Raw genomic sequence first — 125,731 nt, forward strand, 5'->3', positions numbered from 1 at the left:
ACAACAAATATGTACACCTATATTGTTTATTTTTGGTGATTAACACTCTGAAGGACATTTTTCTCCAATAATTTCTTTTGTATAAAAGGTTATAAATATTACTTTCTTCATGCAGAATTTATATTTTACTTATAAAATATATCAACTCACTTTATTATTTTGCCTCAGACTGAAAAATTCGATTTTATAATTTTGTTGTTCGTACAATTAATTTGCAGAAATATATAAGTACTGTAATTCATAATGTTTATGCCTATGATAGTATTTTGCAAAAGAAATGGAGTGGATTTTGGTTCAAGCAATGTAATAATTTATATTTACATACACATTGTTTTAAATCCAAGAATAAAATTCTTTTGTAGAATTAAAAATATTTTTTGTATATAATCACTATTATGTTTGTAGCTGCCTCCTCAAAATATTGATGTAGCATTTCTATCATTTATAGACTTTCAAATATGTTGCAATTCATAAATGTTTGTAAGGAGTATATGTAACTATCGAAAACTTACCTTTTTGGTTATTAGAAACAAAGATTGAAAAACAAGTTTGTGGATGAACATATTCCCAAAGGTTCCTTGAACAAGCCCTTTATTTCCTTAATATGTATAATATATATATATATATATGACATCAATAAAACAAAATATACAGTTAAAATAAAACATCATATACCTGAACATTTAGTTTTTATGTGATTTACAGGAGAAACTTCTGTATTGTTAAATATCACACATGAATGTCAGAACTTTTTAACTGGTTCTTACATAGTTCATTTACTGTGAAACAGAGACACTTAAAGTTCTTTAATGAAAATGTAATGCCAAAGGTGCAACAGTGCTTTCTAGAAATACTATTTTATTTGGTTGTTGGAGAGATTTCTGACATAAACAGAGTTAGTTACATCTGATGGGCCCACAACTGACACTTTATGATTACATTTATGTAATGGCTTACATCTATCACAGATGTTTTAATGTTTTTAATTCTTCAAGATGTGCATCCTTCTACTCAGGAAAATACACCACACTAGTAGGAAAAATAAAGAGTACATCATGGCAGTGTGTCATGTGTGTGTGTATACACACAAATATATATATATAACAAATACAAGGGGTAAGTTAAAGCCAACCACAAAACATCATTTCAATTACTTCACTTGGTCAAACAGACTGGCTTGAAGAATGCAGTGTAGCTGGAAACCTTCATTACTTTTAATGTTTAGTAGACAGTAGTCTGTTCCTTGAGCATGGGATTAATCAGGCTAAAAATTCAGTGATTTAGAAGTCTTGCCAGGTCTTTTGATTCCTCAAGTATTTCAAGACTAGTTCTAAACACCATCAAAATGTTACTGAATGCTTGTTCATTATACACTGCTCTCGCTGTGTTGGTTTTGTCAAAAGGTTCTACAGGAGTAGAAAAAATTGTATTACAATCTTATATTGAAACAACATACAAAAGACACGTAGAAATAAAATTTTATTGTGTATTAAGATATTAAACAAATATGTTCACATTAACATTACTTTTAAGTTCATATCACTTTAACAGATTTACAATATAGTTAGAAGAATTGTTTTACAGACAACTTAAGATTACACACACTTTTATATCCATTCTAAATATTTGTGCTTCTCAAAACATTTCTTCAGTATGTTTTTAAGAATGAATCTGCACAATGGAATATTGGTGTTTTGCTTGCTTTAGATATCAAACCATGAATTCTAGGATTGTAAGCTGTGAGACTTAATGAGCCATAGGAAAACAAATTTCTTTGGAGAAAAAAATAGTAATTTAAATTATTATTATTGATATTCACTCTCATTAACTGGTTTTACCTAACTCTAACAGAATTAGAAATACTGCAATTCTTTTCACCTATACTGATCACTTTTATGTCACCAAAATCATACAAACTGAAAAAATCCTGATCATTCTATTATTTTTAATTGTTGTATGCCTACCAATCACCACATCAAATATATTGTCATGTTTGACATTGTACATTAAAAACATTTTCTGAACATGATCCCTGACATTAACAGCAATATAAAACTTCCTCCGAACACTTCTTTGTACTAAGGGTTTTCCTTCTCTTGATACAAATGTTCCTCACAATGAAGACCTAAAAGCCCTAGAATATTCTCTGAGAAAACCAGATAAACTCAACACTTAAATCTTTACAAACTTAGTTGAACTAGTACTTACAATTGATGGTTTTGAACTGAATAATGAATTCTATATTAAAACAAAAGGTGCAGCTAGGGGCACCACACTATGTAAATATTTTTATAAAAGATGTAGAGACAAGACTGTTGAAAGTTGCACAAACCAACGTTTCAGAGATATTCCATTGATGATATTTGAGTCATAGATTTATTACTAGGCTTTTATACCTTCCACAGTTCTATTAAATTAACTCTAAGATTACTCCACTACCCAAGTATGTTTCTTAGATGTAAACCTAACATTAAAACATGGTGTTCCATATACTGATTTGCACCAAAAACCAAGTGGATAAACTGCAATACTTACATCAAAGTTATCACACACCAAACACATTATCATATTCAATCAAGCACTTAGATTAAAGAAGATATGTTGTAAGAGTAAGAAATATGACTTTCACATCAATTCTTTGAAACAGACTATGACTGAAATAGGTTATAAACAAATCACTACCATCTAACTACTTAACAAAGCTAACAATATACCATGTTAATCTGCCTTGAAACAATTACCTACAAAAAAGTTTTTCTCGTGTTCCACTGATTATTACCTATCACCCAAAATTAAAAAAAAACTTTACCTCCTTCAACTTAATAATTCACTAAAATCCATTTTTACAGAAATTCATTGTTTTTTTCTGAAAAGTTGAAACTTTGCAATCACACTTAGTTTATGCTAAAATCAACTTTAAGCCACTCTAGGTTGAAGTCATCCTTGCAATAACAAGCAAAGTCAAACCTGCAAGTTCATATAGGAAATGGACAAATTTTCTGATAAAGACAATGAGAAACAGTTCAAAATGATTAAACTTATAACATGCTCTGCAAAAAACATTTTTACCTAATCCAATGCCAAAAATACAAATTTAAATATGTGGGTCAAATCAAAACGTTTAAATAAAATAAAACAGACAAACAACTTCCAATTGTAAAACACTAACATGCCTAGCTAATCTTTCAAATACATTAAACTGATGAGTATACAGACAAATCTTACATCTAATTGAAACAGGTAAATTAAAGAAGCTTGCTGTATAACACTATTAAATTCTTTAATATAAAATACATCATCCTAGGTCCCTGGATCATTGACCTTCACTCATCTCTTAAGATGATTTTCAAAACTAAATTTATAATTCAACTTACTTCAGTATTACTAATGTTTTAATTTCTAAATATTGGTATTTCCTATTATCATTTTTTTTCTATTTCCCACCATATTTTGCCATTATTTTATTTTTATCTTTTTAAAGATTGGTTAACATTTCTTAAAATTATTATCACACTTTTATATACTGAGCACACATCTTTGACACAAATTAAACCTAACATCAAAAACTCTAGTTCTCAAAGCTCAATCATTTTGAACATCCAGCTTATGTGAAATTGATATCTGTGACTATATATTTCAGCACATTCAAGTGAATTATTTGAAAGGACTCGAGTTGGAATTTATATATTTTATCTTACTTTAACCAGAATTTTCTTCTAAGCCTTTCTCTTAACTTTTTTCTTTTCTATACTCACTTGATTATCCAAGTATTTAATTTTGTTTATTATCTATATATTGATGTTTTTTTGAAAAACAGTACTTTGGAACTAACACACTTCTTAACTTGACTTAGAGACCAGTTTTTTTATTTTCAAACTGGAGAGGACTGTTAAAATTTTTATATCTATCAATGAAATGAGCAGATTTTAAAAGACGCCCTACAGGAGTTTTAAAAAAGCATTGGTTGTTTCAGTGCTTTCTCCACCATATATAATTGAATCTCAGAATTCACTTTCATAACTCCATAAACTTACTGTTAACCCAATATGGGATTAACAGTAGAACTAGGGGATCTTTAGGTCTACAGCCTTACTATGGTTGAATATTTTCTAATAACAGTAGAATGTGTACATTTATTTAAAACTTTCCTTCATTGGAATGCAGGGCAGCTGGAAAGATGCACCAACAAACTTGAAGTTTTACTTAAAACGTCATCATAAATTACAAATCTCCAAACAATGCCGTTACCTATCAGAATTCAGGATAATCACCTCCAAATGTTCACAAAATATCACCACTGCTTATACAACATTAATATGCCTTCATAAAAAAATGTATCAATCATTATCTTGTTATATTACCTCACTGTTTTGTATATAGGTAAGAAATATGACCAGGTAGAAATTTATTTGGTTGTAGTTTATTATATGAAAACATAATTACTAAAATATATTTAGTTATACCAACTGTTGTCCAACACCGATGCTATTTTGAACACTAGGGTGCAATTTAAATTTCCATCCCCTGTATCCAGCACAGGAAACCAAACTTTACCAGTGAAGTTCAGAAGGTTAGGGGTCTAGGCTCCAAAAAATTTGGAATTCATTCTGACTTCAGTGAATGGAGACAAACGTTCCATTTTTCAAATGAATGGTTATAATGCACCAGCTAATATACATGATCCATAATTCCAACTACCTGTGACTTTACTATCTTAGAAGGTCATGTACATTTTTGACATGACATATGCCTGGTTCACCCAACAGCATAACAGAGAAGGAAAAGCATTGATTTCATAAATATTAGGATATATGAAGATTGTGTTGTAGTTTCCTAATTATAAGACTAAGTATGAAAAATTCAGCTGAAATGATGTTAAAACAACCTGTATTATCTGTCATTAAATTAACAAAGCATGTCTTTTGCTGTGCACTACTTATTAAGAAAGCTTACCTTGTTCATCAGGCTTACATGAAAAATGGAATAATTCAACAAACAAAGAAAAAAATGGAAGTATACAAACAGACATCTAAATATTTGATAAAAACTATTATGATACTGTGTGTTTTGCTTTGCAATTTAAAATTAAACCAAAATACAGCACATTAAAAAGATATTTCAGTATCTCGTATCTTAAATATGACTGAATTCTATTCTCACCTTCTATACATATATACTTCCACTGTCCTTGGGTGTTCTTTGGAGATTTATATTTCATTACCACATGCTTTGGTAAGGTGCAACCAAGGCGTACAGATATAGCCTCTTTACTGAAACTACAAAGAAAAAAATACAAATTTAAAAATAATTAGTGGTTGAACTTACTTCAAGACTCTTTTAAAATAATTCATTAATAGAATTATAATATATATCAAAGCACTGTTAGTATTTCATACTTTGTCCATAATACTTATATCATTACTAGGATGTAGCCAGGAAAAGTATTCTTTTGAGTTTAAATTCAGATTTAATCAGAAAAAAAAAGTGACACTCTTTCTTCAACATATTTTCCAAAATGAAAACTTCCTTAATTTTTATCACATTTTATTTTAGCTTAAAATATCTAGTCCATTCCATCTAACACAAAAACAACTATGGGTATTTTCACTTGGTTTGTGCATGAACATTTTCATGTGTAGTCAAGCTTATCTAATTAACATATACAAGCATTCTAAACAGTATAACTCCACAAATTCCTCTCTGTCTTTACTGTGATTATTCAGAAACTTATACATACGTGTGTATACTTTATTATTATATACATTTTTCTGACATCATCTATTAGAGATTTATAAAATGTTCCAAACAATAGAGCAGAAGAAGTAGACAATAATACAGAACTTTAAAATAACATAAAACAATGATATTATACATTAATATTTATCAACTAAAGAAGGAACAAGAAACTAGTGTTCAAATAATAATTCCTCTATACACCATGGCACTCTTTTTCTACAACATTAAGGTGTGATCAAATTCGTATCACTTCATGGTGAATGTTTCTTTCAAGTAGTTACCCCTGTTCATGGGATCAGTCAAACTGACTGACCCAGTATCTGTACATAATTTTTACTATAATTCTGAATTCACTGAGTGTACCAACATGAAATTTTGGAAGCTTTTAAATGAACATAAGTTTATATGTAAAAACGGTTCATTTGAGTTGAGAAAATCTGGTTCACAGAAGAAGGTCGAAACTTTGTTCACTCCTCTATGTAAAAAAATTTTCTCAACCCAAATGAGCCGTTTTTACATATATATTTCTCTACAAGTGGGTTTTCTTGACATCACTGAACATAAGTTTGATGTACACATAAAACCAGACATCTTTAAAATATTTATACTGAACATTTTCCATGAATTTTGAAATATTTTACTGAGTCAATATGAGTGAAATGTAATTTTCATACCAAAAATATAACTCCTTGTTTTCATCTTATAGTTTCATATTTCATATGAATAATCTCTAGAGTCTCCTAAATGAATATCAAATTTCTTTTCAGTAGAGAAGTTTATTTTATCTCTTACTTTTCTACCCAACATTAACTGTAGCAAGGTTATAACTATGCAGTGGAAACGTTTAAAAATATGGAATAAAAATAATAATATAATTTTTTATCTCTGCAATAACCTCAGTACTCACCAGAAAGATCAAAACTAATCACATTAATAGCTTTTGCTAATTGTGTGGTGTACTGCTATACTTTGAACACACTACTGCACTTAAAAATCAAAAAGTCACAACAGGAACCCATTACATGTTTCCTGCAGGGTTACAGTAAACACCATGTGATTGTGAGGTGTCATATTACACGTTTGGGCCACTGTCATTTTGTAGTGTAACCTTATATGTTTGTAATTTTTTACATTTTAGATACTTTATTAAAAATATGTAATAACAAGTAAAAAACTTACATAAAAAACAAGGATTTGTAGTATTCACTGCATACACGATACAGTTTGAACACCAACATTCTTCCATAAGCATTACTGATCCTCTCACAAATTTGCCCAAAAATAATTGATGTAGCTTTCATATACACATAACAGAAAACAAAAATGCATTAAATACAAGCAAATACATAGGTGCCAAAATAATGTAGCTATAAGAAGCTTTGTTTAGAGAGGAATCTGTGTCTCAGAATGACTAGTATGGGTATTAATACTTTTTTATTGTTACACAGACAACAACGTTTCAACCTCTTTAGATCATCTCCAGATTAACAAAAGAAGATCGAAACATTTTTCTGCTTTATTAGTAAAAGTGCTAATACCCATACCAGCTGTCCTGAGATACACTTTTACTTCAAGTGGGTTTCTTGTCATCTGATCTTTCTTTGATTATAAACATGTACATTAACCATGCAAAACTGATCAGCAAAGCAATATTGATAGTCAGAAAGAGGGTAGAATTTAGTTGTGAGTTTGAAAAATCTATTGATATCTCAGCAAATCAAGAAGGTAGGAAGTTCAACTTTTACACCTTTCATATTAATTATATATACTTTATGTTTCTAATTGGCTGCAAACTGCAAACTCCATTATTTCTAATATTAAAAAAAATTCTAAAAGAAAGACATCAGAGCTCAGATGACAAAGAAAAATGAAGGTTGACGACTTTCTTTTGCAGTTAAAACATAAATAATATTCAAGTTTTATTATAAACAGTTTTCCTGCAAATTTTACTGACGGAGATTGTTGAAGAAGAAAACAGAGACAATTGTATGTTTCACAAATACTTCATTTATTCATGACTGGTTTTGCCAGTAAAAACATCATGCAAAATCATGGTCAAGAATACTGAAATATTTGTGAGAAAAAAGTATTGCACTTACTCCCCTTTACCATGGGAAAATTAACTACACCAGATAAAAGTTATATGTTTATAGTTTAACTGTCAATGGTTGTCATTCAACTAATCAGAAAGTTTCACAACAGAATAAAGTACAGGCAGTCATATCATGCTTCTTAACAGCAGTATGATTGCAGGCATGACTCCCATGACTGGAATATCCTGTGATAAGTGTGTACAGCTTTGGCTGGCCAGGGATAATCTGTATAAAACATTATGGCAAGACCCCATATTTTAGCACGAGCTGTGTGCAACACCTAAAATGGTATCTAAAGCTAGCATTCTTAGTAATAGAAGTGAACAAGTAAGATAATCAAAGTTCTTCAAATGTGATGGTATGTATGCTCCAATTGTAAAACTTGACAATGACTTTACTGTAAATATACTTGTCAATGTTGCCTTGAAAAGAGTAACATACACATTAACACAAGTTCATTTGTTTGTTTCAGTTACTGCTCAAAGCTACAGAAGGGCTATCTCTAGTAGCCATCCCTAATTTTGACGTGACTGATAAGAGATAAAATAGCTTGTTAACAGCACCCACTGCTAGCTTTTGGGTTGCCCAGGATAGTGGAATTTCAATGTTACTTTTATAATGAGCACAAGGTGTCAAAGTGTGAATTTTACAGCAATAGAGAACAAAATCATGAATATTTATATTCACACTTGGGCACATTAACAGATTAGCTATACACAGAGTGGTCTCAATGAATGTGCAATTAAAAAAAAAAATGCTTCTGAAAAGAAGTAACTAAATCAAAATGTTAAAATTGGACCACAAACACAGGAATAATCAAAGCTAAAGAAGTGTATGCTTTACAGATGAATCCAAGCTTGAATTATGTGGCAAACTGTTTGATAGCAGAGAATGGTAAAACAGTTAAAAGTAAATCATGGTTGGTTCATATACTACATCACAAAACACATCTGCATTTTATACTTACATTCACAGAAGCTAAGATGTGTACTATACAAGAAAACTTTAAAAAATGAGTTATTATTGACACTTATGTGGCCATCACCATTATAGCTACCTATAACATTCCTATTGTTTAATGGTTAATGAAATTCATACCAGCTGAAAAGAATTTAATCCAAATGTTGTAGAAAGTACTGTTAAGAAATTCACTAATATTGTAATGAATGATCAAGTATTACTTTAAAACCAGTTATAGAAATTTTTTTTTAAAAAAGCTTTAATTTTTGTCTGATATTCCAGGTTTAACTAAATAATTTATTCAAAGTATTTAGAATATAAAAAATTTTATCCTACATTTAAAATGATTAACAACAAAGTAAAATTTAGGTAATACCAAAGATAACACAGTTAATAGAAAAACATATAAATCTATAAATTTAAATATGAACATGGAAATACTTATATTCGACAGACTAAATGTAATTTAAAATATCATTTAATGGAGAGTAAAGGACATCTAAGAAAATTCAGTCACAGCAAAACATATACACGAAACACAACATACATTATCACGGGAAGTAACTGCAGTATTATCTAGCCTAAAGATATTATAGCAAATAATATCCAGTAAATAAATGTTGGGAATTATTAAATATATAAAAAAATAATGTATTATTAAATGGAGATGAGGGTCCAGCAAATATTTATGCAAAAATGTGGTGTGACCCTCTCTAAAACCTTCATGTGTAAGCCTGTACACAGGTCATGCGGCCTATTTAACAAAAAAAGAAAGTATAAATAAGACATGAATAAGCCATCCACGTCACTCCTGAAAATGATGTCAAAACATATAAAATTATAGTGGTCATATATTGACTTAATTGTTTTTAATTCTGTACCTGTTTTTAATATTTATGGTTGGTGTAAACAATTACTTGTACGCTGAACAACGTATTTGCTTTTATTTTTTGTGTAAATGTTCTGTGCCAGTAAGAAATACAGCACTTTGAACCAATTACTTGTGACTCCACTATGTATATTGCTAGCATTGTAGAAACAATTTTCATTAACAAAACCACTCCCAAAGTACTTATTAACTAGTCCTAATTTAGGGTTCATACGCCAAAACAGAAAAATAAATTACATGAGTTACAAGAAACTTGGGTAATTTTTTTTATAATGTGGAATAGCTCTTTTGCTTGAATTTTTTTTATAATGTGGAATAGCTCTTTTGCTTGAATTTTTTTTATTATATCTTGATTTTATTTTCTACAAACTGTGAACAAAATTTAAAACACTTGTTCTGCAAGGAAGTAAATGTTTTATTTTTCTATAAAATAGCATAAAAACAAAGGTATAAAATCAAAGTCAATATACACTGCTGGCCAAAATCTTAAGGCCAATGAACATAAGGAAAAAATATGCATTTTGCGTGGTTAGACTCGACCACTTATCTGAGTAGAGCTTCGAAAAATGAAAATAAGAAAAGGGAAAATAAAAATAAAAAACTTTTTTCAGCATTTAATAGGGAAAATGTGAACACTATGAAATTAGTCTAAATTCTAGCTGGTCAAGAGTTTAAGACTGTACCAAAAAGAAGTCCTAAACAGGGTAGGAAATGCCCAGCAAGAGGTCTCATAGTGAGTTGCACGGCCAACATTGCGAATAACTGAAAACATTCACTTTGGCATGGTCGATATAAGCGTTTGCAGAAGGCTGGCTGTAATGTTACTCCAAGTGGTGACAATGGCTTCACGAAGATCATGCACTGTTTAAAATTGACATCCATTTCTATAGACTTCCCTTGCCATCCACCCCCAAATATTTTTAATGAGGTTCAATTCGGGCAAACACGCTGGATGATCCAAAAGAATCAGGTTATTCTCCACAAAAGTCTTTTGTCCTGCAGGCATAGGGGATTGCAGCATTGTTCTGCTGAAAGATCCAGTCATTTCTACAGAAGAGAGGGCCTTCAGTCAACAATGATGCTCTCTCCAACATGCCAGTGTAGCCAGCTGCTGTTTGATGCCTCTGTATAACCTGAACCTCCATTGTTCCATGGAAGGAGAAAGCACCCCAGATCATGATGGAACCTCCTCCACTCTATCACGTAGAAAATGTCTCCAGTGGGATATCCTTATTGTGCCAGTAACATTGGAAGCCATCTGGAACAAGCCATGTTAAATTCTTTCTCATCAGAGAACAAAACCTTCGTCCACTTTTCTACATCCCATGTTTGGTGCTTCTCAGCAAAGTTTAACTGAGCTGTTTTGTGGTGTGGCCTTTGAAGATTTTTACGGTTGTTAAAGCCTTTCTCTCATAGTTCTTGAGCTGTATTCTGTGTCCGTAAGGGCCTTAATTTGGTTCGATGATCGGCTGGTGTCTTGCCGGAAAACCCATCAAATCCTCCTGCTCAACGCCGGCGAAATTTTCTTGGGCCGACTACTTGAAATTCTCATTCCGTATCCCTTAGGATCTTTTAAGAAATTTGCAACAGCAGTTTTACTACGCCCAATCTCACCAGCAATGGCACATTGAGAGAGATCTTGTTTTTGCAGCTCGACAATTCTGCCACATTCAAACTCTGTCAACTTTTTAGTCTTTGTCATGTTTTTACCCAATGTAACACAGGAAATATCAGTGGGAGATGTTGACAACACTAATGCTTGAACACAAATGACTAAATTCTGTTACGTGTTTACCGATTAACATTTCGTTTCAGTAAGGTCTTAAACTTTGACCAGCTGGTATTTAGAGTAATTTCATAGTGTTCACATTTTCCATATTAATTGCTGAAAAAGTTTTTTATTTTTATTTTCTCTTTTCTTATTTTCATCTTTCAAAGCTCTACTCAAATAAGTGGTCGAGTCTAACAATGCAAAATGCATATTGTTTCTTTATGTTCATTGGCCTTAAGAGTTTGACCAGCAGTGTATTTTGTACACAATTTTCTAAGTTAGTTTTAACAATTTCACAAAGTAACTTAAGTTCTATCTTTGTTAGCCATTCCTAATCTTAAAGAGATAGGCTAGAATAATAACAACTAGTCAACGAACCCCAAAATCAACTTTCGAAAAACTCTATTCAAATAGAAGTGACACCAAAAGAATTTCTAAGTTAGACTGAATGTTCCTACTGATTTCTTTGAACTTCTACTTAATAACTAACAGTCTTAAGATTACTTTTACATCTATCCTCAATACCACTTTCCTTCACAAGAACCATGATCATGTTAATTTTAGTCATGTGACTGGTTAATTTACCAATCAGCAGCTGTTCTTTTTCTTAACAAAAATGTCCATTCGATGTTAAAAAGTTTTGTGTTTTCATTTATTTACATTTTTCTGTGCCTTCCTCTGCTACTATAGGTACAAACAGTACATCAGTCTGCCTTGAATAGCAAATTCCAACATTTCTTTGTTAATCTTGACTCCTTGAAAGCATTCAGGACTTTTCCATAGTCACCTACTGTTTAAATAATTAATTTTCAGGCAAGTTTTCAACCATGACATATTCACTGACAAAATAAAAGATGCCACAAGACAGAACGTGGATGCTATTCACCTCCACAATTGTCAGTACACACCATCATACTATACATGAATGAAGAGACTGTTCACTTCCACCACTGTTAATATACACCATCCTTCTATATATGAATAAAAAGACTGTTCATCTCCACCAGTTAGTACAAACCATTCTTCTACATATGTTCATAAAATAAATGTACAGTTTTAAGTAAATTCATAATCTAGTTCAATCCAAACAATTTATTCAACACCAAATATGCATTGCTTCATGGACAATAATCATATATTTTCATAGGTACCTCAATGGAGACAGTTTGTATGAAACATTAACACCTAACCCTTTTTGTCCATTACATATAATTTACAATACTTATGAGTCATTTAGAATACTCAAAAACTCTTCTTGGAAGGGTTAAGAAATAAGAGTCTATAAGTTCATTAAATTTATTATTATAATTAATAACTTTATTATTAATAAATGTGTTAAAAGGGCTAAAAACCTTGAAAAAAAAACATTTTCTTACTGCCACCTGAGCCAGAATTTCAATTCCAACATGTTGATGTTGTTTTATCAAGTGAGTTTTCACATAAAAGAAAAGCAAAGATTTTGCTTTAGTACCACTGTTTATCACTCTAACATGTTTTTGAGACAATATGTGACTTCTTGAAATAGAATTACACAAATTAACATTTCTATTGATTTAAAGCACAACTGACATTGATCTTTAATAATTAATTATCTTGAACATTTAATCCACATTATATAACTGTTGTGGAACAGCCATACAACCTAAAATGTGCATGTGCTGGAAATTTTCACACAATAATTTTCCTGTGAAAATTTGAACTCTGGTAATAGTGGCAGAATAAAACTATCTTCAGGAAAAATCAGATTTTTATACAGAAGTCCAATCTAATTCACAAATTAAAATATATTCAATTTACAATAAAATATATTAAATTTAAAGCCATAGATGACAGTATTCTGTAACTTACAAACATATATTTCAGAAGAGATTTTTACTTTCTACATTGTTATCTGTACAAATTTTAATGTTGTAATTTTTATGTTAGTGAAAGCACATAAGATAAAAAACTGGGCATTACACAAATAATGACTTCTGATTGATCCACAGCACTTAATTAGGCCACTTGTTCCAAGTGTACAAACTTCATGTGATCAACATGCTGCTGTCATATGTGATTTTGTTTGTACTAAGTTGACACACTGAAAAACCTATTATCAAATCACCACGAGGTTTAAGATGAAATTTAACTGTGCATTATGAATAATGTACATGACTCTATATGATAGTTTACAAAATTCCACAAATTTTATGACCTAGAAGATGAAATTTCAGAATTTCATCCTTTCAATAACCTCTGTGAACCTTGTAATTATTACGTTGTGTATCCCTCTATAACTCAAAAACATAAAAAATCTCGCACTCTAAATTACACGTAAAAGCTCCTCTACTACTTACGCAAATTTGTTACTGTAATAGCTCAAAAAGCCGACAAGTAATTCTCCTAGTGTCTGATGATTTTCTGATTCACAGTGAGGAATATCTTCTTGTAACTTCAGAAATCTCACATCCGAATTAGGAAGGAACTTATCCTACAAATTAAATATAAAAAAAACAAACTTTTATAATAAACAACTAATACATCAGTTTGTTTCTCCATCGTTATGTTTACTTTCTCACAAAATAATGCATACTCTCATGTGATAACAAAGTCCAAAACTGCACTCAGAAGGGTACCTCAAAATACTACCTACAGTATATTCGCATTTTAAAGCTGAAATACTCCAAAAGTTTATGTATCTTGCTCAATTTTCTTATTACAAAATATTTTAATGCACTCTGTAAATATGAATAGATATACACAAGCTGGGCTATAGCAAACCCCCAATAAAGTTCTGTTGTATTTTATTTAACTATTTATAAAGATTTTTATGCCATTCATGCATAGTTAACAATAATGAGCACTTTGAATATTTTCAATGTTACACTAATTTAGAAATAATGAAAATGAAGTTTAATCATGAAGGAAGGTTTGTTATGTTACTAGTTGTTGTACTAGTAGAGAAACAAATATAAACAAATGCAAAATCAAAGAAGTCCTAGTTATGCAGCAACTAAAACCAAAATTAAACCAATACAAAGGAACACTTTATACCTATACTAATTAATAACCTAACATCCAACTGCAACGCTGCCTTCAATCCCGTACCCATTTATGCTCTCGTTCTTAAGACGTGCTCGGCAATGGTAAGTTGCAAACTCTCTTTGTTAACCTGAAGATGACTAGGAAGGTATAAACATTGTTCTATCCTTATCAATGGTAAGTTGCAAACTCTCTTTGTTAACCTGAAGATGACTAGGAAGGTAAAAACATTGTTCTATCCTTATCAATGGTAAGTTGCAAACTCTCTTTGTTAACCTGAAGATGACTAGGAAGGTAGAAACATTGTTCTATCCTTATCAATAGTAAGTTGCAAACTCTCTTTGTTAACCTGAAGATGACTAAAAAGGTAGAAACATTGTTCTGTCTTTATCAATGGTAAGTTGCAAACTCTCTTTGTTAACCTGAAGATGACTAGGAAGGTAGAAACATTGTTCTATCCTTATCAATAAAAGTGTTAGTACTCATACTAGCTGTTCTTGTTTCTTTTCTGATGCAAATAGAAAAAGTAGCTGCAATAACATGTGCTATATCCAACATATCTAAACTTATACACATTGTGGATAAGCACACAAATTTGGCATGCATACAAAGAAATTTTATACTACTTTAGTTTTACAAATAAAAATTTGGACATTATACAAAGATTCAGTATGTAGCCTCACTGTAATATTGTTGAGGACCATGTTGTCACATTGTCAAAAACACATCTTGACAATATTCCTGCAATATAATTTTCATTGCAAAAGGCTCATTTATAAAGTTATCATTTCTGAAACACACCCATCTTTTCTGGACGATTTCTATAATAATATCTAGTACAGAAGGCTGAGAGTTTTACAGCACCCATTTCAACAGTACAGTTATACAGAAATACACAGGTGCTTCATCTGGCAACTTGATCTGTATGTTTTATAACAAAGAGTTTGAGTACCCATTTCATTATCCAGCTGGTTGATGGTTAAGCAGGTATGTAGTGGATGCAGTTTGTGTACATGTGCCTTATGCCACTTTATCAAAAGAAGATCCTTCTTCATGAAGTTCCATAATGCTACCTGGAATATACGAACAGTTCTACCCCTGACTTTTGTGTTGATACATTCTAATTTGCCACAAAATAATTCACTTTTCTTACCATATTTTAGATATAATCTTTAACAGATCTCTTTTTGGATGGTCCTAGTACCCCAAACTGATTTATATACCTTTGTTTTCCAACGCCAATAACTACAAAGAATATAATCATCTTAGAAAACTCTAAATTTCTGATCTAAACACATTTAGGATAAAAGCATGTGAATATTTTATGTAAGTTGTTATACAAAGTGATAATTTTTTTGTGACAGAACATCATTTAAATATTGAAATTATGTCATTATATAGTTCCAATATATGCTATTCCACTATGATTTTATATCTTCTGTGATTATCAGATGACTTGCTAATATTCTTAATTCAAAACTGTTTTAATATAATGTACTAAACCTATTGTACATTATTTATATAAAAATGAAAAGCAAGTGTCATTATTTTGTCACCTACAGAATGCTTTTGCAGAAACATGTAAAAAAAACTGGCATATTATGACATTATTATGATATATGCACCAATTTCATATCATCAATATTAACAAAAGGTAAAATAATTGCCTTACATTACTGACAAGAATAAAAACTTAAATAATTACCATTTACTTATGGGCAAGCAAGCATTTGTCCTAAATACATGTCTATAAAAAGTTTTCATGAACATGCATAAATTAACTTTAGCTTTTTTCTGTATACTATATTGGTACTTCATACTAATTATACATTTATTTATAATTATAATTATACATAAAATAAAAATCACAAAGGGTTGATAAAAAAAAAAAGTGTGTATACTCTTCACATAAATGACCTACTACAAACTTGTGGTGTGGAGAAAATGTAACTCTTCAGTTCACAAGCCAGCACAACGCATGTAAAGTTTTAGTTTTATTGCATCGTCATGATCATTGGACCAAAATATCTGTTCAGCACCAACAGATGTAACTTATTAGAGAAAAAAGCAGCTACTTGAACTAGACAAATAAGTGAAGGAAAGTTGCAAGTTTTCAGTAACCATACAAAAACTAATTTATATAGTCAAAAAGAGTTTGGCTCATGTAAATATTAGCATAAACAAAACATTTAAAGGATAATTGGAACTTGTAATATTTTGGCTATTAACATTACTAAAAAGTATCCATCAACCTCAATTTATTTTTGTGCAAATCAGAGACCTGATGATCCATCATATAATCTGAAATGCAAATGATTGATCATTCAACTTGTACTCTAAATAAAAACTTCATAAAGATGACTTTACATCTTCACAATTCACACCATTTCATTTCAACATGAAGTATTGTCACCATTGCCAGCATGAGTATCTTGGCATCACTGTTCCATAGTTAAAACCAACATGATGTTCAAGTCCTAAAATATCCTCACTCACTACTCTAAAACAGTTGTGCCTGAATTTACTTAAAAGGGAGTGACATGGCCATTTCACACACACACTTAATGGAAATGAAATTTGCTAAACAATCAACTTATGCAATTCAAACAATCTGGTCTTTTTCATAAATGAGTTGATTAGTTTAGCATGATGAAAGTAAGAACTGTCAACAATTATAGACTATAGTAAAACAAAAGATTGTAAAGTGTATTTACTATAATGTGATAACATTCATAAGACCTAATGGTCAGTAAAGTCACTAGTGCTTATTTCTGTTTATAACAAACTACCACCATGTTTGAGTATGAGAGTTACTTGTATTTAGTTTTCAGTTTTATTCCTGGCTGCAGGGCAAAATGTGACATATCTACACAAAGAATACCACTCGTATGTTTTTGACACCATCACAGAAGAGTTGTTTTGTTTCAAATGAGTGGAATGCACACCACTGAGCATCCTGCATACACAATGGTCTTGTAGAGTCTAAGTACAATCTCCTGTACATTACGAAGTAACTGATTCAGCTATCAAAGTAAAATCAACAAAGGAGATCGTCAACAGAATATGTTCAGGATAATGGCCTTCGTGAATGGGTGATTTAAAAAAACCATACTATTAGTAAGAAAATAACTAAATTTTTCAAACCCAGATGCAACAGCTTGCTGTCACTGGCTATTTTCCGTGCATCCATTGACTTTCCAAATGAGCAAATCATCCATATTCTTAGATTAGAAGTTCTAATCCTGGTTTATGAACTGTTTTAAAAATTTCGAATCTGTAATCCACTTTAAAGAGACAAATAATATATATGCACTAATATATATATATAGCACAGGCTGGATATCTGAACTCATTTCAAGTCATATAACATTTAATGACAACAAGAGATTGATTGTTCCATTTATGCTGTCCCATTCTCTATACTATGAGAGAACTTAAACATAAAGCAAACTTCAAAGCCAGCTATTATCACTTATATAGTTATAAAGCTTTCTCTTACATTTACTGTCTCTACAACATCCAAAGATAAACCTTTCCAAAGGCTAATGACCCTGTTAGAAAAATAAAACGGTCTTAGCTTAAGACAACTCCCACCTTACCAATATTTGTAACTGTATCCTCTAGTCCCACCATTAAATGTAAAAACAAAAAGGGGAGTTGCATCAAAATTATCAATTTCATTAACAATCTTAGCACTGTCAACATGGATAAGACTTAGAGGGCACGTCACCATGTTTGTTATTTATTATTTTATACTGTCAACATGGATAAGACTTAGAGGGCACGTCACCATGTTTGTTATTTATTATTTTATACTGTTAACATGGATAAGACTTAGAGGGCAAGTCACCATGTTTGTTATTTATTATTTTATATTGTCAACATGGATAAGTCTTAGAGAGCACATCACTATGTTTATTATTTATTATTTTATACTGTCGACATGGATAAGACTTAGAGGGCACATCACCATGTTTGTTATTTATTATTTTATACTGTCGACGTGGATAAGACTTAGAGGGCACGTCACCATGTTTGTTATTTATTATTTTATACTGTCGACATGGATAAGACTTAGAGAGCACATCACCATGTTTGTTATTTATTATTTTATAAATACATGTTGTTAACGTTTGCATCAAACTATAACTTATAATTCTGATTTAAATATTATACATTAGAGAATTTCTTAATTTGAAAGTAAAAAAAGAAATGAGTTAAATATGAATTTTTGTGTGTCACATGGTACACCACCTGATGGGTTTAGTTATATTACATTTTATGGTACCCATGATATGTCTACGGTTTCTTATCCATAAGAAACTCAAATCTTCAAAACTAGCAAGCAAGTTTGTTATTTATTATTTTATACTGTCGACATGGATAAGACTTAGAGAGCACATCACCATGTTTGTTATTTATTATTTTATAAATACATGTTGTTAACGTTTGCATCAAACTATAAATTATAATTCTGATTTAAATATTATACATTAGAGAATTTCTTAATTTGAAAGTAAAAAAAGAAAAGAGTTAAATATGAATTTTTGTGTTTCACATGGTACACCACCTGATGGGTTTAGTTATATTACATTTTATGGTACCCATGATATGTCTATGGTTTCTTATCCATAAGAAACTCAAATCTTCAAAACTAGCAAGCAAGAGTATATAATATAAGAATATCCTATATTTTCTATCTGCTGAGATATCACGATATATCCACTAACACTGGACTGACTTCACCATTGGAGAAGACTATGACTACTTTTGTATATCAATAACTTCATAACCAACTGAAAGCAATACATAATTCTGTCCCTTTTCCTAAGTTATTTAGAAGAAAAGTCTCTTATATCATAGGAAAGTTTGAAGTATTATGAACAATGCTATTTAATAAACAGAAAGTAGATATTTTTAGATCTAAATACAGTTTAGTTAGGAGGCTTGCTAAATTACAGTAGATTTTTCGAGTATTAATATAGAATTATATCAGTTATAACTTTTCGGTATTTCAATATATATAAAATCTACAAAAGGTTTTTTTTCATTTCCACAAGTGAAGTTGAATGAGGGTTAGCAGGTATGACTCAGAAGAGATAAATGGACTTCACAGAATCGTAAGCACTATAAATAATTGTTCTTAAAATATTTTTCATTTACTCTTCTATGTTTTAATAAAAATAACTAACATAAAAGTATTTATTTGAAAATAATTTAATAATATATGCATGTAATGTATTGTAATCAACATGTTACTGTATTTTACAAAATAATGGTATGCTAGTGCTAAAATTAAGAGATTTGTACTTTGTTTTATAGTGAATGAGTATAATTGTTTATGGAACTTGTCTTATTTTTGTACTTACTTAAATTGATGTAGAAAAAATATTGTACAAAACTAAATGCTTAGCAATTCAGAAAAAGTTTACTTATATAATTTGAGAAAATTGGAATGATTTATAAAAGTGAATGAAATAAATTTAGCACTCATAAACTCATCTTAACACATGAAAAGGAACACCTTTATGTACAAGTGTATAGATGAATAAACATTTATATTACAATGTTTCAGTTTAAAAAAAAACAATGTTAAAAATAAGAACATCATAAAGTAATCATTGAATAATTTGTTTCTAAACTGATAAGCAAGATCGTTAAGCCAAAATTACAAACACTAAATCCCGACCACTCAAGAGAATAACTAACATCCAAATACTTCACAGGATTATTGGATTGGATACACATTTGTAATAAGCCATATCACAAATATTATTTTCTTACATTGTAAACAATTCTTGTTGCAACCATTGTAGCATTTTTTGCTCTAGGACTAGCAAAAGAAAAAAATCTATTTATTTGCAGACAAAATATTAGTAAAATTACTTCATTGAAAATTATTTTTTTGTCCACAAATGACTTGTATTCTTTACTACACATCTCAAATTTGCACTTCTTAAGTACTTATGCTAAAACTTTTAATACACGTAAAAAAGCAGACTATGTCACAACCACAACAGTTTTTTTTACTTTATAACTAACTACTTGGACATCAGCCATTACAAATTTACCCAAGCTAGTAAATGTTTCCCATGGGAGCAAACTTTGTACTAATCAAGAAATTGACAATCCTTTGTTCAGAAAACAACATACATCCTTTGAAAGGCAAACACTTTGGCTTTCTATGTATTTCAAATATTATAGTATTAGACATAAAAAAGAACTACTGACAAATCTGGAAACAGAGGACATGACAGGTATGTGTGGCAATGAGTTGTAATATTCTATTTGGTGGCTCTATAACAAAACAAGACTGAAAGCTATAAAAATTATTAAACCTTGTCTGAGCAACACCATTTGTCAGTGACTACTTTACAATAACTTTCACAATTACTAGGATAATGAATAAATCAGAGGAGAGAGAATATGCCTAGAGATAAAATGTGACATTTCTCACACTAATGAAAGGTCATGATTTTTTTTAAATATTGCCTTATAAAATGGAGAACTTAAAACTTCTATACTATTAAAATATGGATTATTAGCTAAGACATTATACTATATTAATTGGCATAACAGGAACAAAGAGTATTTTAATTAAATTTTAAATATAAGTCACCAAAAACCTTGTGGCATTCACAATAAAGGATTCCCATGCAGAGACGGTTAACAGTTATAGTATTATAACTATATACAAGTAAACATTTTAACATGATCATTCCCTAGGACAAAACCTATACTGAGAACATTAAGCATTTCAGTCACACTCTCTCTAACTCTTTTTTTTTCCAAGAGAAAACTTCAGATATCATAACCTCAACTCATATGACAGCCTCTCTATCCCAGGCCTATTTTAGTAGGCCTTCGTCTCAATTCTTTCTCACAGTTAAATGTCTTTCTGAAGTAGAGTCAAAGACTGAACATAGTGCTCCAAATATGGCCTAACCAGTAAACTATGTAATAAAATCATAACTTATTTAGACTTGTATTCAGTATTTCTGTTATTACAACCTAAAATCCTATTAAATAAAAATGAATACAGGTCTTAAGACTGTACCTTGAGATACCCCATTTGTGACATTAATCCAGTTTGACTGAATTTCAAATATAAAAACACTGCCTTCTTCAATCCAGCCACTCTTTTACCCAATAAGCTAACTTATCCTTGACACAGAGAGATATTTTTTTGCATGGTACCTTGTCAAATGTTTGCTGAAAATCCAGATACACCAAATATATACCTTTACTGTATGAAGAAGCAGTTTCTGAATAGTGTCTTGAAACATACTTGGAAATGGCCTTTTAAAAACCTGGTTTAAGCCCAACTTTTTATTTTGATGAACACAGTAGGTAGATATTTCATGTCTATTGGCACAAAGCTACTGTGTCAAACAAGATGAAGTGCACCATAATGGTATATGGAAATTAAGGTAAAAATATGTAAAATTAAGACCTGCCAGGAAGACTGAAGCATGAAGTTCAAACTTGCTGTCAGTCACCCGAAGTTGGCCTTTCCAGTCCTGGGTTCAGGTCAAAATAAAATTATAATGTGTAAAAGAAATCATGCTAAAACAGTGTATAGTCCAATAAAAACCTTAAATTAAGTTAAACAGACCAATGGCTCTTAAAAATGTAAAAACATGAGTGAGAAAGCCAGTATCACATATGACATTAGCTAATGTCAAGGGTGAACCTATCTTAAAAATGTTTAAAATGGCATCACCATCCTTGGTTGTAAAGATGGCATGATAATAAAATATGTATGTCTGTGACCTGAGTGCCACACAGACCACACATTGGTGCATCAGTACCAGATAAAAGGAAGTGGTAAGTTATAAAACTGTGACCAATGTGTCGCCAAGTGAAAACAACTTCCTCCCTTCAATCTTTACAGAAACAAGATGGCCAAAGAGCTAAAGAAAGCTTGATTTGAAAAAGCTTATTATTTTGTTGCTCACTCCAGGTCAACTGCCAACTGGTATATAGTCTGGTTTTGATAACTGGATCATAGTCCATGTATGGAACAGGGACAGTGGTGATAGAGCCAGAGCAGATGGACTTTGCCGTTCTGTCAGCTAGTTTATTCTCATGAATACCAACATGACCCATTATCCAAAAAACTGGACAGAGATAGATGATAGAGAGAGATGGGCCAGTTTGTTTTGGATATTGTTAAGAATAGGATGAAACTATCATGGAATGATGTCAGGGCCAATAGCCAGCTGAATGAATCAGTATAGATCGTACAATTTGTATATTGCATAGTTTCAATATGATTCAGGGCAAGAGAAATGGCATACAATTCGGCAGTGAACACAGAAAGTGTAGAGGGGACTCTGCGTACTACAACCAAACTGTAACAACCCAGGGCAGAACCTACAGTCACCTGATTTTAAACCATCCGTATATATGACAATGGATGGATTGTTTGAAAAATGTTCAGCATATAAAAAGTGATATTTCCAATCAGGAGTACTGGCCTTCTTCAGATAACTCAAAGATAGGTCACACTTGGGGGTAGTAATTAGCCATGGTGAAAAAAGCTAAACTGTTGATAGTGCAATGTTATTCAAAGATATATCATATTTTTCTTATTGTGCCAAAATACAAAGGCCAAAAGGAACAACAGCAGATGTTTTTATTATAAAAAAATGTGTCCCACTGAGAATGGAAAACACAACCCCAAGTAGGATGCTGTGGTAAAGAGCAAAGTTTGGAAGCATACATAAGAGAAAGTTGCAAACAGCAAATATACAGAGGGGGTTCATGGGACTTCACATACAAACTTTGGACTGAAGAAGTATGAAAGACCCCAGTGCAAAGCCAAAGCCCCTGATGGTGGATAGGATCCAGCATTTCAGTGCTGAGGTTATGGCAGAACCATAAACCACAGACCCATAGTCAAGTTTGGATCGGATAAGGGCACACTAAATTTTAAGCATGAATTATCAATCTGCTCTCCAAGAGGTGAAAGAGACGACACAGAGGATGTTCAATGCTCTGATACATTTTACACAAAGTGGCTTGATATGGGAAATAAAGTTTAATTTACAGTCAAATATAAAACCTAAGAGCTTTGCATCATGAATGACATGAAGTACATCATCATCAATACAAAGTTCTGGATCTGATTGGTGGCAGAAATGTACACAAACAGTTTTAGAGAGAGAAAGTTGAAAACTATTTGCTGTGGTCTACTTAAGTATATGATTGATTATATACACAAAAACGGCTTGTTTGGGTTGAAAAAATATTTTACATAGAAGAGCGAACAACGTTTCGACCTTCTTCGGTCATCATCAGGTTCGCAAAGAAAGAAAGAGGTAACTGACCGGAAGCTGACTACATGTTTGGAAGGGGTTGTGTAACTGAGTGTTGGAATGTAGAGGGGGTGTTAGATGTTTGAATATATAATTTTATTTTATTATATTTAATATAGGTATAAAGGTGTTCCTTTGTATTGGTTTATTTTGGGTTTAAGTTATTGTATAAGTAAGGCTTCTTTAATTTTGCATTTGTTTATGCTTGTTTCTTTATTTAGTATTAGAGTGTTTTCTATGGTTATGTTGTGTTTATTTGACTTGCAGTGTTCGAAAACGTGTGAAGGTGACTTTTCATGTTCTTTGAATCTGGTTTCCATTTTTCTACTTGCTTCTCCAATATAGAAGTCGTGGCAGTTATCACATTGTATTTTATAAATAATGTTGGTGTGGTGCTTGTCAGTGTAGTTTTTACATAGTACAGACCTCAGTATTGTGCCTGGTTTTTGAATAAATTTGGTATTAGCTGGAATGTCATATTTTGTTACTAGTTTTTGCCAAATGTTGGTTATTTATCTGCTGATCTCAGGAATATATGGTATGCAGCAGTATATGGTTTCGTGATTTTTTGATTCGCGAGATATATTTACTTTTGTTGGTTGATTTTACTTTCTGTCTAGGTGTGTGTGTATAATGTTTTCTACGGTTTGTGGAGGAAACATATTGATGTTGATGAAGTGTTGTTTGATTTTGTCTAATTCATCGTTAATTTTATCTGGTGAGCATAGTTTTATGGCTGTGTTTATTTGGTTTCTTAGTATATTGAGTTTTGTTTTGTTTCATGTGCTGAGTCCCAAGGAACGTATAGTCCAGTATGGGTGATTTTTCGGTGGATTTCTGTTTTAAATTGTGTGTCGGTTCTTGTAATTTTGAGGTTAAGAAATGATATTTGATTGTTTTTTCCCTGTTCACACGTGAAGTTAATGTTTGGATGTATAGAGTTAATGTGATTGAAAAAATTAAGTATGTGTTCTGTAGATCTGAATCCCGCAACCGTGTCATCTACATATCTGTACCAGTATAGTGGTGGATGTAATGCTGTGTTAATTGCTTGTATTTCAACTTGTGTCATAAAAATATTGGCTAGAACTGGTGATACTGGGTTGCCCATGCTCAGGCCATTTGTTTGTACATAGTTGTGGTTGTTGAACATGAAGTTTGTCTTTATCGTGGTGAATTCTAGGAGGGTTGCCAATTGGTTGCTGGGAATGTCTCTAGTTGGGTTAGGGTCTCGGATATAGAGTTCTAATGCTATCTTGCAGGCTTCAGTGGTTGGAACTTCTGTAAAGAGGGATATAACATCGAAACTGGCCATTAAGGCTTTATGATTAAGTTGATTGATTTTCTCAGCCCAAACGAGCCGTTTTTGCATATATATTTCCCTACAACTGGGTTTTCTCGACATCACTGATTAAATTATTGACTGCAGTTTGTAGCTGCCACTCGATAAACCTCATGTTTGATGACTGACATTAGATGTGAAAGTCATCAACAAAAACACCATTTGCAAGTGTAGGGGTAGCTGTTCACTGATGGCATTAATCTTTGTAATGAAAAGAGTGGCACACAGAATACAGCTCTGAGGGACTCCAAGTTCCTGTGGGAAAAAACTGGAAAGTGTTGAGCCCACACCGACCTGGAATTGGCTGTTCATTAAAAATGCTTAATAAAATGTGGCAAGTTGCCATACAATTTGTATGAGTGAAGGTCTTGCACGATGCCATATCTCCATGTTGTATCATAAGCTTTCTCTAAATCAAAGAAAATAAAAACAAGATTTTGTCACTTCAAAAAGGCTTCTCTAACTGATGTTTCAAGTCAAATTAAGTGGTCTATCGTGGAGCATTATCTTCAGAAACTGCATTGAGTGGGTGAGAGAAAGTTGTTTGATTCAAGGAACCAAACAAGACAAGCATTAATCATCCTCTTTAAGGTCTTACTGAGACAACTCGTCAAAGTAATGGGACGTTAATTCGAAGGAATCTTTGTATCCTTCCCAGGTTTAAGAAAAGGGAGTGCAACAGCTTAGCACCAAGCATCAGGAAAAACATTCTCCTGCCATATCTGGTTAAATACAGCCAGGAGAATAGTAAGAAAGGCAGGAGGAAGGTGGCATCTGATCTCATAACATATATCATCAGGTCCAACTGATGTATTCCCAGACCGATGAAACACAAGTTTAAGTTCCACTAGCGTAAGAGGGTGATTGTAGTCACAGGGATGATCAGTTGAAATGGAAAGGGGGCAGATGTTGAATTCGTGTTTTAATAGCTAAGAAGGGAATGAGTTTGAAGAGCTAGATACATGACAGAAACATTCACCAAAAGTATTGGCAATGCTCTGAGCATCAGCAACTTCATGGCCATTGAATATTAAGATAGAGAGGGGGGCAAAAGTATACCGTCCACTCACCTTCCGGATTTTGTCCCATATGACTTTTGAACTGGTGATTGACGAAATTCTAGAGGTGTATTTAATCCAAGATTCCTTCTGACTTTGATGTCTAACTCGCTGAGCCTATGCACATGGGCTTGCTGAAATGCAACGTGATTTGAAAGTATGGGATACCTATGTAATTTATCCCAAGTACATTTCTGAGCTTTTCATGTTATAGAACAAGCAGAATTCCATCAAGGGCAGGGATGCTGTGGGAAAGATGTTGAGGTTTTGGGGATGCACCGAGTAGCTGTTTGGACAATACAGTTAGTTACTGCTGCTACACAATCATCTATTGATGATTTATATAAGATGGCAAGATCAAGTTCAAAGAGAGCAGTGAAAGATGGCCAGTTGGCCTGGTCCAACATCCACTGATACACACAGGTCAGGTGGCACTGATCACAGCCAATCTCTCTTAAAATGATAGGAAAATGATCACTACCACATGGATTAATGTCAACCTGCTAAGAAAAGCAAAGGGGAGATGATAGAAAGATCTATAGCAGTAAATAACTGACTGGAGGCATGAAAATAAGTGTAAGAGCTAGTATTGAAGCATGACCTTTCACATCAATACCAGAACCACCCAAGAAGAGATTATGCCCATTAAGATCCCCCAAAATTAAAAAGGGGTTGGCAGTTGCTCAATGAGGGCATCAGGTCTGAGGGATGATAATTTTTCCAGGGGTAAGGTACAGAGAGCAAACAGTGATGGTACGACTCAAGGAGATACAGATGGCTACAGCCTCCAAGGGCGTATTCAATGACATGAACCAGGTGGGCACATGTTGATCAACCAGCAGTGCTACTCCCCCATGTCCTTGTCCTACATATGACCTGTCATTTCGATATAAGGAGTATTGTCAAATTGTGACTGTATTATAAGGTTTTAAAAATGTTTCCTGTAAAAAAAGACATTTGGGATGATAAAAATCAATCAAATCCTTGATGTCATTCACATTTGATTGAAAACCTCAACAGTTCCATTGGATTAGCATGGTCATTTTTCTTTATTTTGGAGGAGAATACGGCACAGAAACCTACTGCTTGCGAACTCACTTTTTTTCTTTAATGGATGTAGGTCGGTCACTCTCCAGTGAACCTGCTTTGGATCAAGAAGAAAGGTTGGAGTTCATAGACATACATTCCAGTGATTGAGGACATGAATGAATGGTTTGTTTAATATTTGGGGTGTCAAGAGAGGAACACCCCATGAAAACACCTAGGCTTGAACAAGTTGGGCAATGACTGGAAGATGTGGTCGGGACAGAGATAGAAGTACATACTGATTCGTTAACTTTGTTGATATTGGAAGGTAATAGATTAAGAATTCTGTAGGAGACATGGAAAAGTCTGTCTGGACTCCTACTGTAGTAGTGGAATGAATTGCAGCAGCGTAAGTCCAAGATGGAACTGGGAATAGTAATTTCCAAGCCTCTGGGTAAGTAATATTGTCAACTGTCTTTAGACATTGTACTTCTTTCTCTTCTACCCATTTAGGGCAAGAAGTGAAATAGGAAGGATGTGGACCATTACAGTTAATACAATGTAGTTCTAGTTGGCATTCAAAAGCATCATGGTCTTTACCAGCACAAAGGGCACATGTCAAGGAACCATGGCAAGATGTTTTCAAATGACCAAATTGATGAAAATGAAAATATCTAATAGGGTTAGGGATACAAGTCTGTACCTTACAATTCAGATATTCTGCCTCGATTGTGGTAGGAGGATGTGATGTTTTAATGTTAATATTAGAACATTTGTCAGCTCCATAATCCCGTTTTTACGAGTAAACATTCAGCACACGGCTGTAACACCTTGGCTGGTGAGACCTGTGAGGATCTCCGACTCTGGAATGGTCTTTAAATCCCTCTCAACTATAACTCCTCTGGAAGAATTCAAAGTAGAATGAGGAGTAACCTCAATGTATACATCTCCAATAGCCTTCAATTTCAAGAGGAGTTTGATATGTTGTGATGAAGCTGTTTCCACTAAAATGTCCCCAGACTGTAAATTTTTTACTGATTTAGGAGAGCCAGCAAGCCCTTCTAAACCATTCTGAATAAAAAAATGGAGACATCTACCCTAAGGGTTTATCGGTTAAAGAATGTATAATTAAAAATCACGGGACAGATTCAAGTTGTAAATTTGACTGTACAGTCATCAATGTCTGGTTATTTGCCAGCAGTCAGATTTTTCTCTATACTGTCATCCTTGTTTGTTTTTTTTATTTGAGGGGTATCCATTATAAAAAAAAAGAATATTTCAGTCCCCACTGACCCCACCCACCATGGAGCCCTTTGAGGGGAAGCACTACAGTGCCATATAAGATCACTGCAGCAACACCAGGGTTTCGTGAGCACTACACCTGAACACCAGCATTAAACATAATGTCCACTACACCTGTTGAGGACGTCCTACACTTGCACTCAGTTGACCCTGGCCCAAGTAGACTAGCCGACTGATCTTGGGGGGGGGCACCCAAAGACTGCACGTCTATAGAAATTCAAGGCCAAATTTAACCAGCAGGATCCTCTCCTCCCCTTTACGGGTCACCACACATGGCAAACAAGCAGGTGGATGTTTAGATCCTAGAGGAGGTAAACTGAGTGTAGAGAACCTTCTCTGGGAAGTCCCCTCACCACGTACAGGAATCCACATCAAAGGGATGAACACAATCTTAAATGTGGACTAAGATTTCTCTTGTATAGACTAAATGCATGAAACACTGTTTATATACATATGCTGTACATATCTTATGCTTCTACATTTCCATTTAAGCAAATAAAAAAATATATTCTAGAGTTGTGAACCATAATATGTTTATGATTTATTCTGCTGGAGTCATAACTTCTTGGAAACAGTACTTAGAACTGCCTAATATGTCTGAAGCAAAATAAAATGCAATTTTATGCTGCCATCCTGATTTTTCAAAACCAGTTTTGTTTCCTCTCATTTTTCATTATCATTCAAATTCTACTGACAGATGAGTTTGTCACTTTCATGTACTGTCCCGATTCTGAAAAGACAAAGGTTGCAATGGCAAAATGAAATATATTATGGATATAAAACATTAAAAGAAAAACCATAAGGGCATTTTTTTTGTGCATTAAACCTTTGCTCTATTTTTTTACTTTTTATGTGCAAGTTGAAGTTCTAATTTTATTCCTTTTATGTGTTAATTACATATCTTTAGGTGGAAAGAACTGAAATGGTAAATGAGAACAAGAGAAGCATGATTTATCTCTTTGATTAATTATAGTTCAACAGATACATATGTGACAAAGGAAGAAATCATGTATGTTTGGTATGCCATCAATGGGACAGTGGGTACTGGCTTCATTGCTATGACAAGTGTTGCAACTACTGAAAGGGAATCAATCTTAGTTGTGGTTCTTCACAGCCTTGATGAGAGGCTTGACATTGACCAGACCTGTCTTCAGAGGAAACCTGTAGTGTGTGGATCAGAAAGGGCAGCAGCAATGCTCAGGAGGAATCAAGAAATAGCTGCAAACCCGAAACAGATCGTTCCATCTCTGTTGGCCACAACACTGCACTGCTCATCATCTCAAGTTTGAACACAAGGGTGCAATGAATGGTATTCACTTATGTGTCACACAAAGTTCATTCTTCCTCAGTATCTGTATGTTCTACAAGAATAATCCAAAAACAGAAGGACTTGAAATTAGCAGCAAGGTCAGTGGGGAAACCTATAAGAGTTAGAAGTAATAGATGGCTACCTCATCTAAAAATGCATTGAAACAGATAATAAGAGGATAGAGAGCATTGGTTACCCACTTACAAAATACATCTTAACTGGACCAAAGAGATAACAAGTTAAACTGGGATCATTTAGTTTAACTGATTTGATAAAACAGTTTTGGAAGTTGCAGATTATATAATTACTGTTGTTGTTGTTTTTTTAACATGATAACTACAAACACCATTTTTAAATTTCTTTCTGCACTGGTACTGTGTTACACTTAAAATTTAATCAAACTATTTTACTATCAATGTATTTTAATGAAATTATGATCATCAAGTATGTTATAATTTAAAGTTTTATATTATCTAACTTTTATTCCTTTATTTTAAATGTTTCAAGATTATCTTGTCACAGGAAATCATTTCAAATTCTTTCTAAATTTATGGTCAGCCCGATCCATTTGCAAAGATGAAATTGTGTTGCTATGCGACAGTTTGAAGTTGAAATGCATGTTTATAATGAATAGAAAAAGATTTCCTGCTATTTATCTAAATATAGGATCATAAATTACCAGTGTGTAAATATGAGCACATGATACAGAAACAAAGCTCTGTCTCTAGCATTTGACTACATTTTCTTGCCGTATATTTATTGTACTGACAGACAATTAAATTTAATTTAGGTTTCACTTTTATATTTTAGTTAATTATGCATTATTTGCATTTTAGAATGCATATTTGGTCAAAGCACAACCAAAGTAATTGAGTGATGCTAAGGCTAGAGCCAAGGGTTTCTTAAGGCTCTTAAATCAAAAGAACGTGACCAAGTTCTTCCACTTTATATCTTGATGTGCTTCAATCATTGCTTCTAGTACCTCTACCTAAAAGTACAAAACCAGGTAAGTTTATATATGTTTCTCTGTGTCGACAAATGTTTTTATCAGTAAATTTGATACCAAGTTTTCTTTCCTTTTGAAAGGAAAATGTAAAATGCAATCACACTGTGCATTACAACTTTTAATGAAGATTTTAGATTCATTCAGAGAGAGTAAAAAATTATGTGTAATGACTTTGATGGGAACAATTTCATATAATAAACCTGACCATCAGATAGATTCTGTTTGTAAATGTGTCAAGTGTATAATCCTATTGAAACTACTCTGGATTAAATTTCATGTATTCCACCCACAAAAACATTGTGTTATGACAATGTCATGCTGTACTTTCATGCTTTATGTTTTTAATACTCTCCTTATTTGTATGTCATCTTTTTATTACATCAAGAGTGAGGGGTTGACAGGAACTGGGGACATACAACAAAGTGCCATGACATACATGCTAGGCTACTTTGAAGAGAGTCATCATGGACAGTTTGAAGACATCACTGATGGTGTCTTGAAGGTAATGTAAACTGTTAACTTGAACTTCTTACCAGAAGTTACTACAGCATGTAACAATGCTATAGTAAATACTGCTGTAGCTTTCAACTGCACAGGTTCCTGTTAGAACATATAAAATTCAATTCATTGAATTTATTTACACAGTAAACTCCAGGATATTTTGTATATGCATTTACAGCAAAAATAATTTAAATGTTACTTATGCAGTGAAATATTTCATATCTGGGCTGGACAACATGCCAATGGTAATAATGATTAACTTTATTTGCACAGGAAGGTGAATAGAAAAAGAAATATATACTGTTTTCATTTACATTCATTTACATTAGAAATATTTCAACTATTAACAGCATATTACCTACTGAAATTATTCTTATAGAAACAAATAAGAATAATTTCAGTAGGTAATATGCTGAATAAAGAATATGAATAACACAGGACTATTAACTAAATTCAAAAGAAACTACAATATTATATTACTAAGAAATAAAATGTTTATTTTTAAATATAAAATCAGGTACAATATATTACCTGTTTCTCATATGGTAGGATGCATTATATACTTACGTATCATCCAATGTCAGAATTATGTATATAATAACATAGGATTAAGGTAAGAAAAGGTAAATTTTGTACTACCTATAATCTAAAATAAAATGCTACTAATGGTAAATAGAATTCATAATCAACAAATAGCAGATTATCTTGTTCTTACACCAAATCTGGGTGTTGAGAAACAACAGCAGTTATGCTGTCTTTAAAAAACATTAATAATAAACTTCATTATTCCCCACTAACAGAATAACTTGTAACTTTCTAATGCAAGTATAGTATCTGTTCTTATATACTCCATTTCCTTTATACAAAATTCCTCTTTGAGCCAAAGGTTTCATTTAAAATATCTCATATAATGCAAGGAAAGCATTATTTGTACCTGACTTAAAAAAGAAAAATAAATTATATCCTTATACATACCTTCATGACTCTCTGAAGGCAAGGCAAAACTGGAGGAGTACACCCATCTGAGAAGTAAAGACAAACATAGATGTTCTGTTTATTAACACTGTATTTTGTTTTTAATTCTTATTATACTAGTAACCAACAGTATGCAACAGAACTAACATGTCAAAGAATTAGACACAGCCTGCCACAATAAAACATATACCGTGGCAACGGTAATTCTACTGGGAAATTAAATTCCAAGTACCCATAAATCAGTCTAGCATATAGTAAAACACTACTACTGGGTTCTAGCATTTGTTAATGTTACATGTGTACAGAAGATTTTATTAACCAATAAATACGGAAAATAATTCTTCAGAAGAAAGGTTACATTCACAGCAAGAATTTCACATATTTTAGTAACACATTTCTTATCAACAGACAGGTTAAATGTAAGGAATTCATGTCAACCAGCTTACCTATTTTTGCCTTACTAAGATCCATTATTATTCTGCTAATTTCTTGGATCTTTAAATACTTATTTTAAAGTAAATACAGCATTTATATTAATTGTGGTAGCAAAAACATATCACAAACTTTTATGATACATCTTTCTTTATTCTATTTTTGAAAATTCTGCAGTTTTAATAACATAACTGATGATGAAGAACTGACAAAATTAGGCATAATAACTTTCCCATTTAATAAAAGTGCATTTTAAACTGAGAGAAAAATGTTGATTTTTTGTGAATAATATGAATATTATTAATTGTAATGAAATACAAAAATAGGCACACTAATTTCAGTAAAGGATGACAAACCTTCTTGAAACATTACATATACTTTTTGGAATACAATGTAAAGAACACTTGTGTATTGAACTACTCATATTACCTTCTAAACAAAATAGAGGTACTTTCACCATACACTGAAACTATTTCTTAAAATGGGGACAGAAAATAAGCATCACAAAGTTTCGTACATGCTAAAATGGCATCAGATAGTAAACATCAATGTACGTCAACCATGCATCAGCCACTAGCAAAGCTAATAAAACTTACATTGAAGACTTGAAATTTAAACCAAAAAAGTGTTTGAATTAACATGCATAGAAGTATAATTTCTTAGTCACTATCATATTAAGAAAGAATAACCCCAAAATAAAACATTATAGTGGTTCAGGACTTAACATAGGTCAAACAACAAGTCTATAAACATTTATTTTTATATTTTGTGCTGTATTATTGATGGTATATGACCTATTTTTTACAAGAGAGTTGCACCACTGTAAATGTTTGAAAAAAACCAAATATGCACACACAGTATATGCATGAATGAAAGCAAGTATTTCTTACTTTGATTGAAACACTGATGTCAGCTTAACATTGTCAAGATTGGCCATTTATCTTGAATGCTAATACAGTGGAACAGAGATGGTATACTTATAGATGCACAACAAATACAGATCATGTAAACCATATATTACAATTTCTCAAATATCAGCTGTAGCTGTTGACCAGTAAGACCACTAACAACAGAAATGCAAAGTGTATGTCAGTTTAACTAATGCAACCTAACGTATACTCCCATAGAAGATTGGTGATTGGACAATCACAAATGCTTGAGGCATTACATTCTTGAATTTGAGAAATCAATGAATTCACTATCCTATTGTGATAATTTATGTATACTGCAAGTAGATTAATAGTTTTATTTATAGAAATTCTAAAAGATGAAATTTGACCTATCACAGCTTACTTACAGTTTTCAAATTTGAATTTTGTTACAAAAAACAGCAATTCCTTTTAACATTGGCTATCATATTTCTGAAGTGAATGCCAGAAGAGAACTTGAGTAGCTAATGCATTATTAAAGATTAATTCCTCAATGACTGAATGCATCAAGAGGTTGTCAAAGTGCCTGAAACCCCACAATGAAGAGTCAATGGTGACTGAGAAGTCTTCCCATCCCATGTGTTACACCAAGCTTTTGAGATAGAAAGAATAACATGCACATGGGTTATAGTCTTATCCAATGATGACCAAGACATTGTTGAATAAAATCTCAGATCAAACAATGATTAGTTTTGATTAATGATGATAGCTGGAAATTCTTGACATCAGAATGCTGAAAAAAAAGAGAGTGACATCTTTGCTTTTTAAGCACTCAGGTAAAGTTTTGTGATAAATTGCACAAACCTCTTGAGTGATCTAACACATCAGTCAATGCAGCAAACTTCAGTTCAACTTGAGAAATTGATATGAACTTGGCAAAATATTTACAATTTTATGCTACCTATCAAAGGTCTTGCATTATCTAATGAAGTAGTTATTCCAATCTCTATATGGAAAATATCACTGTTGAAAGCAGAGCAACTTGAGCCAACAGGTGAGAAATATTGTAAATAATAATTTTGCTCCCATCTGTAAATACTTCTGCTACATTAGAGTGGTTATCACTTGATACTTCTGCTACATTAGAGTGGTTATCACTTGATACTTCTGCTAATTAGAGTGGTTATCACTTAATACTTCTGCTACATTAAAGTGGTTATCACTTAATACTTCTGATGCATTAGAGTGATTATCACTTTCATTTCAATGATATTATACAAGCTGGTGTTATGTTGACTTTCAAAATGTACATGCCAGTTCAACAAAGAATGACTAATAATAGCGTAAGTTATTACAGACACAAACAAATCATGTGACAAGCAGAGTCAAAGTATTTGTGAGTGAATATTTTGCAGCTGTAGTAAATAGGTTAGTTACAGAACTTAACATTTATTTTATAGTGAAATTACAAAATAAGTTTTCATAAAACTAAATAAAAACAGTAATTCTAGTATATTTATAAAAAAATAGGTTTGGCTTGTGGAAACTGAACTATTTCATCTCATTATTATTTCTGGACAACTGCACATGTTATACATTAATTTTATGTTAACTAGACTTAGTGTTGGCTATAGAAATTTGAATATGTATTTATTTGTAAAAATAAGACACTTTTACTTCTTTATTTAGATAACATTTAACTTATTGTAGAAGGTATATTAGTATACCTATACATTCTGACTTAGGAGGTTCACGTATTTACATCCATATTTATGGATAACGGCTCAGAAACATTTCCACACAAACCAGTTAACAAGTAGTTATGGTCATGAGTTTATAGAAACTAGCAACTGGATTAAAAGAATCATGTGCAGAACTGAGCAAGCCCAGCTTCTTGATAAGTCATAATTACACTAATTATGTTGAATAAACTTCTGTGATTCTGATCCCAAGTGCAGCTCCTTGCCAGTAGTTGACTTGTCCAGCTATCCTGCAGCTCTTCAACTAATCCAAAATTGCCCAGGATCTCTGCTGCACCTTTAGATCCAGTCTTGTAGATATCTGTTTTATAAACTACTTGTAGGTAGTTAATTCTGTCTCTTTTCTAGTCTAACAATCAATGATGATGTATAATGTTGGAGGAAAGAAAGGTGCTAAATATTAAATCTGCTGCAGATTTAACATATATGTATCACAGCTATTAACAGACATATTGGAAGAATTATTACTGTACAAGAGAAGGTATGTCTGAAAGAATATCTCAGGTTAACATGTTCATTGTAGTTTCAATGTTAATGAATATAATAGAATGTTCAATTTATGAACATGCTGCCATTCAGAATGAAAGTTTAGTAATATTAATACTGAACTGTATTAAACTGTGCTCAGTATCAGAGTGAACCCCTCCATCCCAAACCTAAACTTCCTAGAGTTTGTGTGCTTAAACCATGACTACAAAATCTGACATTAATCAAATTTACTTGTAACTAGTGCAAAACTGTATCTAAATGACTACACCATGGGTTACCTGTTTCAGTTACAAGCTACAAAACATGCCACATAGTGACATCGTTTTTGTTCTCTGATCCCAATGTTTAAATTCTTCTTGATTTAATCATTTTCTAATAAAGAAAGAGAACATAGCACTCATATTTATAATTCATAAAAATAGGTTCACATGCAATAGTATTTTATTACCAATTACCCTTACTCACTGTTTCCTGTTGCACAAAACACATTAAAGCTGAAAATTCACATTAGTAAAATGGTAAGGAAAAGCATTAAGAAAACAAATCATATTCCTATGAAACCACACAAGAGTTCAATATTGTGCTGCTCTGGCAAAAAATACATAGTGATTAACTGAATAGATGAAACTTGTGAAGGGTCTAATCACACATAAAATAACGGGTCATGTTATGATTGAAATTTTAATGAATACTTTGGTGTAAGAATTGTTAAAGACAACCATGGAATTTAAGAAATTTTTAAGCCCTGTCTGAATCTTAAAACACTTAACAGGTTAGAACCATTGGTCTCTGCACGTAAAGTAGTGGACTCAATTTCAGTTACCAGTTTATTGAATTGATCTGAATTTGTTCAATGTGATAATCTGCAAAAATGGGCAGGATCCTCTTAAGTTATATATGTAAATAAACAGCTGGTATAGGTAGAGAAAGCACTATGTAGAAAAGCGAACAACGTTTCGACCTCCTTAGGTCATCGTCAGGTTCGCTCCTCTACATAGTGCTTTCTCTACCCATACCAGCTGTTTTTTACATATATAATTTTCTCTACAAGTGGGTTTTCTCGTCACCACAGATTAGGATCCCCATAAGCTTGACTCATAACAGTCCACAAATGTAGGTCAAGCAGAATATAGTAATATCATCTGTGAGCACCACGTTCATACAGGGCCTGCGGCAACAAGTAGGGAGTACAGTTAAATCTGGTGCTAGTGTGTATTTGTATTGATAAAAACACACCAATTTGGGTAACACAAAGTGGGAACTAGTGAAAAAAAAAAGTGAGGGATTCTCAAAAGGGGACGAGGACAAAAATAATCACTCCCCCCAATAATCTAGCAGATGTTAAAACAGCCACAGCGAATAATCAAACACCCTCTGAAGACAAAACCACCAGACTGTAAAGAATGTGAGAAAAAGTATTGAGAGAAGGTCGCATACCATCCTGTATGATGATCTTCACTGGGTCATTGAAATGGCCACAAAAGACATAGAAATGTGATGAATTTGATAAGGCATGACTCAGAATTCTTATTGCCTCTAAAGAAAGTACAGAACAAACAATATAGATATTTGTAAATCCACCTCAACATAATTTTGGGAAACCACAAGTTGCATACCACCTCAGGGCTCTGACAGAACATAACAAATGGTTATGTTTGATCAGTCACAAAGGTGAGAAGTAGTTGGCAAAAGAATTGATAAGAAGGGTGTATCCTCTTTTCTAGCTGTCTGAGACTTAGGTAAGAAGGAATTAACAGAGTATAGCAGAACCAAAGTGGAGTGATAAAGTCCTGTGCCCATGTACTGCAAACAACTCCAACCTACAACATTCACATGTCAGCAGCAACAAAAATATGGTGCATGAGGCAAGTGGATATAGTGCAATACCACTCTGGTATCCCATGAAGTAAAAGAAAAAAGGCCATTGGGGAAGAATAACTAAACAATTCACAACTTTTAATTGCCTGATTAAATAGAGAAACTAGTTTTTTTTTTATTTTCTGTGACTTACCTTCTTTCTGTAATTCACAAAAGAATAATAATCATATGATTCCAGTAAAAATATTGTGTGTGTGAATCCACCGATGGGAATTGAACCCCTGATTTCAGTGTTATAAATCCGAAGACTTACCACTGTATCAGTGGGAGACAAAATACTATGTACCAGACTTTAATGAAATTATGGTATTATAATTTTTCTAATTGTACTGGGTAAAAACATTTTATTGATTGTTCCTTTGTTTACTCATAAATTTAATGCACCAGAACTTACATCTATCTTACCCTTACTTTGTCCTTCAAATACAACCACAGGTACACTTGATAGAAAAAAATATATATTCAAATTTGTAAACAAAGAATACAAATATAGTTTCAGCTTACTAATGGCTCTTTTACTATAATTGGTGGGGAAATGTTTGTAGGCACTGTGCATTTTTCAAACATGTTGATCTGTTATGATTTTATAAATTAAAGATCTACCAAAATGTACACTACACTTATTACAACTTAAAAACTGAAGAAAATAACTATATGGTTCAAAATGAATCAGTAACTTTTGGCAAAATATATTATTTTGAAACTCTGAATGCATGAAATTATCTTCAGTGTGACAATTTTGAATTTCAGACATGCACTTACAGACATGCATATCTGTAAGCATGCACATTGCACAAATTATGCACTTACTAATATATCTGTAAGCATGCACATTGCACAAATTCTCAAGACATTTTCTGAACCTTCATCTTACAGGGACAGTGCATACAAATTTGAGTGCAGATATTATGGCATGCATCAAATATGCAAAAGCCTATGACGTTAGTTTTGTTCTGTATTAAACTCATGTTTTTATTGTCATTACTTATATATATTTAAGCATTTTATTTTTAAAAAAACAACAGCAAATAATACACATTGAAATTATCGACTATTTTAAATAAATTGATATTTATGAAACAAAAAGGATAATTCACTTATTTAGCTGATAATCTAAAGGATATTATCACCAATGACATTCCAGTTTAAAAACCTTAACTTCTGCATGCGATGATGAAATAAGTTATTTCTGAAGAAAATGAAGATAAGTTATTTTATCACTTATAATGCATAATTTAATCATTAATAAAACACTTCTTTTATAACTTAAATGATAATGTAAATCTGCACTGTTGATGTGAATAAGATGACATATTTACATGAATGCAACTTGATATTAATATCAAAATATTCTATCCTTCCTTTGTTCTGGTTCAAATTCAGAATGTTATCCAGGTCAATGAACTTAAACTTCAAGAGACAAACATGATTGTTCCTGATTATTAAATACTTCTAATGAAAAGTTAATCCATTAGAAAAGAATTAAAATTACTGGAAAAGTACCAAATTAATAAAGGCACTCCATGTACAGTAAATTAATTACTTAATGTCATAAATAAACAAACCAGTAAACTAAAAATCACTGATTATCATAAAACATTGAAATATCAATTTGATACTTTTACTGTCTCATAATATTTCTGACCATAAACCAAATAACACCTCACATAGTTTAGGCAGCTCAAGAGATTTTAATTAGTATGAAGTCACCATACAAAGCTAAATATATAAAATATTCTTGGTAAGCACCAAAATTACCCAAAATTATTTTACACATTATAACCAACAGGATGTAAAGGAACTAACTGAAAAAAATAATTAACAGGTTAATACTTGCATAACATATAAAAACACCAGTCATTTGCTATCATGATAACCACTACTTAGAAATAATGAGACATTTCTATACCTATATCCACTTATATTTACCATAACACATATTGTACTGACCATCACAATTTTACTAACCAAAGTTACATTAGTAAATCATACAAATTATTTATTGGTGACAATCATGTTGAATTATAGCAGCTATACATGAATACTGAACTGAATGATAAGCAGTTATCAAATCTTGCATGTTTTGTTAATTTGCCTCCTGACTCCATTTTTATCGACAGTTTTCTGCAAGTCAAAACTGCCTTTTAATGAAAGTTTTCCAAGTATACACAATTTTATTTTTATCTTACTTTAAGATAACTTAAGTCTTAAAATCAAATAAATACATACAACTCATATTTTTTGATAAAGCTTCTAAACATAATATTCCAATTTACCTATTTTGTTTTTAACATTCATACACCACTTTACATCCATGTAGCGTTATTAAATAATGAAGTCACACAAGTTCTACCATGAAATCCCAATATATTTATGTTTACATAAGTTATATCATCATGTTTCAACTAATTTTTCTTCTGCCCTAATATCTAACTGTACACCTGTACAATGTTAACTGAAGAAATGCAAGGCTCGATTAAATCACATAAGTATATCGAAATTTTATGATAAAACGTATGTAACTTAATAAAGGATTTTGCTTCATTAGTTAATACCACTGCACGGATGCACAGTAACATAAGTGAGGGTTAACAAAAACATAAGTACATTGAAATACTGTGCTTAGAGATTTTACCTAAACAATATGTGGGTTTTACACACACACACACACACACATATATATAATAATTATTTACATGATTTTAAAACTTATATTGTCTTAAAGTAAGATAAAAATAAAATTGCAAATACTTGGGAAACTTTCATTAAAAGGAGCTACCAATTATAAGGTAATTTTGGCTTGCAAAATATTGTTGGTCAAAACAAAATCATGAGACAAATTAACAAAACTTACAAAACTTGATTACTGCTGATCATTCAGTCCAATATTCACGTGTAGCTGCAGTGACTTAGCATGACTGTCATTGATAGGTCATTTGTATGTACCTCTAGTGTATCTTTGGTTAGTGATGAGTCATTTAGTTTCAAATTTCTTCCAACAGAAATCACAATGACTAGCTTCGCTAAATATTTAAATGTTCTTATAACATAGTTACAAATTCAGAAAGATTATCACTAATAAGAACAACAGTACTCAGTATGTAGAGGTGGGATGGAAAACAAATTGCTGATGCATGCTACATATGGCTCATCATAGTTTCAAACTTCTCTTATAACAATCTAATATACTTATAAACACTAACTTCAATTCTTGAGCTTTTCAAAAGCAATTGGCCTTCATTTTAGCCAAAAACATAACTGAAGTTTAAATATGCCAATAAGCGTAAGAGTCATATGTTCTGCTGACTATTCTGATTCTGGCATCAGTAGGGATAGCTCACCAATATCAATGCTTGAAGTTGTTGCAATGATTTACACACCAATGCTGGGAAGTGCAGAAGTATTATGGTGTTTCACTAAGCTCAACTCATCAAGACAACTCATCATGCCAGCCTAAATGCATTCATACTACTACCATTCATTACAAAATATTTATTAAAATTTAGAGAAACACATAAAAAAAATTATGAAGGGAGCACAATGCCAAAAAGTAAACAAACAAAATTATACAAAAATCCCTACATAAGTGGCCAATGAGTCAATGTTACAAGCTTATGGGAATTAACCGTTATAAGAAATTACAGAATAATTCAGTATATTCAAACTAGAATTCACGTAAACAAAAGAAATTCAACATTTAGTTGTAGACAAAAGGGTTTACTTATAAAGATATGACCATTCATGAGGGAATTTTTGTGTAGTTTTGTGTACTCGTCTCTACTTTGTTTCTATAGATTTTGGTACTGAACCCCCCCCCCCCGACATTATTTGTTTTTCAAATTTTTCTATTACTTGTGTGATTTAGATACTGTTTCTTTCTTATACACACCACTTAATTAAATAAACAATTCATTTTGTGTAGTAGCACAAATGTAGGCTTAAATTTCATCTGCAGTCAATGACAAAAATATAGAAAAAAAAGACCCAGCTAAATACTGTATTTTTGTTTTTCATGTTATTCTTTATTTATTAATATATAAAAATAAATGTAAAAATCAGAAAATTATTTAATTACAAAAGATCAGTTTAAACAGTATTATTAATTAGACATAAAAATACTATTTAAGCAAAATCAGATGAATGATGTGAAAGATTTGAACTACTTAGAATAAACAGCTGTATTTTCTTGTTATAATTTGCAATTATTCTAGAAAAAAAATGGTTATTTAAATGTATGTCTTTTTGTTAATGGTGGTTATGTCTATAAAACTAAATGAATGCATATTTAAGAGGTTTTAGAGATTAAGCAAATGATATTTGACAATCTTCAGATAAATAAAAGTACTTTTAATTTTGACATTAACATTACTTTGTACTTAGAGCGATATACACTTTGACTCTATTCAAGGAGAATTTTTAGAGAAACACATTACTAAAAATTCTGACTTTTAGGGTATGAAAAACATTTAATGTTTACTGAAAATTTTTGAAACATCATGAAGATACATGGAACATAATAAAAGTTAACAGTATGAATCATGAAGATACATGGAACATAATAAAAGTTAATAGTATGAAAACTGTGATGGTCATCTTAGGGTCATAAACTCAGTTGAATAGGCTAAATCCTCAATGGAAGAGTCAACTAATAAAGCTAAATGCTTGACTAAGTCATATGAGTAGTATCATAGTATTTTAATATACTTATGTTTTCTTTACTATTCATATGTCACTGTCAAACAATACAGTGTTACTATCTAATAAAGCTAAATGCTTGACTAAGTCACAAAAGTTAATTTATTCAGACTCCTACACTCATTTACATATAGTTTTAGTTTTAATTCACAAGTCCCTTAATAATTTATCTACCAAACTTTATATTAATGACACTAGCCCTTTACCAACTGGTAACCCTTTAAACCCCCTTCTGCACAAGACCCTGAATTACATTCAAAATTTAATTTAAAAAAAACTTTACTATCAATGTATGCTAAGTAAATTAATATTATAATGTATGTAATAATTTGAAGTTTTACTTTATCTAAAATTCAATTCATTTGTTTCAAACAAAAGAAACTTCTAAAATATAAACTCCAGTTTTCTTGTCATGCTCATCCTGAGTTATTAAAAATCTCAACTTTTTGCAAATTCTGTTTTGGATGGAATAAACCAAGCATGTATACTTATGCCCATACAATAATAATATTCACTTGCCCTACTAACATTAACAATTCAAAGTTCTTTTGTTGAATCAGTTGAAATAATAAATACATTTTGACAATCTCTAACAGGTGCTATGCTCACAACCTGTACTTTCTAGCAGAATTACAGACCACATGTATTTATTACAGAAAAAGCTCATTTTACAATATACAATGGCTATTTTAAAAATGACACCAAGTTGCCATCATAAGATATGTGTAACTGCTTGTAATATTGTTGGTTGCTTTGTTCACAATAGCATTTCAGTTGTTTCTTACCAACATATATCACAGTTAGAGAGACAATTAAACTGTATTTAGGTCTTACTTTTATAATTTAGTTAATTATGCATTATTGGTGTTTTAAAAATTATATTTGAAAGGTTTAATAACCTTAACAACTTTTGATATTTATTTAGGAGTCCTAAAGTTGATGTGAATGAAATATTAAAACTGTAAGATGAAGAAACATATTTAAAAGTAAATCATCTAACACTTGAGGTATTAAGAGTTTGAGGTAATTAAAATATTTTTAACTGAAAGACTGATTAAAACAATTTCATTCTTTGTGTGGAAGATACTCATAATATTAAACAAAATCTAACTTGCTTTTTTGTGAGAATATGTAAAAAAGCTCAGAAGTACCATATTTATTGTTGCACACATATCCTTTTGTGAAATTTGCAGTAGCCCCTTGTGAAAAAGCTAGTTGGTTTATGAAACTATATATGTGAACAGTGCATATAATCCCCCTCAAAAAAAAATAAAAAAGGTTAATTAGTCAAACACAAGTGTTTTATATATCCCAGTTTGTAAAAGTAGCAGCATTATCTACCTGTATCAGAATGAGCATTTCAACTGAATATGAAATACTGATGTTTGGGGGTTTAGGTACACGGGGAAAATTCTTATTTCTTAAGTAAGCTCATGCTGTCACAATGATACCTTTATCAAAAAGGGCACAGCTACTTCAATATCAAAAGTAAATACAAGGTGATCTTTACATGTGTGGTTTTCTTAAATCAATAAAAGAAACTGAATTAGGAGTTTTGTATTAAAAATAATATTTTAACTGAAGAATACTACTCCAAGTAAAATAAAGAGTGACTTCTTTTACCAGAAGAATGAATTATCTGACACTACTTATCTCAAGATGACTGCTATGGATATTAAAATTTTTATTAAAATGAAAATCCAGTAACTTTATCGTCAACATATCTGTACCAGTATAGTTGTGGGTATAAGGCTCATACAACTGCTGGATCCACATCTACAGAACACACACGTTAACTTCCTACACTCCAACTTTAAGTTCACCTGTGAACATACAAAAACTAACCAAATAGCAAGATAACAAGAAATGATACAATATTCAAAACAAAAATCCCCAGAAAAATCACCCATACTGAACTATACATTCCCTTGGACTCAGTACATGAAACAAAAACTTAACATATTAAAAAGCAAATAAACACAGCCACAAAACTATGCTCAGCTGATAAAATTAACAATGGAACCAACAAAACAAAACAACACTTCATCAACATCAACAAATTTTCTCCAAAAATTGTTGAAAAAATTACATGCACACACCTAGATCAACAACATGGTCAACAACAAACAAACAATAATAAATCCCAACAAACTACAAAACTTTAGACTGCTGCATACAATATATTCCTGATATCAGTGAAAAAATAACCAACATTTGGAGAAAACTTATAAAAAAAACAACAACATTCCAGTAAACATCAAATTTATTCCAAAACTGAAGTTCATACTATGTAAAAACTACACTGACAAATATAACACAAACATAATTTATGAAATACAATACAACAACTGCTACATCTTCTGCATTGGAGAAACAATCAGAAAAATGGAAACTAGATTCAAAGAACACAAAAAGAACACCTTCACACATTTTTGAACACTGTAAATCAAATAACCTTAACATAACCACAGAAAACTCTCAGATACTAAGTAGGAAAACAAATACAAAACCATAGTAGTCCTACTCATACAGCAACTGAAACCAAAATTAAACAAATATAAAGGAATGCCTTTATACCTATACTAATTAATAACCTAACACATTCTGCAATGCCCCTTACAATCCTGTACCCATTTATACTCTCATTCCTAAGACGTTCCTGGCAACAGTCAGTTGCAAACTCTCTTTGTTAACCTGAAGATGACTGAAGGTCAAAAATGTTGTTCTCAACTTTATCTTAATAAACGTTTCAATACCCATGCCAGCCATCTTGAGATACATTTTTACTTCAAGTGAGTTTTTCATCATCAGGAGTTTTAAACAACAATTTTTTCACAACTATCTAGTATATGAAAAGAAAGAAATATAGTGTGGAGAAAACAGCTAAATTTGCTAATAATTTTAGAAGCACTTCTAAAAATACATTTGCAATTTCAAACCTGGATGTTGTACTTCGTAAGTACAACACACATTTTTCAATTAAAAATTAATGACCCCAACCATGTTAGTGTTCACAACTTTCTGCTTTGTAATGACCACAGCTGATGGTTCCAGGATTAAATTAATGGAAGACAGATGCATTTTAATGTTTCACAAAAATGGAAGACAAGACCAAAGTTACTCAAACAAGTAAAAATAACAGCGTAAGATGACAATTACACCAGTATTCTAACCAAAAAAATGTTTAATGAAAATATATATTTACAACTTACATTGCAAGTAATGAATGACCATTAAAACAACTGAGTAACTAGATAGTGTCATTTCTTTTGCATTGTTGATACCATGTTCTCTGGCCCATCTCTTTATTATAAGTACTAGTGGTTGAACCCTCCAATCCACTAAGAAAAAAACAATGACCTACCATTAATAAATGCCATAAATTAGTATTAATTTAAATCTTATTTTGGCAAAATATGTATTAATTAGTGTTTTCTGTATCTTGCAAAACCATATGTTCTTGTATATATGATACACAAATCCACTATTCACATTGAAAAAATGGTTCATTTATACTATTTTTTTAAATTAACTTCGATGGTCATTGAATGCAAAAACATTTGAAATTGTTAAATGACTCTGCCTTGTTAAAAGTGAATATAGAAAATTAGATCTTTAACATCACTTACCAATTTTCTGTTTTTACATCCATTTTAATGATAAACATTAAAGATACATCTTAAAAATTAATTCTTGTATATTAAACTTCTTACACAGAGAAAAACTAGTAACACTTCATAACACATTGGTGAAAGAGTAAACTGTTAATAAAATAGTTAAAACTTTTGTGCTAAAATTTTAAAGGTTAAAAATGTTTTAAACTGTATACTGAGAACAATTGTTATCAAATAAACAAAGCACAAACTATACATAAAATGTTCTTATCTAAATTAACCACACACTATGGGGGGAACAAGTGTATATAAGCACATCGCATATTGTTTTAACAGAAAAACAGTTTTAAAACTATAAAAATTATAATTATTTACTAACAGTTTGATGAGTTAAATACACAGTAAAAATAACTATGTGAGACTGCATAAAGTTTTAAATCAGAAAGCTTTGTATTTAGACAAAATTCTAGCAGTAACATTTTAATCTAAACCATTATTTGACAAAATAATCTGTGTGTTGTGTGTCAGTTCATCACACCACTGGATGGATCATCATCAAACCTGTCAGATACCCTTAAGTTCCCTTGGAGTCACCAATATTGTGATCTGAGCCCTATATCTTCTCTATGCATAAGTTTCTTAAACCTTTTCCTAAAACCTTACAACTACTACTGAGCAAATATTCAAACTTATTTCCTTTTACATTGTACAGTAGATATGTATTCAGATTTACAATGCTAAAATCGGGGGTTCAGTTCGCTAGACACAGCAGATAGCCCAATGTGGCCTTACTATAAGAAAAAAGCACACACACTCTATTATTATTAAGCCAGGAAAATATGGTTTTCCCAGAAACAAAAAACATTAACTTGTGCTTTACATATAATTGTTTCTTAAGTCTTGATCATAAACATTTTATAATGACTTACCTCTTGAATAACAGTTTAGAAGCTGAGTGTTTCGAATTCCAACTGCATTGTTGATGTTCAGATCAACTTCAACTCCACTGAAAATATAATGCATTTTAACATGTACTGAGTTCTTTCTAAACTGATTAGTAGAGTTTAGTAGAGGCTTGTACAGATAACAAATGTCAAACCTTTTTTCCTCAATAGAAAATCTACATTTTTAACAACACTGTTGTGAACAAAATGAGATAATATCTTATTTAAATGCTAAAATTAATATTATGACAGGTTTATTTACTCTTTGCACTGGGAAGAAACTCTTAAAAAGAATACAAGATACAAAATAAAACAATTACAAAATACTATCTAAGTCCTTGTACACTTTATTTTCTAGAATGTTCTCCATACTCTATTGAATATAAATGTAATATTATGAATGTTTTTGAGAATATTTGCAGAATATTTCTTTAAGAAATTCCAAATCACATTCATAAAGAAGAATTACAACTATAACAAGACTCACTGCTGAAATATGTGCATATTTGTTACAATTTGTTGAAACAAATAAGTGTACTTCCATCTATTACTACACCTTACAAAATAAACAGTAATTAATCATTTGTAGTTTCATGATGAATGACACATAACAGAACACATGGCCTAAATGGCCAGGTCACAGACCCACAACATTCAGCCATAGTCAATCACTTTAAGTTGGAAGTGTTAATCAGAAAAAGACCAAACAGTTAGCAAAACCTAACGTCCATGCAGTTACCCTTATTCAGATAGCAAGACTGAATGCTACACTAATAATGTCCCCACATGGAACAAACCTACTACAGCTTAAAACTTCCAACCTGCAATCACAGCATGCTAATCACTAGACTATATCCATTCAATCCAGACAAATGGCTATACACTTCAACTATTCTTAATTATCTTCAGACAACTGTGTCACTGGTGAGCTTTCACATTACTACGTATAAACATAATCCATTAAAAACTTTTATACCTAAGAGTAACTTTAGTTTCTCAATTTTTTTAAATAGATGTAATTAAAAAATTATTTTCACAGTTAAAAACGTGCTGAATCAGAAACAACTGAAGACGTAGTCAATTGATATCCCTAATCTTCTGTACAAAACTATTAAAAAGATGAGAATCTTTGAGTAAAATTGAAAAAAAAAATGGTTGCCCATACAAAAGGAAATATACCCCTTGTATATGGGCAACCATATTTTTTCAATTGTATTCAATTAATTTTGTAGCATTAGCATGCTACACTACAAATCAATCATTTCATATTTATTTAATATGTACAAAATTTCATATTTAGGAATATGAAACTTGAACTGATCTAATGCTGCTGAAGATTTCTTCTCATATGCAAAAGATGGGCAACATGACCCATAAGTCAAATGCCAGTAATAGCACAAAATCATTTGCAAAGCAAGTTTTGTGCTGAAAGGGCTGTCTTCTTACAGTTAATTGGTGCCCATAACACTCCACAAGAGTCACAACAGTACCAAATCTAATCAAATTGTTCCAAAATTATTCAGTATATACATATAACTCATGACATCTGCATCACTAAGGAAGCTGTAGAAATATTTAACAAAAGAAAAACTGAATTTGATTTAATTTTATTACTTTCAAAAATTTAATTGTCACTCAAATTTGTATAAGAAAATTCTTGACGGTTTGACCTTCATATATGACATAGCTTTCATGAATAATAAAATGATTTGTATATTCTTTAACCATATCCTCTGCTGCTAGAGGATGCACAATGACAATCAAATAGTAGACAACTGACAACTCAATAGCAAAAATACCCATACAATTAGGTAAATTAATCAATATCTTTATATAATAAATAAAAGGATTTATTTTGTTATTAAACATAAAGCTACAGAGTGGGCTATCTGTACTGTGCCCACCACATGTATTGAACCTAGTTTTATGCTTTACAAGCCTTCCAACTCAGAGCTGAGCCACTAGAGTGAGGGAAAGAACAAAGAAAACTCTATCTATTAGTTGTCTTGCTTCTCTCTTAGTTTTGTACTGCATATTATAACTATGTCATTGTACCATCTTTGTATAAGCACATTTTTTTTATGTCATATGAAAGCATTTATTCTCCAGTCCTCTCCAGGAGGACTGGAAGACAGTACTACACATTTTTTTAATACACATTTCTTATATCACATTCTGTAAAATCTTATCAACAGATCAAATTTTCATTTCTTCTAGGTATTTCATATAAAACATAGATACACAACACTGGTTTTTTGGTACCAATAAAAGGTACTTGTATTGGTATGATAATCTTTTCTTTGATGTAAACAATCATGGTACACATACACCATCTACAATTAACAGACTAGTTTGGCATCAAAACTATGAGACATTAAGTTAAATCCACCTGCCAAATTATTAGCTGCAAATCTGAGGAAAGCCAATGCATTGAACAGAAAAATATAAACACTTGCTGTGGTGTCAAAAGCAAACTCACCAGATTTTCAAACTAAACATCTACTCAATAAGAGGGAATTAGTTACCTTTCAATCAAGTTTAGTTCTACAACAAGATGAAGCAATAAATGGGTTAGTGTGACTATCAAATTTTCACTGTTGATGCATCAACTCAGGGACTCGGGTGTGATGCAATACAAACAAGAATCTATATCGCAGAATGGCTGGTATGGGTATTAACACTTTTACTGACAAGGAGAGAACAATGTTTCAACCTTCCTAGGTCATCTTCAGAAGGTCAAAACATTGTTCTCTCCTTATTAGTAAAAGTGTTAATACCCACAGTAGCCATTCTAAGATATATTTTTATTTCAAGTAGGTTTCTCATCAACAAGAAAGACAAACAATAATGTTTACTTCCCAATGACTGTAAAATGTAAACAATGAGGCCAATTTTCCAGGATAATAAGCACTATTAAATGGCTTTCAATATTGTTAGAATTCAAGACAATTTTAAAAAGGAGCCAAGATCAGACTAAATTAGAAGATAAAAAACTGAAACAGTCAATTCCTACTAAAAAAAAAAACATCCAATAAAAATAAGCTATTTTCACCAAAGAATAACAAATATGATAAAATAGTAAAACTATAAAAGAATTGAGAATACAACCAAGAAATTTTAAACAGATGAACTACTTTAAGTGATGTTAAGAGTGTCAAATAGAAATTTAAAAATTTATGATTCATGAAAAATGTAAAATACAATCAACTTGGATAGTGGTTATCATTGCCAATGTTTGTGGGGGATGCCAAAAGATTGGCCAGAATTCATTTTAATTCTAAAGAAACAATTAGCAAATAAAAATTATGTTGAATTAGTTAAGTTATAGGATTACATCATATTTTAACATACCCCTACAATTTGTTGAATATTACAAGTATGTTCAATCCTAAAACTCCCAAAGAGGATGGTTTAGATGCATCTTTTCAAGAAACGTTTTCACTTATTAATTGATAAATTTTTAAATGAAATACAGCATCATAAAGTCTAGCTACTGGGAGTAAAGTTTATATCAATAAAACCGCACTCTCAGCAATTATGCAATTGTTAAACTTTTATGGTTTTGCCATCATATTTTTATGTTTAGGTTACAATTTAGGTACAAACGATTTCACCTGCTATTTAGTACAGATGAATAAAGCATTACAATAATCAGCAATAGGATGAGTAGATGAGAACACTGACAGTAACTACAACCCTAATATCATATTTGATTTGCTGCACAATATCTACCAAATGGTTCAACATGGCTCCTGAATATATTTTCTTGTCATTTAGAAACTTCCATACTTCTTGTGCTTGGCCATTAATCTCATAAGTTGACAGTCACCTTACTACTTCAAATCACTTTCAGCAGTCCAAACATGAAAATAGTGTGGTATAATGCCTTTTTTTTAACCAATAAAAATGTTGAAAAAATTTCATTAAAATTAAGAAAAATAAGAATGGATAGTTGTTTCAACAAAAATGTCCCCTACTGGCTAATTACAGTGCTGTTAATATGAAAATAAGGTAACCTTGCTTAAAATTAAGTGTGTACTTAATTACTCATCAGTCTATAAATTTAACCCCAACAAAATACATTGCTAATGGTCTAATTATAATACATAAAAATTGATAAGTCACATTAAATTACAAACATACAATGTAATGGAAGAAGTACTGAACAGATGTCACCAAAGTTCACTTGTAATTATTTTTGAAAACTGATAAATCACATTTTAAAGTATTTTTATAGATTGAGAGGGCTTAAGATTTTTTTATTAATATCAATCGTTTTTCACTAAGAAAGTTTGGGAACTACTGACCAAGAAGATAGTAGATGTGACACCTAAAGGTTTAAACATCAACTATACCATGGTTTTTAGCTGTAGTGAGGACTCATTTCTAACTGGTACAGATCTTTGATATCAAATACAAATTTCTAAAATACAGATTCAGAAATCAAACAAGTCAGAAAGAAGCTGAAAACAGTCAGAACAAAAATCACCTCAGTAATCCAAGAACCATAAAGAATAAAAAAGTCTTTTTTTAGTACATAATAATGAAATTGGTTTGTTAAACAGTTACAGTTTTGAGCCAGATTATGCTGCTTTTAAGAACAATCAGGGTATTAAATGCATCCTTTGAAGTTTAAGTACCTTTACTTCATCAAATCAAAAAATTAATAAGAATTATGATAATTTTCAAATTAATAAATTCTGTGTTTTACTGGCAACTAGTTCCAAAAATATCTGTTTAAAAACTAACTTCTATTTTCATATTTTACGATTTGTTACCCCCTAAGACACCAATACTACACTGTTATTTCTGACTGGCTGTGAAAAATGGCTACTTTTTTTTTTAACCCCCTCAGCTCTCTAACCGTCTTTCTGGCAAACATTCAGACTGTAATGAACAGCTATTCCCTTATTCGCTGATACGTATTCTACAATGAAACATTAAGTAACTCCACTAAATAAGCTATAAGTGTTACAGTTTGTTTTGTCTTACTGTTTGGTCAATATGCTCTAATGTTTTACAGATCAGTTATAAAACTGCTGACACAAAGGTTCTTCTAATGTTCATAATACTAAAAGTTTGCTTTACACACTTTCTTGAGCTCACCAACTGTCTTAGACTAGTAGTTCAATTGTATTTTTTTTTTTAAGATAAATCTACCACCACATTATAATGCTTGGAAAATACTTACTGAAAGAAATACTATGGGAACTCTGATAATTTTGATTTTGAATGTACTTTAGGCCAGAATTTGATAACACAGTACAAATTAAAAACTCATGTACTTATTAAGTAGCTAAGTAACTGATTCTGCAAGACTAAAACAGTTTTTATACATTTATTTAAAATTTGTGAAAATACATATTTGTTTATGTATCTAAAAGCAAATCAAAACAGAATTATAAAGAAATTGGACACCATTTTCAGAAACTTAACAGTAGGTGTTAGGAAACGATTCTGCGAGTTTTCCATTTTCTATTTAAAGTTTTACTTTTATTTTCATGGATATGAAATGTCAAAGGTTTGCAAATACGTTTACAGAATCCTCTTCAGAGCATCTAGAACAGAAACACTGAAATAAAATATTAAAACATATTATAATACAAGTACACAAGCAAAAGTTCAGACAGAAAATATTAAAATATAAATGAATAACTATACCTAACATAATATCTTTTCGTTCTAATATCATTTTCTGATCTAAACCTAAGATACAAGTTCAGTATTTCAGGGTGTTCTAGTATGTTATCACTAACCCCTCACAAAGGTAAGGAGATAACTGTACAAAAAACACCAGACCAGCTCTTACATGATCTAGAAAACTTGCTTAGCTAGGTTAATTCAAGTAAAATAAATCTTTACCCTACTTCTGATTACTTAATAAATAAAACTGGTAACAAATTACACTTGATAAACCCAGTTCACATTGTAAAAACAGTGCTTCAACCACAATAATATTTGTTGTACAGCTAACTTGAATAGCCCTGATATTTGGTTATATATCTGCTATATTTAGTACAGAATTGTACTTTAGCCAAATATTAGGGCTACTCAAGTTAGCTGTACTACAACAAATATTATTGTGGTTGAAGCACTATTTTTACAATGTGAACTGGATTTATCAAGTGTTATTTGTCATCAGTTTTATTTATTAACTAATCAGAAGTAGGATAAAGATTTATTTTACTTGAATTAACCTAATTATAAATTAGCAATACCCTCAGCTCTTACAATAATAATTAAAAACTATTATAAATGTAAATTGTCAGTGGGAGAAAACAATATTAGCTGCTATACTTATTTTTCAAAATGTCAAAGTATAGTTAACTAACAGGTTTCTAATATTTTATTATTTATTGAAATGCTGGGGATTTGACACTAAACAAAAAACATTTTAACTATTATTTTCTAAAATTGAAATTCTTAAAAACATTTAGCAGAACTGAACAGCAGCACTGTTACAATAAATTTCGTTTTACATCTGCTGACCAAGTAATATATAAAAAACAAGATTTCTGCTGCAAATCTGCACAACTGTAATATTAATTCAACTAGCTTCACTATGCTCTACTTGCATTTCGAGAATATACATTTGTTAGTTATAGTATTAGAGGAAGGTCATTAGAAAAACATTATAAACTTTGTGTCAAACTTTACCATTACCAAGAAAACATACAGCAATCAAAATTAACTTACTTCATGTAACATGGACATTTTGTGGCTTATATTTCAGGATGCATCTCTGTTTTTTTCTCAGTTATTGTATATTTTATCTTTTAAACTTTATGATATCCACCATCCATACTCCAAGAGTCAAATCCTTCCACAGTTAAAATCCTTTATTCCTTTTAATAACTTCCACTTTTCTTCTTCCACTTCAAATGATCCAACAAGACAGACCTAACATTTAAAAACATAAGACTTGAGGCATGTTTGTACCAGTAAACTATAGCTAGTATAAACAAAAAAAGAAATAACTCACAGGTAGAGTCCAAGTTTTTAAATTGAATTTCATTTCATTAATGTAAAATTTTCATATCAATTCTAACAAGTTTGTTTGTTTTTGAATTTCGCACAAAGCTACTCGAGGGCTATCTGTGCTAGCCGTCCCTAATTCAGTAGTGTAAGACTAAAGGGAAGACAACTAGTCATCACCACCCACTGCCAACTCTTGGGCTACTCTTTTACCAACAAATAGTGGGATTGACCACCACATTATAACATGGCTGAAAGAGCAAACATGTTTGGTGTGACAGAGGGGAATGTCTGCAGATATGTATAGAAATCAGAAATCCTACAGTATGTTGAATAAACTTATAAAATAGCTACATGAGAAGAAAACGAGACCAATTATAACATTTTGAACAACCATTACAGAATTACATTAGAAATATAGTAGTTTAAGTACAGATACATTGATGAAGATTTTTTTGGCCACTGATTATAATTATTCAACCATACCAATTGATACTATATTTTGCATTAGCACAGGTGATGCATTTTAAGTTACTGAAACAAGTTAACTTTGTATGACTCCATTTACAATTGAAATTTGCAAATAGTATTTAAATGATGCATTTTGTATGGAAAATGAATTAAAAAACAGGTCTCAAAAAGTTTTAAAAATACCTTGTGTCAGTATTTCAACAACTATTTGGCAAAATAAAAATACATAAACATACATTAAATTTTAAAGTTTACAATTTTCACTATTCTGTAATAGAAACTTTATACATTTAAGTGTAACTACACCATCAAAAGTCAGCATGAAAATATTTATTTCCAAAATTCAGTATTACAACTTTGCCATTTCAGAGGACAAAATATGGCTTTCAGCTTCAAAACACAACATGAATACCCCAGCAACAAACACAGATAAAGACAAAGAAATACAATCCACAATGACCAGAAAACTCACTTGTAGAGAAAATTATATATTTAAAAACAGCTCTACCCATACCAGTCTTTTTTAAATATATAAGAAATACAAAATAGGTACATTTTATAGCAGTAGCAGAAGTAAAAACAAATAATAATGATGATAAACTTAAATAATTATCTTATTTAAGTAATAAATACAAACATCAAAATCATGCTTATGTCTTCCTAGTGTAGAAAGTCTATGAGTAAAAAAATTCTGTGTTACAAAAGTAACACTTCTACTTTATCAACATCATGGCCTGCTGGTCTTCCCATCCACAACATGTGATTCACCACTGAACAACTACTCACTGTTAACACTAATGCAAAGGTCAGGAAGAAATTTCTACCCAACTTAAATTGGGAAAACAGCTTTTGCTACTCTTCCGGTATTGAAAATTTGTTCACTTCTAGGAAGAACAGGCTCACTCAGGTAACACACCAACATGATGTATCCCATTAGATGTAACTCCACCAGCACTTTCTCTCAAATATTTCGTGATACATTTAATGTGAGATACTACTAGTTTTTCTAGAAGTGCCATCACCTAATTCCTTTGAACTCTTTGTGACAGGTTCTTGGTTACTGTACATTCCATGTTATTTCATTTGACTTCCATTTATTACAGGCATGCTAACACCATTTGTGTAGCAAGAACATTTTTGTTAGTGTTAGTTAAGTATCAGCCTTTGTATCTTAGATCCAGCAACACTGTACTGCAGTAAAAGTTCTGACTCAATTTCACTGAAACATGTATCAGTGACTTCAATAAATGACCTTTCACAACTTTAATACTATGGTCTGAACCTGTAACAAGTACTTGCCTGTACACTTTGCTGTAACCAAGTTCAGCCTGCACCCCTTCCAAATGAGAATAGGCCAACAATATTTCATCTAACAGCCAGTGTGTTGGGCATGACATGCTGTGATAACCAACCTTCATTCAGAAAAAAAGTTAAGAGTATACATACTACATAAGACAAGTTTGGCAATCCAGATTTTAGAAATGCCTTGAGAATTTATTTTTTTTATTATCCTTGATAATCACATAAATCTTGGCACTTGGAATTTTCCAAACTGCAAATATTTTGTCAAAGACAACTGAAATAGCTTCCACCTTATAGAAATGACCAAACTCATGAGCTAGATGCAATGATTTTGTAAACTGTAATTCATGTTTATCTATCGTACAGTTAAAGAAATACTTAGCACTTATGTCAGTGTTCCAAATACCAGTCAAACGCTTAGTGCTGATACACAATTATTTTGAAGCAATATCAGTATGCAACTTCAAATGGCACTGTAGACTTCTGGCACTGCAGTATGATACACAAATCTTATGCTGGGAAGTATAAGATTCATACATTCAATGAGAATGTGGAATGCAATATACTTACAACCAAACAACAGCTAATCAGACTCACAATTTCCACTATCAACATGGGCCATAGGTCAAAGGCCATGTCATTGTGTTTGTTGACATGTTCAAAATTTTACTGAACCACTGTTTTATGAATTTATGTCTCTAAATCTGATACCAAACTGTTGATTATAAATCAAATTTTAGCACTATACATTAGTTAATTTCTTAATTTAAAAGTTAATATTAAAAAAATACACCTAAACATCTATTTTTGTGTATTACTTTATATATTGAGTGGAGCATTGGTTCATATTATATGTTTGTGATGTCAAAATACAAAATCTGTAGTTTCTTACAAATTAAGAATTCAAATCACCAATATTGACAAGCTAGAATATAAAATAAGAACCTCCTATCTTTTCTATTTGCTGAGATATTGCTACATTTATTAAATCAAACACAGCAGCCCTGCCCACCTCTTTCAGTTTTTTGGAAAACAATTCTCTACGTAAACCAACTTCTGTCTGTGCCATGTGAATCACCAAAATGACCCTCTAGTGGCTTTGTCAGCCATTTTCATGCATTAGTAAACTATCTCATTATTTTAAAACAAGATATCAAATATGTAGGTTGTGTCTGTAGTCTGCTTGAAATTTCAGATTTGTTTAGACTAAAATATAGCTTAGTTACTAAGTTTGATAAATTATAATTATTCTGTTTGGCATCCTTTACATGCAAGATTTCTTTAGGCTTAGCAATCTATGAGAATCAGCAACCAAGTATGCAAGTCATAACTAGATGAAATGATAGCTTGCTTTGCTTCTTTATTTGCTGTTCTAAAAACTTATTTGTAAATAGCAAAAATATATATACACATATAATGTATTATAACTGAAATGTGACTGTATTTTACAAAATACTGGTTCATTAAAATGTAGCCAAGATAGGTCACTTTGAAGGTCAGTTTTATATTTAAGTTATTTATATTAAACATTTTTATCTTTTCAGTTATAATTTGTAGTCATTTTAAAATGGAACGGGAATAATTTATATTTATTTCTTTTTTTTTTTTATGGTGATTACGAGGTCTTTCAAATTTATGGATCCCATGTAGAGTTAGGGTAGAGAAAATAACAAATACATTTTACAGAAAACAAATATTTGAAATATATTTAAGAGGTTTTTGACATTACACAAATGTAAGTTCCTGTCAGATACACATTAGCAGTTGCTAACTCTCTTTGTTAACCTGAAGATGACATAAGGAGGTCAAAATGTTGTTCTGTACTTTATTTTAATACCCTTACCAGCTGTCTTTAGAATACATTTGTACTTCAAGTAGGTTTCTCATCATCATGAACATACAATAGAAAACATTTTTACACAAGCACTGTCAAACAAGGAGAGACAGTTTGTCAGAATAAAACAGAGGGTTATAATATAATGATTTACATACGAGACAGAGTTTAATCATAATGATTATAGGGTATGTGGGAGCTCAATATTTGTGGAATACAAAAACAATTTTTCCACATAGATGGCAGCACTGAATGAGAATAGCTATTTTTTGAATAAAGGTGATGTACTGTACTGGAATTTGCACACTCATGTTGCAAGCTACAGAACTTTTACAAGAAAATCTGAACTAAGATATAAAAAACTTTATAAAAAGTATTTGTTTTTAAATATCTAACTATATACATTTGTATGTAAAATGATAAATACTTACAATAAAGCTTGATTTTAATTAAAAGTTACATTACCTGAATAATAGTATGACATTACTTTCTTCCAAAGTTTGGCAGTTTGTTGGCTTCTCTTCTAAATTCTTGAATGGATTAACCAATGTTTCTTTCTCTAAAACATCTATCAATTTGATATTTATATTCAATTTTTAGTCTTACAGTATTTATGGGAGATAAATTCCCCTCTATACTGCCTGCTGTCATTGTAACTAGTCATCTCAATACAATACTGGGGTTGGAACCTCCCTTTAATTTTCTCATATGCTGTATTACTGCTAAAAGACTTCTACTTTTGTCTCTTGAAACACCATAGCATTTTTCTGGAATTTCTGGGGTAAAAAAAAATTAAAAAGGAAAAAACAAAATAGCAAATTATAAAATTTGCATATTTTGTGAGAAAAAAACACATCACCTATTAAAAAACAGAAGTCATTGCTATTAATGGAATCTTAACAAATATATTAAAGTTTATAATCACAGAAAAAAATTATTTTTTTCTTTCAGACAGAGAATTCTCACTTTAATATCTGTGTATATGTATATATGTGAGTGTGTACACAAAATCCAGTATTATTTAAAATGTGTTTTCAACCTAGACTTGTTACATAAAAATGTATAGTGCAAGATAAACTGAAAGTATGGATCATGGCAATTACTTTTATTAACATGTTTTAAAAAAATTGCAACATATATTTTACTTGTTTTACTTATATATTTAAAACATACAAAGCTACTTTCTCTCCACAAATAACCTTTACGATTAATTACCAATTCTTTCCAGATATATTGAGCATCATCTGGCTGTAGTTTCAGTATTCTTCTTACTCTGTAAAACTTGCTTAGAATCATCGGGATGGAAATTCTTACACCCCATATTTTCGGAGATAAAGTTCTTCTTTATGTCTAGAAACATTGCGCAAGAAAAAGTTTCAAAGTTAAACTTACTTGTTCACATTTCCTGAATATTTGTACGAATAAGACTTAAATTAGTTCTTGATAAGGAAGAGAGTTAAAAAAATGGTTTTTATTATACTGTAATCACTTTATTATGTTAATTTGCATATCTATTTTAAAATTGTAATACGCATATTAATAGGTAAATTTAGGTCACCAGGTGTCTTCATTAAATAAGTATATGAAATAAATATACTTGCAGTGAAAACATGATAAGAATTATGGAGATTAGAGTCAAACGAGTGATTTTTGAAGAATTTTCATTTTATATATAAATATATATCCATAAAATATTCAAGCCATAAACCAAAACACATTAACATGAAATTTTTAAATATACTGCACATTTTTTTTAAAAAAAACGGATCCTAGGATACAAGTTACAATGTGGGATTATAAAATGTATCCTAGGTTTTGAAGGTGACTGAAGAATTTTCAAAAGTAATGTCATTTTGCAACTGTCAAGTTATATCTTATGCTATAACATATTCTTAGGCAAAAGCAGTTTATTTGTTTGGCTTGCATTTATGTTAGCTTAAAAGTGTTGCAGTTTGTTATATTATTTACATTAGCATACAGAAGTCTCTATTAAATTATTATAACTTTCAGCTCTAATTACCATTTTTCAACTTTCACATAGAAAACTTATTCAATAAGTTTAAAAAAATAGGAAGCCTTAAATGTAAAATATACAAGATACCTAATGGCTATCAACGATTTAAAAATAGACAACACTGTTTTTAACATATTGATAGCAAACACATCTCTACATACTAACACACATGAGAAAAATATTTATTAAAATCATATCATACTTACCCCATTAACAAAAACTGAGCTAAACAATAACTGTGTTGTTGTTAACATTTTCAGAAACTTTAATCTGCTGGGATTTGACTTTTGACTATACCGCAGTCTTAAAGTTCAGAAAAATGTTTTTGTTGGCAACAGAATGCAAGTCATGAATCTTCAGGCCCACAGTCTGGGCATAACTTAGCCCTAAACAAAATTGTAAATTGTTAAATTACATTATTTTTTTCATTTTTTTTATATCTACTTTTGCATTTGGATTCTAACTCGTATCTGTTTTTTCTGAACACTTTTTTTTTGATAAAATTGAATTTTTTTATACATCATCAAATGGTATAATTAAGCATGGTCCAGTACTGTCAACAAAACTTGGATTACAATATCTTGATTTTGCATTTTGTATATCTGGTATTGTCTGATGTTGGACATGTTTAAAATACTATTATTCTCAGTTTCTTTTATTAACATTTTCACTCATATTTCAAAAGTATTTCTGTTCAGAGAGTATACAGTTTAATAACTATCCTTTTTCCACATAGTAGCAGTATACTTACATGAAAAACCTAAATACTATGCAAGACACATAACTGTTTGGGATCTGTATCAATATATCATATTTCATGATGTGTCAATGGTTTTACTGAATAAGTAAAAATTAAATTTGCAAGTAAATAATTCATTATAACCTGCTACACAGCCCTTCAAGTGTTATTCATGTACATTTTCTTCAAAACAAACAGTTTGAGTAAAAAATGACTCGTAAAACTCAGTTCACTATAGTCTAAATAAACAAAAAGCATGTTAAATTCAATTATAATAATTTTTTCTCATATCCAAAGCTTAAAAAATAGTGAATATTTATTTCAGTTCTAACAAACAGCTTGTCTATGCAATATATTCTCCATTTAATTTTAAGTCTTAAATACAGGTATAACCATTATACATATATATAGACACACACACAGTAGTTGAAACAATTATGGAAATACTGAGAAAAGAACGTGTGGAACTGAAATAATGAGGGAGTGGTGCCACTACCTTCAACCTGTGAAAATAAACAATATTACAGCCACATACCAATAGATTAAGTTGTGATTTTATCAACCAATCAATAAGAAAGTGACAAACCAATAAAAAGCCTATTAAACACAGGCATGTTATACTATTTAGAAAATAGTGTGAATCCAGTTGTGGTTCCTTGAACTGAAATACTGCATAACAAGCATGTAGAAATCAAATTGGTGTCTGGTCAAAAATATTCCATGTTGGTATGCAGGACACTGAAAGGAAACTAGTGCTTCTAACAGTAGAACTGCTCAAAGTATAAAAGTAAAATTTTCTAAAAAACTAATGTTGTGTGCATTAATTATGAGATAAATAACAACTGAATCAAAAAACTGCCAGTGACATTGCTATAAATACTGTTGTGATTTTAACATTAAAAACAGTAACATACATATTAGCTCTAAGTGGTCTTAGCAGATGTGTATTTGTTTAAAAACTGCTGCTGCTAAGTAACCAAATCAAATGATTTCAATGGCATCTGACCTCTAAAAATGAAATTCACAAAGCTGAAGATGTGCTCTTTACAGATGGCTATGATTAAACTGTTCAGCAGCAATCAGTGAAAGTTTGTTTAATGGCAGAAAAGACAATGTTGTCATGGTCAATGTAATATAATTACAGTGAAGTAGGATGGTTTGGTACAGGTTAAGGGCCGTATCTCACCTACTGGTGTTGGGGATCTATACAAAATTAACAGCACCCTAACTGCTGAAAAGAACAACATATTTTGATCTATTGTGCTACCTTTCCTCAAGAGCATGACTCATTAGATGGAATTAATCTTAAGCATATGATAAATGTTGCAACATGATATCTTTGATAGTAAAGAGACTGATGATACAGTCCCAATGTGAATATTCTTTAGAGTAATAGGCTCATATAAAACTTGAAAAGGTCAAAATGTGACCACACAACATAGCCAAAAGGCTGGTTGTAATATAGGATACTTGGAACTATACTCCATAACAATATATTGATAAATTTTATAATAACATGCAAAACAGAGTATTTAATGTATGAACGGGTCACATAAAAAGTACTAGTGTACAGAACAAGTTATTTTATTTGATATGATAATATTTTGTATCATTAATATCATCATCATCTAGTGCCAGTATTCGTTCTTTGCAGCTCATGTGTGTATACTGCTTATGTGTTTCCATAATTACTTCCATTACTGTATGTTATTTATATACTTGCAAATTTGTTGTAAATATTCTGACAACTTACCTGCTAACAAAAGAATCAAGGATTTGTAGTAGCTTCCATCATTAACTGGTAAGCCCAAGAGGACTGCACATATTCAGTTTTGCTGCAGCCCATCCAAGTTCTACCTTTGTTAGGCCTATCAATATTGCCAGTCCAGAAGATCAAATTTATAACCAGACTTCTGAGGTCATGATATTTTTAGGAAAAATTATTTTATTATAGACACATGAACATTTTGTCATATGTCATATTTAATTAACTCTATACTCAAGAGTTATGACATGACTCCAAGTGTATAAGGTTTGGTCATGGTGAGCTCTAGAAAATGTCTGCACATTGAAATTAATTAGATTTTTTCAATATGCCTAGTGAATGTAAAGAAAACATTAAGTCATATTTGAAACCAAAAAGCATTTTGAATGTCTCATAACACACCAACATCATAAGATATGGGTCTATTACCAGCACTTACTATGATCAAACCATCCACACATCATAACAGATGTGGGTTGAGAACTTTCTACAATCACCAGCATGATCAAAATTGTGGGTGTACCACTAGTAATTAAAAGAACATTGGTTATCATAATAGTAATTTTGGTAATGGTTATGTTGTGAAACATTATTAGAATGTTTTGAAAATTAAGAGATGACTTACCCAGATGCAATAAAAAAGATATAAGAAAAATATTAAGAACCAATGATAATAGAAGCAGTATTGTGGATCCACAGGTTTTCATTTCAATAAGCTTAATATTCAGGTTAATGAGCTTTGGAATTTATTTTACTTTTCTATGATTTGTTCATATACTGTTGTTATGTACTTTTTTTTTTTTTGCAAAAGATGTGAACATCAGGTCTCACTTTTACATATCCACAACTATTACAATAAAGATCACAAAACAACTGATTAAATGTTGTGCACGCAAATAACCGTTTACCTTTTTATTTTAATAAATCACCCCAGCTATTACATTGAAGACCACTAAATACTGATTATGTGTTTTGCACAAAAAAGATAAGTGATGTACTCTCCTTACTTTCATACATAACTCCCTGCCATTACAATGAAGCACACTAAAAAGATTATAAAACTAACAAATACAAAATAACTTATATTTGTTTCAGCCTGTTTGAGAACACAACATGTGTTTATTACAATTCAAACAACACAGATCAAAGATTAGATGCTATATTAGGACTGTTATGTTACCAGTGTATGCTACACTGATGTCTAAGGTGGAGGTCTTTACTGGATTTGGGGTGGAAAAATGTTTAAAAAGGTGTGCAGTTTTTTTTTTAATTTTCAAACCATGACTCCATGTACTGAAAACAGTATCTATATATTTATATATTTCTAGCGATAAATTGGTAATGTCCGACTTTTCTTTAGAAGCCTTTATTTCCAATTTGTACATGAAGCCCACGGTAAAAATAACAGCCAACATATTTCCAACTGTAACTCCTTTCAATTATTGGTATAATTTATTACCAAACAAACATAAAGAAATTTCTTTTTATCACAAAGTAAACTACAAGAACCTGACAACAGTATTGTATAACATATAAACTGCATACCTAACAACACCTGATTTAAGGCACTGAAAAGTAATAATATGAGATAAAAAAAAAAATTTCTGATGCATTGTAAAACACAAGAATATTGATTTGGAGTTTTTGGGATGTGTGTGAAAGTTTCCATAATGCAGCCCCTTGATAAAGGAGCACAACTGAAATGCTACAGAATAAACTAATTCCAAGTACTTACTGTAAGGTTGTTACAAGTAGATGTCAATAACTGTTACGTTTACATAAGTTTTAACAGTAATTCATAAAGTTTTATAACTAGATACTAATTATTAACTAGTTTTATCATAAGTTATAATTCCAACTGAAGTCTTCTGTATTAGAAGTTGAATCAACTAACCATTAATTTTATCTTAAATATATGAAAGGTTTATGCAGGAGGAAGACTTCTGTTAGGCACTTAGCTAGTTTTTGGTGAAACTTGCTACCAAATTCCTTATTGTGATAGCAAAAACAGCCAATTCATTATAACAAGTCCAATTATATTTAATTAAAATGTTGAATATTTAATGTATGTAAAATATAATATACCTTAGCTAATGTTTTGTTGTCATTTTCGTAATTTAGTTTGAAAAAGCAAGTTAATGCTAATACTGTAGGAATGCACCTCTTAAAATATTAATATGTATTTTCAATACATTTTAAAGTTAATGAACTTGAGCTTGCATATTTATTTGCATATTCTTGGAAGTTGCAAGGTTGTTGTTAATCTTATTATCTAATCATCATATTCATATTCTAATTACGTTATATATTATGCATCAGAGATACTTCTGTTAAGCATTCTTTACAAGAACACAGGGATATTACTTTCAAACAGATAAACTCTAAAGTAATGTGAAATGTGACAGCTGCACTAGGAAATAATTATTATCATGATACACAATAAGCAGAAAGCACTTGAAAAACACACTCTTTAGATAAAAATTGTGTGCACAAAATAAAAACTATTATAGAATATCTAAAAATTTCTATTTATGTATAAACAATTAAAATATTCAAAATCCATAGAAACCTGAAAGGACAGGTTCTCAATGACATTACTTGTAGTTAAGGGAAGATAAGTATTGGATGAGAAATGTGTCAAAATTTGTTATTGTCATCTCACCTTTTCTTTCTGCATATCGGAATGAAACAATTGAGAACATAAACACTATGAATGTACACTTATCTAAACAAATCCAACATACTTCAGTTTACAGAACTAAAAACTAATTGCTTTCATTTGCTCTAACAAATTGTTTATACATAAATAGAAATTTTTAGATATTCTATAATAGTTTTTATTTTCTGAAAATGTAAACCCCTGCAATAAAACTTCAAAAACAAGCATCTAAAAAAAGTATACAAATATCAACCTCAAAATTATAACATGAGCATTATGTATATAATGTACAAGTAACTATGTTTTTGTATCTTCATTTCTTTAAATGTACTTACACTGGCAAACCAAGCATTCACATCAAGAACAGTCAACATACCTTATTTTATCAGTGAACTTCAATATAGGCACTTTTGCATGTATAAACTGAGGTTTTTTAACGAAACCTAACAAAAAATATAAAAGGTTGGTGTATTACACAGCTGAAAAAGAAAGTATTTGAGAAACAAAGACAACAAAACTGAAAACTAAACCAGAAGTTAAAATACTGTTTACAACTTAAATGAGAGTACAATAAACTCAGTGATGATTCTTATCTTCCTCAACTTTAACCATTAGTAAAATCAACAGAAAAATACAAATAGCCTATGTTAGACCATGATTTTATGTAGAATACTTCAATATAAAACACAATAAAGTTAATTAAGTAATCAACTTCCTATAATTAAATAGAAGTAATAAATGTACAATATGTGAAGCAATCTGTGTAAGTATATCATTCCAAGTTATTAGTTTCATGTGCTATACTTACTATGCTTACTTATTTCTTTCAAGATGTACTTCAGTATATGTGCTGCTTCATTCTTTTGGTCAATCTACAAACAAGCATAGAAATCCTACAATGACACCCTTCAACAATATTAATAACTTGTTCATGTTAATATATGCAGAGGTATTTTTTTATAACAGAGTTTGTCTTAGCTGATTCACAAATAACATTCATTCCTAATAACTAATAACATTACACAAGATTCTTAATGAAACCATAAAACATTTGTCAAGGGTAACACTTAAGTAGTAGTCTTGACAAGTAAAGCAACACATAATCAGCAATAACAACATTCAAAAATCAGTAGTAATGTCTGAAGGAATATTTACTTGTATATTTCAATCTTTCTCTCAGAGATATGTAACCTACTATTTTCACTCAAAATCTCTATACAATATCTTTAACAAATATTTATCCATTTTCACACACATGCTCCAGTCTAGGCACCAACATGAAAATTATATAACAATAGAAAATTGATCTTGACATAGAGACAAATTCAATACACACAGAATTATGTGAAAAACTGAGGGAACTACATGTGCATTCAGAGTAACATGAGATAAGCCTTATGTAATTGCAACCTATTCACTCCATCTCTCAGAAACTGTCCATTCTCTCCCCACTTCCTAATAATTAGCCCCTGTATGTCATTTATCTCAAATGGGGATTACAAAATGGCAGCATGGTACCATCAAGAGAAATTAACCTTCTTTGTTAACCTGACTGAGGAAGGATGAAACGTTGTTCTCTGCTTTATTAGTAAAAGTGTTCATACCCATATCAGATGTCTTGAGATACATTTTTACTTCAAGCAAGTTTCTTGTCATCATGAATCAGCAACCAATTAATTTGCTGCTTTAAGTTGGGGCCCTGCACACAGTTAATAGGCAGTAATGATATCATTCACTATAAATACATTCTGCAATAACTCCTTATATATCCTTAATATGAGGATCTTTAATATATTAATTATTGAACTATACACAGACGTTTACCTTATTTCTATCTTATTTATAAATATTACCCCTTCAAACATTTAGAAATTACTAGTTAAATGCCAACAAATTGTATTTACTTCACTGGCTTTACAAGAAAAATTACTTTTACTTTTGAGAATTAACAGAATTTCCCAAGACATATTATAATTTTTTATATTTCACAATATAATTGTTTTCTTTCATTCTGAAATTTTTTCAGTTACCAAAAACTGTCAATTTTTAGAAACAGGCACAATGATAGTAAACAGCAAAAAACTGGAAAAAAAGCCATGTAACTAAAAAAAAATGGGAAAAACTGATAAATTGCACAAAATATGTTTGTGGAAAATGGGACACAAACCATGGACCTTTGGATTCAAAGTCTGGCTTGCTAATTATTGAGACATTCTTGTCCCTTACTCAGAGTTTAATAGGATCTTAGGCAAAATCACAGGAGAACAATCAAATGGCTATCAAACTCAGAAAAGGAATAAAGTAAGGTGTTTCTCTGATCCACACTCAAGGACCTTTCAAACTTTCAAAGTGAACAAAGGTAAAATAACAGAAAAATTTTCATTAAGAACACAAAGTAACAACCCAAGCTGCATTATAACAGAAAAGTACAACTATTTCAAACCTCCAGTTTCCACTGACTTCTACACTTTAAAAATACCATGATATAATTATATATATTTTTAAACATACAATTAAGAAAGTATTCCTAAACAACACATAAACATTTAAAATTTAAAATCCACATTTCTACTTGTATTTCATAGAAAAAGGTTACCATAGCAGCAGCAGACAGTAAAAAGATCAGCTCATAAAGGTAATTCTCCAATTCTTTTAATTTTATAAATAACAAATTAATAGCCAAGAATTAGTATAGGTTAATGCATAAATATATTTAACATATTCTTTGGTCAAAAACCACTTAGCATAGCTTTATTTAAAGTGGCTATATGTGAGAAATGAGACTGGTTCTTTGAAGACCAGCATACAATAACAAAATCATCTTTTGTCAGGCATGAAATATTTGATGTGAATATTTTATAGGTAGAAATTACATTAATGCTGGTCTTTCTTGAAGACCCAGACTGATTTAGATTTAAAAATATAATAAATATCTCTTTGCACAGAGTACTGTAACTAAGGAAATGTACATCTGAGAAAGTGTGAGGTATTTCATAGCCTGGTAGTTATGGCATTTGACTCAATATGTGTAAGTTTCAAGTTAAAATCCCATAATCAATTAGGCTCACTGACATATCTTACCAGCACTTCAGTGGTAGGCAAAAATCTTAATGATTGCCAGAAATCTACATCCTCTTATGGATGGTTGAAGCCTTATTTATTTTACATGTATGTGTGGCACTGGAAACACTACAGACAAAAGGAAAAAAGTGAAATTAATTTGCCTGCATGCAAAAAAAGAATTGAAAACTACAGGGTCTATCAACAGTAATCTTCCTGGTCCACAATGAAAGTAATAACTAAGCATATCAATCATTATTAATCTTAATGTGTGTAAAAATATATGGTAATTTGATCCTTTTTCAAAAAACTACTGTTTTAAATTCAGCTTGATTTGTGTTTCTAGTGTTATTACTTCTACAAAATAAATTACAATGCATTAAAAAAGATGAATGACCAAATTCTGATGCACAGCAGTCCAAAAATGTTCAGAAAAGTATGAGAAATCTATATTGAAGGTAACATGTCTGTTAATAGGTTTGCCAGTAAACTTGGAGCTAATGCTCAAATAAGAGTGTAATTGAAAAGTTTACAGGCTTAAAACTGAATTATAGAATTAAATTGCAATTATTATCAAATCACATTTAAGTCATTTTTCAAATTATATTTTAGGTAACAATTTATATTATATCATAATTTCTTTTTGTATTTAAAATTTAACAGTAATTATTTATTTATGTTTATTATTATTATTGTTTTAACTAACTTTACTACCATTCACAATAACTGATGAACTACAAACTTAGTTTTATTGTTCCCAGAACAGGTCATGTAACAATTACATCAATACTACATTAGCAGTTTTCTAAAAACTCACGAATAAGAGAAAGAAAAATATGTTATAGTATGCAATGATTAGCTTTAAGGATTTTTTGGTGTTGTCCAGAGGACACCCTAGCAGTGTTATGAGGTTGTCCTCAAAATTGTTGGGTAGTTTGACTTATTATCAGTATTTTGCCTCTTTTTCTCTGATTATTTAACACTTTCCATGAAAAAAAATTATATGATGATCAGACTTCCTAAATTAATAACAAGCTTACTTTACATAAAAGTTCATATTTTATGTTATTTTTTTATACTACAAGATTTTTTTTACAATAAACTTCACTCAATCTGAACCATTCGACAAACAAACAAACACAAAAGTAGTGAATCTAAATTATTCTGTCTCTTCTTTATAGAATGACTGCACACCTTAACAGATAACCACACTATTTATTTTTACATTGAAGGCTAAACAATTCAAATCTCCCAGTTATTCAGGTTTATTTTAATGTCTCATACATTAGTGTCAAACTTAATTAGCACAATTATAGAAGCACAATATCAACCTACAAAAAACAAGAGTTGCTCAACAGGATATTGGTGTGTCAAGAATGACCCCGATATGTCAACATCACAACTGACATATCTGGTGTCAATGAGCCCTTTTTCCCTATACAAGAACTCATAAGGCAGATTTGGATATGACAAATATAATGGTGGTTTATACAGTATATAAATTTATGATCTAGAGAATGTGGTTAAAACCCATATGATGAAACAAATTTTCAGTACACATTTTTTTAGACAGGTAGTATAAAGGTCCTGCAGCTGCCCATCAACTCAAAACTCTTAAAAGAAATTTCCAGGTCAATAACATTACTTGAGCATGCCAATCAAATAAGTTTTACGTCCCTTAATATAAAAGAATCTGAAATATACATATGCATTCATACAAATCCTTATATTTACTCACAAATTTGTAATTCTTAAATAATGTTATCTAATAATTAGCTAATATCTAATAATTAAGTGAGTACTTAAGTTTACATTGTGTTTGATTCCCATTGCTACTAAATTAGCTGTCTTTATTAGAAAAAAATAACAACGCTACCTGCAATTATTACTAATTTCCACCTGATAACTGGAAATAAGGCCAGTGGCTGCAATACACACTACCAGCTCTGTGGCTACTTAAATAAAGTACATTCAGAGAAAAATGATGTTTTACAATAAAAGGGATAATGACACTTAAGTATTGTTATCTTTATTTTAAATGAAGTTTAAATTTTGTGTTTTTTACATTATGTTATGTTTCTATTTAAAATTGCATAAGATTTATTCTTTATTATTGTAGAAGCAAGTTTAATCCAAATGGAGGATCTAGGTGGATCCAGAGCCCCATCCATTTTTACAGAAATTAACAACTCTATTCCTTAATGTTGTATAAACAGAGAGGAACTAGGGTAGAGAGTCTAGGAAAGGCAAATCTTTGCCACATTTCCTTACACTACCCACATTGTAGTAAAAAGCAACATTATACATCAGGGTTTTTATTTGACTAGGCAATTCATTACCATTAAAGCTTTTTTGAAGTTTTCTAAAATCATCATACCTGGAGTTTAAAAGCAATTTAGTTAAGGCCTTGGCCAACGGCTGGTTATTTATAAGTTAATATAACCATTCAGCATCAACTAACTGTTGCCATGGTAAAATTCCAAGCCTTGGCTTTTTGCAGACACTAACAACAAATCTAGACTTTATATATTTGTTTTAATTGTAGTTAGTATTGTTTTAAAGTTAGAACTTTCTTAGACAGTATTTTTTGTGTTGATGATGTCTAAAATAAAAGAAAATGAGTAGATAAAGAATGATTTAAAGAAAAAAACAGGCATTCTATTTATTAATGGTATAATTTGTTTTATATTTGATTATCAATAATTAGAGCTACTTGATTTTAGTTTAAAATACTGAAATGTTTGTTTTCTAACCATTTTTATTTTCATATCAATAGCATTAATCGAAATAAAGAGATATGCTTTAAAATTATTCGAGTATAGTCTGATTATTGCAATGTTAACTTGACTCATTTAGGTTACTTTAGTTCCAAATCATCAACACTAATTAATTCAAAATACTGTCATAATAAAGTAGAAGTCTCTTCATTCATGCATCCTACCAGCATTATAAAAATAACACATTTCTGAAGTTAGTGTGAAGAAGCTGTGCATTGTTATTATTTATTAACACATTTATGTTATACTATCTGAATGAACTTTCTACTAACATTCTTAGTCATTCTTTAATGGTTTTCAAACTATAAAATATGAAGTTATAACCTTGCAAAGTTTTATTTTACATAATAAATTGATGTTATTATAATTTTTATGCTGCTTGATTTTAAATTTAGGATCCTTCAAAAATATACATAGTTTTTATGTTGGGTAGATACTCATTTATCTAATAAATAAAATCAGTTATAATTATTATTCACTTCCCTTAGTAGTTTACAATGACTTTTAATAACTGCACAGTTATAGGCACAAAACTTAAAGGTCATAAAATTGTCTTAAACATACTTGTAAACATGAAAAACAACACTAAATACTTTATAATAACAAGTATGAAAATGTGTATAAAGCACTCTTGGAAGAATGTTTCATAACTCCATTTCCAAATTGCCCCTGAAGAAAAAAGGTCCGCCTTTAGAAAGTGCTTGGATTATTAGTGTTTGTATTTCAGTTTTATCAAGATTTGTTGGACCTACATATTTTTAGCACACTGTGATAATTTCATACACATTTTACTATTTTTAAATACTAATTAATACAATTGTATGCAGTATATATTAATACACAACTGTATAGTTTATTATTATAAATGTAACTTAATTATACATTATTGTGTCTCATGTCTAGAGACAGGATTTCCTCTGACTTTTCATATTTTTTCTCCACTTGACAAAATTTATTAAAACACAAGTAATTCTAAATATGTATATTTCATCAGTTTGAATTCAAAAATATTTTCAAATCAATACTGTAATTGTTTTTAATTTATTAAATGAAGAGCAACACAATTTATCTTATTTCTGCTCACAAAATGCTTTGCCCGTACAAATTCCACTTATCAAATTCTGTTTAAAATTTTTTTTGCTCACCCCAATGATTACTTTTACTGAGAACCTTGGTTTGTTTTGAATTTTGCACAAAGCTATTTGAGGGCTATCTACACTACTGAGAATCTATCATGTCTAGAGACCATGTTGATTTTAGTGTTTTTGTACAGGACTTAATTCAAACCTTGTTACAGTACTACATCAAGTGTGTCACTGGGGAGGCTCAACTGATGGGAAGGTGTCAATCACCTTGAGATAAAGTAAGCTTATACAGTTTATAGACTTGATGAATAAATAATAAAGAAAATATAGTACAAGATTAATGCAATAGCAAATGTACGATATTTAAAGAAAGTTATGTTCTCGTCAGACACAAATGGTTTACCTCAACACTAGAGATTACTTAACACTTAACATAAGTATCTTGTTGATTTTCAATTCTTTGTTTAAATTTACTGTTTTTACTTTTAAAAGATGTACTGTAGTTTTACTGAGTTGGTGTGTTTGTAAACATTACATTTTTTCATTATTTTCACAAAACCATCAAATCAAATAAGTTTAGCTAAGTTTACTATTTAATGATTATGATACATCAAATATTCTAATTATTCAAGTCTTTACTGAATATTATTTTTATGTTTATTCCATTCAAACAACATGCATAAACAAACTTACTGATTGCAGTCATAATAAGTTTTAGCTCTACACAGCAGGTTCATTCATTTTACATCTTGTAATTACAATGGTTATGAGAAATTATTACATACTATGGCTCTGAAAGTACTTAATGTAATGACACAAAATTTGGAAAGCTTTCAGTAAATGTTAAAAGCCTTCTGAGGCAAAAAAACTCAATTTTTAATTAACCATTGAAAGCCTACATTAAATTTTAAATTATTAAAGTCAGGCAGTATGGAGTCACAGTGACCCTTAGCTGCCATTCTGAGGTTAAGTATTTTTACTAAAATGTTGTCTGTAATTAGATTGTTTCAGAGTTTGACTGCTATACATGCAAAGTAATTTTCATGTCAGCAAAGCTCTAGATAAGGACATGTTCTATGCATTCACGCATATTTTTCCTGAAAAGAATCTAGGCATACAAAAATGTAGAGTATAGATTCAGTCTTTATTTGGTGTAAATTTATGCAATTTAATCATGCCTTCACAACTGGTTTCCTGCTGTCCAGTTAAATATGGCACAACACTTAAATTTTAGTGTAATCAACCAGTCTGATGTAATCCTAGTCAACAAATGTTTATTGATTTTTATCTACTTTATCAAGCACTCATGACACTTGAATGACAAAAATCTTATCTCATCAACAGTTTAGCACAGGATCAAGATGATTTAAGAAAAATTACATAAAAAATATGAACTCATCATACAAATATTTCACTCAAAATGATAAAACTGAAAACAGTGCAGAGATCTTTGCAAAATCATAGATGATCTCGCCCTTTCTTGCACTGAACTTAGCAATCAAACAGTAAAGAAATACTCTGTAACTACTATTTCTGAAAAACATTTCAGTTTTAGAGGAAAAAAAATTCTGGTTGGTGAAGGAGTAGATAACTAATGAACTGAAAAGCAGCATTTGAATAAAGAGAAAAGTGAGAAGCACATGCACAAATGAAAAATCACCTAATATTCAAAAGAACAGCACTGAGAGGAATAGGTTGTCTTCATAACACTAGCAGGCCAAGAAAGGTTTCCTGAAAAAATCTGAAGACAAGAATAAATGTATGGCAGTGATTTTAAGAAGGAAAATAAGTCAACCTCTGTATGAGATTATGAAAGTCAATTTCTACAACCTTTTATGTATCAAAGGAGGAATTGCCATCTGATATAGTCAACAGTTGAGTTATAGAATTTGAATGAAGCAAATATCTAATATAATAATTTAAGCTATGTAACAATGAATATTATTCAGTCACAAATACACAAAGATATTTACATTTACATTTATATTTACATTGTTACATTTAAGCTATGTAACAATGAATATTTTACAGTCACAAATATCAAATATAGTAATTTAAGCTATGTAACACTAAAAGTTATACAGTCACAAATATCAAATATAATAATTTAAGCTATGTAACAAAAAATGTTATACAGTCATAAATATCAAATATAATAATTTAAGTCATGTAACAATAAATGTTATAGTCACAAATATCAAATATAATAATTTAAACTACATAACACAAAATGTTATTCAGTCATGTATAGGTAGAGTTATTCAGAGCCACTTAAAGAAGAAATCCTTCAGTCCAAGACAGACAATAATGATAGATAAAAGCACAGATTAATCAATATGTATAAGATATGTGGAGAATGGTGAAACAATAACAAAGTTATTAACAAATGTAGTCACTGGGGATGGCAAAGGTCACACAATGCAGTGTCTCACTAACATCAGATCTGACTCAACTAAAATTGTTTCTCCAGCAGCAGATGGTGCATCAATAATGACATGTGTTGGTCTGCAAATGAAATCAAAGTACACCTTTTTTGCAGTACAGAGCCACTGTACTGCTCAATTTCTAAACTAGTTGTAATAGATTAACCTAAAAAAAGTGGACACTCTCAAGACATTTAGAAATAATTTTAACTTTTTCATTTGATGAATAGGTCAAGTCACCATACTCAAAAACTCAACACTATTCAACAACTTAGAATAAATGAGTCAACATAAGATGGCTTGAGCTCAAAATGCTGTTGAAGCTGTGTATTAGAATTATAATAACTCAGCCTTTGTTATACTTTCAAACTTTGCAAACACTTTTCAAAATATAAGACAGTGATACTAGTGTCATTTATACTAAAAACTTATGATGTTCTTGGTGAGCAATTACAAAAATAAATTTGGTATTTAATGAAATACAGCCATTGACAGAAGCAGCAATAGATAAGTTATATTTTCTTGGATCAGGATATAAAAATGTTCAACTCTTTCAACACAGGATCTGTCAGTTTGACCAACCAAGTGACCTATTTGTACTTGTTTAAAGTTTTATAGGTTTAATACTTCTACCTTTCAATATAGTGTGTATATCTTCGTAAAATTTGATAGTCTCTCACGTAACATTACAAGTTTTGTTTTTGAGATGCCAAAAACTATACACTATTTCAATAAAGTAAAATATAGATTTGTTTATTACTGTGTTGAGTATTTGTTTTGGATAGCCTGTGTAAAAAGTAATTTGCATGCTATGATTAAAATTACTTTTTATCATCATAAAAATCTCCAATTTCCTTTATTCCTTCCCTAAAAACTTCCTCAATCCATTTCAAACGTGTTTTTTTTCAGTAAAACTTTATATTTTATCTGTTACTTTATCTACCCTAACTCAAAATATGATTGATCAATTTGACCATCCTCAGAACCACCAAAATAAAAATCCAAATAACCCTTTTTTTTCTTTCATAAATGACTTCAAATTGTAAGATGAAACTACAATAATTTATTCTAAGTAGATTTAAGCTCATAACAATATACCTTTATTACAAATAAATTTTTATTGCCCCTTGAACTGTGTCCAACTATTATTCATGCCATTATAAATTGTGAATCACTGAGGAACATGCACTTCACGTTATGCTATCATATTGTATTTCCCACATGGTAATCTTCTATTTTCTTGCTGTTGATTCTCTAGGACATTTAAGCCTTATTTCTTATACTAATGGTAGTAAGGTATTAAATATACTAATAATATGCAAAAAGTAGCTCTCAAAATTTTTCTGGGTTTCTAACTGTGCAACAAAAGCCATTACAAATTTATCCAAGTTTGTCATTAATTTTCTCACCGGAACACTGTTTGTACAGAACAAAGTGTTCTGCAATACATCATTTGGTAGATTAAAACCTTGACTTTATATCAATTATAGGTAACTGTAAGAGAGAACTATGAGCATATCCTGAAAAAAAGAGGATGTGACAGATAGGGATGGTAGGAAGGGTTTGATTTTCTATTGGTAGCTCTATAACCAAACAAAATTGAAGGCTATGAAAAGGATGGTTTGTCTGAGTAATAATTATTCTACAGTGAGTAATTTACATTTAATTTCTTACTCTTTCAATGGGCAATTTAACAAAATGGAGAAGGCCTAGAAAAAATATGTCACATGTCATACGAAGGAAAATTCAGAAATTTTAAAAATATTTCCTTGTAGAATTAGGAACATAAAACTTACATACCACCAAAATATGGATTATTAGATAAGATGTTATGCTATACTAACTGGTGTAACATAAACAAAAAGAAGTTTAATAAAACTGTGAACATACAATACTAAAAACTCTGTATCATGTGTATCAAAGAATACTGAGGTTAAAGTTCAAGAACATGACAGACAGCATGGGACTTAGAGAAGGAGAAGGAAAACTAGTGCTTTTACAAATGGAGAAAAACTTATAAAGAATTCTTAAAACATTCAAAATGAACTATCAGACTTGAAAAGGAGGTATATATCTGGTCTAAAAGAGAATATAAACTACAGAATAAAAAATGAAGGCAGATTTTCAAATACTTTAACTTAGCATTTTGTTGGAACCAATAGTGGTAAATTTGACAAGTATTGGTAAAACTGAAAGAGCTCTTGAGTCTCTTACACTGTTATACAGAACTGACCAAACAGTAAATGTTTAGGGAAGTCTCCAAGGGGAGAATGAACAAAGAGTAGAACAAAAACAAGTCAGCAAACATTTAGACAAAGAGTAGCCGATAACAAAAAGTAAGACATCAGGCTCATACAAACATTTACCTACTCAGAGTTTGTATCAAAGATTATACAAATGCATAAATAAATTATGCCCCAGTTTGCAAAACTGTGCATGACAGTTCTGTGTATAACCATTACAAGTGTTGAGTGCAAAACAATTTTCAATCCTCAATATAGAATAAAATGTTTAATGAGCAGAAACATTCTTTGTAGCATTCAAATGAGTAATATTAAGTTATGAAATTATGATCCAATTAAAGCAGTCAGGCTATGGGTTGCAAAAGAGAAAAGAAGAAAGTGATTGTTTTATCAACTACATATGCCTAGGGCTAAGAAATAAAAAAAGTGCCTCAGCTTCCATGAGAGATGTTGAAGAAGTACAATATATAATTTTAATGGGTAAATATGTAATAGATATTTACACAGTTTAACACGTAAATATGTGAAAGTTTTGAAGTTCTCAGAAATCATGGACAGGAATCTTTAAACCTACTTACAGTGCTTATTATTTAGCAGAAACAGAGTTATAAAAGACTTAAGAAGTGCAAAGATACTAATCAGTTATAAACTCAGTTAATCATATTCATTCAGCTGTGGGGTAGAGGCTTAAGCTAGTCATATCAGACTATGAGCAGGCAAGTCAAACTGCCATACCAGTTTTGTGATATAGGACTGCAGGGCATTTTTCCACTTTTAAACACAAGACTACCTTTGTGTGGCAAAGCAAAGTCAAGGTAATGATTTGTACATGTACCTTCTTTTATCCTTAAGGAGGCAAAAGGTGGACTGTTTTAAATACTTAATGAAATTTTTCTTTTCAGCACTGATTCATGATGACAAGAAACCCAATTGATGTAAAAATGTATCTCAAGACTTTTATTAAATACACAAAACCTGTTAACCTGAAGATGACCTAAGAAGGATGAAATGCTGTTCTCCACTTTATTTTAATAAAAGTTTTAATACCCATACCAGCTGTCTTGAACATACATTTTTCACCACTGAGTTGGATTTCAAGGAATAAATATTCATTGACCTAAAATCTTATCTAGAGCTCTGTGTTATAGCTAAAAATATTTTTCTTCATCTGAAAATTTTCAAATTTTATTTGTATTGTCTCTAAAACCTAAATATTTTTTATCTCTTATTTTCTATACTATAATTCTATATAGGGTTGGTCAATTAGACTGATCTCTCAACCATCTTAAAAGAATTAGGATATAATTCTAAATTACTCTCTTTTTCTCAAATGATTGCAAATTGTAACAATATGCATGTATTTATATATAATTTTATGAAACTTAAGCCTATTTAATCAAATAATACACTGAGACACAGAACAGCAACAGATAAAAACTGATAACATCCTATACCTATGTTTGTCATTTTTGGCTTCTTCTAATCATGTAATAACAGCTGTTAGAAATTCAGTTAATCTCCTCAGTATACTTCACATAGGCATAAAGTTTCAAGTGAAATAAACAATTCTCTGTACAGAAAGCAGTGTAATATAGAACAAATTTGATAGATTAAAACTCTGGCTTTCTACTGGTTATAAATAATATAGTATAAAAAGGCAATAAATATTAAGAGCAGTGTGTGAAAGAGAGGATGTGGCAGTTGGGCATAACAAGTGAGTCATATTTTACAATTCACGATTCCATTTCAAATAAAAGTTGTGAAGTTTATACTTTGACTGAGAGATGTTGATATTATGAAAAGTAATTTCATTTAATTTTATATTTCTTAGAGGGTTGGTAAATAGATTAGAGAAGCCTAAATTAAATATTACCTCACAAAATGATAAAGGACAGTACAAGCTAAATAACAGAAAGCACTTAAATATTTTTTGATAGATTGTTTGGGCAGGATATTTATAATGAAAGTTTGTAGAAGCGTCATCCTCTGTCCTTTACACTTGTCTCCACAACAGGCAGTTGCCATCCATTCTACAAAGTTTCATCACTTATTAAATGTTTCAGAATCATAATCACTGGTAATCAAAAAGTAAAAAACAGCAAACAATATATGTAATATATACATGAGAAGTAAAAACTTTGAACAAACAAATTATAACACATGAAAATGAAAAATGTGGCACAAATGAGACAGTTAAATTAAAATAGGTTTAAATCAAGTAAAGACTGCAAATTAGTTAGGGATGGGAAAAGAGATTTTGGATATAATGTTTCTTTTATAAGAAGTTCAGTAACATGATTGGATGTTGAGAGAATCTTAAAGTTGGAGAGAGAAATTAGATGTCCTGTTTCCATATTGTGCTGACAGATGGTCAATTTGAGAGGGTTTAACCTTTCTTCTAGTTTTTGTAGATATGCTTATGTGTTCACGTGCTCAGACTTTTAGGTGGCATTTGGTTTCACCAATATAGTATGTCTTACACTCTCTATATGTGTATAAGTAGACAAGAGATAAACAATGGGCAGTAGGTCTTTAGTTTCGTAATAACATTCAAGTCAATTTGGGGTTTAGTATGAGTTACATGATTTTTTTCTTTCAATTGTTTTGTGATAAGGGATCTCTGTCTCCTAAGATATATTAAGCAGGTGCACTAGGGAAGTTTGGATACAGTGGGTATCTTAGATAGTTTGACAAACAAACTAGTTAGGAATTAGGAAATTAGTTTCTCTGGGAAATGCTTAGGATAGCTGGACTTCAACCACCTTTTGAATCTTACTAACTGAAATAATGAAAACTGCTAGATATGAACACATACAGAATGTTAAACTGAAGACACTTTCTAACAAGATATCACCTGACTAAGTCATATTTAATTACAGCAACATCACTTTATGTGACAATCAAAAAACTGCACCAAGCAAAGGAATGAGCTTTTCCTTACCCTCCTCAAAATTCAATTACATCAATTTTTTCTATCACTGGAAATCCTTGTACTGAAACATAAAACATTTACCTATTTTTTTTCCAAGACTACTTATAAACAAACAAAAGAACTATTTATTATGAAGTTAAAAAAACCAGCACTCTTCACCTGCTATAAGACATGCAGAATATCTTCTAATACGAAATCTGAAGAACTAGCAGCTATCAACTAACTTCCCTGAAATAAAAACATCATCATCAAGTGACCAGACAAAGGAAAGGGAAAAGTTGTTAATCTCACAAAAGCTGATTACGTTAAAATACTTGACATTCTTAATAGTCACAATAAGTTCAAACTTGTAAACAGAGAACCATTTATGTATACAACTTCAAGGGAACATTCAGAGATTTCTTAGAAACCTAAGCAAAAGAAATATTATTTCTGATTGTGTTTACACTAAATTATATCCTACTGGCTCCAGCTGAAGTATTATATGACCTACCAAAATTTCACAAACAAAATACCACCTCCCACTTTCTGTCTTAGGCACTCACCATTATAACTTAGCTAAATTCCTTGCACCCAACTTAAAATCTTTTACAAGAAATGAATTTACAAGACTACTTTTCTTTCAGAATTATGACGAGATAGTCAACAATATACAAAACTAGCATTGGTCAAAGAGAAGATCCATGCACATCTAAACTGGATAGCATCATGTCAAATCTGAACCAAAATTACAAGTAGACTCCTGTGGAGATTGGTGCCACTCTTACTGACATCAGGGGAAAACATCCAGAGACCCTAGTGGGAGGAATTCCAACTTCACCCTCTTCTCCAAGAATGAAAGAACACACTTGAACACTCTGGAGGAAAAGTCTCTCTCCACAACCCAAGTGACTAGAAACTAGGGCTCCCGAGTGCTACTAGTAAAGTCTAGAGGGTAAAATGCATTGAGAGAATCTGAGGAACAGTACTCTGGAAACTGTGCAATATGTGAACCAAGCTTCCTACCTTTTTAAAAGGAAACCAATTCCAATTTATTAAATCTGAAAATTGGTAGACACAGGCAGAATCCCCTTTAGCTTTATTCATGGTAGTCCATGATAATATGGTAATACTATCTGGTAGATGCCTGATCAAAAACTTGTGGAACACCTTTTTTCTACAGAGCCTGTTGCAATCAGTTGTAGGAATAATCAAATTAGTTGTTAGTATAGAACTGAACTGAAAGAAGCACATCTGTCTGGGAAATGCTTGCCACAAAGTGAAAACAAGATCTGATGGACCCTGGAAAATAATGAGAAAAGATTGTGACAAAAGTCCTCCTCTTCCTTATAATCCAGAAGATGTTGTTACAAATGGTTATGAGGTAGGAGGAAATTCTCAAAATAAGAGAAAAAAGCACTGGGAGAAGTCTCAATACCAGTCAAGAAATGTCTCCATATGGACAAATAAATCAGTTAAAAAAAGACAAACGTGCTAAAATTTATCAAAGATAACTTGGAAGATACTTCGTGTAAAGACTAAAATATACAAAATGGGTATTTTAGAATTCACCTCTAAAGAAATGGAGAAAACCAAGATTAACTGAAGAGTCCCTAGAGGGTAAAATGCATTGAGAAAACCTGAGGAACAGTACTCTGGAAACTGTGCAATAGGTGAACCAAGCTTCTGACATTTTTAAAGATGATCACCACAAAAGAAGATAAAGAGAGTCCCATACCACTTCCAGGCCTAACAGGCCAAAACAAATTATCAGATTACAATCGACTGCAGAAGTGAAAAATAGATGACAAAAGAAATGCACAGATAAATGTATCTTCTTCTCTAGTTGCCAGAGGTTCAGAAAGGAAGAAATTTATCAGGATATTGCAGGAGCAAAGAGGAGGGAGAAAGTCTTACAAACATGCCAACAACTCCAACTTATGGAATTAATATGTTAGCAGCCACAAAGAATATCCTTCCACCAGGAGGCAGAAGACTAAGGGAAGCAAACAGACAAATAAGGGTACAAGGTTTATCCATCCCATTGCATAATAAAACAGTAAATCTCCCAGTCCAAATCAGAAAAATCAGTAAAGAGGAGAATATAAATAGTCCCTACCACCAACAAGGGAGGAATAAACTGAGAGAGAACAAAGAAAAGCTCCAAAATCTCTGAAATCCGAATAATTAATTGAAGAAAAGGAGTAGAAGGTGGATCCAAATCAGACTCGTGAGAAGCTGACGGAGTAAAGAAAAGTGTCAGAAAACAGAAAAAAAAATTCGCTATAAGATTATCAAAAGGGTAACTTCAGGAGCCCTAGGAAAAAAAACAACACCCAACATCAAATGCATGTCTCCATATCTGAGGGGATAAAAACATGGACAGTCCCAGCTGAAAGTGAATCTTCCCCCTAACCATAAAGAAATGCTAGACAATAAAGGAAGAGCAGTGGAAGTCAGATTAGCTGCCTTGCTGACAACAGTAATAAGGGCATTCATACCTGCAAATATCATGTATGAGTAGTTTGGTTTTCATTTCTTTATTTTGAAAATTATAATTACACTGAAATCCTCAGACGTACAAATATTGCAATCCATAACAAGAGGATGTGTAGCACTCTATCAGAAAAGACTCTAACTGATGCTTTGTTGAAAAAAATGATTACATTATCTAAGTGAGGTGCTTATATACATTACCAGGATGGAAGACCCATTGATAAGGGTAAATAAATTTCCAAATTAGATATTACCAAAAACATTTAAGTGGAGTATAAAAAGACTGAAGCATAAAAGACCAATGCTTAAATAGCCAAAACCAATATCAAAGGCAAAGAATAACTATCCTGTTTGTGGGTGGTAACTATTAATATTGCACTGTTTAATCTCTTTGTTAAAAAAACAAACTTGTTATTGATTTCAAAGCTATGCTTGAACTCTCAACTAAAGACTATTCTCCTCTTTAACCATATCCTGTATAAGCAAATAAACAGCACTATTATGGGCTTCCCTCCCATCCTTTCCAATATTCTTCTCTGTCACCATAGTTAAAACTGGACTGACAACCGTCCCTTATGCTTTAAACTTGTTCTCTACAAAAGGTATGTTGATGAGACTTTCCTTGTTTAAGGAATCTGGCTTGTGTATAGACTGAACTAAAAGAAATGGGGAGAAATCTTAAACAGATGTGAGAAGCATTTACAGAAAAATTCATATGCATACTGAACTACATATACCCTATAGAAAAAGGGTCAACAGAACAGAATAAGTCAGTATTGTTTGGGTGGAAGTTTAAATTAGGAATAAACATAATAAATTCAAGAAATTTAAACTTACTGGCAATAACATGGACTTGAAGAACTACACAAACTCAAGAGAGCTTGTTAAAATGAAAGTTAAAAGGGTAAAAACTATATATGAAAGAGAACTGGCTTGGACAGTTAAACAATAAGGAATTTTATAGGTATATGTCGGGGATTGGGCCTCTTGAAAATTACAGAGGGGAGCCATTCTCAGAAGATTATAAGATGGTAAACTTATTAAATTATATGTTCTCTTCATTTTTTATGATGGAAAGTATGACTATTATGCCTCAATCATAGCACTTAATGTATTGGGAAAATAATGATATAAAAATATATTATTTTAAGTTCTGAAACTGTAATAAAAAAGTTTGATAAATCCCCTGGACTAGAAAACTTTCATCACAGAAGTTTAAAGAAACTTAAATATTTTTATTTGTGAACTACTAGCTGACATTTGTTTATAGGTCATTGAGTCATGGAAGAATATCAGGAGATTAGGAGTTGGTTAACAGTAGTTCAATATTTAAAGATGATGAACATTGTCCAGGCAATTATAGGCCATTTAATCTTACATCAGTAGTTGTAAAGGTTTTGAAAAGTATGATTAAAGATGTATTACAGAATCACTTTAAGTAGTTTGCTATAGTATCAAATAAATCAGCATGTTATTACAAAGAGAAAGTCTTGTTGAACAAATCTAATATTCTTTGAGAATGTTACTGCAAAAATCAATGAAAAAAATATTGTGAATTTGGTTTACTTTGATTTTTAGACAGCATTTGATGTCTTATAAAACTCTTGTTACAAAAAGTAAATCTGTGGGTATAAGATAACTGTTACTAAATTTGTTAGAAAAATATCAAGAGAGTAGAGAACAGAGTATTAATGAATGGAATAAAAAGATCTTGGTGTTAATCTTGGTGTAAATCAATTAAGTCATATTGTAGTTAGTAGTAGGGCTAATACTATTTTGGGTAGCATCTATAGAAATACTGAATACAAGACAAGGAATATTATTGTTTCTCTGTATAGTTTTTCAAGCACCCTTCCTCAAATAAGACATTGAATTGCTAGAGAATGTTCAATGAAGAGGTTTTAAAATAATATCATAGATGGTGGGATTGTCCTAAATTTGTTTTCTTTGGAGAGTAGAAGGGTCAGGGGGATTTGATTGAAGTTTTTTAAGATTATTAATGGTATTGATAATATACATCCATTAAAGTTTTTTGTGTTTAACAGTAAAAACAACAGGACAATGGGTCATAAATCCAAATTTTGACAAAATAGGGGTCATCTGCAGTTTAAGACAGTATTACTTTTCAAATAGCATGATTGGGTTTTGAAATGAGCTGCTTTCAAGGGTGGTGGAAGCAGAAAATGTAACCAGGGTTCATGAAAAGAATGGATGAATACAGGAATAATAATGAGTGGTTACAGTTGGAAGCTGGAAGGAGCAGCCTTGATGGGCAAGTTCATTTTTGCCCCTTAAAAATTTTATGAAATTTTCCATCATACTTATCACATCCAGCACTTTTTTCACTATCTGAATTCACTACACCCCTCTACAGACTTCAATAATAAAACTGAGAAGAAAAACTCTATTTCCTTTTTGAAACTTATTGTTTACCAGGATGCTAGGGATTTATCAACTCATATCAATTAAAAATAACATTTACTGGCATTTTCACTCAGTTTTACAGTTTTATACCTTTCTTTTTCAAATGCAATATTATTCTATTCCTACTAAGTAAGGCCTACAGACTTATTTCATCCTATCTAGTTCATCATAAAGAAATTACTAGCATACAAAGTGGCTACCCTAAGCATTTCTTAGAGAAGATAATTTTCTAATTCTTAATTACCTTGGTCATCAAACCACCTAAGATACAACTGTACCCAAACTTCCCTTATACACTCACTTACCATATCTTAGGAGCCAGAGCTCACTTATCACAAAACAGCTGAAAGAAAAAAATCATGTAACTCTTACTAAACCCTTATTTACTTGAAAGTTATCATGAAACCTAATTTCAGACTTAAAAACATTTCTGCTATAAAATTCATTTGTCGGCTGTCCATTATTCATATCTTGTCTATTTATACACTTGTAAGGCCTTCTATATTGGCAAAACTAAACATCACCATAAAGTACAAGCATGTGAATACATGTACATATCCATAAAAACTCTCCCAAATTCACTATCTATCAGCCCTATATGGAAAGAGAATTTCCAATTTCTCTCTCCAACTTTAAAATTTTCTCAACAGCCAAGCCCAAGGATGATACTGAACTTCTTATAAAAGAAACATTATACTTAAAATATCTTCTTCTCTCTGTTAATAATATACGGTCTTCACTTGACTTAAACCTATTTTAACTATTTCATTTGTGTTACACTTTTCATTTCCTTATATTATAAATTGTATATTCAAGCAGTTTACTTCATATTTCTGTTGTATTATAGATTTTGTTCCATTTGTACCTCTAAATTACTGAAAACAAAATTCTGTTTATTCCAAAATGTTTAATGAATGCTTCCTATTATCATGTTTATGTTGTGCTTTATCATTACATTTTCTGGAAAATAAGTTGATTACTGCATATAAAAGCAAGAACTTAAAACTTATACACTATTAAAATATAGAATATTAGCTATACTTTTATGTTATATTAATTGGTATATCATAAAAACAAAGAAGCTTAACTAAATTTTGAATGTAACTCACTAAAATCTGATGGCATGCTCAGAGAATGATGTTCATAGAGAGATGATTAATTCAAATAAAAACAAAGTGCTTGAAAAAATTTAAAAAACAAACAAAACTGAAGGTTCTTTCATGTTTACTTATGACACCAAAATCCTTATCTGGCCATAACAGATGAAGCTGGTTTTCAAAAAATATTTATAGCAATTCTTAGGCACTCTAATACAGAGGTTCTCAAACTTTGGTCTACTGAACACTTGTGGTTTGCAAGCTCTCTTTGGATAGTCTTTTGCACCCTGACACTTGAGGTCTTAAAAATTTTACTATATAAGCAAAGAGAATACATAGAAGTTAAATAGAAAAGTTTAAAACTGGATTTCATTTGAATTCAAGTAAGAATATGTACTTCACACTTGAGAGCTTTTCCACATTGTAAAATAACTATTTGCCTGCCAGTTTCTTATCTAAAGGAGAGGAGTTATTGTTGGACCTGTCTTGTGCCTAAGAGTAAGATCAGAGTTTAACAGAAATCCACTATAAGTTTTGAATTCAGAAAACTGGAGTGTATCCAGAACATGCAGACAAAATAATTTGTTTTCTTATACAATTTGTTACTTATACACCCGTGCAAGAAGAAGTTAATATTGTAGAGAATTTTATGCACTTACTTCATTTTGTTAACTTATACTATCATTATTATAATTTAGAATTCACTGTTTTAACAAATCATTAATTCTAATTGAATATTCACTTCACCTGATTATTGACTTAAGTAATAGTTTAGGAAATTAAATGCAATCAGGACAAAAAATAACTGTTGCATTTAAACAGAGATTACGCATATAATTAATAACTGTTTTTCCTCACAATATTTTATAAACTACAGACCTTGCTTCAAGTCATATGTAAACTTATAATCTAGTTATGAGTACTTACTTCACCATGTGTTAGCATTAAACACATGTCCATGTCACTACTATTGCTGCCCAGTCCATTCATGGAGGATCCGACAACAAATAATCCACAGTCTGGAGTTAAGAGCGTATAATTCAATTATAAAAATATTATATTTTTTAAAACATTTACTAAATTATAACAAGTAAATATATACAAAAGTAAGAAACATGCAAAACTGAGATACACAAGTTCTCATCTTACGTTTTACTCAACAATGAAAGCTGGTTTGTTTGTTTTTATGTTCTGACTTTAGTAGGATGGCTTTCAGTCTAACTGAATGCCGGATGCTTCAAAAACTATTATAGTACAGAAAGTGTTATTAATTTACACTTAAAGGCTTCAGTCAAATAAAATATTATACACAAGAAATAGCAGAAATTGTTTAAATACAAATTAAATACTATGTGCTCAATGCAGTTCATATCTCTGCCTGCAACACTGATCATATCAGGCTTCAAACAATTCAAAAACAAACATGGACCATTTTTGGTAAGACAATGAAGAATATTATTCTACATATGTTTAACAAAATTTTGACTGAGTTATTGAGCAAAAATGGTTAAAAGAGTAGTCCCTGTATTAACAGACACACACATTTTTTAAAATTATTTTCACTACCTTGACTGTCCAAAAACTAATCACTTCTAAGTTGAGTCACAGTCCAAACGTATACCAAATTTTGTCCAAATCCGTTTAGCCAATTTAAAAATATTCTTTTGACAAAGACACACATGAATATAAAAAAAACAAATTCCATCAGCTTTGGTGATGGAGGTAAAAAGGCTTAGTAGAACAGCTTTATTTTCAGAAGTTTAGAATCATAAGTTTACTTGCAGACTATGAAAATGCAAAATTACATTTAAAACTTAAGTGCTAAATAAATAATCAGAAAGTGTATCCAAAAGCTTCTTGATAAACCATAAAAGCTGCTACTGTCTACTAGTGTAATACTGTTACCCTGAAACAAAAAGATATTCTCGTGATAAATCAATGCTATCTAAGTACTATTCTTTGCAAAAAAATTTAGCATAATCGCTTTACAAATATATAATAAACAGGTACAGTAAAAAAGAAGTTTATAAATTTGAACTTACATGGAAATTTATTTTGCAGGATACTCAAAATAGCATGCCTAAGATCCATCTTTCTTCTGTACATTTCATCTGTCTGCCTACTATTTACAAAATGGTCCCAGACTGCTTTTGACAGCTGTGAACAAGTGTAATATTTCAACTCACACATATGCATCAGTTGTATAATCATAAGAATTAAATAATAAATAAGTTCAGCTGACTTATCTTCTTTGCAAAAGTTAACACTTTCCTATACTGAAATGATTTGTTTGTTTTGAATTTCACACAAAGCTATATGAGGGCGATCTGCACAAGCTATCCATAATTTTACAGTATAAGACTAGAGGGAAGGCAGTTAGTCATTACCACCCACTGCCAACTCTTGGCTTACTCTTTTACCAATGAATAGTGGGATTGACCATCATATTATAATGCCCCCATGGCTGAAAGGGTTAGGATGTTTGGTGTAATGGGGTTTCAAACCCACTCCCCTTGGATTACAAGTTGAGTGCCTCAACCACCTGGCCATGCCACACCTACTGATATGTATTTCTGATAATTCTTACCTTCTGTCACACTATACCTTTACCTCGATGAAGTTTACTCTTCCCTCCTCATCTAAGTATGAAACTTACATTGCTTCTTCTAGCCTTTATGATCCACCTTTGTCAAAGCACCTTCTCTCTTAGATCTGTATGTGAATTCCCCATTACTCCATATCTCCTTTTTTTTTTTGTTGAGACTGTCCAAAATAGCATACCCAAACAACAGCAATTATGGGGAGGATGTGTGAGAGAGCGTGGGAGGATGTCTTATCAGTAAAATATTTTCAGCACAGGAAAATCTTAACTTCCAAAACAGATTTACTTCTCCTCACACTATGACTAGAATCCTACAAGGTGCTGGGGTTGTGAGGGTTAGATCCACACAATAAACATCTGCATAGAAAAAAGGGTGTGTGAAGAGGAGATATAATAATAGTGCACTACCGAGATATACTCTTCACTCAGACAATGTGATATCTAATATGTGTGTGGTAAAAGCCAAACAGCCACAGAGGCAAAACCCTAATATCACCAGAAAAAACAAACAATACATGATTTTAGGGACAATTATACCTAAACTGGCCCACACTTGCAATACCAGAGGATCCAATCCTGGTCACTTCTTCAGCTAATTTAAAAATTCCCCACCACTGATGAAATATTATAAACAATTCAATATTTGTCTAGGCCCCAACCATACAGATGTGTCAGTGGAATTATAGGGTTATGTATCCAAACCTGGATTCAAGGAGTTGTGGTTACAGCATGAGAGACACAGTGTGGTATTATTGGATTCCAAACTGAAAGTTACAGAATATTGCATATTAAACCACTGGAATAATGAAGAGAAGGCAAGCAACACAAAAGTGGGCAAACCCAACCTTAAGTAGAACAAAATGTAACAAACTGAACTTGGTATTATGGGACCTTTGTCACCTCACTCATCCTGAAGAAACAGAGATTACCCAGCCTAAAATTATAAACTAAAATCCTAACTCTCTAACCTGAGAGGAAAGGCACCTCTTTCCCCCAGAATTATGGCGAGGATGTGGATCAAATTAAGTCCAACCGGTGGTACAGGAATTGACATTCCACGTGCAGAATTACAAGAACCCTCTTTTATGATCATTGAAATGAAGATGATGAACAGGAAGAGCTACATTCATCTCAATCTGAACCAGAATAATGACGAGGCTCCTGCTGAGGCTGGCCCTGCTTTTTCCATATGTCTGGAAAAAAAACATCAAGAGTTGTTGGTAAAAAGTACCCAACTTTGCCCTCTTCTTCTTAATTGGAACAATGAATGAGTTCAAGCATCACTCAGGTGATGAACGTCTGTCTATCACTCCAACAATTGGAAACTTGAAGTGGCAAAAACTCTACTTGGAAAAATGTGGGTATAATATACATTGGGGAGTCCCATGGAACACTACTCCAGTTCAGTGCAATACGTGAACCACCTTCCCTATTGTGATAATCAAACTGATCCCAATTTATTAATTCCAGAATCTAGCAAGAAAGGGCAAAATCCCCTTCTCTTTTACTCATGATAGTTCATGAGTAGCAGTCTAATAGTGTTTGTAGCTGTTTAAAACCTGGAAAGCTACAAGGTTGTCACATGAAACACTATACAGTTACGACAGAAAGTGCTCGTACCCCTGCATTGTGAGTAGTTTTTTCCTCATAACTTAAAAATTATCACGACTATGGTAATGAAAGTGTAGTATATTATAAATATTATAATAAAGCACATCTACATAAATTTGTATGCAAATTGAACAACAAATAAACTGTTCATAAACAAATAACCAAACATTGGAGGGGCAGAAAGTGTTCATGCATCTACTTTAATGGTCAGTTGTGTAGCTTTTCAGGTGAATTACTTGGCTCAATCTCTCCTCATAGCCCTCCATGATCATTTGACAGTACTTGACTGGTATTTTCTTCCATTCTTCTTTACAGAATGCCTCCAACTCTTGCAAGTTTTTTGGATGATACTGATGAACCCTGGTCTTCAACTCATGCCAAACATTTTCAATTGGGTTGAGATCAGGTAACTGCGATGGCCACTCCAAAACACTAATAATGTTCCTCTGCAACCAGGATTGCACATATTTCGATGTGTGCTTAGAGTAATTGTCATGATGGAAGATCCAACAATGTCCAAGCTGCAAGTTCCGAGCATCATTCTCGATACAAGTGCCTAATATATCAACATACTCATCTTTTTTCATGATTCTGTTGACACAGTGAAGGCTGCCTACACCAGAAGAGCTGAAGGAATCCCATAGCATAATCGAATCACCTCCATGTTTAACTGTAGGGACGGTGTTTTTTTGGATGGTTTCGTTCCCCCTTCTTACGGAAAATATTGCGAACACCATTATGGCCGAAAAGCTCGATTTTAGTCTCATCTGACCAAAGAATACTCTTCCAATAGGTAAAGGGTTTATCTACATGCTTCCTTCCATACCTCAATCATGCTTCTAAATGAACAGGCTTTAAATATGGAGTTCTACGAGGACGGCATGCTTTGAACCCGGAAGAGCGTAACATGTTCGTAACAGTAGAGGTGCTTACTTCAACCCCAGTTTCCCTTACCAGTTTCTATATGTCATTACATGTTAAATGGGGGTTCCTACTAATTTCTCTGAGAACCTTCCTCTTGGTTGTCTCTGGAATTTTGGTGGAGTGTCCAGAACGAGGGAGGTTAGCAGTTGATCCTGTATGCTTAAACTTGGCAATTATGCTTTGAACAATATATTTCAGCACATTAAGTTGTGTAGCAATATGGAAAGAGATACACGAGACTTGTATTTTACAATAATTCGGTTTTTTAAATCACTGGACAGTTGTTTCCTGTTCGCCATGATGACCAAGCAGATAATGACGGAGACAGCGCTATATAGCCGGAAGTATATTTTTTGCTGGCTAAATTCTAATAATTATGAACCCAAAGCCTAGTTCTGGAATGGTATAATATAGTTTATTTGCCAAACTAAACAAAATTTTTACAGGAATATCAGTTTTTATCACATGTTCTGAACTGTACGAACACTTTCTGCTCCTCCTATTTTTGGTTATTTGTTTATAAACAGTTTACTTGTTGTTTAATTTACATACAAATTTATATAGATGTGTGTTAGTATAATATTTATAATACACTATACTTCTATTAGCCTACTCATGATACTCTTTAAGTTATGAGCAAAAAACCACTCGGGATGCAGGGGTACAAGCACTTTCTGTCGTAACTGTATCCCAACAGAACTCATTGCTACAAGGAATATTTTTCTCAGTCTCTTGGTAGCTAGTGCAGCTTAGGAAAAAACATACCTGACCAGGCAAAACTTGCCACTGAGTGGGATCTAAATAAAAATGATGAGAGGGTCCTTGAAAAAGAATAGAAATAAACACAAAAAATTAAGTCACTTAACTTCTTTCACAATCTAGGTATGGAGATAGTAAAAAAACATCCAAGGAGGCAATTGCCAAATGATGTAAGTAATGAAATATAAATGTAGTAGGCATGGTTAACTTAACAGTCTGTACAACCTTCTCCAGTGGGTGATGTAACTGAGTCACAATGAGATATGGTAAACTTGATGAGATGCAAAGAGGTCTCCACTGCTCTAACTAAAGTCCAAAATAAGGAATATGAACCAACTGTCAAACTCAACTTGTCAAAGTGAAAGGGATAAGTTGCATGACACCATAGGGTCCAATGGTTAAAAAAAAATGGTGATGTGAACTTTGAAACCCTTCAGTACATGCAGCATAACATCAGAGAGTCTAAACAAGCATATAAGATGATCTGGATCCTAGAGGTCATAAAAAATTAGAAACAGAGAGAAGTTGAATAGAAGAGAAAGTCTTATCCCCTTCTTTATTAACTGAAATTTTGGGTAGAAAAGACATATCAGGATACAACAATATAAGTGGAATGGTAAACAGTATTATGTACAGGAATCACATACACATCTGAATGCCAACATTCACGAGCCAACAACAGAAGAAAAGAATTTCAGAAGGTCAAAACTATGGATTCAGAAACTTTGTCTTCCAGAAAACAAAATGTAGTTGAAAAAAAACTTTCTACAAAAAAAAATTTAAAAAATCAAGGTACCAAACCTTTGTTGAATAACTGCATTAGAAACTGAGAAACTTGCAGCAAAGTGAGACAAAAATGATTAAAACCATATCTAAGAGATTTGTTGAGAATGCAAATATGGGTTCCCAAGTGATGGAATGTTAAGGCATGCTTATCTGATAAACAGGGAAGACAAGGTGTAGCAATACCTTTTCTCAAATGATCAGCAAATTTCCTAGCATGCACAGCAATGTCTGGCAAAGGTGGAAAAGACCAGGTAATAAGCAGAATGATTTTACCCCAACAAAGAAAGAGAGTCATAACCTACAGGAAATATGCTCAAGACATTACAAATTTGACATACTAGTTCCAAAATTTGTGCAGGAGAAAAATTATTTTTTCTAGGCTCATGATTAGCTGTCTGAGCAAATGAGGTGCCAAAAAAATAATAGTCCAAATTCTCACCAGTCCTCCCTTGATTCGAGACAACTGGAGAAAAAAACATTAGACCTCGTGTAACACTCTACTTTTCATTGTGTAAATGGCAAGACATTTCCCAATAATGTCCATGTAATGCTAAACTCCAGAAGTGAACAGTAGGACACTAGGGAACTCCATGTTAGAGATGTGAATCTGATGTAAAATAGACAAGTTCAAGACCCAATAAGACAGGTTTTAAAAAAAATAAGAAACAGTCTAAATCACAGATATAACTAAATCTATTCAACACTAAGTTAATAGAAAATAAAAATTGGAAGCTTGTATACAGATCTGGTAAATGGGATGAATTGACAAAGTTGGAGTGAATCACAAAATTTAACTTACTATGGGCAATATAATTCAGTATAAAGAATGAAACAAGCAAGGTAAGATTGATACTAATGTTTGCATCAGCAAAGAAATGAGTAACTTTTGTTAGAATAAAGCTATATTGTGTGAGGAAGTAAGTGCTTCAAAATGGTACTTTTACTGGCATCTTTGTAACGAGTTCAAAAACCATATAATACAATAACAGTGCATTAAAACTTTAACTTAAGTTATTATGTCGCTATTTTCTACTGTATTTGATTTTTCTGGAATATTTCTAGGAATGTATAAATGCTAAATTAAATAATTTTTACATGCCAATTAATTTTTTCTGCAAAAAGTTTTTCTACCTATCTCACAAAATCAAAATTAAGAATTTTGGTGAGATTAAAATACAAGGTGCAGTTTACTTCTGGATATGCCAGCAATCAGTAAGCTAGACCAATGCTAGGAAATTCGACCTCTTGTAGTGATGACCTGTAAGGCATGTGTAAGAAATTTGGGTTATCCCTTACTCAATACAACCAAGTGAAAGATAACCAAAACAACACCATAAACATGAAATAGTAAACACTTGCTGATGGCTTAGTTCTCTTGTATCTTCTATATGTATTAAGTTTTCAAGCACTGTCTAAGGGAGGAATTATTTCAATGATACTAATTCACTCAACACATTTTTTAAAGACAGACATGAAATTTTTTACCCCTATATGGAGAAAAATATGAATGGAAAATTTACTACACATTGTTCTTCACTGATAAAACTAATTTTAAACATTTTTATCCATATTTTAATAACCACAATGTACACATCTGAAACATATTTATCCTGCTGAAATGTAAAAGAATACAGTTAAGTATTCAAATGCAAAAACTGTCCTTGTTTGGTTAAACTATTCATACACTGTATCTGTGAATACAATAAATGTCCAACATATACTGAAATAAATACATCAGCAAATGTGTTACATTATTTTTCACTATTTAATTTAAAAAGTGTACAACAAATTGTTTTCAGTCATTTTACTGTTCACAGCCAATGATTTCTAACTTAAATGAAATATAACTGCCATGAGATATACACTTAAGTATGTTTTCTTTGACCTTTTATACTTTACACTGTTGTTGTTTGGTATTAATCAAAATACTACACAAAGGGCTGTCTGTGCTCTGCCCACCATAGATATCAAAACCCAGTTTCTAGAGGTACAAGTCTATATCTCTGTTCCACTGGGGAGTTATGCTTCAGGTAATAGAGCATAACTGATAGTAAATTCATATGGACAGTTATGAACACAGTTACCAAGACAAACTTAAGCTTTTATTTAAAACAAGAAAAGTTTACTTTTATTTGTATATTTAATCTCAAATATACACATTTTATTTTAAACTCTCATAACTGCACACATTTTAATTGCTTACTTGTTAACATGGGAATACAATTTTTCATTTACAAAATCTCTCTGAAACATGTGGATCATCATTTTGTGTGTTAAGAAGGTTATATGTTAATTTATTAGACACTGAAACTGTTAAAATGGTAATGTACATGAACCATATTATTCAAAGCTGTAAATGAAGATAAAATGTCCCTAATACTAGGTGTTATTGAAACTAGTAGTATAACAAAGTACCCTGTGCATACTAATATTACAAAGAAATACATGATTATTGTTGATTTTTTAACTTTGCACGGTGGATCTCAGTTCATACCTTGAGAGTATTCTGTAGAAGATATGCTGGTATAAATCAGATTAATATATTTATTGTATCTTCACAAACAGTATTTCACCATGTTGTTTGGTGTGAAGAATGGCTTAACATATGAAGAATAAAAAATCTGACAAATGCTTGTAGACCCAAAATGCTTATGCAAAAACACAGTGGGTGAAACTTAAGTGTTCAGGCATATACAATGATTTTAGTTATTTTTTTGAGAATTTTATAAACACATTGCTGTAAAAATGGGCAGTGAAGAATAAAATAAATATTTGAATAATTTATTGAAATGTAGATTCTTAAGCAGTGAGACAACAATCTTTGACATGATTGTGCTTTCCTATAATACACCATATATCCTGTGATACCTAAAAGTTTCAAAACAATATATTCACCTGTGCTATATTTTTCATTTCAAAGACTCACAGTGGCATAAACATAAACCCCAAAATATAGTAATATCTTCCTTGTAGGCCTGCTTCTGTTGTGATAATCTACAATAGTCATATTACTAATTTGTGTTATGTAAGGTAAACTCATTAATTTAATGTAAAGAAACATGTATAATAACCATTTCAATTATATATCAATAAAATTTTTAAAAAGTGTAAAACCTTAATTTCATCATATCTTTGACTCACTCATAAAACTTAAAACACAACAAAAGAACAGTTAGTCATTCAGAGTGAAATTTGAAACAAATTATTGACATAAAAGATGGGGCTAAAGTGACACTGAATCTAATCAAGCACACTCTAGGTGTGAAAAAAGGTGTAGCTGAAGAAGGATTGAGTGTGCAACTTAAAGGAATGAAATCAAAAGCATTGACCAAACTGGTTGTTACACTTATAACACTGGCAGTTTATATATATAATAAATGTCCCAAACCTATTGTGGTAGAAGTGAATGAAACAGAGAAATGAAGAGAAAAAACTGGTTGTATTAATATAATTTTAAAAGTATTTGACAAAAATATACCTTCTTGTACAGTTTCAATCTCAGTTTAAGTGAACAAATCCTACACTTTCTACTCCATTAAACTATACAGGTTCAAGATACATATTTTGCAGGATTCAACAGAAATAATACAGAAAAAGCCATGCTGATGACTGCAACTGTGTATAGAGATTTGAATGTTAGATTTATTAACCAACTCATGGAATATTAGTTATTACAAAAGTTTGAATGAATGTTATGGTCCAGTGTCTACTCAGTGTAAATAGATAGCATAACATCCTATTTATGCATCTTAAACAGTATGCTCCAATTACTCAAGCCAACTGACTTTAGCTACATAAAACTAATAATTAACATACCTTATTCCATACTTACGTAATAAAGAAATTGTGTTAACCCCTTAGCTGTGTAGTTTTATGAAGTAAATTATCATCCAATCAAAATTTAGTAATCAATTTGGTGCATTCCGCAGGCTGTTGCTCGAAATAATTTAAAACTTACCATATAGAATGTTTTGCAATTGCTTGTCAGTTTACAATTACAGCACATGGTGCATTCCCCAGTTAATGAGATAAGCAGCCAACTAAGCAACAGTAAACTAAAATTACAATATTATATGCGATAAAAATGTTTTAACAATACTGATATAATAAAATTAATATTTCATATATTTTAAGGTAAAATATGGTAAAACCTACAATACATACTATGACCTTCATATAATTGTGACTTTTGGTTAACTTCTACACCATACTGTTTTTTTTTTGTTTTGTTTTGTGTGTGTGTGTGTGTGAGCTGTCTCTAACACTTCTGAATGATACACATGTAGACCACATTTACTGTGAACTTTAGTCAGTGTTTTTGAGATAATGCTTTGAGCTCCATGCTGTGTTCTTTATTTGACCACACTTAATGAAAAAAGAAATAATAGAAATAAGAAGTACACGATGTGATAAAATGGACCACTTATTCAAAAAACAGAAATTAGCCAGAACCAACATATTTACATAACTAATCTTTCATACAGGAAGCTTTGCAATTCTGAAGAGTGCATCCTTTTTCTAAGATTTAATTTTATCCCAATCATTCATCAAACACCTATGCTTTATTTCATTGCTTTTATAGGGATGACAGAACAAGTTCTAATCCTGAATGAAGCTTAGTACTTAAGAATTCTCACCTATACTACTCAAGTACAACACAAGAGTTGTAAACAAAACATCACAAGTAAAGAGACAGCAGCTATGAAGTCCCTGATATAAAGATTTCCACATCACCAGCTAACAAAGTCAACTACACTGTGATATTAAATCATATTGACTATAATGAAAGTTAAAACTTGTACTTGATGACAGAAATATCAGTAATTGTGATAGGATGCTATAAATGATCTTGAAAAAGAAAACCTTGAAACTTCTGAAGAAACTTAGACCACATAACTTTAACCTATTATCAGTTGGTGGATGCAGACCTCCCCAACTGTGTAATTTGCCCAATGTACACAAGTCAGATGTTACACCTACACTAAAAGTGAAGTATTATCACACTCTCATCAACATGCTGACTACTTCATCCCTGTACTTCATCCCCTCAGTACAAGTAATTTTCAAGTAATGTGCTCCACAACATTTGTATCATAACTTCAGACATTTCTATTCACCTGAATATGTTCTTTTAGGTTTTCATGTTATAAACACATATTCTAATATACCAACTCCTCACACACTCACTTACAACAATAAGAAACAATCCCTTGACTAAATTGGAGAACCAGCCTCACTGTATTCCATTATGAAAGTTGACTCCTAATGCTTTAATACCATGAATTTTCACCTTAAGGGGTGCTTTTACAAAAGTACCAATGCCTTAACCATAAGTTTCTCCTTTGACCAATCATGTGTGAATTTGTATCAAAAACAACAGAATCAGGAACACTGAAGCCATAATCCTTGATATCCTGTGTGGAGAATGCCTTCATAATACAACCACACAAAAACAAAAACTCATTTTTAAATGAAAATAGACTTTTTTCAACTGGCGGTAAAATTTTAATTGTCATATTCATTATTTCAAAATTTTATTGTGTGGTTGGTTTTTACTCTAAATCCTTGGTATTTTGAAGGAGCAAGTGAAACAGAGAAATGAAGAGAAATGTCTGGTTAGTTCCAAGGCAGAGAAAATAAAATGATCACAGCTGATGACGTAACACTGCAGACAAGAAGCAAGGTAACAAACTTTCAACAAAGCATCAAACAAGCTTCCCAAGATCAGGGTCACGAGTGGTTGAGACCAGTTGTCTAACGTCACAACTGGGATCTTTGAAGTTACATAAAAACATAACAGCACTGATGATTTTCACCAACACCTAAACTCCCAGTTTACTGTTTGGATAGAATAAGACTGTCCAACTTCCATTTTAAGACAACTTAATGCCTATCCCTGAACAATATCTATCCAAAGATGTTTACAGGAAATCAAACCACATCTTTCAATACCTTAATTACAAATCCATTAAACATTTCCAAATGAGAACAGAAACAAATCAAGACCCTTCCCAAAGTTTAAAACAAGAAATCTGTCTTGTTACCTGTATGTTTGAAGCTAATGGTTGTCTAAAGCAGTTCATTAAATAGTCTCAAAAAGCCTAAGATCTTCTCACTGACCTACCTCAGAGGAATTATTTCTTACTTTTCTATCTACTTTAAGCTACAAAATCAGGAAATTGTAAAAATTAAGATATCAAAGTTTGGCTCAATTCTGCTAACAATCTTTGAAACATTCTTGCAAGAATTATACAACCAAGAGATCCCAATAAACTAAAACATGTAATTTACAGTGTTCTTTGCAGTAGTGGTAAAATTTAAATTATAGAAACAGAAAGAAAAATTAATAAAAGAACGTGTCGATGTAACAAAGCACTTTCACCCAGAAAAATATGCTGTAGTTGAATGCTCTTCGTACAAAGCAAAACATTAACTTAATGAAGCAAGTACGTGATTTTAGATAGAGCAAAACACTGGAAATTTCGAACAATTTAAGCTTTAAGAATAAAGAACAGTAAACCAAACAGCAACTGAGACCAAGGCCTAGAAACTAGTAACATCTGGAACAACATTCTGCAGTAACTTAACAAAAACCATGATTCAACAACCAATAACAATTCTTCACAGTTCACCAGATAACTCTAAATGGCAATACTACCATCTTATTCCTGAAATCATTGGCAGAAGTCTTTATCAAACTCAGATCCTAAGCTTTCTTTATATGCCAAATTATTATACCTTTATTTTTCTAAACTTTAAAAACACTGATGATCAAATTTGTATAAATAACATCAACAACTTTTATGTATTAACATCTCTGTGTGATATATATGCTAATTCAAATATTTCAATCATGAATGCCAGATATGCATTTCTCAAAAAGGGATTAAAAAGGACAAAAAACAATGAAACTGAACAAGTATTTGCTTCAGGAGGTGTATGGTCTGTCTAAGATTCTATAACAGGAAGTGTATGGCCTGTCTATGGTTTTATAAGCTGGAAGATACATGTTATGAAAATAATGCATAAACAAGCTTTCTAACAAATCCCACTAATGTTTAAAATATTGCAAATGAATTATTATAAAGTTATTGCTCATTGTTTACTTATATTCATTGCTAATATATAATTTTCATGAGAAGTTCTGAATCTCCTTAAAGTCATATTACAACATGGAGCACCTAAGTTTCTTGTGTTAAATTACATCATTCTGGGAAACTGTGCACACCAGACTGTCATAACATTAGGCATATCTAAAATCAAACAAAAGTATTAAGATAATCTGATACTTTTAAAAAATTAAATGGTCTATATACAATATGGCTTCCTACACACAACTTTTTAACTTAGCTGAATACAATTATTGTATTGTATACCCAAAATTGAAGCGTATATAAAGATTATTTAACATGTAAATGTGTAAAATCATATACTTAAAATATAAATGAAATTTGTGTTTAACATAAATAATTTTTTTCAATAACTTGTGTAATTTAAATTTTTTTAATAGTTATTTTTAAATTAGGAAATTAAATAATGTATAATATGAAAAGTTTCGTACAAAAATTAATTCGTAAAATTTGGGATGTGAGTTAACAAACACAAGGACATAGTCTGTGGCCTGTGATTCATATGAAAAGGTTTAATAGATACAATGCCTGACCCCTATATTACTATAATATTATTTATTTATTTAGTTAATAAGTTTTTTTTAGCATATAATATCATGATCTGTGAGTCTAACCTATTTAAGAATAATTTTAGTATGTTTCACCTTGCACCTTCTCTTTTGTATTGTTCAACTTTATATTCTATTAAATTACTGTCATTCAAAATTAGTTTTTAAACCTGTGATGTTCAGAGACCCTTGAAACAGATCTAACTCAAATTGTTTAGGAAAATAAATAAACAAGTATTCGTCTGAAGTTGTCTGTCATCTACACTGGAAATATTGCATACTAGCTGGAGTACCCCTCCTCTGGATGAAGGTTATTTAAATTCAAGGTAAACAAAAAGTTATCTTCAGACATGAGAAATTCCTTCCTGCAAATGTAATTACAAAAAATGCAAAAATGTCCATAAAAACTGCAACACTGAAAATCTGACAGAACACAATGAACATCCACACCAAGTTTGGTGGAGATTCAGCTATAGGATGTGAGGTAGTAATAAAAAATGCCATAAAAACCACAAAAATCCAAAACTGAAAATTTTTATTCACCTCATGTAGGGACCTAATGAATATCTCTTCACACCCAGCAAATTAGCTATACAAAAATATATCAAAAAGTACTATTTATAAAGATTTACTTCTATTCCTTCTACTTGATTTCTGTTTGTGGTACAAGTTTCAGAAATACTGATATTTTCCTAAACTGAAAATGTATTCACAATACTACTCACCATCCTTACACATATAGCTGTTACTTAACTACCAGGGTTTATTCTTTTGCCCAATTGAGCATTGGTCTGATTTTTCTCACTTTTTCCAGTCTTTTATTACCCTACTTACTTGCCACTGGCATGACACTTTCCACCTATGTTAATTCACCCTCTATCCTGGTACCATACATAACTGCCTTCTTTAGATAATGTTATCACCTTTTCAAGACTGACTTAATCCCAGTCTCTAACACTGGCTCTTAGTAGTAAGGAAGAGAGCAAAAGGAGGTATTACTGGAAATATATTTTCAATTTCAAAAAATGTTAACTACAAAAACATATTTACCTCCTGTCATACATACAGCTAGATTCCCACACTAATAAGGTGAAAGGGCCAGTGAAGATACTATCTATATAGAAAGTGTCTGCATTGATCACAGACGTGTCAACAGAAGCTTGGCACCCTACTAAAACAACTTCACAACACCCAGAACTTAATTCATGTAATGTGGGTGGAATTTTACATAATTTGCTATAACTCTTGGCCAGACCCCAACAAGATGGCAGAGGTTCCATTACTTGGGTTGGAGTTACAGAACCATGATCCCTATATCCCATGTTGGTGGCTCGAGTAATTGGACACTTTTATTTCTACAAAACTTGTTGGAACATTCCCAGAAGAGAAAGAATTATCTGTGCAATGTACAAGGGCAGTTGAATAAGAGTTGGGCTTCCTGTTCCATAGAGTAAAGCTGAATGGGAGTCAGCTGAGACATAATGGAAAAAAAAATATCCACACTGATGAAATACTGAATTGAAGAAAGAACAGATGTCTTGGCTTTGAGAATAAAACCTGCCTTGGTGTTTATGAAAGTAGATTAAGGGTGTAATGATAACATTGTAGATATGGTACCAGCAGTAACCAGTCATCTGTGGAATGGTGTATGCACAGTGATAGCAAATGGAGTTCATGAAACAAAGCTCATACAAATCAGCAGAACCCACTTGAAACTGATATTATTCTGAAGAAAAAAGCCCTGAACTACAGTACCTTGCACATAAAAAATGTTGATAATAGATGGACACTATGACATGTGCAGATAACAGCTGACTACAACAAACTTGGACATCTACAATCCCAGTAAAAAAAATGTCAACTCAGATTGAGAAATGAGTATCTTGTGAGCCTTGGACAATTTAGGCTTTGATACAGATGAGAAAGATCAATGACTGTACACCAATCTTCTCAGAGCCAGAAACTAATAGGAATTAAACCCCAGAACTAGCATGATCCTCTCACTATCTCCAAACCAACCCAACTATGATAGCCCTAAAACTGAGTTTCAAACCCCAAGGATCTTCAAGAGATGGAATCCCTACAGGTTGGACAGATAACAATGAAAATGTAAAATGAATGACTAATACTGACTGAAAGATCTGTAGTGATCCTGGATCCATAGCTAAGATTATCATATATCCAGAAATTCTCAGAGCTGAGCCCCTACAGATCTCAAAGGCATACAATAATCACCAACAGTGTTGGTAGTGATCTGACTGAGCAGTGGAACCCTTGGATATAGAAAGGCTCTGTTCTGGGTATTAATGTACTGAGGGGCTGATATCAGGGATCAGGAACCTTGAATAGATGTGAAACTTTGATCCCCTAATATAAGATGAGGAAATTTGAGATACTAATAACAACAGGGGTGACTGTAGAACCCAACAACTGAACCAATATGCATGTTAACAATGATTCCAGCTCATCATCAATGAAGTTGGGGATCTTGAAAGTCTTCGAACAAAGTGTAAGGTAACAAAAACAAAACACTGGAGTTGTAAGTCCGTAGACTTACCCTATCCCATCACAAAACATTGATCTCTTCAGGTTAGTTCCACCTTAGAACCCTCAAAATTGAGGAGCAAGATGTATTATTTGATGTTCAAAACATGATTCCAGTGGTAGGCTAAATCACAAAGTATTGACAACCATGTCAGGTAAGGCATAATTGTCCCTTCACATAACTGAAATGTAAACCTTTCCGCAATGGATGGAGTGAAAAGTAAATATCTGTTCCCTGATCTTTCAACCATCAAGTACAGTGCAGGCTGAGCAAAAACTGGGTAAAGACCCAAAATGGTGTGCAACTCGTAATCTGAGGGTCGCAGGTTCACACCCCAGTCGTGCCAAACATGCTCGCCCTTTCAGCTGTGGGGGTGTTATAATATGACGGTCAATCCCACTATTCGTTGGTAAAAGAGTAGCCCAAGAGTTGGCAGTGGGTGATGATGACTAGCTGCCTTCTCTCTAGTCTTACACTGCTAAATTAGGGGCGGCTAGCATAGATAGCCCTCGAGTAGCTTTGTGTGAAATTCAAAAACAAAACAAGACCCAAAACTTCATACTCTTGATAAATTAACTGAAAAAAATAAATCAAAGGCAGCATATTCCAAAGTGGCCTCCTTTTTGTCTTTTATTTGAAGAGATTTTGTTGATTATTGTTGCTCGTAACAAAATTCAGTCAGATATATTAGTTTTGTTATAAAAAGCAATAATGAGCTATCTATGGTGTCCCACCACAGGTAACTAAACCCTGGTCTTTACAGCTTAAGTTCCTCTTGAACACCTACAGCCATTTCCCACATTTTAGACTTTTCTTTATCTATCACTTCTACTTTACTTGGGGTAAAATAATTTATCTTCCAACCCACAAACTCTACAAACAATGTGCATGTTTTCACTACTAACTATATTACAGATGCATGCTAGGTCTGTGTTCCAAATAAAACTTATTCCTTGCATCTCCAATACTTTACAAATTGTAAGTCCATAACATTGGAAAAATAGATGGCAAATGACCTTCCTTATCTCTCACACTCTCATCCTTAGGGCATGTGCCCAGAAACAGTAAGTTTCAAACTTTGTTGACCTGAAGTCAAAATATTGTTCTGTTCTTAATTTTAATTAAAGTTTTAAAACCCATAACAGGCACCTTTAGAATACAAGGATATGACGTGTTATTGCTGAAGTTTAAAAAGGTTTCCACGGGACCAACAGGCTAAAGGCCTGTCATTTCTTTGTGATTAATCCTGAGGGTTACAAAATGAAAAGATAGAAGTTTGTTTATAATTTGGAAAACACATGCAAGGCTCCAGTTAAGGAGGGTAACTAATTTACTGAATAAATTTCTGTTGGCAGTAATTGAGACCAACAACATAAAAAAAGTTTCAGTAAGGAATCTATAACTTGTAGAAAAATTAAAGGTAAGTTGTAGTTAATGTAAAAGAGCAGCAGAGGAAATTGTGTTAAAATTTTTAGCTGTTTAAAAAATAAATTATTGTTTACATATAGGATTAGGGTAATATCAATGTTTCAAGTTGCATTTTGTCACCTAACTTGATCTTTGTATCTAGTTTTCATTATGCATATATGTACATATAGAGTATTCCTATAATTTGATATTTATGTATTTATTGTGGTAATTGTTTTTATATAGGACCACCCAACAATCCAGCAGCATGGATGAGCCAACAAAGTGTGCATCTCATACTACACTCAGAGTTCTGTCCATAATTGGTTTGGCAATTAAAATTGGGCCAATTGTTACAGAATTTATCAAATTTTCTGATCCCAGGAAAGAGATTGCTGATAAATTAAAAACAACACCCAGCCCACTTTATTCACAACAACAATCTTCTAATTTCTAAGCATGCTTATAATCAAAACCCTGTACCTTTTTTTATTCCAACATAAAACATTATTCACTATAGAAAAAATTTCATTAGTAAAATAATCTCTTTCTTATTTACTTAACAAAGTTGATCCACCTAATGAAACAAAGATTAAAAGTCAATGCTATGCATCTCATGAAACTTATCCATTCCTTTACAAATCATACAATAGCAAACAGTTGATAAGAGCTTGCAGGAAATCTAAATAGAACATTCTCGTGAAGTGCTCAAGATGATATGACATGTGGCTCTATTAATATCATACTATTATTAAATCACTGAAGAGTGTATGACAACAAAGCAATTGTAAATTTGGAATGTCCTACTACTTTTTAACAGGTTTTAGTTTTTTGTCTTGCCAACTGTTTGAAACTGAGCATGTCACTATTATAGATTTCACTATAAAATAAAATTGGTGAACAGATACATACAAGTATTTGTAAAATAGCTATCCTGTTGGATAACTGTCAAAAAATTCCATCTCAACATTCAATATTCCGGTTATTTATGAATATGCATAGTTCAAAGAAATTACATTAAAAGTTAATGAGTCTACAAATGTGACTGCTGACTGGTTGCATTGCTTCTCTCACAAGACACATTATGCTATTTATCTGTTAAGTACTAGCCACAAGGACAGTTCCAATGCTTATTTTTAATTTATTCATGTAAAAAATGAAAAAAGAGATATGGCATGGCACATTTATTCATATGTCAACATTTTGAAACCTAATGAAGTTTCAAAGTACATTCTTCAATTTTTAGGGATAAACTGTCAAAAACACTATATGGTAACATCAACTTTACTGTGCAAAATTGGAATTAGGCTGATTGTGAACTACAATAATAGCTAATTTGTGATTTACAATTGTAAAATTATCAATAAAACACTAGCTACACTTACTCATATTTCAATATATTAAAATCAATGTAAATTTTAAAAATAAACACTTTATATGCTTCCCAAAGGGATTTTTTATCTCATAAGATATAAGTAGGTAATTACAACATGGTCTATTATTTCTTTATTTTTACATTCTTAAACAATACCATGTAGAATGTTTAATACACCTAATTTTATTACTTTTAATTCTAATTTTCATGATTATACTTTTACTATTATGATTAGCTTAGTTGTTAGCTTAATGTTTATTTTGTACTTGCCTAAATCTCCTAAGCTGGTTGAAGTTCAGAAGATATATTGGATTTATGACCAAAAATATCTTTAATACTAAAATTACTCAGCTGATGAAACAATACATTCTAATCTTTATAATCAGAACCTAAGAGATGTATACTTAATTCACTGTACTAATTACCTATGTTGATTTTTAGTTTAGCTTTAAGTAGGTAACTTGCTCTGATTAGAAGTTAATATTAATTTCTGAATTACAAATATTACAGCAACAGTATATTTTGAAATATTTCAAGATTATTAATAAGTGGCCCACAATATACAATACCTTATCCCACTGTCCCCCATTCAGCAGATCTGGAGGCTGTGGAATACTTGAAAAATTTGTATGAGATAAAGAGTGATGAGAAAAATTTGGGGGTTTACGTTTTGGACCTGATTCAGCAATTTCACCATTTGGATGCAGTTGACTAGTTGATGGTGAAGGAAATTCCAACTGTCTTCTGTTAAGTATAATAAAGAGAATTATAATACATCTAAATGGGACAACTCTAAACAAATTACAAAGAAATACACTTGCTTACGATAGCTTAAAATCTGCATCCAACATACCAATTATGCTGCAAAGTATAATCATTCATCAAATTAAACAAGCATAATCTATATCCTCAAGGCTGTCATACTGAGGTTTTTATCCTCAAGGCTGTCATACTAAGGTTTTTATCCTAAACTGTCCAATGAACAGTTCAAGATTTTCAAACATTAGCCTTTGAATTCTGCAACATTAGACCTTTAAAAACTGTTTAAACCTTGCATATTTTAATAAATATGATATTCAAATGGCTTCTTATCTCTTTACATGTATTACAGAAACCTTAACCATGATGTTTAAACACTCAAATCATTACAGATAGAATGAATATATCTAACAAAAGAGAAATATGGGAAGATAAATTCTTCTAAAATATTTCCAAGCTCACTGTAAGGAACAAAAACAAGCTATGTTTATGGGAGTGAAGTTTTTCCAGAGTAATCACTCTCCTTTAAAAGGAATTTTCTAGAAGCTGAAAAAAGTCTTTCACATTTAATCTATTTTGATATCTATCCCTAACTCAATGATGCACTGATGTATGTGTATGACAACATTATAAATATACTCTAATTTACGATTATGTTATGATATGATGAATATTGTAATCAAGAAAAGAGTTTTTGATGATTTTCATGTAATTTTACTTTCAGGCCCTCTCAGTAATTACCAGATTTAATCATGTTAACACATCATTTCAAAACCAATGCTCGAACAAAAAGTCAAAATAAAATTTAATTACCATTATTAGTTCAATAGTTCCTTATAAGCCAACGAAAATGTACAGTGATCATATGCTAAATATTCTTACGTTAATCCAGTGATTACCTATTCAGAAATGCTGAAACATATTTACTCAGTATTTCACCTTCTTAAATTTTAAACCATCATTCCATCATCTGGATACTTTGCTTTCTAGAGTAAATCTACTGATAGTCATGCTTAATGTTTTTATGGTAAAAAACATATTCTGAAGTAAACCCACTGATTATCATGCTTAAAGGTTTTATGGTAAGAAACATATCAATTTTAGCTGATCACTTAGTGATATTACCAGTTTTATATGAAACTCATTTATTCATACTTTATATTACATTATGAGGAGACTTTTGTAAACTTTTTAATCACACTAATGAAAGATTAAACTTGAACAAGAAGCAATGTTAACAGTCCAGTGTGATGCATCACTTTATTTTGTAAAAATCTAAAGACAGCATACAAAGAAAGCAGATTAAAAAGTATTTACCATATTAATGTTCTGATGTTGATCTATATTTATATCAAATTGTAAGTTATATTCTGGAAATGATAATATAAGATGTAACACGTTTGTAATATAATAACACAGCATTAGAAGTATAACATATCTTGAGCTTAATAAAAAACTCTAAGGTTCTTATCGTATGAATCATTTTTCTTAAAACAGATCATGTTAACTTCGTGGAAGAAACTACATGCTCCGTAATAATTTGAGTTCTTCAACAGTACTCATAATTCACACTTATTATATATGTGTGTGTGTATATATATATATATTCTCATTCATCACTTTTATTTTTAAATATGTTAAAAGCACAGTTCCTCAGCTCTGCACTACTCAACATGCAACCTTCTGTGGGTTTTCTTTAACATTTACCCAAAAACAAAACTTCTTTCATCATTTATAGTAACAGGCACAATTTTTTTTTAATAATTTTTTTTTCTTTTAATGTTTCTCAAAATTTTGTTGGTCAAAATTTTAACCATTACCATATATAAAGTTGATTTTGTGTTAAATGGAAATGTATCTATAACATAAGATTTCTTACAAAACAGAACTGAATCATGACGTATTTTTCACTCATCAGCTCACACCAATTTGTTAATTAAACAAAGTCTAAAACTTTTGGAAGTTATAATTTCGAATGGATACTTACCTCTCCTCACATAATATTCTCGATCAATGCTGTCCTCTATCTGCCTTAATACTCCCACCTATCACTGTGTGTTTGCACATAATATAGCTGTACTGGAGAACATAAATAAGCGTAAAACAGCCCTCCATCAATATGAGTGCAACACTCTTAATAAAGTTTATTCCCTCAATATTATAGAACCATTCACTTATCCCAAATTTGACATACTCAACTGAAGACATAATTTTTGCTTAAATTTTCTCCCTGTTTATAAAGATTTCTTGAAACTACTACTTTCATTGCTTCTAGCTTACTAATTTTTCTTCTATACATTAACTTGATTTTCAATGTTGGTCTGGAAATTTTCACTTTCAGTATGAATTACGAATTCACAATTTAAAGTTAAAGCAACTACTGCTCTTGTTACACTATTAACCATAAATCTGAAATTTCAGGATCCACTCTTTTACCCGAGAAGAGTTCAGTCATATTTCTCCATGGGTTAAAGCCCATTTTTCAGCTTGCTCAATCTCCTGACCTATGACCAGACTTACTATCTTCTGGTTAGATGGTCAGGAAGACAAAGATTTGGATAAGGATAACCTGTTCCAACCTCTTTCCTTGCCATGCAATACCAGTTCATACCATTGGATGTTCATAGATTTTCTTCTGCCTTCCTTGATATGGTATCCCAGGTAATTTACTTTTTGTCTACATCCCATATACTTTCTGATTCCTCTCCTTTTCTATTCCATCCTGTTCCTTCTTCAAATTACCTTACCTTCCCACTCTCTCCAGATACCAGAGTCTATGCTAATCACTTTATAGCATAATAGCATTCTGAGATCAGCAAGCTTTGTCATCCTCATGCCTCTGGTTCCAATGCACTAGCATATCAATGTTTGTAATTTCCTTTTCTAGGCTCACATAACTTAGGAGTATTTGATTCAGGTGTAAAAATATAATCTATTTATTACTGTAAGGATTTTCCAGGCCCAATTTTCCCATCTCCACTTGATCCTCACCACCATACTGCTTTAGATCTCCTCTATCCATCTCTCATCTGAGGTTATCCACAGTTCTCATAAGAGGTTTTAGGGAGATACTCACTTCTTGTGGTATGTTTGTCTTCCTCTGCCCTTTCCCTCCTAATATGGTTCCTCTATTGTTTGAATCTCCTGGGTAAGGATGCACCTTTAGCTCATATGCACCAGTCCACTTATTTTTGTGTGACCTTTGTAAGATTCATTTTTTGTCACCCATCAGTCTTTGGTGATCTTTCTGACACATTGGAGTCTATAATGGAGGCTGCTTATCAACATTCTTCCCTTTCATCCTAGATCTCTCATCTTGTGCAGCCTTTGTTAGCTCCTGTTCCTTTATCTCACCTTTCTCTTTCCTTCCCTTTGCCTGTCTCTCTCTCCCTGTGCTCATATATTCCAGAAATAAAACTGAACTGCAAGCAACACTAGCACTAGTCACTGCTTAAATGCATGAATAAAAAAAAGTTGATGGTTAAATAAAAAGTTTGTTTGTGGATTGTTCACAATGGCACAATAACACTTACACTGTTTAGTGTACTTGATTATTTATTAAACAGAATAAGCACTGTTCAGTAATTACTGAAAACATTTTCATTTTGAACCTTTCATTGGTTTTATGTATATCTTCTATAATTGACAAATTATTGAAAAATAGTATTCAAGTATTATAACTCATGTTTTAAAATAAAGCCTCAACTGTCTAAGTAAAAAGTGTATTACAATTTCCATCACTGATTTTATCTTATAATTATACAAACAATAGCTTTGTTTTTTGCAATAAGTATTAGTGTGTTTTGAGTCACAATTATAAGTTTAACTTTTGAAAGACTTTTATATTACAAGGTGGTTTATAATTAAACTACTTCGGACCAAACAGTATAATAAAATTTTACTGTGATTTATTTAGCAAATAAAAATTTTTTAAAACAGTCAGTAATACAACAAAAACAACAACTGTTTTGAACTTTATAATATTTGCTTCATTTTGAAAATAAGTGTACAAAAAGGACAAATACCCATATTTTGTGTGCATATTGTTTTAGTAACAAAGCATTTCTATGTGATAAGACCTGACTGAATGGACAAGTAATTTAAAATATTAACAGACAAGTTGAAGAAAAAGTTGAAGACTCCCCAGAAAATCACAAAAATTACCCACTTGTTCAGAAAATCCACTCCCAAAGAATAAATACAAATAAACTAGAAGAAATGATCACAATTAGCAAAACAAAACAGTCAAACCAATTTAAGAATATAAAACAGTAATTCACATTTAAAAATTTATAGAAATATGAATATAACAATTTGAAATTTTCACTCTCTATCTTACAATTAGAAAAGATGAGAATATAAAACATTAAACTATATGTAATACAACGTCATACAGAAAGATATTTCAGATCATCTCTACTGCTATCTTGGTTAAAACTTAAGATGCTTAGAAACCTCTAATTCAGGTAAAAAATCTCTAAAAGAAGTGTAGAAAGAAAAAATGGTGTACAGTAGGAACCCTACAAGAGAGAAAGACCTAGAAAAAAGCAGACCTAAAGAAACCAAAAACAAAAATCTCAGAGTTTTATAAAAAATGGTAAATACAACTGCAAATAAATCCTAAAGACTAATATCCCACACATATTACTTTTAATAAAATAAACAAACAAGTCTTATGTGGAATTCACTAGTGATAACTTAAACAGTAGTAGTGATGATTAGCTCTTTAAACTCGTAATTTTTTGTGCCTTCTGCTGGAACTACTTTTATCATTCCCTAATGTTTATCACCGTACCCTATAAAAATTATTGTCTATTTATAAAAGGTGGATATTAACATGTTTTGGATTGGATTTCAGCCAGTGAGACATAAGTGTTACAGGATGCTATTACCATTAGATAGGTATATTGGTATTTTCAGCTGGACACTTGCAGCATCCACTTATATTTAAGGAGTTAAATTTTAGCATTGTGGATATAAATACAAGAATACCTGTAAACTCACATCATAAATTTACTGAATTCAAGATTAATCTAGCAATATATATACATGCACAAATAGAAAGGATTCATGTAATCAAGATTCATACAAGGTACCACTATACCATACAGTAGATTATGGATATTATAATGATGGGAGACCAAAAGTGGTTAGTTACTAAAGAGTAAACTTATGTCTTCGAAATAAACAACTCTTTTTCATGATTAAAAGTTCCAACACTTTCAGTTACTTATCACAAAGCCTGAATCTTAGAAAAATACAAGTTATGCTAAAAATATATATATAGTAATATGCAGGACTTGTATGCCCTAAAGCAAACAAAGCTGAGCAACAAACAAGATGTAGTTGATTACCTGTGAGCATTGGTTACACTGATTAGTCACATAAAAATATCTGTTCCAGAATATTACAACTAATGTATAAAAATAATCAACTAATCCAAAGTTATAATGGTTTTAACTTACACAATCTGATAAAGAACACTAGCTCAAAATATCATCCACTTATAATAAAAATACAAAAAACAACATGGTGATTGTTTAATTTATTCATTAATTTTGAAAAATATATCAGCTTGCACAGAAGTTCTACTAGTTTTTTTTCTTCTATACAGACTGTATTATTATGGATCACAAATACATATATGTATACATATATTATTTGCAATGACTTCAACAGTATTGCACCTTGCCTCTTCTACCATACTTGAGAAAAACAGTATTCAGAGAGGATGGTCTAAAATATTCTACCTAAGCACAGATACTTTATCTTTCATCAATAAAACTTCATATTAAAAATAACTATTCTAATATCAATGAAAAATAATTATATGGATTAGACAGTAATAAGTACAGAGCTAAGTAACTGGACATTTTAATTTACAATTTGATGATTGAGACATGTTTGTATAACAGACTAGCAATTAATTAGACTACCATCAACAAACAAGCAGTTTTGTGATCTAACAGAAAAGCTCTGACAACAGATATTTGATAAATAACTTGAAAGAAAAACAAGAGGTAATATTCTTATAGATTTTCATAATTAAATGTACAGTTGAACTTTACTCACACCCACACATTTTACACAAGTAGAATCACACTATATAGCTCAAAGCTAGCATGTATCTAATTAAGGACAGCATGTACTCAATATCTTCTTGTCCTGGGCATTAGGCTAGTTAATTTCTACACATCTACAATGTTTGAAAACATTTTTCTACATGTGTGCTTTTATATCCCTTCAAAGGAAAGTAGTTAGTGTTAGGGCAGAGAAAATATGAGATAAAGTTTCACTCAAAACTGATTTTTTTATATTCTTGTGGGAGGTTTTAGATGCTTCAAAATATGGAATAATAAAATAGTAATATGAATCGAAGTATTTTCATTCTCAGCATGAAAATCACTAAGGTTCACTTAGTAAAAACTATGGAAATTTACAGAAAACTTTTGCAAAAATAGTTTATTATAAAATCAGGTTTTTTTCTACACAACAGCTTTGCAATGTTTCCTAAAAGCTTAACCACAGTTTATTAAGATAAACATAATGAATTCAGAATTATTGTACATATTAGCATATGTATAGCTTCACATATATAGGAGTTAAGCAATTTGATAGAGACCATGAGCAGGTCATTCATAGGTCAAAGACTACACATTTTGTTTGTTGGAGTCTGTGGTTTCTTAAATAAAAATTTGTGATTTCATTCAGTTATCACTTCACATAAGCATCATTTTTGAGAAGATATATATACTACAGAACAATCAATATTAACACTTACTTTACACCCTTTCCAAGGGACAGAGCTTCTGTGTTCTCAAGTTTGGCTTTAGCTTGCGAGTGTTTTTTTGTTTTAGTCCCAGCAGCTGAATGAGTAGGAGAGTGAGGAAACAAATCATTATCAATACTGCTTGTTGACTCTTCGAGATTTTCTTTAGTTTCATGGTTAAGAGATGCTAGTTGTGGAATACGTCGAGGCGTGTGGTGATAATTAACAGCAGGTAGGTAATGAGGTAAAACTGGACCTCTCTTGTTCACCATTAGAATGGTAGGTGGTACACCCAATCGTACCAGGTCTGCATGAGAAGGTAGAGTAAGTACACCGCTACTTGTGGCTATATTAACTGGAGCTCTTGAAGCTGCAAACTGATCAACAGTTAATAATGGTAAAACATCAGTGCATCCTGTAAAAAAGGCAGGAGAGTTGTTGCTTTGACTGACTGACGAAGTCACAACCCACTGAGCTGGAAAAGCAGCACGGTACATTCTGTATCGACCAACCGATAATGACACTATTCTACATGAAGAGATTTTTGCTAAAATCGACAGCTTTCTTTCTAAGCAGATAGATCTTTAATAAAATGGACAATGTTCTTTGTAAATGGAACAGTAGATTCAATGATAGGGATCACAGTAGGTCCTTTACCCAACTCACCTTTACACTGAGTAAAACTTCACTCTTTACATCAAATTGTTCGTACATGCATTCTTTAGTTGTCTGATTTAAACCTGTAAATAAAGAAAATATATACAAAACTTGTAGTTATTTTACATAACATTAATGTATGCCTACTAAAGAACTCTAATTTCTACATTCATATTATAAAATGAAACAAGTCAAAACTGTTGCTAGAGTCCATGACACCAAACTTCATAATTCATTTCATGTTCACAAAATATAAGGATTTTGTAAACGTAAACCAATGCCTGCTAACAAATTAACCCTTTTGCATCAGGTCACAGGTCAAAGGTCATGTCATTGCATTTGTTAACTTGGATTCAAAATTTAACTACTATTTTATGAATTTACATCAATAAGTTTGGAATCAAATTGTAGAGTATGATTCAAACTTTAATATAACATACGAGTTAATTTCTTAATTTAAAAGTAAGTAGTAAAATAACACACCTATATACAGATTTTAGTATATCACATGGTTTGTTAAAAGCAGCACTGTTTAAAATTAGACATTTGTGATTTCAAAATACGAAGTCTGCAATTTTGTATGAATTAGGAGCTTGAATTATCAATTTTAACAAAGCTAAAATATAAAATAAGAACCTCATATCTTTTTATTTTGCTGAGATATGTGTTGTGTAATGAATCATATACAGTGGCCCCGTTCACCTCTTTCCATTTTTGGAAAAGGTCCCTTATATACACTAACTTCAATATATGACATATAAAAAAACCAATCAACAGCTTAGAATTTCCTCCTTGTGGTTTTCTCAGCCAATTTATTTTGTGAAAAGGCTACTACATTCTTTTGAACTAAGATTTCAAGAAGATAGATCGAGTCTTTAGTCTGCTCGAAGTTTCATATATTTTAAAACCAAATTACAGCTTAGTTTCCACATTTTATAAAAGTATAGTGGAATTCTATGGTATCAGCATAGTTGTTAATATTTTTTTTTAGTTATTCAACTATATATATACATAAATCCTTTAAAAAATATTTTTTGAAATCCTCGAACTACAAAATTTTGAAAGGCTTTACAACCTATGTCCACCAGCAACAGAGTTCAAAGGTTATGAGGTTGGTCAATTGACAGACCCCACAGAGTTAGGGTATAGAAAATAACAAAGTCTTACTGAAAACAAAAGTTTGAAATGTATTTAGTGATCTTAGTGGTTACACAAATAATATTTCAAATTTTTAGAATGAAAAACAGCTTTTCAATCATAGCATGAAATCACTTTGCACTCAGACTAGTAATGAAACAGACTTTATATTTTCACAAACAGATCTTTAGTTAAAATATTTCATCAAAAATATGGTTGTTTTGCATACCATAAAAATTGTAACCTTTACTAAAAGTCTACCACATTTTATGAAGCTACACATGCTATACCAAAAGTTATAATGCAAATACTTAACATATGCCAATGTGTAGACAAACTCATGTATATTATACTGAGTCTATTGCAAATGAGTAAATGAAGAAAGTTTTAACTGTACTAACATATCTCATATCAAGGTTGTCTTTTAAACTTATCAGTTATGATGCTGTTCTTATTACAGGATGGTTAGCCTATGAACTAGTTTGTCTTCAATTTGGTAAAAGATGGAGTGTTAAAAGAGTTTAAGATAAGATTTGATGACTGTTTTAGAGATCAAAGTCTAATACAGCAAAAAACAAAACAAAACAAAATTATACTGTTTAGAGTAGGGTGGTAATAGAAAATGAAACAGCCTAAAAAGACTAAATGACATTACACTAAAGGCAGAAAGGACCTGAAACATATTTCCCTAGGCAAATGCTTTAAACAATAAAACTGATAAGTTTTCTGAATGCAGTGGCAATATATTTTCACTTCACTGACTGCTATATACGATGATTGAATTTTGGCAAAATTCTTAGCCATGCCAATCACCTTCTAAATACTAAAATCTACTTAATACAAATTATTGTAATGTTGCCACACACACTTTTAATGTAACCACAAAATATGGTTATCTTAACACGACCTTCAAACTGATTGCTGACTTGCCATAAACGTATAGTTTTCCTATAACTGAAAATGGGTGTGACACGTGATGAATAACTTGCAAAAATTCTGTGCACTTTTAGAGCAGCCAAAGTCAATAAATTAAATAACTGACACTGAAAGACACTTCTGTCCTAATATAACTTAATATAATTAATAAATGTAATGAGTAATACATAGTTTATCAGTGCACTAATACTCAAGATAAGAAATTTTCCTACTTAAACAATTTCTGTAATTAAAAATGAAATTATAATAATTTTGCAGGTGTTAAATGGTGGTTATATGTGCATTAGATTAAAATAATTTAGTTTGGATTAAATTCTTATATCAAGCAAGATATACATATATATGTATAAACAAAAAGAATCAAATCAATCCAAATACTACCAAATGCTAACAAAATAAAAATGTAGTGAATAAAAACACATCCTACTGAAAACCAACATGAATGAGGAATAAACAGCAGGAATCATAAGTTTCTGGGAATTAAACAGTTATCTCTTTAGCCTTGTCCACTATGTGGGATTAAATAATCTACAAATAACAGCTGTGTTAAGCTAAATCAAGGACTAATGGACACCAAAAGAAAATAATTATTTAAGGTTTATGTTCCAATAAAATGATAATAAGCATAGCCAATGAAGAAAAAATAAGAGATGTACTCTTTGTCTCTTCCTCTCACAACAAGCAAGTTGTAAAATATGAAATGAAAGCTAAAAATAATCACCATTTAAGATATATATAACAAGTAAGAATGAAAACAGAACATCTATACAGTTTCAAACTCACAAAAATGTGGCTGTTACCACAAGTCATATTGTGTTGTGAGATATCTGCTTTTCTTTCTTTCTTAACTTCCATAATTTTACAGAAAAGTGAGACAAAAACAAATTAGAAACTGAAGCTCCCAATCATGCCATAATTCACATACAAGTCATTTTACTTCAAACTCACAAAACCACACTGACAGTATTAATAGCAAATACAATATCAGTATGGTAGGCTGTTGTATACAACCAAATAGTTTGAAGTAATACATCACAAACCAACACATTCTATGTTTTATGCAAGAGACTTTTTTGAGAATTAGCTCTTTATAATAAGGTCTGAATTGCAAACTTTTAGAACTGAGGACATTAAAAGGCTGAACCTAAGAAGGTTGCAAATCCTTAACAGGGATTTCCAGGATAGTGTTTTTAATTACCAATTGTTACAAGTCCTGATCAGACAGAATAGGTAAATGATAAGCTGTATAATAAAATCAGGGTTGTTCCTATTTAAAATATTAAATGATTAATGTCATACATGTTCATTTTTGTACCCAATAATCAAGGAACAAACCAAAATGGATCTTATGTTACTTATTGTTAATCTATAATGAGAATGTGGTTACAAAAGCTGATTTCAGGAAGCATTGTTAGATTTAATGTTTTGCTACATATTGAGGCAGAAAGTTTCAGAAAATGTTTGACTAATAATGAAAAAACTAATTATAAAACATTTTAAGCATGTTAAAAATATTTTAAAATGTTAGATGGGATTTTTTTTTTAATTATTAGATAAATAAGTTATCAAATACTTTTTTTATATTGGTTGTGGAAAGATTAGTTAATTGGATAGAATAAAATATGTTTTCATTAATAAAGCCCAGTTAAATTGAATCCTTGTGAGAAATGACTCCATTTATGCCTCATATATTTGAAGGCAACACTAGACAAAGGCACGGTTCTCTTCACAGGAATCATTCATATTAAAGAAGCCCTTTCAAAGAGAGCATATGAAAGGTGTGAGAAAAAAAAGATGGTGTCCACTGCTTTTCAAAACTGAACCATGAAGTAAAATGCAGCAACATCAAATGGCCTGAAAAATAAGAATTTTGGGATATATTAATATATCTTGATTATATGAAGTAATTATTTGTACACAAATAACTAGTTAGCCTTTACTTTGAACACTGTGCACTGTCTGGTCTCCATATTCAAGAAATGATATTAAATTCCTGGAAAGGTTCAAAGGAAAGCTACTAAATTTTTCCATAGATGATAATGTTACCTAAAAAGAGATAAATCAAAATCTTACAATTTATGTTTCAGAAAAGGACCAGAGGTGATCTCATTGAAGATTATATATAGGATCAATAGGACATAGGCATCTAATTTCTTTGTTACATTGTTAATTTCTTCTGAAGATAATAGTATAAGGCAGAACAAGTTTAAGATTTTAAAAAGAAAGGCTGAACTCCAGTTGAGACAGTTTTATAAATTAAAGGATGCAATGGTGTAGCAAGGCATATGCATTATACACACGTGAACAAATACTGAGTAATTACAGTGACTTTTCTCTAAAGTATCTTGTTATTACAATCATAATCATTTTAACAATAACTGTATTTACATATCTTTGTAAGCAAATTTCAGTCATTATACTAGTCCCTAGAGTTTGACTTATTCTATGACAAAAGCTGCACCACATTTTGTTATCACAATAATAAGATGTATTTGTGCTTGGAAGTACTCATTTAATGACCACCACATCTGCAAGCCTTCTAACAAATTATCTTACTCTGTTAGTGTGAATTTGATATGCTTATATGTTCATCAGTTATCTGTTAACAGTTTCGTACGTGAGAAGTGAAATATAAAACATACAGTTAAATCAAATTGTTCTGTGTAATATTTATTACATTACTGTGCTTCACGCAGACAAGTTCACAATGAGCCTCCATTTGTTTCTAAGTCTCAAAGGAACAGATGTGGAGAGATGGAGTGTTTTGGACTTTGAACTATTTACAATATATTTTTATTTTATTGCATATTATTTTTACATGTTTTTAACCAAATTATTGTTTTTGTTGATACTACTGATCAATTTCACACACATAATTTTTAAAAGTCTACTTACACCCCCGAGGTGATTGATTTATGGAAAGAATTGACATCAACAGTAGTAGGGCCAGTACTTTACAGGAGTTTAAGAGATCAATCAACAATTTCCTTAAAAGTGATTATCAAAAGACAGCCTTAAAGAACCAAATATTCATTTGCTGCTGGTATAGTACATTAATAGCTTTAATATATCATTAAGGAAAGTGATAATCAAGAATTCTCAATATATCTGACATCAATGAGCCAGATATAAACTCTAGGAAACAAAACAGTGAAGCGAAATGATGGTTATTCCTACTTTTTTCCCCAAGACAATTTAAAATCATTTTCAATTTTTGGAACATTATGAATCTTAGAAAAGAGGTAAAATGTTAATCTCAATTGCATGTATTTTAATGGAAGTCATCAAATCTACTTTTAAACACACCTTTAATGTGGTGGTCTCCAATAATAATGAGAGTAACAAATTCTATAACCAATCATCCTATTGTAAAACATTTAACTGGAGTCTTGCCTTTTTCCAAAACTTAACTTGTGTCATCTGATCCTTCTCTTCATAGTACGTGTATCATTTTTATCTTGTTCTTTTATAATTTTACTTTAAGCACTTCAGTCAGATCCCTGCTCCAACCTTCCATTCCTCAAGATAAAATACATTTAAGGGCCTTAATCATCCTCATGTAAAGTATTTCCATCTCATAAGTCATAATTCTCCTAGTACTACTATTTATCTTTTAAATCATTTCCAGTAACTCAGTGTCCTTAAAATTAAACTAGTAAAAGTAAGAAGCCCAAGACCAAACACATTCTGAATGAGGTCTAACCAGAGATCTGTACACATAAATAATAACCTTCTTTGAGTTTGACTTGCATTCAGTGCAAAATCCCATTTCTTTTCCTGTTAACAACAACACTATTTAGGAAACTTAATCAGTTAACGAGACTGGTCGAACAAAATATTTTATTTACACTAAGAAATCCTCCTTTCGAGATTATTAAATTAAGCCTAACCTATCACAGTAACTGATTAACAGCAATAATGACAAGTAATAATATGCACGAAACCTGAATTTGCAATCACACTATAAATTATAATACTCTTATTAATATAATATTATACACTTCACAAGAATTCAACTTGAAAATTGAAGTAATATAAGATTGTACGTTATAATCTTCGATATAACTTACTTTTCTAAGATTTAGCCCACAGAATTCTAAGTGTAAATGATATAAATTGATGTCGTATGCATTACAACATATGCAAATACTTTCATGCACTGACCAATAACATATCCAACACACTCTTTCTTAAATTAACGTACCAAGTACCTTCCACGTATCCCATCAGCTGGAAGTTTCATCCTATAGCAGCCATATTTAACGTCGAATTCTAAATTGCATTACAAGCTACTTGTGTATGAAATTTTGTACATTAAATGCTTGTTAATATAAAATAGGTATATATAACGTTTTTGTTCAATAAATATTTTTATGAATACCTGTAAGTTTTATATAATTTTAACAAGTCATTGTGTATTAACTTTCAATAATGAAAAGACTATTACCAAGAGCTTCGATTGAATGAATTCCTGACTACTTGTGGAATGTATTTTTGAGTCTGACTAATGTAATACGTCTTTTCTAAATAAGTTCTTTTTTTTTTTTTTACTTTAGTGTAAAGTGTCCTTGACAGTCGTTCCTAATTTTAAAACGATAAAGGAAAGGCAGCGAGTCAATAACACCCAACGCCAACTCTTGAGTTAATGTGTACTAACCAATTGTGGAATTGGTAGTCACATAATAATAATATTTGATGACGAAATTCGATGCAATGACTTGTAGAATGCAAGTCAAGTGCTCTAACCACCAGGCCTATGAAGACAAGTACACAACTCTTATTATTGGAGTACATAACGCCTGTGGTCATTTGTGTGGCATTATATTACAATAGGACTGGATAATAATTATTTAATAAATATTTATTTGCTGCCTGTACATGAGCTTATAGAAATAAAGTTTAGAAACGGTTTGAACAGGTAACGAAGAACACTTTATTTATAATTTTGGCACAGTAACATATATACAATATTTCGACAAGGTTTCTAATATGGATAATATAATTTTATTTTAACTGGATATATCGTGTGCTGCACGACACTGCCAACGAAATATTTGCTCAGTACCAAAGATCATCAGGTTGACTAGTCTTGCAACACACATAGCCTTGTCAGCTAGCAGTTATATCAGTCATTTATTAGATTCAGTAATGGTGGTGTATGACGCTTATGCTGAAAAAGCTTCATCTCTAGATCGATTATTTCTATGCATTTCAATAATGTTCCCATGAAGACTCTGTATATCAGTGTTATTTATTAAGGGGTAAAAGGAAGGTGAGCAAGTAGATATTTTATCCATGCTGTTATTTATTGGTTCAGCAAAAATACACAATGCACGTAAAAGTCGTTGGCAGTTTATGTGAAATAAATGTATATTATTACACATTTAGCAAACATATATTTAGAGAAAACTGATTATTCCACGTGTAATGCGAAAAGCATATCAGCAAAATTATGTATTTAAAAACGTCTGGTACGAGTACAGAAAGCACTAAAGGAGCGAACAATGTTTCGACCTTTTTTGGTCATCGTCAGGTTCACAAAGAAAGAAAGGGTTACTGACCGGTAGCTGACTGCACTCATTTACACGACTGCCTTCAAACATGTAGTCAGCTACCGGTCAGTAACCCTTTCTTTCTTTGTGAACCTGACGATGACCAAAAAAGGTCGAAACATTGTTCGCTCCTCTAGTGCTTTCTCTACCCATACCAGCAGTTTTTAATTTTGTACTTTTCTCTAGAAGTGGGTTTTCTCGTCATCACGGATCATATCAGCAAAAGCGAAGAAGAATATTTAATAATATATTAACCACATTATATCTGTCAATTGACTGATAAACAACCATGAATATCACTATCCCATGCTGACTGAAATATTTTCAGGAAGATGGGGTAAAACATAACGTTTTTAACAACATGGGATCTATTGGTCTATCTCGGCAATTCCACATACTAAATCAAACTTTAACAATTTTTAAAAACTTTAACCCCAACTATTCATATACTCATCAAGCTTTTTCTCAAGCTCACTTAAATTTATTGTCTCTACAACGTCCTAAGGCAACCCATTCTAAAGATCAACAGCCGTGTTTGAAAAATGAACTGTCTCAGCTGAAGATGACTCCTGCCCTGCCAAAATTTGTATTTATGTACCCTAGTCCCACTTTTCTCACTTTTAAATATGGAAAAAGATGATGTATCAGTTCTACCAATTCTCTTTACAATCTCAAATATCTGGATTAGATCCCCGTAACTCTTTGTTTTTCAAGAAAAAACAATATGAGAAACTTCCACCTTTATTTGTATAACAACTGCTACATCCCAGACATCATTCTCTAAACCCTTCTAACAATTCAGCGTCTTTTCTAAGGTAAGGAGTGCCATATGAAACACTATTTTCCAAATGTGGCTTAACTAGTGACCTGTACAATGAAATTATAACCTCTTTAGACTTGTATTCAGTATTTCTGTCGATACAACCTAAAATTTTATATGACCTGCTTGGATCACTTTATAGACTTCACGGCTATTACTCCAAGATTCCTCTCCTACGTAATACTGTTAACGTTATTCTCACCCAAATTATACTTCTGATCCGAATTATGATAATCTACACGTACTATCTTGTATTTATTATAATTATAACCCATTTGTAATTCATTTGTTCAACTGGCTAAATGATCTAAATCCTTTTATAAATCAGCAGCATCTTTTTCCAGCTAACAAAACCCAAAACCTTTATATCATCTGAAAATTTAAGTAATTCATTGACTATTAATCTCATTGTAAAGTATTTATGTCACACGTGACAATTCTATGGAGAAATGAGTCATATTTATTGCAAGTAAGGGGTAAGAAACAAATTTTAACTCGTATTGTTTGATGGTTTTAAGTCAATTTGTAAAATACCCATTGATCGAGCTTTTTCACCTTACCAAATGCTTCAAGATGTCAGGAACTGTTGAATAACGAAAATTCAGTTTGTTGGCAAGTGCTCTCACAGTTTGGTGGGTATTTGATTCGACTAAGGCCTTCAATGTTTTCTTACTAATGGCTGTCTAAAGGTGGTCTCGAAACTCATTTTGAAGACTTGTTTCACCAGAGTGAAATTTCCTAAACCAACGCTGTGCTGTGCACTCATTAGCTGTGTCATCACCAAATGCATCATTGGTATTAAGAGCTGCTGTCGCTGTATTATGAACAAGCTTGAGCTCGTACAAGAAACTTACACAAATATCAATTTTATCCACGGTGAAAAAAATCAGTATAAATATGATTTAATTTCTAAATAAGAAAAACAAAGTGAGCTTGAAATGAACTAAACAACATACTATATTATTTAGACAAATTTACGATAATGCTTCTCCTTCAGCTATTAAAAACAGTGGGCCCTGCATGGCTAAGTGGGTTAAGGCGTTCGACTCATAATACGAGGGTCGAGGGTTCGAATCCAGGTCGCACCAAACATGCTCGCCCTTTCAGCCGTGGGGGCATTATAACGTTACGGTCAATCCCGCTATTCGTTGGTAAAAGAGTAGCTGAAAAACTGGCGGTGGGTGGTGATGACTAGCTGCCTTCCCTCTAGTCTTACACTGCTAAATTAGGGACGGCTAGCACAGATAGCCCTCGTGTAGCTTTGCGCGAAATTAAAAAACAAGCAAACAATAAAGTGCGATAGCGAATACAGATACTTCACTAAGACACACTAATTGATTTAACTTTCTGTCTTAGAAAATTCCTTATCTTCTTCTACAACTATGGACACTGTGTTGTTTTTATAATTTAAGCTTTCTAAATACTTAGCCATGTCTTGTATCATTACTTCATCCATGACGTGCAGTTGCCTCTTGTTAACAAACCAAATACAACATTAAAAATATAGTACACAACATTGGCTCTTCCTGGTTTGTAAAATCCATTGAACAACCCCTAGACAAAATAAATGAAACACTACATTGCATTCTCCATTAACCAACTATTTTTGGTAGGTTATTTCTTCTAAGGTTCATGATATATGCATACAATAGAGTTTTGTCTCTTGTTGTCACTGGATATGCTCTTACTAAAAGAGTGCGTTCTTTCTAGATAGGTTATGGGGGATTACACTGGTGGCTCCAACCTTGACGAATTTCTGGAAGTAATATCAATAGGTACTCTAGTTCATTCACAAATAAAAAATCCCACTGAGAAGTTCTTCTCTGGAATTACAGAATAATCTGTTCTCTCACCAATGTACTTTTAAAGAAGGGTGCCCTTTGGCGCGAGGATTGCCTTTCCTTATGGATTCTGCAAACCATCAATTTCTCAGGACATGCCAACGTGTTAGCTTCAAATGTGCTCTAATCATTATATGAAGATTTATTGTTACTTACTGCAGAAATGACTGTTTCACTTCCTATAATCAAGATATTAACTCAAAGTCAAAAGTACCAAACAATCTCCTATATGGTGGATATACTGTTCTAATTTCACTGAATGTGAAAATGAAATTGTTATACATTTATTTACTTTGAATTTTTTAGTAATATATCTCACGAATCAAAAAATCACGAAACCATACACTGCTGCACACCATATATTCCCGACATCAGCAGACAAATAACCAACATTTGGCAAAAACTAGTAACACAATATGACATTCCAGTTAATACCAAATTTATTTAAAAACCAGGCACAAAACTGAGGTCTATATTATGTAAATACTACACTGACAAACACCACACCAACATTATTTATAAAATACAATGTGATTACTGCCACGACTTCTGTATTGGAGAAACAAGTTGAAAAATGGAAACCAGATTCAAAAAACATAAAAGTCACTTTCACACGTTTTCGAACACTGCAAGTCAAATAAACACAACATAATTATAGAAAACACTCAAATACTAAATAAAGAAACAAACATAAACAAACGCAAAATTAAGAAGCTTTACTTATACAACAACTTAAACCCAAAATAAACCAATACAAAGGAACACCTTTATACCTATATTAAAAATAATATAATAAATAATATAAAATTATATATTCAAACATCTAACACCGCCCTCTACATCCCGACATTCAGTGATGTCGAGAAAATCTACTTGTAGAGAAATATATATGTAAAAACGGAAACTTGCAGTGTTCGAAAACATGTAAAAGTGAATTTTTTTATGTTTTTTGAATCTGTTTTCCATTTTTCTGTGAACCTGACGATTACCGAAGAAGGTCGAAACGTTGTTCGCTCCTCTACGTAAAATATTTTCTCAACCCAAACGAGCCGTTTTTACATATATATTCCGACACTCAGTTACACAACCCATTTCGAACGTGTGGTCAGCTTCCAGTGAGTTACCTCTTTCTTTCTTTGTGAACCTGACGATGACCGAAGAAAGTCGAAACGTTGTTCGCTCCTTTACGTAAAATATTTTCTCAATCCAAACGAGCCGTTTTTACATATATAGTATTATTCATGCTTTAATTTTCACCCACTTTTACCAATAGGTTAATTTCCTTCCTCGTATACTGCGTCACTTTACAATTTCCCCTATTTTCCACTACCTTTTGCCGTTATTTTATTTTTCATTTTATCTTTATAAAATTGGTTAATATTTTTTGTAAAGTATGTGTTTATAATTAAGCTACACAAAGGGCTCTCTGTACTCTGCTCATCCTGAGCATCGAAACAAAGTTTCTAGCATTGTAAGTCCGCAGACATAACGCTGTACCACTGCAGGCTTTCTTATAATTATCATCACACTTAAATGTTACATGTACTGTACACACATCTATGGCACAAATCAACTTCACATCAACAGCTCTAAGTTATGACTGGCTTGTTCTCAAAGTTAACTCATATTGGGCTTCCTGTTTATGTGACTTTGCAATGAATTCTCCATGATGTAGGAGAGTCATGATCACTTGTAAAAAAAATTCAGGAGTTGGTGTTCTTAGTTTCCTGGTTTTAACAATTCTGCACAAGAAACGTTTTGATTGGGTAGAGCAACATGTTTGACATCCCAAGCCAGGTTCTAAACTCCTTAAATTGGTAATTGTTTTTCTGCATCAACAAAATATTTTTTGGCATCTGATGCTACATTTATGTCTGAATTAACAGCTGTTTTTTTCTAGAAATAATACTCCCCTTTCTTCAGAAATGATATAACTGAGAAAACAGGTTACTCAAAACTTACACTACTTCATGACCTCATTGCAAATGCCTACAAGCATAATAAGGTAAACCATTTCCTACTTGTTAATCGTAATATGGCCTGGCATGGCCAAGCGCGTAAGGCGTGCGACTCGTAATCCGAGGGTCGCGGGTTCACGCCCGCGTCGCGCCAAACATGCTCGCCCTCCCAGCCGTGGGGGGCGTTATAATGTACAATCAATCCCACTATTCGTTGGTAAAAGAGTAGCCCAAGAGTCGGCGGTGGGTGGTAATGACTAGCTGCCTTCCCTCTAGTCTTACACTACTTAATTAGGGACGGCTCGGTGCAGTGAACTAACAACGTACTCACTTAAATACTTGTTGAAGAA

At 31.5% G+C, this 125,731-nt stretch overlaps 1 protein-coding gene across 14 annotated transcripts; it reads right to left on the bottom strand.

The window, feature by feature from the left end:
• Positions 1 to 574: 574 nt before the first annotated feature.
• LOC143247048 (poly(A) RNA polymerase GLD2-like) lies at positions 575 to 119,950 on the bottom strand. 14 transcript variants are annotated; one of them, XR_013026325.1, is made up of 14 exons: positions 119,415 to 119,950; positions 112,493 to 113,220; positions 105,522 to 105,696; positions 87,308 to 87,422; positions 86,193 to 86,284; positions 65,567 to 65,621; positions 65,126 to 65,192; positions 46,976 to 47,052; positions 45,645 to 45,773; positions 35,523 to 35,671; positions 32,310 to 32,356; positions 13,786 to 13,919; positions 5,161 to 5,276; positions 575 to 1,406 (listed from the first exon to the last, which is right to left on the bottom strand). XR_013026325.1 is itself a non-coding variant. In XM_076494386.1 (13 exons), exons 2-13 carry the CDS (start codon positions 112,975 to 112,977, stop codon positions 1,273 to 1,275), a joined length of 1,626 nt encoding a protein of 541 aa, XP_076350501.1. In that variant the 5' UTR covers positions 112,978 to 113,220; positions 119,658 to 119,945; the 3' UTR covers positions 575 to 1,272. The 14 variants fall into 14 exon arrangements, 13 of the variants coding, with proteins under 13 accessions (XP_076350501.1, XP_076350500.1, XP_076350497.1 ...); XM_076494386.1 differs by lacking the exon at positions 35,523 to 35,671 and having other exon boundaries at positions 119,658 to 119,945; XM_076494385.1 differs by lacking the exon at positions 35,523 to 35,671 and having other exon boundaries at positions 119,415 to 119,945.
• Between the last annotated feature and the right edge of the window lie 5,781 nt (positions 119,951 to 125,731).

This window comes from Tachypleus tridentatus, chromosome 3, assembly GCF_004210375.1.
Source record: "Tachypleus tridentatus isolate NWPU-2018 chromosome 3, ASM421037v1, whole genome shotgun sequence".
Lineage (NCBI taxonomy): Eukaryota > Metazoa > Arthropoda > Merostomata > Xiphosura > Limulidae > Tachypleus > Tachypleus tridentatus.

What these genes read in the sequence shown, in the direction of transcription:
- LOC143247048 (XM_076494382.1), bottom strand. Translation starts at nt 112,977, where the DNA reads ATGTACCGTGCTGCTTTTCCAGCTCAGTGGGTTGTGACTTCGTCAGTC. An exon ending in GAAAGAAATAAGTAAGCATA is followed by an intron (nt 65,193 to 65,557) that starts GTAAGTATAGCA and finishes ATTTTTTGTTAG; the next exon opens with GTTTCGTTAAAAAACCTCAG. An exon ending in TCTAAACTGTTATTCAAGAG is followed by an intron (nt 45,774 to 46,975) that starts GTAAGTCATTAT and finishes TTTTTTTCTTAG; the next exon opens with TGGATTGGAGGGTTCAACCA.